The following is a 121,896-nucleotide window of genomic DNA, read 5'->3' on the forward strand; positions in this document are numbered from 1 at the left end:
AATATTTTTAAAATTTTTTGAGAGAGAGGGGAAGGGAGGGAGAAAGAGGGAAGAAACATCAACGTGTGGTTGCCTCTCACATGCCCCCAACTGGGGACCTAGCCTGCAACCCAGGCATGTGCCCTGACTGGGAATTGAACCGGCGACCCTTTGGTTCACAGGCTAGCACTCAATCCACTGAGTCACACCAGCCAGGGCATAAATAAAATCTTTAAAAACAAACAAACAAACAAACAAACAAACAAGCATGCAGAAAACACACCAGAACCTGCCACTCCACTCCTCTTAGTGGTCTCCACTGGACTCAGAATAAAACCCAACTGCCTGCTCTAACTTGAGGCCCTTCTTCGTCTGGCTTTTGCTCCATTTCAGATCTCATCGTGTATGTTCTCCCTGTCTGTTCTTTTGGCTGAGGGAGCAGCCCAGAACTTTTTGCTTTAGGGGCTCTGCTGTTCCCTCTCGTCCTGCAGGGCTGAGTTGAAGTGTCCCCTTCTCTGACTACCACCCAGCAGTGTCCCTGTCTGTCATTTGTTTTGGTTGTCAAATGATGTTTAATTGAAATATTTCCCTTTGTACTTTTCTTTTAAGATTATACTTATTTATTTTTAGAGAGAGGGGAATGGAGGGAAAGAGAAACATCTATCAATTGCCTCCTGCCCGCCCCCAACTGGGGACCTGGCCTGCAACCCAGGCATGTGCCCTGACCAGGCATTTTGGTCTGGAGGCTGATGCTCAATCCACTGAGCCACACCAGCGAGGGGTCCTTTGTAGTTCTTAACTAGCTGAGTATTCCACTACGTGTTACTATATATTCATTTCTACACCAACACCAACTACTGTGCTAGGTGCTGGGGATTAATAGAGAACTCACAGACTCGCCCGTTAGTGAGTTTAGTGAGGAAGACAAACAAATAAAAAAAAATGATAGCATTGTGAATCAACTAGCTGGGCATCAACACTGCAGCCCACAGACTGGGCAGTCCCCAGGATCTCTTTAACGGTTCCAGAGAGTTCTTTAGCTAAAGATTAGTGCCGTGTAAAGATTAGAGAACAGGTCCAGATTGAGGACTTGTTTGTTCTGATTGATCAGTTTCACCATAACCCTCAGACCCTTCCAATCACTGGTTGCTTTGGTGATATCATCACCAGCCCTTTATGGAGACAGACTCAGAGGGCCACTCTTGGGATTCAGGGCAGATGTGGCACGACTTCCCCACCAGGATACTTCAGGTATACAACTTTGGTCTTGTTGGGGTGGAACCTAGGTGGTGTGGTGGAGGCGGCCAGTGTCAGTAGAACCCATATTCTGGACGACAGAAGAAAGTCGCACCTAGGCCTCCTCCGAGCTGAAAGCTGAAAGCTTGTCTGTCTTTTTCTTTAAACCACTGTATCCCCCAAATGCCTGACAAATGGATGTTCAGTAAATAGTTGTTGACTGAGTGCACAAAGGACCGGGCCGTTGCCGCTTTAGGTGGGAAAGGTGGGTTTGGTTGTTTTGGAGTCTTATCTATTCTTGGGGCTGTTTTCATGGTGATGCTTTGAAAGGTTTTAACATTTTTGGTTGATCTGGAAGGTATTTTTTAAAAATAGAAAAAGACCCATTTTGGTTTGTGAGACTAGTAGATTTTTTTTGAGGGAAATAACACTCCAATTTTATTTAACATCAATAAATAGCATTAACAAAATGATGATATGCTGAAATACAAGCTAATATAGATCTTAATGATATTTTAAATAGTTGGGTATAGATTATTAACAAAAACCTTCTTAAGTAAAAATATTCTCATATAATTTGGTTAGTGTAAGTTAAAGATAACTAGAGAATCATTAAAAAGATGTCCTTAAATTAATTTTAAAGTCTTTTAAATATATTCTTAGTTTTATCTCACTAAGTGAAAAATATATCAAAATAAATTTGTGCTTGTGGAGATCTTACATTGAAATATAATTTTAAAAGAAATTAAAATATTAGATAAGAATAACCAGACATACAAAAACATCCCAAAATAAAATCAAAAGGAATATACATATTTCAGAAAGAGTTTATTTAGCTTACTTTTTTAAAAAAGGTTTTATTTATTTACTTTTAGAGAGGGGGATGGAAGGGAGAAAGAGAGGGAGAGAAACATCAATGTGTGGTTGCCTCTTGTGCGCCCCCTACTGAGGACCTGGCTCACAACCCAGGCATGTGCCCTGACAGGGAATCGAACTGGCAACCCTTTGGTTCACAGCCTGTGTTCAGTCCACTGAGCTACACCAGCCAGGGCTATTTAGGTTACTTTTAACATAACAATTATTATTCTTAACCACAACTTTTTAAAAAGTCATTATAATAACTGACAGAAATTTCATCTTTACTCTAATTGATTTTACTACATTTTAAGTTTTTTAAGATGTCCTCAGTAATCTAATCTGTAGCTGACAGGAAAAGATATTCTATAGTCCACAGTGATTTTAGTAGATAATTTTTTGAAATATTTGAAGCAATTTCTGGAAAGCATCCATTTCCTGATTCTGCCTGTTGCCCTCCCCATAGCACTACATGCACATCAGCATTAGCTTATGTTTTCCACTGATGTTTTCTGGATTTCTTTTTTTAAAATTTTTACTTATTGATTTGACAGAGAAAGAGAGAGAGAGAGAAACATCGATTTGTGGTTCCACTTATTTATGCATTCATCAGTTGATTCTTGTATGTGCTCTAATCAGGGATCAAACTCCCGACCTTGGTATATCAAGACAATGCTCTAACCAACTCAGCTTCCCGGCTAAGGCCATGTTTTCTAGATTTCTTGACACATTGCCTTCCTGATTTCTGATTTAACAAGGAAATCCTAGTTGGAATAAAAACTAGGTTGGAATAAAAGCCCAGCTTTTTATTCCAATTAAGATTATTCTACAACAGTAGTAAGAAGAGTGGCAAAATTTGTTTCATATCATTTGCTAACTCTTCATAAAGAGTTGGCCAGTTTCAAAGAGGGGCCAGAGTATGGCTGACTCAGTGTCCCCTCACCAGAGATTGCTAGCAGCCAATGGCAAGGGTCCCAGCCAAGAGAAAAAGGCAGCTTGTTTACTGAGAAGCCAAGGTCTTGCCCCCGGATCATCATTAGGAGGTGCTTTGCAGGGGAGAAAGAAATAAGTAGGGACCAGAAATCTTTTCCAAGGGAAAAAAAGAGTTAAGGAAAAAAGTGAATGTTTGACAATCCTATCAAAATAAAAAATGGCATAGACCAGGGCTATGAGACTTACATATTCACTTACTTCTTCATTTACGCATCTATTCAACAAACATTTGGCGCTTTGAGCAAGGCACCAAACTAAGTCCCTGATGACAGACTAAAGAATGAATGAGTCTTGGTTCTTGGATGTAAATAGCTCACATTACATGGCCAAATGATACGTATGGTGTTTGTGAAAGTGGCTTGTGAATGGCACACACTGCAATGTGTTGGTTATTTTTCCAACAGTTAATACAGTGGCTGGCATGGAACAGGTGTTCAAAAATGGCTGTTGAATGAATGAATAAGGAGTAGCATCGAAACAACAAGCCACAATATGTGAGTACTGGAGACAGTAGAGGCTGAAAACTACAAAGGAGATCTGTGTGATTCAGGAAAACACCAAACAGGGCTCCTTGATTATTTCAGTGGTTGGGAACTCAATGTCCTAAATACTGCTCTTCTTGTAACCATGTGACTTGGGCACCTTAATCTCTCTGGGATTGAGTAATGGAGGACTCCCTGCTGTGAGACTACACCCCCCCCGCCGTGATATGCTGTATTTGTGAATTGGGCTCCATCCTGAAATTCGTTAAAGTAGCTGGAGTTAGAATAATACATTATTGCTTCTCAGTTGTAAATCCCTTCAAGCCCCATGGAAGGAAACCATAAAACTGTTAATAAACATTTCCCTTTTTTTGTGTAGGAATGTGCTCAGCTCAAATGGGAACTGCTGGTTAAATTAAAACCTTACGCTGCTGCTTATATGAGCTTGTCTTTCTTCTGTTGATCTTCAAGCAGCTGCAATCAGAATTTGGTGTCTAGTTTGGAAATTAGCTTGTCAAGTTTTGAGTCTTACTTGTTTTGAGAGATTTACAATAATGTGCCAAATTAGCTCCCTCAATTTCTTATATCATGAAGTGATCATTAGTGGATATAAATATAACAAAGAAAACGTTTTCAAAGGCTGTTTGACTGTCAAAGCCCATATCACTCTTAATTTGCACCCAGTCAGGGGAGAAATGGGGCCAGAAACCCCAGGGCAGAGAAGTCCGACAATTCCCCAAGTTCCAGAATGAGGTGGAGAGAAGTCAAAATGTAATCCTACAATCTCATTAAAGCTTTATGACTATAATTATTACTTCAAAGCCATCAGGTGGTATAGACATGCATTACTATTGTGGAAATTGAGTGGCATGTCTACGTTTTTGAACAGAGAGATTACTTTGAGGGTAAATTCATTGTAAGTAGTAGGGATTTATTTTCTATTAAAACATTTTTATATATCTCATTATATGGTAAATAAATAGTCATTATTAAAGAGTTATAAAATGTAGAGACATGAAAAAGAGGAAAAAAAAACACTAAAAAGCCCATCCTGTAGGGAAAAAAACACATACTTTTTAAAATTAAAAAATGGGATTATACTATTTGTAACAGGAAAAATACTCAGAACCTAAGATCAAAATGTCTGTTTTCATATTTTTGTACTAGAGGAAGCAGCACCTAGAAAGCAGTAGAGCTGAAGGCTGATACTTGTTTTATAAATATAAATGCAAAGGAAAATGAAAACTGAAAAAATACCTTGGTAATGAGGCAATTTTCATGTTGCCTTATATTTGTATGGAATTACTTGAGGTTAGAGAATTTCAGTTCCTTATATCTTCTGCTTAGTCCTCATAAATGTTTATTGAATTGTTTGCTGACTGGTAGTGTTCTAGTATTCCACTTAATCAAGTTTGAATGTAGTATGTAGTGTTTATTATGCTCTAGTACCAAGCTTACCTGGAATCGGCCTGGAGCAGTGCTTTGTACTTAGTAGATAATCAATGAGTTTTTGTTGAATAAGTTCATTCATGTAGGGTATTTAAACCATAGTTTCAAATATCATTTGAGCATACCAGCCTAGGATGTTGTATTCACATAGTTCATAGGACATAGTTCATAGGTCTTAACAACCTTGAGAACATCCTTTTCTTTTTTTTTAAAGATTTTATTTATTTATTTTTAGGGAGGGAAGGAAGGGGGAGGGGGGAGAGAGAGAGAGAGAAACATCAATGTGCAGTTGCTGGGGGTCAAGGCCTGCAACCCAGGAATGTACCCTGGCTGGGAATCGAACCTGGGACACTTTGGTTCCCAGCCCGTGCTCAATCCACTGAGCTACACCAGCCAGGGCTTGAGAACATCCTTTTCTTAAGAGACCTGAATGACACGCACAAAGTGCAGGCTGACACCATTATAAATGGCACGCTTCAAAAGTGACCCAGAGTTTGTCTGGCTACTAAGAGAAAAATTTGGTTCATAGCAACAGTGAATAAACTGCAAACTTTTGGGAAAGATTATCACAAGGAAGAAAGAATAGGTCAAGTGTGCTGCTTTAACAATTCCCCATCAGAACATGATAGAGTTTATTTCAAAGGCAAGGAGAATTCCAGAGAAAAGGGAATGACTTGCTCAAGGCCATATAGCTAGGTAATAGCAATGACAAGACTAGCAGCCAGGTCTCCTGAATCCTGATTCATTGCTTTTCTACCACCATGCTCTGAAATAGCATATGTCCTACAAATAAATGCTGGGTCAGTGGCCTCAGTTTTGAATACTTCCACATTATATTTCATCTAGTGATGAAAAGCAAATGCTTACCACCTTTATTGTAGATGGAATAATAGCCTACATCCTAATAATCCTCAGAACCTGTGAATCTGTCACTTTAATAATAAAAGGTGATTAAGCTAAGCATTCTGAGATAAAAGGATTATCCTGGATTGCTTGGATGGGCCCCAAGTAACCACAAGAGTCCTCATTGGAGGAGTCAGGAGTGTCAGAGTCAGAAAAGAGCCCAAGATTGGAGTGATGTAGCCCAATCACAAAGAATGTGGAAGTTGGAAGAGGCAAAGAACAGATTTTCCCTTGAAGCCTCCAGAAGGAACCAGCCCTGGTAACAACTTGATATTAGCCCATTGACTCATTTCAGATTTCTGACCTCCAAATCTGTGCTGTTTTAAGCCACTAAATTTATGGTAATTTGTTACAGTAATAGGAAATTAATATAATCTTCATTTTAAAGTAGTTCTAATCTATTATTTTTTATTAGACTGTTGATGATTTGGAGGGTGGATAGGTGGTAGAAGAAATCCTTTTTGCGTCTGGCTAGCCTGAAAACCAAAGGATCACTGGTTCCACTCCCAGTCAGGGCACATGCCTGGGTTGCAGGCCAGGTCCCCAGTAGGGGGCACACAAGAGGCAACCACACATTGACGTTTCTCTCCTTCTCTTTCTCCCTCCCTTCTCCTCTCTCTAAAAATAAATAAATAAAAATCTTAAAAAAAAAGAAGTCCTTCTTGTTTTGTGAGTGGTCAAATATTTTCCACTTTGTATTTCAAAAGATATGTTTTGTGTTTATCATATTCATTTCTTTTTATCTCTCCTTTTATCAAGCACTCTGTTTACATATCCCATTCATATTTTTCTACTCCTATTCAAACAAATCTATAAAGAGTCTGTAAGCTTACTTAGAGAGAGTCAAAGTTGAAGCTTCTCTTTGTGCCTTTGATCACAGACCCAGCATATGTGTCTCATGCTCTCTCTCCATCCCAGTTCTTTTTTCTCTTTGTCTTTCTTTTTCACAAGATCCTCCTTTCCTTCTGCACATTTTTTCTGTTCTTCTGCTCCATTTAATTTCAGTTAAATTGCTTAATCATCTACTTCCTTCTGTTTTTCTTTGATGCTCTCTCTGACCCTGTCATATTCTTGAGTTTCCATCTGATCTTGCTCACAATAGTCTGGACACTTTCCCTACTTCATCCACACTTTCAGAATTTCTCACCCAGTGGCTGAAAACCACTCAGAGGACTCAAGAGATCCTCAATTTGAAGGGTTTTCAAAAATTATCTAGTCTAACTGTCCACCCATTCATGTTTGAATCATACTTTTCCCCTAATATATTTGACAAATAACTTTCTTCCACAAGTTTTTTGTTGTTGTTGTTTTATTTTGTTTTCAAGTCTGTGTGTCAAGTTTATTTATGCTCAGCCTTTGCTGTAGCATACCCAGGGTACAGAGCTAATTCATCAGAATTCTAAACTGATTGCTTTAAAATTCGACCCCTAACTGCAGTTAAAACTGCAGTTAGATTAGTTGTTAAGTTTTGGTTTGGTGACTTGGCTTAGCAAAAGTGACTCTATTTTGGGTCTTTTATTTCTTTTTTACATTATTATTATCATTATTATTATTATTATTTACTATGTGTATTAGTTTGCTAGGGCTGCTATAACAAAATATCACAGACTAGGTGGCTCAAACAATAGCAATTTGTTTTCTCACAGTTCTGGAAGCTAGAAATCTAGTACCAAGGTGTAAGTAGGTTTGATTTCTTCTGAGGCCTCTCTACTTGGTTTTCAGATGGCCACCTTCTCTCTGTGTCCTCTCATGGCATTTCCCAGGTGTCTTCCTCTCTCTCTTTGTATATCGTCATCTCCTCTTTTTATAAGGACACCAGTCAGATTGGACTAGGGCCCACTCTAATGGTCTTCTTCCAACTTAATTACCTTTTTATAGGCCCTGTCTTCAAATACCATCACATTCATTGTAAGGTGCTTGGGATTAAGGTCTTGATGTAAGATTTTCTGTTTTGGGGAGGGATACAACTTAGTCCACAACACTATGGTTCTAATTTTACTTTAAAATACGCATTTTCAAAAAGATTGAAAGGAACTAGAGTAGATCTGTGACATTGTGAGCAATCCTGAAGATTCATAATATGTGGTCATTGGTAAAAAAAACTTTGCTTATGTACAAATCTGAGTCATATGGACTGCTAAAGACTGCCTGTGGCAGTAACTACTGGGCATCCTCATCTCATCAGGTTTCTTTTTTTCTTTTAGAATTTATTTATTTACTTTTGGAGTGAGGGGAAGGGCAGAAGAAAGAGAGGGAAAGAAACATCAACATGAGAGAGATACATGGACTGGTTGCCTGTTGCATGCCCCCAACTGGGGACCTGGCCCACAACCCAGGCATGTGCCCTGACTGGGAATTGAATAAGTGACCTTTTGGTTTGCAGGCAGGCGCTCAATCCACCGAGCTACACCAGCCAGGGCCTCATCAGTTTCTTTATGTTTCACTTGTTATCTTAGATGCAGCAATTTTCATTAAGAGTCACAAAATATTTTGGTGATACCATACCATATTTTATAGGGGAAATATGCTACAGAGTATTTATAAATAATGATGCTCTCCCATAAATATGTAAATAATAAAAAGTATTAAAGGTTAAGACAGGTTATTTGAGTAATATGACAATGTTATTTTAATTTTGTTTTTTTATAATATTTGCAATTTGAGCATGTATTGTTCTTATAACTGGGGAACACATTTATGTTGTTTAAAAAATATTGAAAATTTTCCACCAGAAAATGTGGGACCAAAATTGATGTGTTTGATTTCATGGTTTGTGATTCTTTACATTTTTAAAAATTCTATTTAGTTTGGTTTAACAATGATTTGTTGTACACTAACACTGTGCTTGGTGTTATGGTTCAAAGTGTTATGAGACATCATCTGACCTGTTTGAAAAATCTTACTCTAGTTAAGAAGACTGAAAACCACTTTGATGAATGTGAAAACTGCTGTAAATAAAATATGGAAGCCTAGAGGAATCATCAATAAAAGCTTCATATAGGTGACTTCCATCTTAGAGTTAAACCTTGAAGATAGAGTAGGATTTCACCATTCAAAGAAGGGGAAAGATATCCCCTTTTAAAAGCGGGGTCTGCAGGGAGGCAGGCAGGCATGGAGGTGTTTATACCTGTTTTTGAAATGAAGAGCCTGCCTTAAGCCTGGAGAATCATGTATAGGCAGGGATATGGAGAAGGATGAAATGGTGGAGGCAGAGTTTTTGGCATCGAAACTAGTTTGGAAGTCATTATGCTGGTCCCTGAGAAATTATAAGGCATCATTAAGGAACTAGCAGCTAGATGGGGAGTAGGGGTCAGTCAGAAGACCATCTGGAGCTAGAGTTGGCACCATTGTATTTGTGGGAACTAGCAAAGAGGTACTGGATTGGACAAAAAGTTCATTTGTTTTTTTTTCCGTAAGATGGCTTTAGTAGTGCTTAGTTGCCTTTAACTTCATTTGAAACAATTTTGTTATATTTTATTGTGGCAGCTGTCATATCAGTGTGCATTAAAAAAAACTTAACAAAATTGGTGAATTTATGTGTAGCCATTTTAATATTGAAGGCAGAAAAAAATACACATTTTTGGCATATTATGCTTTATTATTTTAAGAAAGGTAAAAACACAACTGAAATGCAAAAAAAAAAAGATTTGTACAGTGTATGGAAAAGGTGTTGTGATTGATCAAACATGTCAGAAGTGGTTTGCAAAGTTTCATGCAGGAGGTTTCTTGCTGAACAGTGCTTCGTGGTTGGGCAGAACAGTTGAAGTTGATAGCAATCAAATTGAGACACTAACTGAGAACAATCAATGTTCAACCATTGAGAGAAAGCCAACCCACTCAAAATATCCAAATCAATCAAGTTATTGGTGAAAATGAAAAATGTGCCTTTTATTTTACGGAAAAAATCATATGGACTCTTTGGCCAATGCAATACAATGAGATACCACATCATACCTGTCAGGATGGCTAGTATCAAAACATCAACAAATAACAAGTGTTGGTAAGGATGTGGAGAAAACAGAACCCTTTTGTACTGTTGGCAGGACTTTAAATTAGTACATCCACTATGGAAAACAGTATGGAGTCCTAAAAAAATAAAAATAGAACTACCATATGATCTAGCAACCCACTTCTGGGTATTTATCTGAAGAAAATGAAAACACTAATTTGAAAAGATATGCATACTCCTACTTTGTTTATTGCAATGTTATTTATACTAGCCAAGATATAGAATCAACCTGGGTATCCATCAATAGATGAATGGATAAAGAACATGTGACACATAATACAATGGAATATTAATTACTCAGCCATAAAAAATGAAATCTTGCCATTTGTGACAACATGTATGCACCTAGAGGGTATTGTGCTAAGTGAAATGGCAGACAGAGAAAGACAAATACTGTATGGTTTCCCCTGTATGTGAAATGTAAAAAAATAAAATAAAATAAACAAACAAACAAAACAGAAACAGATTCATAGAAAAAGAATAGACTGATGATTGCCAGAAGGGAAGGGGTTGGCGATGGATGTAAAGGTTAAGGGGAATAAGAGGCACAAACTCCCGGTTATAAAATAAATAGGCCACAGAGATGCAGTGTACATTGTGGGGAATATAGTCAATAATGTTGTAACAACCTTGCACAGTGATAATGGTCACTAAGTGTGGTGCTCACATCGCGATGTATATAAATATACAGTCACTATGTTGTACACCTGAAACTACTATAATGTATGCCCACTTTACCATAATAAATTTTTTTTAAAAGGCTAAACACCAACTTGCCTGATTTAATAAGAATTCGGTCTGGAATGCAATTTGGAGTACAAGATATCTTTTTCTTGGATCATTGAAACTTAAAGTAACACTTTAATTTTATTGTTTAAGGCACTTTATAGTTTTCAAAGTGCTTTTGTTTTATTATTTCATTTCATATCGTGAAATCTTTTCTTTTACTAACTTAGAAATTTGAAAAAAAAAAAAAAAAGAAAGCAGTGCAGATGAAAGCACAGCCAACCCCTAGTGTAGCTGAACTGGAACTTTGTTTTTATCGCCAAACGCCCGCGTATGTCCTCCACTCAGACCGTAGCCTGGAGAATCCTCTGCCCTGGAGTAATTGAGCCAAACAGATCAAATTAGTATGGCCAGAGAGATGCTGTATCAGATTTTGTAAATGGTGCCTTTTGTGAGTTGGAGAAAGAGCAACTGGTAGAAAATAAAAAACTTTTTCTTTATGGAATTGATAACATAATAGCTGAGGACAAGGATGTATAAAATCCTACCTTTAAATCCTTCTATTTTTAAAATTTCCTGAACTGGTACAGTTGTGATTAAATAAAAGTTGTATTTATAAAGATGTAAACATCCATTTGAATTACTTTGATCCCAAGAAAACAGTGGTCATGAGAAGTCCTAGAAGGAAACATGGACATTATCAATGGTGATGAGAATCACCGTTACTGTTTCCTGAGAGCTTGCTGTGAGCGGAGTGCTTTGTGGGTTCTAACTCGTCAGTGCTTTAGGTCAGAGCTGCTTCTGTAGCAATCCTCCCTGAAAAGTGTCACACTTTAACCCGAAATTAGGGTACACTAGATTATATTTAGAAATAATACTGACACACAAGTAGAAAAAAATTTTGAGAATGAGTTATATACTTAAAAATAACATTCCACAGCCTCCATACAAATATATGTAGCACTTACATATAAAACGAAAGTTTAAACATAAACTATCATGTTTAATATATCTATATGCATATATACATTTTTACAAGATGAAATAAACTTATTTTTTAAAGTTTTAAGTTTATAGAAAAATTCTAAAGATATAGTACAGCATTCCCATACCCCTGCATCCAGTTTCTCCAATTATTAACAACTTAAATTAGTTGCCACATTTGTTAGTATTAATGAGCCAATATTAATAATGAACTAATTTCCATATTTTACTCAGATTTCCTTAGGTTCTTTTTTTATTGGTTGATCTTTCAGAAAGAGAGGAAGGGAGAAAGAGAAATACTGATTTATTGTTCCATTTATTTATGCATTCATTGGTTGCTTCTTGTATGTGCCCGGACTGGAAAGACAACCCACAACTTTGGTGTATCAGGATGACGCTCAAACCAACTGAGCTACTTGGCCAGAGCCCCTGGGTTTTTATTTAATGTTTTTATTCTGTTCCAGGATCCCATCCCAACATTATATGTATTCATCATGTCTCCTGTCCCTCTTGGCTGTGACAGTGTCTCAGACTTTGCTTGTTTTGGATGTCCTTGACAGTTTTGAGGAGTACTGGTCAATTATTTTGAGGGATGTCCCTCAATTGGAATTTGTCTTATTCCCCCCCCCCCCCCGCCCCCATGATTAGACTGGGGTCATGGGTTTTTTTGGAGGAAGATCACAGAGATAAAGTGCCATTTTCATCACATTATATCAGGGATACATACTTGATTACCTGGCTGAAATAGTGCTTGTCAGTTTGTATACCCTAGAGACTACCCTGGATTCTCCCCCTTTTCATACTTTTCTTTTTGAAGTAACACACTGTGCACAGTCCACACTTAAGGAGTGAGATGTTGTACTTCACCTCCTTGAAGATGTCATATTATTGAAAATTTTCTGCAGGAGAAATCTGAGTATTCCCACTGCCTACTCCCCCCCCCCATTTATGTACTTAATCATTTACTTATGTCAGTATCGACTCATGGATATTTATTTTATATTTTGTGTTACAATCCATACTTTATCTGATGTGCTTTTTTTGCTCAATAAAATGTGGACAACTTTTGCCCTGGCTGGTGTGGCTCAGTGGAGTGAGCACTGGCCTGTGAACCAAAAGGTTACCAGTTTGATGCTGACCAGAGCATATACTTGGGTTGCAGGCCAGGTCCCTGGTTGGGGGCAGCCAGTCAATTGATGTTATCTTTCATATAGATCTCTCTCTCTCTTTTTCTCCCTCCCTTCCCCTCTTTCTAAAAGTAAATAAAATAAAATAAAATAAAAGTGGACAACTTTCAAAGTCAATAGAGATGAACATGATAACTTTTAGAAGTTATACATTAATAGTATGCATTTAATCAGTCCTCTACTGAAGCACATTTTTGCTTTCCCCTTTTCCTCACTTCCAACAATGATGGGATAATATTCTTGTACATTCACTTTTCAGGGGGCACTTGCGTGACTATTCTTAGTTTATTATTCTAACCCCATCCCTAGGATGCATTATACTTGCTTTCCTCAGTTTGCACTGTTTTCTCTACCTGGAAAAAATACTCTAGCCCCATCTCTGCCCGCTGAAGTTTCCTCTTTGATTCAGGGCTCAGCTCAAAAGGCCGCTTGCTGTGGAAACTTTTCTCTAGTGTTTCAAATATAATTTAATGGTTGCATTCCACTTCCCTTTGTTGAATGTGTATTAAAACACCTCACCTGAGCCTCCTATTCTATCCCAACACTTTTTCCTACTAGTTCATGAACGGGCACAGGCAGAAATGTGATCAGCCATACTCATCTGTGTACTTGCACCATCACTGCGGTGGGCGCATAAAGTAACTATGGAATATTTTGACTTTGAAATGATGAATCTGAGTAAACTGAGAAATTTGAAAGGGTGCTCAATATTGCACAGCTAATTACACTTCCTTTCTTTTCTTACATTGTTGTTCCATGCTTCAGGGATTCAGAAGAGTTACATATCTGTGCTGGTTTTTAAGTGCAAACAATTTTGCTGTAGTTTAACAACAGTGATGTTTACTAGCTATCTGTAAAAACCGTTTATTTGAAGATTTTGGTATTATACACTGTGTGTTCCAAAATGAGCATCTTCAATTCAAAGGAAATTGTATATGAATGCAGGAGAAATAAAGTTAATTAGATAAGGAGCCTGATCTTCTGACTCCGTTTTTAAGTAAGCAGGTGGCAAAATGTTTCTTACATGTTATAATTAGTAATTAGAGCTGAACGCCAAAAGAAAAAACAAACCCAAGACAAAGAGACAATGTTTGGTTGTGAGGTTGTCAGTGAGCTGAGACTAAGGATCCCATCCTATTGCCCTGTGGACCCTTCGGCCTGCACCTAGAAGACGCGCCCCTTCCGTTAACACTGAGGCCGAGTGACCTACACTTCGTGACCCCCCACCTGGATCTGCGCTCCTGGGGGCGGGGGGGGGAGGAGGGCCCCGCCTCCATTCTCCCGAAGCCCAATCGCTTGGACACTTTGGGCACGTCCCGCTGATGGCCACGCCCCCAGCCGACGGGGTAGGGGCGTCTTTAAGACCGAGTGACTGGGTCGCGTAAGGCTGCGCGCCTGTAGACAGGGGCTTCAAGTCTTGGACCCTGGGGCTTCTCCACGCAGCCGCTATTCTCCAGGCAGCCCCAGCGCCTTGCGGCGCCCTTTACCTGTGGCTCCACAGCTCTCGCTCCGGCCTTGCTAGCTCGCCCTCCGGGCTCCGGGCAGCTCCTCTGGAAGCCCGCAGGGAACTCTCGCGCCTCGCGCTCCCGCGGCGCCCAACGGGGTCCGCCGGGGCCATGGTGCCCTCCCCTGCGAAGCCCGGCTCCGCGCAGGGGACGAGCGAGACAGAGTCGCTCGGCCCCGCGCCCATGGGGGCTGCTCCGCTGACGGGCCTGGGACCCTCAGACGGTCCGGAGGCGGCCGCCGAGAATGTAGAGGTAGAGTTGGCGGGGCCGGCGGGTGCCGAGCCCCCTCAGCCTCCCGAGGGCGGCTGGGGCTGGCTGGTGATGCTGGCGGCCATGTGGTGCAACGGGTCGGTGTTTGGCATCCAGAACGCCTGCGGGGTGCTCTTCGTGTCCATGCTGGATACCTTCGGGTCCAAGGACGATGACCAGTTGGTCTTCAAGACAGGTGAGGCGCAACGCCCGCTGCAGCCAGCCCCGGGGGACAGGCGTGCCTTCCCCCCACGAACGCATTCCGCGTGCCAAGTGTGGGTCCACGCCCGTGTGTGCATCTCGGAGAGTCCCTGTGTGCTTAGATGTATGGGCGCTTCTCTTGTGGGTGGGGGTCGCTCTCTGCTAAATACAGAAAGCACAGGAGGCAGCCAGATTAGGGATTGAGAAGAGGGAAGGTGAGGGGTTACTTTTTCCTATCCTGTTGTCCTGCTTAACGATTTACCAAACTAAATAAAAAAGGTGAAACGCAACATGGGAGTGGGGGTTGTAGAGCGTTATTATGTGATCTCTTGACTGATAAGGTAAAAAACAAGTCCAAGACCTCCTCTGTAACTCTTTTACGTATATTATTCACTTTATCCTGCAAGGCGGCGTTGTCAACCCCATTTAGGTCAGCAAACTGGCGCTTGGTGAAATCAAGTTTCTTGGTGAGTAGCAGAATGGAGATAGAAGACACATCTTATGACTTAATGGGCCAGGTGATTTTCATGACTAAGTCAGACTCCCTCTCTGCCACCTGGGGAACTTTATATGATAATAGTCTTTTTTTAACTTTAATTTTAAGATTATGTTACTTGGGTCTTTAGTGAACATATAATCAATATGTAAGACTGCTATAACAAATTCTAAGGCAGACATAATGTTGAGAGTTTTAAAACCTTATAAATATCAATAGTATTACATGTATCATTCTGCAGTTTGCTTTTTTTTTTACTGTATTATGTCTGTGATTTACCCATATACCTCAATTTGAGCTGGTAGCTTAGTTTTTTTGTATTAATTCATAGTTTCCATTATATGCTATATTATACTTTATTTTTGCAGTGTCTCTTTAGTAGACATTTAGATTATTTCCAAACTTACTATAAACAATGCCACAATGAATATTCTTGTATGTACCCTATCTCCTTGGGCATGTGTTAAATAAGGTACCATATTTACCCTGGAATTTGTGTTCCATAAATAACTCTTGAAGCTGTTGTATTATGGAGGTCACAGGGCTAGGTACAAAAGTGCTAAAAATGTATCGTATACTTACTTTGTAAGGAAGGTTACCATTAAAAAGTTTAGCAGGATGTATATGCATATGTAATAGTAAACACATATTTTACTATATGAGTATCAGGTATCTGGGAGGGAAAAGCTCAAGGAGGCTGAATTGACAGTGTTACCATTTTAAGACTAATTCCTTCAGCATTTAGCATATTCTTGTCTGGGATTACAGATTTTTAATGCAATCAAAACAGCAAGACAACAGCCTTTCATATACTACTGTTTTTGCAAACTCAGGTAAGTTTATTCATTGGTATCTGTGGCCTTCCTCCCTCCCGCCCTCCCTCCCTCCCTCTCTCCCTCTGGAGAAAGACCATAGCTTTTCTGGGGATCAGAGTTTTGCAGTGTTGAAGCCTCTGCCTACCAAGTTCCTACTGGCTACAATATTCCATTATTGGCTAGTTGAAAGTGAGGGGCGGGGGATGGGACCTTCTCTCTTGACCTTTCTGAAACTCCGTATTTTCAGTTTTCATGAATATCTTCCTCCATTTACTCAGTTAATTCCTTGATAACTTTAAGTCATGTCTGAGGAGGTGTGTGTATGTCATATAAACAATTACATGGGCATGCCAGTTAGATATTGAAGATCTTTGTGCTTATCCGCGTAACTGCCGTGCCCTTGCGCAGAGGTGCCCACTTCAGGATGAGTGGAGACAGAAAACCAGCCTGTGCTCTAGGTGGCCTTTATCTAATTTCTGCAGAGGGACCTTATGCGTTTGTGATGGCCCTCTGTAATAGCAGCTTGATTAAATGTTGGCCTTTTTTTTGGACGCTGTGTAACAGATGCACAACAGATGCATTTTAAGATAGGAGGAAGAAAACAGATTGCACTTTCTCTGTGAAAAAAGGGCGACAAGATGGTTATTGGGCCACTTAATGTTGAGGTGCCCCCTCTCCCCTCCCCAACAGGTGTTTCATAGAGTCCAGCATCCATAAAAGGCACTGAAGTATTTGAGAATAACTGCTTTGACGTTTGGCTTTTCCACTAATGCAGAGTCATCTGTGATTGAATGTATGCAAGCTTAAGTACAACGCAAAAAATATCTAGACCTGTCCAGAGCTTTTATTTTTAAAAGTTTTGGTTCATTTTCTATTATCTTATTCATGATAATAGAATAACTGCCCTCAGCATTCGAGGGCACTTAATTGTCTCCATGTTTTCAGTAGCTGTTTTATAGTGATTAGTCCAAGGATACCCTGGGAGGTTGTAGTAGAATGGGAACTCAGGTTTTCAAATGATGGTTCATTATTTCTTGAGAACTTCCTATTTGCCAGCCCACTGCTAAGCACTTTACATGCATTCCTATTTAAACCGTACTGCAACCCCATGGGATAGGTTTTACTTGGTATCTGTCTTTTCACATGTGGAAACTCAGGTTTGCAGACTTTAAGTAAGCAGTGGAGCCAGGATTCAAATTCAGATTTATCTGATTCCAGAAGCTGGGTTTTTAACAATTGATCATATTACATTGGCTAGATAACATTCTGCTAATACAATGTTCTTTATGTTTTTGGTTAATTTAAGCATTAGCAATTGATTGAGTACTACACCAGGAATTCTGGTCTTAGAAATCTGACTCTGGCTGGTGTGACTCAGTGGACTAAGCGCCGGCCTGAGAACCAAGGGGTCACCAGTTTTATTCCCAGTCAGGGCACATGCTGGGTTGCAGGCCAGGTCCCCAGTAGGGGGCACACAAGAGGCAACCACACATTGATGTTTCTCTCCCTCTTGCTCTCTCTAAAAATAAATAAATAAAAATATAAAAAAAAAATCTGAAAGAACAGGGTCCCTGTTTCTTGATCTTACCTGTCTGTCGATAAACAATTGCCAATTGTTAATGTCTCATGGAAGTAGATTTTTGAAGTGTGGAGAAGCAAGATCATTTCATATGCCATTCAAACAAAAGGCTAGGGTTTCCCTTGAAGCCCCACACCTCTAGCCTGATCCATAGCAGGGCAATATTTCCAGGAAGAGCTGAAGAGCAGCCTTTCCCAGGCTCACTTCTCCATTTCGCGGCTCTCGTAACTCTTAGGTAACTGATGATCCACCCCAAATTTCTTAGGAAAAGGCCTGAAGACATTCAGGCACACTAAGATATAGGTGAGGTTACAGGTCCTAATGTTACTGCTCATCCATCCTCCAAGTATCATTCCTTACGTATCTGACACCGTCTGTGCAGGCCGCTGGAAGTGGGAACTGAGAGAGACAGCTGTTCCCAGGGAGCTTTAGATCTGCTTTGGGACACAAACAAGTAAAAAGACAGATAAAATACTTTCCTGAGGCACTTGCAATATCCAGGACCCAATCTTATTTTAAAAGGCTGAAATTCCAGGGAGAGGTGGGGGCTGGAAAAGGCATTTTATGACCTCTTTCTATATGGTAATAAATCTTACTGTGTGAAGTTAAGACTTTGGAAAGGGAATCAAATGGAACTACAAGTTAGGCAGTAGAACCAATGAAAATTGTTGAGGGCATCATGGCCCCATTGTGGTAATGTGGCTGGCCATGACGGAGTGCTCAGAGGTGCACCTTGCACGTGCTGCTGGGTCAGTTATATCCACAGAGGGAGCAAGCCGAGCTTGAGTTGTCTCTTTTCAGTTAAGTGTTTACTTATTCATATGTGCATGCTTCTTGCCTGTGTGGTGGGAAGTCGGACACTTTTGGGAAGATTAAAACAGACTACAATGAACTGGAACGTTGTTTCCCCTTAGAAATTGCAACTTGCCTTAACTTAGCTATATATTGAAGAACTCATTTTTAGTTCCTTCATGGAACTGATAAATAGTGTAGGGTTTTTCATTTTCTTGATGCAGTGCCCTGAACACTCTCTGGGATTTTACTAGGGTATTAATTTAGTTTACTTGTCTGCTTTTTTCTTGCAGAAAGAAAAATGTTTTAATGGTATATGGAGTTTAAAAACATACCTATTTAAAACAAGTGTGTTTTCAGACTCAGTATTTAGGGTAGTTAATGATATCCTTTTGAAGAAATTATGTCTTTGTGGTCCAGAGGCTTGGTCAAGAAGACCCTACTTCTCTCTTTAGTAATTCCCTATTTAATAGCCTGTCTTTCTTTCTTTTTTAAGTTTATTTTATTTTTAGAGAGAGGAAGGGGGGAAGAAAGAGAGGGAGAGAAACATGAATGTGTGATTGCCCCTTGTGCACCCCCCGACTGGGCACCTGGCCTGCAACCCAGGCATGTGTCCTAACTGGGAATTGAACCAGCAATGCTTTGGTTCACAGGCCAGGGCTCAGTCCACTGAGCCACACCAGCCAGGTAATAGACTTCCTTTAAATCAGAGGTCTGTGGTTAAATAAGTGTGAGAAACACAGCATATTGTCCTTCTCTTGGATATTTATAGTAGAAAACAAGGTATTAAAAATTCAATAGTTTTGAAGAGAAGTGGACTGACTATCAAAAAGGTTTCAAAAGGGAGACTTTCTGGCAACAGTCTTTAAAGGAGCGGTCTTCCCCGTATGGAGGTAGATTGCTCTTTAAGGTGGTTATAGTCACAAAGTAGGATTTTCAGTTGCACTTACCAGTGAATGCATCTCGAAACAACTCTCAATATAATCTCACTAGTACCTCTGAAATTTCAAGTCAGTTAGTGTTTCCTGAAGGTTAAAAAAAAAGTTTTCACATTTATAGTTACGCTGATACCTACATATGACAGCTGTGTGCTACACCTAAACTGATAGGAAGTTTTTGCTGTAGTTCAGAACTGAACTGCGTGGTTTTAAGCTAAGGGTTTTTTTGGGGGGAGGGGAAAAAGCTGCTTGTGATCTAATAATTTCTGTATCTGAGCAAAGTGTTTTTAGTAACGGTGCTTTGTATGGTGGGCGAATGATCTGGTTCTTGGTTCTAAACGTCTCTCACTATAAATAACTAACTGTTATTTTGCACTGAGAGGTTGAAAGACTCTGAGAACTTACTTATTTTATGGTAGCTGTTTTACTTGAATTTCCTTTATTCTTCCTCATCTTAAAACACCCAACCTTTTATGCCATGCGAATTCATCTAAACTGCCTGCTAAAAGAAGTCATTAGACCACAAAAATCGTTCCAGGATTTTGCAGTAATAAAGGAATGAGTATGGTGTGAGCATTTCATATTCCAATTCTAAAATGTCTCCGATTTCAGAGCAAGACTGAACATTGTGAATAGTGTGTAGTGAATTCTAATTAAATACAACCATATGAGTATTCCTGGGGTGTTTTTATTATGGGACTTTCATCAATAAAATTAATCATCAAAAGAACCAAATCAGGCAAAAATAGAAGCATAACAGGATAATTGCTGGAGAGATTTTGAGGTGTCATTTTATTTATTTATTTTAGTTTATTTTTTTTAATTGCATTTTTTTTCCATTACCACTCATCCCCGTTATACCTTCTTCCACCTTCTGAGGAGTCTTTTAGAATAAATCATGCTCTGTGGTCTTGATGTGATTTGCTCAGTCTTTTTACGTGGGTCCTTGCTGAGCCCATCTTGTGTTTCCTTGAGCTTAGTCCCAGGCCACGTACTTTCATTTTTCCTGCCTTCCGTGGTGTCTCATATGCCCCATGGCTCTAGCCACTACCTTAGGTCATTTCCACATCTTTTCTCTGTGTTCAAAACCCATATCTGCTATTTCTGGACAGTTTCACTTGAATGATACATCATACTCAACTAAAATGAACACATTTTTAGCCACTCCATATAAGCTTCACCTACCACCAAAACAACAGCACACCAAAAATAGACATTTCTTGTAAATTCTCTCGGTGTATGACACCTCTGGTTGCTTAAGTCAGAAATCTGGAATTCATCTTAATTTCTTATTTTTCCCCTTTCCTTACATATTTTGTTAAATCAGACCAAGTGCTTTTAGAGTGTTTACCTCTGTAATGCCTCATAAACCAGTCCCTTCTTTTCCTCTAGTGCTCTGTCTTAATTCATGACTTTATTACTTTTGGCCTCATTTATTGTCATAACTCTTTAACTGATCTACCTGTCCTTAGTTCTACTTGTATACCTGAGTGATTATTCTAAAACATTGGACTGTATAATTTTTCTGTTAAAAAGCCATCAGTGATTCCCATTAGTTCTAGGACAATGCCAAACTCTACCAAAGGCCTTCAAGTTCTGCCCTTGCCTGGTCCTCTAGCCTTGTTTCCCAACTCCCTCCCTTCTTGTTCTTTATGCTCCAGCCGAGCTGAAGGCCTCAGATATTCCCAAGTTTGTGTTGCTGTCTTCGGCCTCTATGCCTTTATCTCTGTCACTTCCGTCATTAGTGGGATTTTAGTCTTCGTACAATTTTGTAAGGCAGTTGGCCATTTTATTCGTTTTGTGACGACCCTGTGATATAACAATAATTTTATGCAACTTGGGATGTTTTGTTACATTTTTCATGAACTTGGAATGTTTTAGGGGTAGTATGAATTCAAATGAGTTATGTGTTAAGCTTAAAGTGGAAGACAACCAAACTTCAGCCTGTTCTAATCTAACATTCTGTGAAAGGCACTTTTAAGATAATACATATTTGTTTAAATGATAATTTGCATGCCCTCTACCATAAAGAAAGCTTTCGTGTACATTAATTTTATATTGTATATTAATTGTATATTTTATTTTTTAGTGTAGCCTCGTAGGATGTCATTACCTCCACTTAGAGATAAGAAAGTTGTGACTTGCTTAGGGTTGGGTCACTTATCAGTGTTTATGTACATTAAGTTGAATTTAACAACATCTTTCTAACTGGGTAAAAAATTGTACTTATGTTAAAGTTGTCTTGAAATGTAGAACTCTGCCTTTTCCCCCTCAGATCTATTCTACATAGAACACATGGGTACCTATGTGTTCTCTTGAACCTTATCAGAAATCCTGTGACGTTGTTTCTGCAGTAGAATACCATGTAGAGTTATCACAACCCAACTAAAGGTCTGACCTCACATTCAAATTAAAGAAACAAACTTCAGCAGAAACAAATGGGGCCCCAAACAGTACTGAACGGTCAGCTCACCACAGCTGTGAGCACACAGGAACTGTGGGTGTTTTTCATGGCAGTGATTCAGAAGGAGCAACTGCAGCATTCCTGGGGAACAGCCAGCCCTTCCCAGACTGCAGTGCTGGAGGAGAACAGTGCTTCCAGGTGGACATGTACCAACTGTGCATCTGCAGTACGTTCTTTGCTCAAGTATCTTCATTCACAACAAAAGTAATTTCCCACTCTGCATGTACCTAGATACTAGAACTTAAGAGCTGAGGGGATGACTTCGCTTACCGTCAAGTTGGAAGTTTTTTTTCCTTCCACCAATTTTTAATTACGGGGCTGCATATGAAATGCAGGTTTGAAATAATGTGTATGGACCAAAGCAGAGTTTCTAACCTCCCGTGTTTCCTCTTGATAAATGTGAAGATCTCATGGCCCCTGAAGTGCATACATACCTCCATGGGTAGTTTACCTTTTGAGTGAGGATCCCTAATATTCAGGAGATAAAGCCAAGTATTGGTCCACCAGCCAAGATTTTGTTGCTTTATTTTTAGTTATACTTTGCAGATAATTAGGATTCATTTTTGTTTTTTCAATACAAAATTATAATAATGAATCTTTTAAAACTAAATGTGACTGCCTGGAACTTCTGATAACGGCCCTCTTAGTGAGGGGGGACTGTGCTGTCCCCCTCTTCTCATCCCCCCACTTGAGAATCACAGACTAGAGTCTTAAGTTCAATTCAAGGTATGTTTTTCTATAACTAGATAGTTAAAGCTCAGTGAAAGGTCAGTCAGTGGTTAAATTACTGGATAAAAGTCAGGGAAAGGTGCATTGCTCTGCAGTTCAGCTATTACCTGTGTTTTTGCTAAAAAGTATATTGTATCAACAGTGTTGTGCCCTGGCTGGTGTGTCTTAGAGAACTGGGCACTGGACTCTGAACCAAAGGGTCACCAGTCAGGGCACATGCCTGGGTTGCCTGGGTTGCAGGCCACATCTCCAGCATGGGATGCGCAAGAGGCAACCACACATTAGTGTTTCTCTTTCTCTTTTTCCTTCCTTTCCCTTCTCTCTAAATAAATAAATAAATAAATAAATAAAATCTTAAAAAATGAAACTACAGAATTAAAAAAAACAGTGTCGTGCTGTGTTCAAAAAGTCAAAATTTATTTTTATTACAAACTTAGACTGCATCCAAAACTAAATTCTGAGATTTTATAAAAATAGAAAACCACTATTCATTAAATGGAGATATTTATTGACTTTTCTGGGTAGCTAGGTATTGATGCAAAATTGAGTGAGTTAGTCTAGTGATTGTTTTTAGTGATAAAAACCTTTCCATTTTGCTTAATTATCCTTTTTATTAGTTTTGACTTTATGTTCTAATTTCAAATGACAATATCTCAAAGTCTTCACACTTATTAACAGTTGTTTCAGCAACAACACTCCACAGAGCTAATTGATGTTTTAGTGCAGACGGGGCAGAAGGTTGCTATTGTTGTCCTATAGTGATATAACACTGACCTTGGGCAGCAACACTCCTAACTGTGTAGTTATCCCTGAGGGTCAGGTTTTTGGGTTTCTTACTTTTTGTTTATCTGTAGCTTCTAATTTTCTGTGTTGAACAAGTATTGCTTTTATAATAGCAAAATTTTTAATATTTAAGAAATTCACCATTAGTGTTTTTAGATCAAAATAGAGATATATACTATCAGATGGGTGATCATTAAGAGCTAAATCATGGTACTAATCACACCTGAGCCCCATCCAGGCTCTGCACATTAAATTCTTGCTGATTTTTTTTGGGTGGGGGGCGCAGAGGGGGTAAGAAGAGAGAAGGGTCAAAGAGGGAGTAGACTCATATTTGCATTTGTATGCATAATTTTATAGGAAACATTAAATCCGGAGCTCATAAATACTTTCTGATCTAAAGTTGTCTCCTTTCAGTGGTTTTTATGTGTTTGTGGCACGCAAGCTAACTTGTATGGGGAGCAAAAGCAAATACACCATTTCCCTCACATTTTGTTGCTGGCTAGCAGGAAAAAAATCTCAGGTCTCTGGATTAAAAAAATGGTTGTTTTAAATGCTCCTTTAAATCAAGAGATTTAAAGTAATGCTTTTAAATGATTTAAATCTTAGATTGTTGTACTTAAGGGCCACCTGGAAGATTTTTATAAAACCTGAGGGTTTATCTTTTCTTTCAATAAACTTGTGTCTCTAAATGATGATCATTTACAGATGACTGACCCTTTTCCAGAAATGCTGTGAGATCCTCTATAGACACCTACTTGAATCTAAGTAAAAAGAAATTGTGACAATTTCAGTTTTATTGGTTTGGAATTTGTAAGGATTTGGAGAGGGATTTGGTTTATCTGCATTTATTTGTGTTTTTTTCCACACATCCTGCAGGTGTAGGCATTATTAGGAGCCTCCCTAAAGAATATGCTCCTTTCAAGTACTTTTTTTTAACCAAAACTTAGGAATACCAAACTTTAACTCTTTCACTTTAAATTTACAACTGATGCATATGCATATGTGAGATGTGATCAGTACAGAGCCACAACCCCTTATCTGAAACTCTTGGGACTATATATGTTTTGGGGTTCAGATTATTTTTGGATTTTGAAATAGTAATCAAGTATATACACCTATGGTTTTTAAGAGTCCCCAAGGGAGCCTGAGGCAGCACCTTGCAATTGAACACATTGAGACTTCTGCAGCAAAATGTGTGGGTATTCAGAGTGAGTGGGACAGACAGAGATCATAAATGGCTTCATGTGAGTTCAGATGATGTTTTGCTTCCAAGCGAATGTTGATACCATCTTACAAAACACTTTGGTTTTGGGGTTTCATTTCAGAATTGTAAATGAGGAATCATGGATTGAAATATAATTATTTAATTTGTTTTCTGTTTCTCAGTGAACACTCTTTTTAAGGTACATTTTTCTGTAACATATATGTTGTGCCTATTTAATGTTTTCATTATGTGTGGTATTCTACGTTACTGGTTGCTTACCCTAGGTTATTCAACCAGGCGTCCTTTGCTGGTTGTGTTAATTGTAAAAGTGTTAGATGGTATAAAGTAGCATTTGTGTATACATCTTTAAATGGATTGCTTTTTTCCCTTTTTGGATTGCTTCCTTCAGGTATACGTCCAGAAGTGAGATTACAGGTTCAAAGGGTATGAAAACTTTATAACACTTGTTACACATTGCCAGCTTTTTCCTTTTTGTTTTTAAAGATCTTATTTATTTTTTAGAGAGAAGGAAAGGGAAGGAGAAAGTGAGGGAGATAAACATCTATGTGTGAGAGATACATCTGTTAGTTGCCTCTCCCACACCCCCAACTGGGGATCCAGCCCACAACGCAGGCATGTGCCCTGACTGGGAATCGAACCGGTGCCCCTTCGGTTCACAGGCTGGCGCTCAATCCACTGAGCCACACCAGTTAGGGTACCAGCTTGTTCTTTAGAGATCTTGAGTCAGTTTTCTGTGCCCCAGAAAGATGCTGGCTTCCTGAAAACCCTACCAATGTTAGGTTTATTTTTTTATTAATTTGGTAAGTCCCAATGATATTTTTAAAAATTGGTTTTAAATCAAATTTCATTGCTTTTAAGGCTATGTGTTTTCCCAGTTTTTGAGGCCTTTAAAAGCAGCAAATGCCTTGGCAATTATATGTAATATCTGGAAATATAGAGGACGCATGCCAGTGAATATATTAGAGTAAAACGTCTTAGTCCTTAGATTCTCTCCCTTGACACATCTTGGCAGGTGGGACGCGCCCTTGTTCCTTTCCTCTGCTCTCAGTGCAGGTGTTCATCGAGGCCTTTCTTGGGGTTGGGAGTGGTATTGGAAATGACCCTTCTGGAGACTTAGCCATGAGTTAGTTCTCAGTGACTCTTCCAGGTGACATCGCGCTGCCCAGAGGCTCGGCTCACAAGAGCATTCCTGTCTTGTTCTCCCTCTGTGCTGTTACCTTGCCTCATCCTCCTTGGGCCTGGCTAATCCTGTTGAAATAGCTTTAATTAGTTAATCTGGGCATATGTGTGTTTAAAATTATTTTTTCCTCTATTGATTTCTAAGAGACAAATCATTTAATTTACTGAACACAAACTATGTACAGGTAACCATGCAAGAAACAAATGAATTTGACTTAATTCCATATTCTTGAGAGGTTATGAAGGAAATACATAAACAACTCTAAAGCAACATGCTACCCATGTTACCTGCAGTGTAGATAAGATTGATTTTAGAGGAAGGCAAAGTGACTTCTGACTGAGCCGACCAGGGAAGGCTTCATGGAGGTAGCTTCTGAGTTAGGCTTTAAAGGATTGGTAGTCTGTCCTCAGCAGATTTAGCAGAAAAAGGCATTCCATGTGAGGATGCAGGGCCTGGGCAAGGGCTAGTAAAGTCTAATAATGAATGTTTTACCGTATTTTACTATGTCGTTTATATTATCTTGTTTTATCTGTTCAATGACCCTATGATATAACTGCTGTTACAATCTTCATGTTGTAAGATGGGCTACTGAGAAGAATACTACTGAGCAGGGCTGGATTTGAACTGAAGTCTCTGGCATCAGGAGCCAGGTCCTTTATATTAGACTGCACACTGGGCTGATTAAAAAGAATGACAAGGAGGACGTTTTGGCTAGAGCCCAGAATATGTAAAGTTATAGAAGGTAAGTCTGGATGAGGATGGTAGAGCTGGGGAATGGAAGGTTTGAATGGTGAGTTGAGCAGTTTGGGCATTATTTAACAGAAGACATGAGTGGGTTGCAAAAGGAAAGAAATAAGAGGAGATTTGAGGTGCAAGAGAAGTAGGAAGGAAGGGACAGATGTGAGACATTTCATAGGATGGACCGAAGGAATTCTGGCAAATGATGGTTCTGGACAGGGACCCGGAAACAGGTGGTGCCTGTGTCGGAGACTGCGTCTAAGCAAATTTGGAACTGGGAGGCCTCACCTTTTCATTTTGTGCCATGCCCTACAGGTCATGTAGACAGTGATGGGTGGTGCCATTGATAGGACCCGGGGCCCTGGAGAGGAGGAGTTGACAAAGAAAGGCTGACTCAGACATCAGACATAAGACTGTTAAATGCCAAAAGAACATCAGGGATGATGTCAAGCAGATGGCTGGAAATGTAAAGGTGAAGCCTTGGAGTGAAGCTGAGGCCAGAGGTGGAGCTTTGGAAAGGCCACGTGTCTCTAAGAAGAACATGATATAACCGTAGAAAGCAGAAATTCTGTCTCAGGTAGACCTGGGGGCTGCTTCTAGGTCATTTAGTTAGCTTCCACTGAAATCATCTTATTTAAAAGTAACAAAACTTTATCCTTTAAGAAGTCTTTCCAGCATTTAGATTTCTCTAATTCAGATTTGCAACTTTCCAAAGGAGGGATTGCATTTTTACTATCATTGTCCTAAGTATTTCCAAAACTTAGCCCTAGACTGTCAGTTTTTCCTCTTTGCTTTAACAGGACCTCTGAGACTGTTGGCATTTATGGTTTCTTTCATTCATGATGTAGTTAAGTCTTACTTTCAAGATGTTGTAGGCCAAGAAACAATGGCAATAGCTTAGAATTGTTTCAATTAATTTCTACATTTCTAATTGAAATGTATTGACAGTGGCGGCAAACCCGTTCCCCAGGCAGGTGTTATGTTGTGGATCAGCCTTCTCAGCATTTAGTAACCGAGCCGGCCACTTCGTTCACCGTGCAGAACGAAAACGGCTCACTTCAGTGCGGGCTCACTCTTATAAAGATTGTCTAGGAAAACTATTAGGAAACTGAAATAAATGAAGTGAAGTTCTTTTTTGACCAGGACTAGGGTGCAATATTGTGCACTTTGTAAGAGACATGACTTGCTGTTGTTGCACATTCCCGTTCGTCATCTGAGGTTTGGCAGGTGGAGGAGGAAGCTGTCTGTCCTGTTTGCTGGCCGGTAATGGAGTAAGTTCCAATTCAGATAATAACTAGTTACCTGGCTACCCACTGTTGTGTTTTGCCTTAATTTCCGGTCACACAGAGTAGCAGTGAGACTCAAGATAATAGAATGTCTAAGTGCTTTGGGTGTATGAAGCACAACAGATGTGTTATTGAGCAGGTTGGCACCATGTCTCCGTGAGGGGGTGTGTATTGACTCATGTGCCGTGCTGTAATCTCTCAGAACTCGGGTCCCGAATTGCTCTCCAGTGATTGAAGCCCAGCGAAAGGTGCTGGAAGTGCAGTGACCCTGGAGGAAGAACCAGTGAAAGCAGGGGGCGGATGAAAAGAGAATTGATAGTTGTGCAAGAAGAGGGTGTCTGCCTTATTTTGTAAGCCAGGACACCTTTACTCTTCCAGGAACTGTTTCAATTTATAATCATGTAGCTTCATTTACAAGGCCTGTATCAGAGCCAGTGCCAAGGTGTAAGGCAGTATTTTGACCACGCTGTCTGCTGTGGTGCTGGCTGGGATGGACTGAAGCACTGTCTTGCTGACAAGTAAATTTGATATCTAATAATTATGGGGAGAGGAGGAAGAGAGAAATTTAGCTAAAACATTTTCTTCCTCGGAGTTCGAGTAACAGAAGCCACATAGTCTTTTAAATCCCATGCCAGCACACCAGACAGAAAGAGATTAGGAATCACAAAGGACCTACATGTGTGTTTTTGGTCTTCACTTCAGAGCACACTGTTTTCTATAACTTAGAGTTCATTTGTTATGTATATGCTATAGTTAATTTTGTGTATGTGGTAGATTTTTATAACTTTGATTAGGAAACAAATATTAAGCCACTTAAAAAGCAGGCTATTAATTCTTTTTTGGAAAAAAAATTAGGTAAGAGTAATGCTTAATCCAGTTAGCCTATCTTTTTCCTCTAATTCATCATGATGACTTCGGTTGTCTGGCGGCAACTGAGAATGGGTTATGGAAAAAACGCCAAGGCAATGTAATCACTATTATTTATGGTCACTTAAGAGGATAATCAGTGGTCACTAATCTTTGGATAATTACTCTATTTAGTTGGAAATAATCCTCGGTTTTTTGGAAAGCAAGTCAGTGAGTTAGTAGACCTGTCAAAATCGATCAGCTTTTTTAAGTCTAATAATAAGTGAATGGAAACTAGTTGCATTCAGTCTTAAATCCGCTGTGTTGTAGCACGATCATTTTGTAACTCTGGAACTGTATACGAACAACAGGGAGATACATTAACACAGTCTTGTGGTTTTCAGGTAGGCGTTCATAGTCTTACCTCAGCTGAGGAGAAAAAAAAAAAACTGCGTTAACAACAGGTAAAGGCTTGTGACCTGAATATGAGTTTTGATTACTAAAATTAGATAAGTTAATAACATAAAATTTGTTTGAATGTAGATTGTTTAGGAAATGAGTCTTTTGGGTGCAGCAATTTCATTGATTTATGCATTAAATAAATGTTTTGAAGGAGTCAACATTATATAAGTGCTATATTTATTAGGTGCTAGGTGTGGGAGTGGTAATAAAGAAAAATATATATTCCAATCCCAAAGGAATAAAAAAAATGACGAAGTCCTTGCTGTGTTCTCCTCATGGGCATAGTGTCTCAAAGGCAGACCAATACTCATCTTTTGGAGTTTGAGGTCTTCATTAGGTTCCCAAAGCACCTTTGTCTTTGAGAACAAGTAAGATTGCTGTGCATTGGAATCAGAGACATGCAGTTTATTTATCACAAAGTATTGGCGTTTTGATAATAACAGAATTCACATGCTTATGGAGGAAATAAAACAGAATTCTCCTATGTATTGTTTTCATTAGGTTGAGTGGGATTTGTGTCATAATGAGAAACAATACCGTATATGTGATTGAATTACCATAGAACTAAAATATAAACTAGGGTATTTAGAAAACAAAGGCAGATTTAGAAATCTTGACTAGGATCCATTTTAAAAGACTCGCTTTAATTATTATTATTATTATTTTTAAAGATTTTATTTATTTATTTATTTTTAGAGAGGGAAGGGAGGGAGATAGATAGAGAGAGAGAGAGAGAGAGAGAGAGAGAAACATCAATGTGCGGTTGCTGGGGGCCATGGCCTGCAACCCAGGCATGTACCCTGGCTGGGAATTGAACCTGCGACACTGGTTCACAGCCCGCGCTCAATCCACTAAGCTACGCCAGCCAGGGCTATTTTTTAAAAGTTCATTTTATTGAGGGATAATTACGTATGATAAAATTCACCAGTTTTAAGTGTACAATTTGGTGAATTCTGACAAACAAGTACAGTTGTGCACCCAACATCACAGCGATGACACGGCCTTTTCGTCGTCCCAGTGTGCTCGTGTGCCCTCGTGGCCCTCTGCAGCCAGTCTTCTGCTGTGTGGACCTCAGCCACTGGCCCCTGCTTTCTGCCACTGTCATGTTTCTTTTTCTAAAATTTTCTGTAAGTGGAATAATACAGTATTTTTTCTTTTGTGTCTAGCTTTCACTCAGCATGATGCTTTTAGGATTCACCCACATTTTTGTATGTATTGGTAGTTTATTCCTTTTTATTGCTAAGTAGTATTCTGTTGTAGGTAGTAGTAGTATTCTCTAAGTAGTATTCCGAAAAATAGTATTTACAATTTTTTATCCATTCATATGTTGGACATTTGGCTTGTTTTTGTTTTTTGCCTTTTGTGAATAGTGCTGTGAACATTGCATGCAAGTCTTTCTATGGACACATGTTTTCATTTCTCTTGTGCACCTTATTATTATTAATTTTATTCTGTATGCTTAGCTGTATTTTTAATTTCACAAGAGGATCGTATCTGTATCTGAGGTTAAGAGAAATTGTGACTGAATGAGGAGGTGAGGTAGTGGGAGTGGGAGGACAGGTTTTCACTGGGGTGAATGGCAGCACTGGAAATCTCAGCAGTCAAATATGGTTGAGATTTCCTGTTTTAAAAAAAGACGGACGAGGCCCTGGCTGGGGAGTTCAGTTGGCTAGAGCGTCACCCCAATGTGCTGAAGTTGCTGGTTTGATCCCAGGACACATGGAAGAATCAACCAGTGGATACATACATAAGTAGAACAACAGATCAGTGTTTCTCTCTCTCCCTTTTTCTCTAAAATCTTTGAAATGGGCTCGTGGGAAATCACTGATGACTTCTGCATGGTATACTCTTTGGCCTTGGTTGGCAGGGTGTGGGGCCTGATGACAGCCCGGAGCAGTGAAAGGGCCGAAGAGATAGGGGTGCGGGCTAAGGAGTGAGGAAGTGCTGTCAAGGGGAGAAATAAGGTGGTAGCTAGAGGAAGACTGGGGTTAAGGGAGGGTAATAATTTAATTTGTTAAAAATGGGAGTTGTTTCAGAAGAAGGAGACTGTAGAGGGGGAGAAGGAAAAGTTACCAAGTGGCTAATTGATGGAGTAAGGTTCAGGAGCAGGTCGGAGATGAGGGAATCCAGAGCACAGCCGATGGAGGTGGGGTTTGCCAGAGGCGCCACCGCTTTAGGACCTAGAGAGGTAAGAACCAGAGCGAATGGGGGAGGGTGGGCGAGGGTGGGCTGAGGGGCCTTTGTTTTCTGTTTGTTAAGTATGCTGTGCGCGGTTGAGTAGCAGATTTGAACAGAGGGACAAAGGTTTGGGAGCTGACTAGTGATAAAGGATTGATAACAGTTCTGAGAACTCAAACACAATAGAAAACCATGGATTTGTAGTAAAACCAGTTTCTAGATTGTGACTTTATTTTCTCTCAACTGTGTTCTACAGCCCGATATGTGAACAGGGAAGGTGAACTGAACAATTGGTGTAACTCTAGAAGAGTATCGAAGCCAAGTAGTTTCATGCTTTCTGTCTGTTTTCAGCTGTTTTTCTTTCTGGCTTCCTCTTCTCTCTACCTTTAAGTACACCATGAGAGACTCGGAAGTGCTGATGCGTTTTAAGTCTTTGGTGGAATTGATTAAACACGTAACAACCAAATGCAATTTTTTTTTTAAATAGTGTAACATAAAAATATATTTGACATAAAATCTACCACTGTAACCATTTTTAAGTGTACATTTTGGTGGCATTAATTACCACATTCACAATGTTGAGTGCCCATCACCACTACACTGCAATTTTAATTTGAAGCATGACTTTGTCATCTCTTTCCCTCCCTTTGTGTCATTCCTTATCCGTAAATTCAGAATAGTCCTTTCCTGGATCCAGTATTTATATTTTTGAAGTTGAGGTATTGATAACAGTATGTACAGAGCCTAACTGCGGCAGGTACTGTGCAAGGCCCAGTTGTAGCATTAGCTTTCTCACTGTTTAGGTGTGATCACCTAAATAGTGTCTCTTTTCCTTCCTGGACATGTAAGGTCCGTGAGCTCGGGGGCTGTCTGTTCAGTCGTGTTTGCAATTATGTCTGTGCCGTCCTGCACAGTGCTTGGCTTGTAGTAGGCATTCGTCAAGTTTTTGAAAAAATGAAAATCCTTCATTGAAAAAATTTAATTGTTTAGTAAGTTCTTTCTGTATGTTTAATATGAAGTAGGCAAAACTTGTATTTACACATTAATACAGATTATAGGGCATGGCACATTCCAATGTCTAGTTAATTAGTAGAAATCAAAAAAAGGGTTTATATTTGCCATTTCATCTTCGAGGGTGTTAGAGCAGATTGTGTATGAAACAAGTGATTGTACAGAATTGGTAGCAGTAATCCTGGGTTTGAAGACTGTAGCTATCCTAATGATAACTTGAAAGTGAGTTAATCAAATTTGAGAGTTGAAAGAATGTTCCAATAATTTATGTTCAAATGTACTTCAAATATATCAGCAGGTAACAGGTACTTTAGTTGCAGAATGCTCTAAACACCAGCACACCCGTGGATTTTATGGTTTACAGTAATGCTTTAAAGAAAGAAAACCAATAAAATGGTTTGGGGCTGTTTGGTTCTGTTACCCTATATTAAATATAATACATGAGTTTGAAATATAACCTTTGTTAAAGATAAAAAGATGTAGTTTATTAAAAATTAATGTAGGGATTCTGTTTTTTTTTTTTTTTACAGTAGCATTTATAAATGAATTTAGTAATACTTTTATTTATTTAAAAATATGCTTTGCCCTGGCTGGTGTGGCTCAGTGGATTGAATGCTGGCCTGTGAACCGAAAGGTGGCTGGTTCAGTTCTCAGTCAGGGCATATCATTGGGTCAGGTCCCTATTTGGGGGCATGTGAGAGGCAGCCAGTTGTTTCTCTGGCACATCAATGCTTCTCTTCCTCTCTTCCTCCTTCTCTTCCCTTTCTAAAAATAAATAAATAAAAATTTAAAAAATAAGTGCTTAACACGGGAACTTCTCTTTTGACTGGTATTAGGTAAATAGAACAGTAGCCTTTTTCCTAACTGGCTTTTGGTTAAATGGAAGTAAAGGGGCAAAATACACATTTAGTTAGCAAGTAATGCATTCCTATGACAATAATAATCACAGTATGTTCTCTGACTTGGAAAGGTGAGGGCTCTTGATGTGTGTTTGTAATAAAACCTATTGAGGCCCCTTTAAAAAATAAAATCTGCCTCCAGCAAAGTATTTTTGGATAATATGGAAAGAGAAAAGAAAATGCCCTTTTTAACTCTCCATAAGCTAAAACTGAAGTTTGGTTTTAGGAACCAGTAATGGAAATTTTCTTATGTACCATCAGTACAGTCTAGTACTGAGGGGTTACTGTGGCGTGTGTGTGTGTGTGTGTGTGTGTGTGTGTGTGTGTGTGTAGGAGAGCAAACAGACAAAGGGTATAGGTCTCTGAGACGGACTTCCTCAACTGGAGAAAGGAAAGAGGAGTGTAAATGAGCGGGGAGAGAGGTGAGGTGGAGGGAGAAGGAGGGGCAGAGTCAGAAGAACAAAGGAAGAGGCTGCAGTCTTGGTTGTGTAAATGCCACTTTGTCTCTCCATCACAGCAGCCTGTCCTGTCTGGAGGCTGGTGTTCTGCCCTCCAGTGAGAGGAGCTGGCTGTGTAAAGGCAGGGTCTGCCGTCTTCTTGCTTGGCTGACCTGACGGGAGCAGGGTGCATCTCTGCTGGGCTCTGGAGTAGCAACAGCACAGATTTGCAGGGAACAGCTCCTCCTGTCTTCATTTGTATTCCCTGAATTATCATATTTAGTTATTCAAATGTATGCTGTTTTCAGCCACTTACAGATCAAGCAAGCAGCTTTTGTTTTTCTTCTTTCCTTCCTTTTTTTTTTATTTCCATCTTGTTTGTTACTCTTTTTTATTTTCATCAGGCATACACATGTGAACATAATGGTTTCCATTTCCACTAGTAAGCGTAGGAATTTCTTCTTACCTGGGAATGACTCCTACTCCCATTGTGCACTGGCGACTTAAGACATTTAAAGATGCTGCATACATGTAACAACATGGATAAATCTTAAGAACATAGTATTGAGTGAAAATAGGAAGTTGTAGAATGTCAAATGTGATACCATTTGCATTTCATTTTAAAACTGTGTAACACAGTACTACCTCATTTTATGGAATCTAAAACACTGGTCTGAGACACACCATTGTTTTAAGTACCCAAAGAAAAGGAGGGAAGCTGCAGATTAAATTGTGATGTAATGCTTTATTATGGGTTGTAAGATGCATCCCAATTTTCGAGATGTTACATGTGAACAAAATATGATCTTAGAATTGAAGACATAGATAAATATATTTTACTGGGACATACTTATGTAATAAAAACATTTTAAAAAGCATAGAAATACATAGCCACTTCAGGATGTGGTTTATCTCTATGAAGGGCAGGAGGGGGATGGAGGATAGGGCCACACAAGGGACTTCAACTCTGTAATTTATTTTAAAAAATTTAAAGCAAATATTGCAAAAGTTTAAAATCAAAGATGGTTGGTGACTTCCTGTAATTTTCTGTATGCTGAAAATATTGCATAACAAAAGTATATATTTAAAAGCTACATAAAACACGAGTTGCAAAAGCCTATATAGAGTGGATCCTATTTTATTTTCTATTTGGTTTTGTGTTCTTCCAGACTTTTTCTTATGTCTGCCATACCATAGCAATGGGCTTTTTTCTTGTTAGAAGGTGGGGGGCTTTCTGTGTGCCATTTTTGGGTATGAATTAAAAGATGTATCATGTACTAGTAATGATACAAAGAGGAGAAAGAATTTAATGATCAAGATGTCATAGAGTGAACAGGATTGGCTGGCATTATTTCTTGCTGTTAATAATAAGAAGTAAGTAAATACTAAAAATGGTTTTATACGCTCCTTTGACATCATTTATCTGGTTGCACCTTTATTCATTCTTTATGTCGTTCATTTATGATTATGAGTCATGTGGTATCTAGAGAGGAGCCAGGTCTTGAGAAAAAAGTTATTGTACAAATTGAACAGAAATAAGTACCATCATGTCTAGAAATATGATAGACACTTTTAAAATAGGGTCATGAAGCTTACAAACTCTTTTTTTTTAAGTCATTTTACTGAAACCTAAAAAGAGTGTTTCAGTTTTGTCTTCCTTATTACCAGATGAGAGGACCACAGTAGAATGTTTGCTTATTATGCCCTACCAGGGGTGTCCAACTTTTTGGCATCTCTGGGCCACATTGGAAGAAGAGTTGTCTTGTGCCACACGTAAATACACAAACACTAACAAGAACTGGTGACCAAAAAAAAAGGCTTTAAGTGAATTTATGATTTTGGGTTGGGCCACATTCATAGCCATCCTAAGCTGCATGCGGTCCACAGGCCACAGGTTGGACACCCCTGCAAGCAATAAGGAATCAAGGGCTGAAAAGGGTATTTGAGTTAACACACTACCTTAGGGACCATTCACCTTCTACATCCATGAAAAAGGAATATTTTTCACATCCCGTGATACTATTTTAGTATCACACTTAGGGGATTAATAGTAGTTACTATTAAATTGAAAAAATAAGTTGGCAAGTCTATTAAAAAATGCTGAATATGTATAGTCACACCTTTTGACCTGAAATCTTACTCCCTAGGAGACTGCCTAATGACTCGTAAGAAAAAAAACCTGTAAGCATGCAGGTCATCACTATACCATTACTGTAAGAAAGTAAAGCTTTGGAGGCAACTTAAATGCCACCTTCCAATAAAAACAAGTAAATTATGGTCAAATAAATAATGAATATCTAAGTTTTGGGCTATGTTGAAACTGTAAATGATAACGGTTGCTATTCAGCAACATGGAAAATGTTTGATGGTGAAAAGAGCAGAAAACACTACATGACTATGACTAAAAAATCTGCACAAAGGTGAAGAGAGATGAAGGGAATAATGGAAAAACAAGTTGCATTAGGATGGAAGGATTTTGAGTGAATTTCTCAGTTCACCATTTGTAAAAAGTTTTGTACTTATGTTTTTGGAGGAGCCAGGTCTTTTAAAGAAAAATTTGAGTGTCTCTCTAAGAAAACGGCAAATGGTAGGATGGGGAAATACTAGAAAACTAAAAGCAAGTGGCCCTTTTGAAGATAAAGCTAAAACATTTTAAGCCAGGTTGCCTTTAGCAATGCATGTATTGATTATTTATTTAATTTTGTCTTTTAGAAAAAGGTTGGCCTAGTGTAATTGTGTGGAAATCAGAATATTGAAGAGGATTGGTAAAAAAAGTGGGAGGATCAAAGCCATTGTTACCGGCTTATTCTTTTAACTACGAAATAAACCAAATTTTTGGACTGTGTCTGCTTTAGTCAATATTTGATTATTTGCTTGCAATAATTAACATCCTCAACAGAGCCAAAGTCTGACCCTGAGATGGTAGAATCTTGACTAATTTTATTGTTTACAGAAGTCCCCCCTATTCTCCATTGGTTTTCCATGGTTTTTCTGTGGTCAACCACAGTCTGAAAATATAAATGGAAAATTCCAGGAACAAATAATATGTGGGCTTTACATTGTGTGCCGTTCTGAATAGTGGGATGAAATCTTTCACTGTTTTGCTTTGTCCCACTGGAGATTTGAATCATCCCTTTCTCGAGTGTTTCCACGTAACCCTGCTCCGTATGCTGCCTGCCTTTTAGGAGCCTATTAGTCATTTGGTAGTCACTCGGTATCCCAGTGCTTCAAGTAACCCTTATAGTGCCCTGATGCTGTGTCTCAGAGACTGTGTTATGTACCTCACTTCGTCTCATCATGTCGGCTTTGTGTCGCCTCACGTCACGACAAGAAGGACAAATACAGTACAATAAGATACTTTGAGAGAGAGCCCATGTTCACATAACTTATTATAGTAAATTGTTATAATTGTTCTATTTTGTTATTATTGTTAATCCCTTCCTGTTCTCAATGTATAAATTAAACTTTATCATAGGTATGAATGTATATGAAGAAACATGGTATATACAGTATTCAGAACTACCTGTGATTTCAGGACTACCCACTGGGGTCTCGGAATATATCCCTTGTGGATAAGGGGGGACTACTGTATATGGAAACTGAGTCTTCTGAGGACATGAAGGATCATCTCTTTTCTCTCCATGTCTTTTTGATTTTAACATTATCTCTGATTTATGGCTACCAAATAAAATGTCCTATAATTCACAGTTAGATCGTCTCGCCATCACAGTTAGAATGGGGCTGGTGATGATTGAGAGAATAGAAAAAGATCAACAGACTGAAAGAATTTTAGACTTTTAGGGCCTTGCTGACCAATTAATCCAGTCCCTTCACTTTATAGGTAAATAAATAAATTTCAGAGACTCAGCAATGAACCTATGTCTTAGGACTCCAAATCGAATGCCCTTTCTATTGTACTGCAAGGAGAAGAAGAGGAAAAGGAAGAACTGAGTCAAATTATTGATGTTTTAGGGGCTACTTTTTCAGGAAGGACAGAATGTTGGACTTGATGTCATTATCATCCTAAATTACAGTTTTTACAGATTACCATCCCAAAACAAAAATTGGTGAAAGACTCAGACAATTCACCAAAGAAGAATGACAATAAACATGAAAAATTTGCAAAGTAATGTAAGAAATGTAAATAATAAAATAAATGCGTATTGCTAACAAACTTTGTTATATTCATACCATTAACCTAATAGGGCTTCTTTTTGCTAATCTGCTCTAATTTTAGGGATGTAATTATAATGGGGAAAAAATGATGCAAGTGGCAAAAGAAAAAGTACAACCTGGTCAATAAATTTCATGGATGTTGTGGTAGCTTTAAACCTCTTTATTCATTCTCTCAGTCCCATTGGTGGCACCATCCATGAAGGATCTCAGGTGGAGTTTGCTGACAGTGAACCACTAAGAAGAAAGCTGTGAAGGGAACAAAGCACTTGAGAATAGTTATCAGCACATAATTTAACTTACTTTCCTCTCTTCACTCACAAACCAGAGAAACGGGATTAGATTTGACTAGGAAACAAGGCCCCGGGAAGTCAAAGCAAAAAATAAGAATAATCTGAATAGGAATGGGACCAAGCCAAGAGTTTCTGGAAAAGACAGTTACTTTGCTGTGACTCTGATGCCAAATGTGGTTCAGTGAAACCAAGATGAAGGGGACTCAGTGGGTAATCTGTCCTTGACAGACATCTTTTGCTTTTATAAATGATGTTATAACAAATTTTTATACACACAAATTATTAACATACATTGGTAAATTTGTAGATATATTACCTAAAAGTGAAAATTATGAATCAAAGGGTATGTGTTATTTTCAAAGTTTTAGAACCTTTTTATTTAGGAATAAAGTTGTAAGAGTAAGAATAGTATAAAGAATACCTGTAAATCCTTCATTACCTCTTATTAACATTTTACTCCATTTGCCTTATCTTTTCTGCTTGCTGTCTCTTGTGGGTATTTGTATGTATACATATACACACATATATTTGAGAAGAAATTTTCTGATTTTCTGAATACTTAAAATTAATAAATTGTTGAATATATTTTTTATACCTTAAATTCAAGCAAAGTAAATGCCAATTGGAATTTGTTATTATGTGTATATCTCCAGTCCAGAATGACTGAAAAAGAAAAAAAGGACTCAGACACAATGATTTTGGATTTGTATTATATTGGGTTGGCCAGAAAGTCTGTATGGCTTTTTCCCATAAAATAAAAGACACATTTTTCATTTTCACCAATAACTTTATTGGTTTGAATATTTTGAGTATGTCAGCTATCTCTCATGTGGTACAATGTGGATTATTCTCAGTTAATGTCTTGATTTGTCACTATCCACTTCAACTGGTCTACCTGACGATGAAGCATCGTCCAGCGAGAGATCTCCAGCACAGAACTTCACAAACCACTTTTGACACACATTTGATCAGTCACAGCACCTTCTCCATGAAGTGCAACTTTGATGCCTGTTGGACTGCCCGCCAGTAGAACTCCTTTCTCCACAGTGGGCTGGCTGGGGAGGAACCCTGGCCTTTTTATCTCTGTGTGCTCTTTAAAGTTTCCAGGGCACAACTGGCATCCTTCAGCTGCAGCACTTCCATGCAGACTTAGCACTTGGCTAAGGTAAGGGCTCTTGTTACCTGGTTCTGATCAAGTCCTCACACAGCACAGCACCTGCTTCCTGCTTCCCCAGAGAGAACTGGTGGGTTCTGTTTTACGCAGTTTTGCATGATTGGAATTCACCCTCAGGTGTCGTCACCCATGTCCTGGGAGGAGTGCTGGGCGTAATTGCTAGGTACTGCTTTTGGTGTTTACTGCCAGTTCATCATTACTGAGAACCATCCCATCTGGAAAATAAACATTGCCTCAGCAGTTCATGGCTTAATAGTTTTATACTTGGCTTTCACTCACATGTTGCATATTAACTTCTGAGAAGATCAGTGTGCTTTGGAAGCCTAGTATGGTCGGGATCTTATTACTCTCCATGTATGTTTTTATCATCAGGTGATTCCTTCAGACTCTAGACCATTCCTCCCACCTGTCATCATCCTATGAGGCTGATTTCTGCCTGGTTCCACAGTAACTTTGCTTTTGTATTTTTATTTCTTCTCTTTACCTATGCTGGCTTCCCCTGTCAAATATAATTCTCTCATGAGCAACTGATAATCCCAACGTAAAGGTCCAGGAGTCTTAATGCTTTCAAGGAAGTCTCTTCAAATTACAACAGTGTAAAACAATCCTTTCCCTTTCAGCCTCTTGTTGCTTACTGCATCAATTATTTATTTACTTGTGTAATTCATGTCCCTACTCAGGTATGTGTTAGTGTTGCTTTGGAACTGTGACTGCCTTTGGAGAAGGATCTGTGTCTGATACTAGTCTTCTTCCTCGGTGTTTAACTCAGTGAGGACTAAATCGAGGGGTGGGGGTCCAGGGAAACCTACTGGCTGGGAGACCTGCTGCTGCCTCAGTTATTTGGTTCACTGTCTGAGTCCAGAGCCAGGGGGTGACAATAACTTTGATTATGTTGTTTTCTGATAGACTGGTTACAATAAAAGCTTCCAAATATCCTGATATTAAGGGGCAAATGGGAGTCTGAGTCGGAGCCCCTTGTCCCAGATGGTTTCCCTGAGGTGCCGGATTGGAGTCTCTGTGCTCCTTCAGACCAGCTTTGCGGCATTCAGCTCAAGGGGTCCTTTCACTCCTAAATTCCCTGCCGAAGGAGGCACCAGTGCCAACTAGACTTTACATTTTGTTACCATCAGGAAGACACTGCCTTTAGTCGCATGCCTCTCCCCTTTTTTTCCTTTTAAAATCTCATGGAAGTCTCATAGTAGGGGGTCAGTACTGGATCAGAAGAAGCAGGACAACTCACCAGTCAGAGGTGGGAAAGGTTGAAAGGCCACATTAACTGTGGCCTTTCATTAATGGAAGGAGCCAAGCCAACTCCTTCTGAGGTCCTAAAGAAAATTGCTCTGAATCTAGGATGGTTTTATCCTATGATATAAGATGGAGTAACTCTTGGTTAGCTGGGGGCTAGCTTTTTAGATGCTATGAAGTAAGTAAACTTCGGGTGGCAGAATTGGCCACAGTAATACAAAGGATCCTATGTGGTCAGCTCTTCTTAAATTAGGGTCTTTTATCTGCTTATTATGAACCTAATTATTTGGGATTGGTTGATGGCTCAGAAATGGACTTTTGTACTTACAGTTTGGAAAAAAAAACTTTAAAACTTTTTATTCTTCCCAGTAGAGTGCTTTTCCTTCATTGAATCCCTAAAACTTTATTCTGGCTTAGGTTTTTGAGTAATAATAATTTTTAAGTGTGATCTTTAGTATGATATAAAAATAAATCTCTGAAAACATGAAGTAGAAAGTGTTCTTTATAGACTTCTGGCCAAGATGGAGGCATAGATAGTTACTCTTTGCTTCCTCATAACAACAAATTTAAAAACAAAAGAAGGATAACAATAAATTTGAAAACAAAAATCAACCAGAACCGCCAGACAGTTGAACTGTATGGAAATTTGACAACTAGGGAGTTAAAGAGGAAATATTCTTCTGGACAGGTAGGAGGATTGGAGACGGGCAGCTGGAGTGGAGATGACATGTGGCAAGGTGACGGACTGGATAGGTGAGGCAGCTCCTGGAGGACTGGGTGGTCCCACATCCATGGGCAGATAAGCCAGGAGGAACAGCTGGGTGGGGGCGGGGGGCGCAGAAACAAATCACACAGCCCAGGGTTCCAGCATGGGAAACTAAAGCCTCCAAACCTCTGGCTGTAAAGACCTATGGGGGTTGTGGCAGTGGGAGAAAGTCTTAGCCTCACAGGAGAGTTCATTGGAGAGACCCTTGGGGTCCTACAATGTACATAGCCCACCCACCCAGGAATCAGCACCAGAAGGGCCAAATTCACTTGTGGGTAATGGAGTAAGTGACTGAAAGGGGAGAGCCAAGTGGCATTGTTCTCCTTTAGACTCCTCCCCCACATGCAATGAAGTGGGTTGCCCCACCCTGGCGAATACCTAAGGCTCTGCTCCTAACAACGTAACAGGTGCACCAAGAAGAAATATGGCCCAAATGGAAGAACAGATCAAAACTCCAGAAAAAGAACTAAGCAATGAGGAGATAGCCAACCTATCAGACGCAGAGTTCAAAACACTGGTAATCAGGATGCTCACAGAACTGATTGAGTGTGGATGTAAAATAGAGGAAGAAGTGAAGGCTATGCAAAGTGAAGTAAAGGAAAATATACGAGGAACCAAGAATGAAGGGAAGGAAACTGGGATTCAAATAAACAATTTGGAACAGAAGGAAGAAATAAATATCCAACTGGAATGGAATGAAGAGACAAGAATTAAAAAAAAATGAGAGGCTTAGGAACCTCCAGAACAACTTGAAATGTTCCAGCATCCAAATCATAGGGGTGCCAGAAGGAGAAGAAGAAGAGCAAGAAATTAAAACATTTGGAAAAAAAATGAAGGAGAACTTCCCCAATCTGGCAAAGGAAATAGACTTCCAGGAAGCTCAGAGAGTCCCAAAGAAATTGAACCCAAAGAGGAACACACCAAGGCACATCATAATTAAATTATCCAAGGTTAAAGATAAGGAGAGAATACTAAAAGTAGCAAGAGAAAAGGAGACAGTTACCTACAAAGGAGTTCCCATAAGACTATCAGTTAATATCTCAAAAGAAACCCTGGAGGCAAGAAGGGGCTGGAGAGAAGTATTCAAAGTCATGAAAGGCAAGGACCTACATCCAAGATGACTCTATCCAGCAGTTATCATTTAGAATGGAAGGGCAGATAAAGTGCTTCCCAGATAAGGTAAAGTTAACTCACCAAGCCCTTATTATATGCAGTGTTAAAGGGACTTATCTAAGAAAAAGAGATGATCCAAAATATGAAGTGTAAAATGACAACAAACTCACAACTATCAACAACTGAACCTAAAAAAAAGCAAAATCAAAAGCAAACTAAGCAAACAAGTAGAACAGAATCACAGAAATGGAGATCACATGGAGGGTTAGCGGGGAGGGGGAAAGGGGAGAACAAGGAATAAGAAGTATAAATGGTAGGTACAAAATAGACAGGGAGAGGGCAAGAATAGTATGGGAAATGGAGAAGTCAAAGAATTTATATGTACGACCCATGGACATGAACCAAGGGGGGCAATGCTGGTGGGAGGGGTGGTGCAGGGCAGAGGGGGATATAGGGGGAAAAAATGGGACAACTGTAATAGCATAATCAATAAAATATACTTAAGAAAATATTCTTCATAGACTTTCTTAGGAAAAACAAATGTTTATAAACTGTTTATCAACTGTTTGTTTTTCCTACCTCTGCAATTTCACTCATTAATAACTGTCAGAGTTCAAGTTCAGTTATTTGCACAGTATCTTGAAATTTTCCTCACTGTTAATTAGTAAGACTTTGACTCATAAGTGCTGATGGCTAAATGGCAGAGTTCATTAAAGATAGTCATACTTTAACCCTAGTACTGCTATGTTGGGAGAATGAAATAAAATTAGAAAAATATTTTATTAAAATATCTTTCATTTTATTAATTTAATTTAAAAATTAATCTTGAATTAATATTTTTTGTTTCTAAATTTCTGAACCTGATCTAAATAGATCATGAAATATGTAGAGACTTACTATAATTCAAAGATATTCCTGCTTCTATAACTAACCACACTAAAGCTCACATTATTAACTTGAAAAGCAGTGTTATTAAATTACAGAGAATTAAACAGTTCGTCTCCAGGGCTAGTGGGAGTAGTTTGGGGTCAGCTATTTTAGAAATAGTAGTATGTTTTGTTAAATGATGTGTGTGGTTATGGAGTGGTTATCACTACTTCCCACAAAATTTCTGGAAAGTCATGTTTTTCAAAATCCAGGACACATTTACGGCAAGATGTTAAGATTAAACCCATTAAAAAACTGTGTGACCTGATGAGTTCATCAGAAAACTGCTCTCTCCAGGTCTCATCAAACTGCCCTTGAAATCCCTTTGCCTCTGCCACGTTTCTCTAGGTGGTCTGAAGAAGAGAGTGCAATTTTTGGGATTGTTCTATGGTTAAATAATTTTTTACAACTCTCTTCAGAATAGCATGAAAAGTTTGTATTTATACTATATATTTGCTTTTAGAATTGCTTTGAACTGCTGTATAAAAATGTAAAGTCTGTTTACTGCTTTATAGTTTCTGGTGTATTTATACATAAATAACACTTTAATCCTAACTTGACCAACATATAGGGTGATATTATTATTATCCTCCCTACTGTATAGATGAGGTTACTGAGGCTCAGATTGATGGTATACAGCAGGAGGTACCTGGAGAACCTAGGATGCAAACCTATGTCTTTGGACTTCAAGCTCCATGTTCCTCCTACTGCTCTGTATGGAAGACCCTTGTATACTGATTTACATTATACATTCTTTGTAAAGATGGGCATGGCAATTAGTAACTTGAATCAGCAGTGGCTTTATTCAGACACAGACACATGCATATTTTATTGTGTGTATTTAGATGTACGTAATATTTGTCCTAAGTGTCAGAATTATAATCAGTAGTGCCTTATTTTTAGACTTGAGAACCACTGCTTATTTTAGTGGGAATTATCTTAAACCCCTAGAATGAGAGATTTTGAAGACTATTCAAAACAGTAGTACAGACAGGCTGTTATCTCTCTCTTCTTTTTCTTCTTTTTTTTCCCATGTGATGAACGAGGACCCAGTGTGCTGGTGTTTAGCTATAAAGGTGAAGCTGACTTCACCAGGAGTGTTTTCTTGGCATTTATAGGTACTCTTTTCAACACTAACCTTTTGGTTAGCTTGTTCCTATACTTCATTCATACTTAGGCAGTTGCTGCTGAAGGATAGGTGGGTAAAACATGCATTGAATTATGTTGAAATATACTCATGTAGCGTCAGTTCACACTAATACTGCCAGCTGTGCCAGTTATGAAGTATGAGATTGAAGAACTTTGCTTGTTACATTTCTTTTTGACTTAGTTGGGTTCATGTGAGGTAGTTGGTGACTATTTAGGATATTGTAATACGTCTGTATAGCACTTGATACTTTTCGATGTTCTTATATATTTGCTCCTCACAATAAACCTGTGAAGACTAGTGAAATGACATGGTTATTATCGTGTTACAAATGAAGAAACCTGACCCGAGGTAGTGTAGCACTGTGGTTAAGAATATGAGTTTTCTGGGAACCAAAGTGTCCCAGGTTCGATTCCCAGCCAAGGTACATTCCTGGGTTGCAGGTCATAACCCCCAGCAACCGCACATTGATGTTTCTCTCTCTCTCTCTCTCTCTCTCTCAAGGTACATTCCTGGGTTGCAGGTCATAACCCCCAGCAACGGCACATTGATGTTTCTCTCTCCCTCTCTCTCTCTCTCTCCCCCCCCCCTTCCCTCTCTAAAAAATAAATAAATAAATAAAATCTTGAAAAAAAAAAGAATATGAGTTTTTATATTTTTATATGTTCTTTTATGAATGAGACCAGAATCCTGAGAGATGTTATGGCAAACTCATCTCTAAGCCTCAGTGCCCTAATCTGTAAAATGTGGGAAGCTTGTGAGGTTGTTGGAGAGTTCAAATGAGATGAGTAGAAAGTCTGTAGAAGAGTGGACAGTCAGTGTAGTAGGCAATCAGTAAATACTGGGGAGCATTATCATCTCCAGAGGTTATTATTACTCATTTATTTTAACTCAACAGAAATTCAGAGCCCCTTCTATGTGCTAATCACTGAGACAAGATGGTGAACTAGAGAGATAGGGTCCTTACCCTGACAGAATTTACATTTCAATGGTAGAAATGGTAAATGACTCAACAAGAATTTCATGGACATTCTTTGAAGAAAGTAAAAGGGGACAGTGTTTGAAAAAGGCCTTCTTAGCTGGGGCAGTCCTGTTGGAGGCAGTGGTGTTGGATCTCAGACCCAAGTGGCCATCCCCATCCATAAGCAGGCCTGGCAGAGCAGCCTTCCAGGAGGAGGAGGAGAGTGCAGTGCGGAGGCCGAGCGTCGGGGCAAGGACAGGACCGGAAGAGTTGTCTCTTGTTTGTGGTGGAGTGGCGGAGGGGCAGGATTGTGTGGGGTCTGTAGGCCTGGGTAAAGAGTTTGGGTTTCTTCCAAGTGTGGGGTTTGGGGCAGGGGAGGGATATGTCCAACTTTGGGCAAACACTAGGCCAGGTGCTATGATGGAAAAAAAAATATGGGCAAAACATTCCTTTCTTCCTGTAAACAGAAGTATAGGGGAAACATTTCTTTCTCCCTATAGTTTATAGTCTTTGGCAGTGTAAAACTAATGCCTGGCCCAGGAGCAGTTAGAGCCTGCAGTGCTCCTGCTGGCTGCCCTTAATGTGATAATGGGTGCTCTTTATCATGATTCTCCCTGCGGTCCCCGCTGAAGTTATCTATTGACACATCTGTTTTTCTAACAGTCTAAAGGGCGTGGAGGGTGGAGGCAGCGTGAGGGAAAGGATAAAGAGGCTGTTTCTGAACACTGGATACAAACAAGAGCTTGCGAAGTAGTGGAGTGGAGGAAAAATTCAAGGTCCTGTTGTGTACAGAGGTGTCTACACTGTGGCTCTTTAAGGGGGCATAGGTGGTGGGCCCACATGGGCTGGGTCTCGACTCTCCCATGTTGGTGAGCCTGGGCTGTGCAAGCCCAGATGCTGCCACCTCGGCTTTGTAGCCTGAGACTGTTTATGGGCAGCTTTTCTCATTTCAATTGAGGGCAAAAGGGGCAGTGATACCCTTCTGCTTTATTCTCCAAACGGGGTTCCAGTCCTTTGTAGGTCTGTTTCTTTGAATCATCCCATCAGTTTAATGTTAATCAATTAACATTATAATAGCTATATGTAATTATTGTTATAGTAGCTAACATTTATTGAATGCTTACTGAGAGCTAGTTACAAGCTCTTTTACCTACATTATTCTACCAGTCCTTAAATGCTCTGAGGTAGGTACAATACTATTATCCTTCCCATTTTACTGAGGGGGAAAATGAGGCACAGAGAGGTTAATTGATCTGCTTGTGGTCCCAGAGCAGGTCAGTGAAGCCAAGGCTCAAACCCATGCTTAACTCTGAACTGAAGACTGTGTTCGTAATTGCATTTCACACTCTTAATGTCTGGTACTTACTGGTTATTTATGGGCTGATAAGAAGGGGGCTGGTGGTCTTCTTCTATTGGGGAAAGTAGACTAGCTAAATCAAGACAATACCAATTAGTTTTAAGAAGAAATATGTAATTCTGTAGCAGCGGGGGGTGTCTAGCCTGTGAGCTGCATGTGGCCCAGGATGACTGAATGCAGCCCAACACAAAATCATAAATTTACTCAAAACCTTTTTTTTTGGTGATCAGTTTTCATCAGTGTTTGTGTATTTAACATGTGGCCCAGGACAACTCTTCTTCCACTGTGGCCCAGAGAAGGAAAGCTTGGACATCCTGGGCACTGCGTTCTGAAGAGCTCCCCCTGTGTACCATGAAGTGAAACGCATGGGGAGGGCATTTATTGAGGAGAGAACAGGATGTGTTGTCCTTATAGAAGGGGGCTTGCCAGTGACAGATTGTGATGATCACCTCTTTGGTGGTTTTCTATTGTAAAACAATATATTATAAACAAATATAACAATGAAAAATTTATAAGTTAAGAAAGACTTTCCCCCCAATTTAACTGTTTTTATTTTTTCACATTCACTTCCAGTCCTTGTGTTTATTTGTGTATAATTTGTACATACTTATAGAGTGTCTGTTAATTTTTCATTTAATGTTAAGCGATAACAGGCTTTAAAGTTAAGCAGTAAGTCTGTCCGGTGAAAAAGACTGGAATATGAAAAGGCTATAGGACATTCGTAATTGATTGGTGCAATGTCTCTGAGGCAGCCACGTCACTTTTGGAGCTGGCCTTGGAAGGAGCAGCTGTGTTTTTGGACGCTGGAAAGTCTTCACCTTTCCATGCAACCTGTCAGGCTCCCAAGGAAGTCAGGGGAAGTGGAAAAATACAGTGATTTACAACTGATGTGAAACTAACAAGCTGCTTGAGTTCACTGTTGCAAAAGAGGGAAAACATTCCCTACCTGATATGGCACTTTGAGGGTAAAGCTGTAGTGAGTAGGTTGTGCATCATTGTTTGTCAGAATTATCAATAGTTTGCTCTTTTCAGTGGCTGTAATAGTTACTGGTTATAAAAGCAGGGTTATCAGACTGAAAGAACAAAGTACTTGACAAATACTATTTGTGATAAAGATGTTATTCTGTATTTAAGTTTAATTCAGAGTGGTTTTTAAATTTCAAGTTTGCGTAACTACAGACTAGCCACGTGGCATTAAAAGTCCTCCATGATCTAACTCCAAACGCACTAAGGATGGAATAGCATGTTTGGGCTCTTTACTGATTGCTCCCCCATCCAATTGCCCTTTTCTCTTGTGCATCTAGATGTGACAAGAGGTAATTTGAGTGAAAGGCAAAGGCACAAAGTGGACATCCTGTTAAACCAGTTCAGAGACAACCTGAGGCAATTGATGGAGACACTTGTTTCCTCTTTTCTACCTTATAAAATAAATAAAATTCAGTGTTTTTTGTTTGTTTGTTTGGTTGTTTTTTTTTGTTTTTTTTTTTTTGCACATAGATGATTTGGTTGAGGTCATCTTACACAGTCAATACCTGGAAACATAATTTGTACAAACTAGAGTTCCAAAATCAGGTTTTATGTTAAGTTTAGGCCATTACACTTTAAGGATGCCTACATTGGAGTTATGAGCTGGGATATTGAATTATGAGACATGTCATTATATCAGAGTATGTAATTTGCGTTAAAATACTTCTTTGTGTGTGCTCTAAGACTTTTCCCCCTCCCTTTCATCATAACAAAAATGTGAGACGCATGTTGGTACTGGAAGATATGTCTAGGCTGGGGGGAATGTGTTCTAACAGCACAGTGATATTTCCTGGGGAGCAGACCTTCCTGTCAGGGTCACATAAAGGCTTTGTTCTTTGCTATAGAAACTTGTTTGTTTTTTTTTATGTGTGTGTGACAGTCTTCAGTGAACCCACTCACTGACATGTGGCCGTTTCCCTTGTGTTTACATGTAAAAAGTACCCAGAAAGAAGCATCTTTCCCTAGGCCATTGTTTTGGTGCGCTCCAGTTGAGGAGCTGCAGTGGGACTCTCAGCTCCAGACATGCTGTTGTGCGTGTAGAGCTGCCTTGTGGCCTGGCAAACACTGTATCTGTCCTCAGGGAGGCTGCGGCCTTGCCAGGCAGAAAGGCCACTGCTGTTTGCCAGGGACCTCGTTTCTGAGGAAGTGCATTCTTCCTACTTCCCTTCCTGGACCCCAGACTTGGAATGGGTTCCACGTGGCCATATCCATGTTCCCGCTTGCCCATCTCTGCTCTGATGGAATGCACTAGGGTGCTAGAGTAGCTTTTCCCCACAAGGATAACCTGTTTTATTTTTTTAAGATTTTATTTATTTACTTTTTAGAGAGAGGGGAAAGGAGGGAAAAATAGAGGGAGAGAAACATCAATGTGCAGGAGATACATTGATAGGTTGCCTCTCACACATCCCCAACTAGGGGACTTGGGCCGCAACCCAGGCATGTGCCCAGACTGGGAAATGAACCTGCAGCTTTTTGGTTTGCAGGCCAGCCCTTAATCTCCTGAGCCACTCCAGCCAGGGAGGATAACCTGTTTTTTAATAGGCAGCAATGGATAATAGGTAAGAGCAGAACATACTTTAAACTGCCTGTGTTTGAATCCTGTTCAGGGTTATTTACTAGTTGTGTAATCTTGAGCAAGTTACTTAATCTCTCTGTTGTCTTAGGTAAAAAGGGGATACTAATAATTCCCTCCTCACAGGGTTGTTATGAGGATTAAATGAGATAATATTTATAAAACACTTATAACTATATCTGGCATGTGGTAAACATTATATAAGCATAAAGTAAAACATATGCTTTTTTCTAATCATAGAAGTGATACACTAACATTGTAGAAAACTTAGAGAATCCAGAAAAGTATTACTTAGTAAAAGGTGAAAGGATAAGGAAATGGGGCGGGCAGCGCGGCAGGAGTGCTGTTTCAGGCAGGAAGCTGTGTGACGTGACGACGTCAAGGAGCTGGGACTAGAATCTGGCCTTTGAGCCTCCAGCCAGGTTGTCTTATTCATCACGATGCTTTGCTTGTTTTTCCAGTTTCTACATCTTCCATCCACTATTGATAAATCAATGAATTTAGTATATTTGATGAAGGAATACAGCGAGCTGGCCTTGAGCTAGCACTCTAGCAACTTGCTCTGTGTCCTCGGGGAGATTTACTTAAGCTTCGTGAGCCTCAGGTTTCCCCCACTTAAGTGGAGTTGAGGATTCCCTGCCTGGCAGAGTTGCTGCAAGGGTTAAATGTCATGTCTATATGGAAAGCCCTTGGCCTTGTGTCTGGTGGCCGGGGTTGGGATGTTCTTTTCCCTTGGATCCTTCCTATCTCTCCTAACAGTGCTGGAGTTGATGTCGATAGGTCTCTGATTGCCTCAGGGAAGGACGATTCTGGAGAGTTAGTTGTGTGGCTTGACTCAGATCCTTCAAAAGTTGAACTCATATACAAACAAAGTGAGCATGCTGACTCCATCTCACCCATACTCTATACCAAGTTGAGCTAGAAGAGCTATAATCAGGGTCCATCAGGGTCACACATTGTGACCTTCGGAGATGCTTTTCCCTTTTCCTTTTCTTTCTCTTTTACTGTGAAATGCAACCTGTGTACAGAGAGTATAAAAACATGCCTATATAGCTTGAAGGATAATTGTGAACACCTTTCTGAAGAAACAGAACATTGCCAGCCCAGCCTGTTTGTAAAGCACAATGGAGTTCTACATATCTTACATCTCATCAATATTAACATATGCTCTGTCTTGACAAATAAACCTTCATAGCAACAAGATTAAGAAATAGGTAAAGTTATGGTTTAAAAACCTGAAAACCAGCAAAATATCAAAGATAGGCTATGGTGTTTGAATGAGTAATAAAGTAAAATAAAGACATTTATAAAATTACTTTGTAATTCTATAAAATTATTTACCTTATTTTAGCAAAATCACTATTTATTATAACCCAGATATTTTGATGTGCTAGCAACATGGTCTAGTCACAGTAATGATTTAAAGATTAAAAAATAATTGTCCTGGCAGCTCAGTCGGTTAGAGCATTGTCCCCATGCACCAAGGTTACGGGTTTGACCCCTGGGCAAGGCGCGTACAGGAGTCAACCAGTGAGTGTGTGGATAAGTGCAAGAAGAAATCACTCACTCAATCTCTCTCTCTCTTCCTCCGCTTTCCTCTCTCTCTAAACAACTCAACAGAAAATAATGTCATTGTATTTGAACAATATTTGAATAATTTCAACAGAGATGTGAAATAAAATACGTATTGTAGGTTCCACTTATATAAAAGCCCAGAAGATGCGAACCAATCTATAGTGACAGAAAATGGACCAGCAGCTGTGTGGGAAGCCAGGGGGGAGGAGCTACAACGAGGCAAGAGGCAAATTTGGGAGTGATAGAAACACTCATTACCTTGGTTGTGGCGGTGGTTTCGCAATTGTATGTACATGTCAGATCTGCTCATGCAGTACTTACGTGCAATTTTAGTGTAACAATTATGTCTGTAAAACTAAAAAATAAAGGAAAATTTGTTTTTAAAATGTTATTTTTTTTCTAAAAACTAAAACTGATTGAGATAAAAAAGCAAGCCAAAATAATTCAATGGGGGAAAGAATAGTCTTTTTAACAAATGGTGTTGGGCCAGCTGGATAGCCTCATACATGAAGAAGAATTAAGTTGTGTGCTTATTTCATACCAAGTGCAAACATTAATTCAAAATGGACCATAGACCTAACTATAAGAGCTAAAACTGTAAAACTTTCAGAAGAAAACATAGGCATGTATCTTCATGACCTTGGATCAGGCAGTGTCTTTTTAGATACCACATCAAATGCATAAGCAACTAAAGAAAAAATGAATCAGTAGAGCTTTATTCAAAATTAAAACCCTTTTGCTTCAAAGGACACCATCAAGAAAGTGAAAAGAGAACCTATAGAATGGGATTTTATGCAAATCATATATCTTTTTTTTTTTTAAAAAAGACCTTATTTATTTATTTTTTTAGAGAAAGGGGAAGGGAAGGAGAAAGGGTGAGAAGCCCCTAATGTGTGGTTGCCCCTCATGTGCTCCAAACTGGTGACCTGGCCTGCAACCCAGGCATGTGTCCTAACTGGGAATCAAACCGTGGACCTTTTGGTTCACAGGCCCATGCTCAATTCACTGAGCTACACCAGCCAGGGCAATTTTATGTAAATCAGATATCTTAAAGGACTAGTATCCAGAATAGATAAAGAACAACTCAACAATAAAAAATCAAGTAACACAATTCTAAAATGGGCAAAGGATTTGAATAGACATTTCTCCAAAAAAGATAAACAGATGGCCAATGATTATCTGAAAAGGTGCTCAACTATCATTAGTCATTAGGGACATGCAAACAGAAATCATTCACTGCCACTGAAAGGGTAAACAATAACAAATGTTGGCAAGGAAGTGGAAAAATTGGAGCCTTCATACATTACTGGTAGAAATTTAAAATGATACAGCCACTTTGGAATACAATCTGGCAGTTCCTCAAAAAATTACCATATGACAGTAATTCTGCCCAAGAGAATTAGAAAGATATGTGCATGCAGAACCTTGTATACAAACATTTATAGTAGTAGTATTCATAATAACTGAAAAGTGAAAACAACCCAAATGTCCATCAGTGAATTAATGGATAAACAAAAGGTGGTATACTGATAAATGGAATATTACTTAGCCACAAAAAGGAACAGTACTCATACATCCAAGCTACAACTTGGATGAATTTTGAAAACATTATTCCCTGGACACAAAATGAAAGTATATCATATGCTTCCACTTATATAAATGTCCAAAGACAGAAAGTAGATTTAGTGGTTGCCAGAGGCCCAGAGGAGGAAGGAATGGAGTGATTGCTTATGAGTATAGGGTTCCTTTTGGGGGTGAATAAAATGTTCTGTAACTAGATAATGATTATAGTTGTACAACTTTGTATATATACTAAAAACCACTGACTTGTGTATTTTGAAAGGTCAAATTTTATAGTATGTTGATTATATCATTCAATTATATGAGAAAAAATCAGAAGGCAAAATACAGAATATGAATCAAGAATTTTAATTTTTTTAAAGATTTTATTGATTTATTTTTAGAGAGGCAGAGGAAGGGAGGAAGAGAGAGGGAGAAATATCCATGTGTGGTTGCCTTCTGCGTGCCCCCTACTGGGGACCAGGCCTGCAACCCAGGCATGTGTCCTGACTGGGAATCGAACCATGGACCCTTTGGTTCACAGTCTGGCACTCAATCCACTGAACCACACTAGCCAGGGCAAGAATTTTAATTTTTTTAAATATAAAATATTGATAGCTGAATGTGATTTATTTTTGAATTTAATAAAGTCTTATTAGTTGTATAAAATGAAAACCATTCTAGCATTCACTGTCTATTAATTCCCCATGTAAACAATTAGTGTCATGTTTCACTCGTGTTAGGTCCACCAACATATGTGTATTTATTTAAGAGTAAGGTGAATTGTTTAATATTGCCAAATGTTTCTCTTCATGTGCAGTGGCTGTGAATATCGTGCTAATTGGCAAGTACCACCAGAACCATGAATTGGAACGGGAAGAAAAGCAAGAAAATGAATACTCAGCCCTACTTAGAAGTGAAACTTCATTACGCAACAGTCCACTGCAGTCACGCTCTGTTAGTTTGTTTTCTTTCACCTGAGTGCTTCTGCTCGAGGCCTCTGGGCACACGGGAGGCCTCTGTGGTGCCAGTCTCTGAGTTTGCCAGCAGCACAGCCACACCTTCTTGGCCTTTAGATGAGACTCCCTTTTGTTTTGGGGACATAGGACGGCAGATGTGGAAATGGGCTTCTCTGAGCCTGGGACCAGAGTAGGTGTGATGAGTCTCACTGTGTTCAGTGCTGAACCACCGAGCACTCTTTGCTGAGATTTGCTATGGGAGCGCCCATCTGTGGTCTGCAGGGGTCCCTCCGTGGGGCCCTCGGGGCGTGTGGCCAACCACGTCACACCTGTTGTTAGGCTGTAGTGGCTCATCTTTTCACTGTTACACTTTCAGTAGATGCCTGTTATTTGAATTTGGCTTTGAGATTAAATAGAATGGCAGGGATAATTTTGATTTGACTGAGACAAATCTTTTTGCTTTCATGCTGTAGCAAGAAGATCAAGATTTCTAGAACACAGAAGAACCAAGTAAAAGATGAGCTGGCTTGGGTATCCTTTCTTTCTTTTAAGCTATTTTTTTCTCTGTCACTCATCAACTCAGTTTGTCTTAGTAAATAAACTCTTTTGTGTAAAATCTGATCTAGGTGCAATATTCTCTTTGGGGGAGAAATGTGAGTGAGAGGTGTGGCCTGCCACCCTGCCTAATTATGCAGTTGATGGTTTCTCTTGGCTGTATAAAAAAGTTATCTCTTAATTTTTTGCTATTCAGTAGTAAGTAACTCCCTGGCAGAGTTACTTGCGACTAGGAATGTGGTTTGAGAGCATCTTTGTTTAGTTGATACTTAGGATAGGGCAAGGAGGCATTCGATTCACAGAGATAGAAATCTACCTATTAGGTTGAAACTTATCTGTGTGGATTGATGCTTTCTTAGAATCTCAAGGCTTGTTTATACAGAGCAGTGTTAGGAGGAGGCACGCCAGTGTGTCTCCAGAGGCTTGCCGCAGTTGTCTCAGATGCTGGCTGCTCTCCGTGGTCAGGGCGCAGTGGTTAAAATGTGGCCCCCAGACCGCCTGGGTCCCCTTCCTCCACATGGTGTCCTTGTGGCCTTGGAAAAGTTGTTTAACTTTAAACATTTAGTTAACTTTAAAAAATTAGTTAATTTGAAATTTCTTTGTCTCAGTTTCCTTCTCTGTACAAGGACAGTAAGGGTACTTCAGTGGGGGTTGTTTAAAGATTAGACTGGTAATGAATATAAAGCACTACAACAGTGCCTGGCACGTGGTAAGCACTTAATAAATGTTACTCAGCGCAAAACTCTACAGTAAATGTATACAAAGTTTTGTGCTGGGCTACAGAAGGGGTGATGGTTTGCGATTAACTGGAAATTGTACCTCGCCCTTTTCCTAGACCTGTCTAAAGTGACTTGTTCTCAGTAAACCCCTTGAAATGGAGTAGGCAGTTTTCTCTTCGCTCTTGGAGGGAATGGGGATATTGCAAGCTGTCTGGAATGACCTTTAGCATTCTGAGCTCTGTGGGGTGTAATATTCCTTTTTACTTTTAAAAACAAGACATGCTGCTATAAAGCTTTATGATGTAAGTCGTTTTTAGATTCTCCAAAATCTCACAAAGGACTTTTTTGAAATACTTGTCTTTTTCCACTCACACTGGCTTGATACTTAACTTCCTTGGCAGAACTGATACTACGTGGGGGAACCGCCTATTCATAGTCTGAACCCTCCCTCTCTGGTTTGCTTTGTAGCAATTACTGTAACCCTCCACTTCCCCTTCACATTGCAGATATTCTCATTGTTAAAGGGGGGATAGCTGTCTTGATGTTTTCAAGGATTGGATGCTCTGGCAAGTTAGTCAGTAAATTAGGTTTCTAGCTCAGACAATACTAGCTACAAGTGTAAGACCGTCTTTTCATTGTCCCCCTTCCCAAATCAGGAGAGGCTGTGTTCCGACTGGACTTAGGTAACCTACGTCTGTCATTGATCTCTGACCCACAGATGGAATCTATTCCTAGGACTTTGGATCAGGCTTCTCAAGGTGTGGGCCAGGCCACACCACTGTCACAACTTCTCCCATTCCCAGTGGTGTTATTCTCACTTAGACTATGTGCTGGGTAGTTTTATTGTTATTTTATCATATTAGTGTCATATAATTTTTAAGATTAAAAAAAAATCCTGCTCTGGCTGGTGTGGCTCAATGGACTGAGTGCCAGCCTGCGAACCAAAGGGTCGTCAGTTCAATTCCCAGTCAGGGCACATGCCTGGATTGTGGGCTGAGTCCTCAGTGGGGATCATGTGAGAGGCAACCACACAATGATGTTTCTCTCCCTCTTTCCCCCTCCCTTCCCCTTTCTCTAAAAATAAATGAATAAAATATTTTTTAAAAAGTTCTTTACCTGAGGATATGTTGATTGGAGAGAGAGAGAGAGAAAATGAATCATCAGTCAGTTGCCTCCTGCCGTATGTGTCTTGACCAGGAATCAAACCTGTAACCTTTTGGTGTAGAGGATGATGCACCAACCAACTGAGCCACCCGGCCAGGGCATCAGCTTAAAAATGGCCTGGGATATGCCCTGATTAATTCTAACAAAGTTGATATCAATTTTCTTTCTAAAATTAGTTTTTATGATTATCTAAGTTATATATGTATGTAGTATAAAAGTTCAGATTTCTCTAAGGCTTATAACAAAAAGGAGCATTTTCCTGTCCCATTCTCCCCCATTTCCCTGGATACCCGGCTCCAAAGGCAACTGCTTTCAACTCTTTTAGCTGTTTCTTCTGGTTATCTTTATATTTCCAAACTTATGTGGCTATATTTTGAATTTTCAAACTTATCTACAGACTTCCTTCAAAGAAAGGTGAAGATTTAGCTCATTTTTACTACCCCTTTTCTCTCTTCTTAACATGGGCTATATTACAGCTTTTGTTTCAATCCTTTCAAAGGCAGTATAGCGTAGCGGCTAAGTCTGGGCTCGAATTCCAGCCTCACCACCCATTAGATTTGTGTGATTTTGAGCATTTTTTATGTTGTTGCCTCATTTTCCTTAAGGATAATCTATCTTATAGGATTGCTGTGGATATTAAATGACTTAATATATATGAAGCATCTAGAGTTTCTGGCACAGAGTTTTAGGTAAATCCCAGCCATCATCATCATCAATATCATTAGGATCCATGGCCACCTAATACCTTTCTCTGCATTGAAAGGATGGGGCTGGCGTGGCAGTCATAGGTGAGCTGGTCAGCTTCCATCTCTCCTGTAGGCTTTGTTCTGTAAGCTTATATCATGGATTATCAGAGCATTTGGACCTTGTGAGGACAGGCCACTACTAAGGAGGAGAGAAGCCCAAAGGGGCTGACTGAGCATGCTCAGTTTCTTCTACTGAAGTCACCAAGCAGATAATCATCTCCCCCAAGCCAGGGAGGGAGTGGAGAAAGGCTGTGAGTTGATTCCACTGGGAAGTCCCTGATCGGGAAACGAGAAGCCAGGGAATGAGGAAGGTTCCCTGTGGCAAGTCTCTACTCGCACAGTATTAGGACAGATGTTTTTGTCTTGTGGGTACATATTTGTGATCTCCATAACATAACTGCTTACTCACCGTGTTGCTTTCTGAAATTTGTAACATCCAAATATGCAAGTGTGAGGCATGCCCCAGGAATATTATCAATCTATTGTTAAATTTGTTTGCCCCTTTTTAACCTGTTTTGTCCATTAGGTCCTCTACTAGCATCTGAAATCAGTAACAGTCAAGGTAGTTCCTGGCTTGTCTTCCCCCCAAATAATTATTTCAAAATATAGTAATTAAGAAAGTGCCCCATGATATAGAAACTTTTGAAATATTATTTAATATAAAGCAACTACTTCTTCCCTGAAGTATAATTTTGGAGAAAGAAACATGCCTTACATTCAGGCATATTGGTAAGTTACTGGTATTTTCAGACAAACTCGTCCTCCCTTTTCCCCACTCCCCTAACTCATTCTTTTCCTTTATTCTTAGAATCTGCCTCTGCCCCTCCCTGACTTTGTCACCTAGCCAGATTGCTTAAGCGTCAACCTTACTGTTAACCCCCTTTATCTCTTCACATCTAATGAATCATCAGTTCTGTTGATTCCATCACCCACATCTCTCTCATGTGTTTCTCTGGATACCCCACCGTTTCTGAGTTCAGACCATTGTCATTTGTCAGCTGTAGAAGCCTTCAAAGTGTCTCCCTCCCAGTCTTCCCATGAATAGTCCACTCTCTGAATGGTTGATGTAATTCCTAGGTTAAAATCTAATGATGAGCCCCGGCTGGTGTGGCGTAGTGGATTGAGCACCAGCCTGTGAACCAAAGGGTCTCCAGTTTGATTCCCAGTCAAGGCACATGCCTGGGTTGTGGGCCAGGTCCCCAGTAGGGAGTGTGTGAGAGGCAACCACACACTGATGTTTCTCTCCCTCTCTTTCTCCCCACCCTGCTCTAAAAATAAATAGATAAAATCTTTTGAAAATTAAAAAAAAAATCAAAAGGGAAGCATTTACCCATTACTCAAGGAAGCGGTGTTCCTAACCCTTCACTTCTTGTAGAAGGCACTGAGTAATGAATTAATGTTGGCATTACCTTTATGGTAGATGCAGTAATGGCTTTCATCAGGCAGCTTCTTTAGGCTGTGACATCAGGAGACAACTCTAAAAGCAGTTTTACTAGGGGCCAGTAGATCTGACCTGAGGTTCCAGGCCTAAATCTAAGGGTAATGTGGAGAGTGCACTGCATAATTTTCCCATCTTCCTTAAATATCATTGCTTTCACCAGGGCTTTCTGTAAGAACTGTTCAGTTACAATGCATTTATCTCCTTTAGAGCTCAAACGGGCAGACTTTCAGGTTGCATCCTCGCATGGACACTCAGAAGCCTAATTAAGACACATTTATCCATATGACTGGCACACTGGCTTACGGTCATGGGCTGGGGGATTTTATCTGCTGCTTTGAACAATGGTAATGTGAGAGAATGTTCATTACTTTTATTTTTATAAATGTTTAAAAACATTTTTATTTATTTATTTTTAGACAGAAAGGAAAGGAGGGAGAAAGTGAGGGTGAGAAACATCGGTGTGTGGTTGCCTTTCATGTGCCCCCCACTGGGGACCAGGCCTGCAACCCATGCATGTGCCCTGACTGGGAATCGAACCGGCGACCCTTTGGTTCGCAGGCCAGTGCTCAGTCCACTGAGCCACACCAGCCAGCACTTCATTACTTTTAGTGTGAATTTTAATAAATGAGGCGTGTGGCATCTGTGCATTAGAGGCTAGAACTATGAATCTAAGTGGGGAGTTAAAAAACACTGTCCAAACTCAAGACCGAATGTATACTATTTTGCATGTCTCTTTTTTTCAAAAGAACTCTTTAAAAATTTTTTATTTATTGATTTTAGAAAGAGAGAGGAAGGGGGAGAGACAGAGAGAAACATCAATTTGTTGTTCTACTTATTTATGCATTCATTGGTTGATTCTTGTTTGTGCCCTGATACGGGATCAAAGCCACAGCCTTGGTGTGTAGGGATGTTGCTGTAACCAACTGAGCTACCTGACCAGGGCCTTACTTTGAATTTCTGAGAGTTGTAAATTAAAGGTGAACTCTGGAGACCCAGTAGTTATGGGTATGCCATACTGTGATTTTTTTAAACCTCAGACTTGATGTTACTTTTCGTGTTTTAGGAGTAGTATACGATACACAATTCCAGAAGTCTCTGTAGTTGTTAGAGCCATGTTACTTCAGCTCAGTGCTTCCCCAGTGAGGCGAATAGTTACAGGTGAGCATTAATGTCGATCCTCCCAGCACTCCTGAATCCCAAGTCCCTGAGCCCTTGCCTCCAGCTATGTGCAAACTTGTCTGTTGTACTTTAGTGGGCTGTTCAAGTGTTATTATTTTCTATGTGTGTCATGACCTGGAAAACATGGGGAAGTGAAGCTTTTGTTCACGTCATGTCTAGGTAATCTTAGCATTGCTTTAACTTATTGGCTCTGGCCGGGTGGCTCAGCTGGTTGCAGTGTAGACATGGACACCAAAAGATTGCGGGTTTGATCTCCAGTCAGGGTACATACCTAGGTTGTGGGTTCCATCCCCAGTTGGGGAGTGTATAGAAAGCAATGGATCGATGTTTCTAATCTGTGTGTCTCTCTGTCTCTCTCTCTCATCTCTTCCTCTCTGAAATTAATAAACATATACTCGGGTGATGATTTAAAAAAAAGAAAGAAAGAAAAAAGAAACAACTTACTAAAAAAACATTCTTGATAGATTCTTGATATTTTGAACAAACAAAAAATATGGCTATTTAGAGAAGACATTTCCTCTTTAAGTGTAAGTTCCCTTCTCCTTTTACTTGTATAACGTTCTGAGGTGAAAAGTAGGAGATTGTCAGATTTTTCACTGTAGGAGTGGAAGGTTGCAGACAAGGGAGAAGGCGAGAATGACTTGTGTGATAAAGGAATCGAAGACACCAGTGCGAATTCATGTTTGGTGTAATACAGATGTGGATGGTAACATATAGAAAATACTCAAGTGTGGATGTTAGTATAGATTGAATAATGTGTCGATATTGGCTCATTAATTGGACAAATGTACCATTCTAATATAAGATGGTAGTAATAGGGAAGCTGGAGCTAGTATGTGGGCACTCTCTATGTTGTCTTCACAATTTTTCTATAAATCTAACACTATTCTAAAATAAAACAGAGAAGTCTTAAGTTTTGATCTTATCGTTGAGATAAGACTTGGATGTTTTTATCTAAGAATGAGGTTTCCGAGAATTGTAGGTACACGTTAGCCAGGCAGTCCAGTATTCATGAAACCATAGACTAGAACCATGAACTACCTGTAGTTTTAAGGCAAGTCTCTGGCATGGCAAGTGTTGGAGCTGTGGTCCTAACTGCCTGCACCAGAAAAGCTGCCTTTCTCATCTGTAAGCCTCATGAAATGCTGTTAGTATACAGAAGTGATGGGTGAGGGGGGATGATACATGGTTCTTCCCTTATATTTTTATTTGATGTTTAAAAAGAACTATTATTAATACAAAGTGAAGAAAAGCTTTAATTCCAGAGCAGTAGAATATATGGAATTGGGATCATTCAGTTTTGCCAAATAGCCTCTTATTTTCAAAGTGAGCTTTATAATGGAAGGAGTTTAAAATTGTCTTTCCAATTTTTAGCCCTTTTTTCTAAAGCTATTCTACCTTCTCTAGAATAAACTTTTGAGAACCTGAATACTGACTTATGTATCTTTTTTATATTCAATATTTCAAACAGAAAAGTATAGTGAATAGCAAATGTGTGTTCTATGTGCCCACTACTCAGATTCTGATTTTCTCTCCTTTTAAAAAGATGTGAACCATCACAAGCTCAATTGTGGTCCCCGTATACCCTTCTCCACTCCTGATCCCCTCACCCATGCCTTCCCAGAGCTTATCACTGTCCTGAATTTGCTTTTATTATTCCCATTAGGTTTTATACTGTTACTACATGTGTTAAATCTGTATTCCATTGCATGCAATACCAACATTTCTTTATTTGCTCTAGATCATTTAGGCTGCTTCCAGTTTTTTACTATTACAAGCAGTGCTTCAGCGAACTCCTTGTGCTCATGTGTGACATTTCTCTGGAGTTCATACCTGGAAGTGGAAGTGCTGGAATGTGGGGTTGGCAAATCTTTAGCTTTCCTGCATGTTACCAAATTGCTGTTCACAATGTTTATTTCAATTGATGTGGTATGCATAAGAGTTGCTATTTCTCTATAGCCTCGTTAAAATTTGTTATGGTCAGACTTCTTAATTTTTGCTCAATTATGGTGATTTATTATTCTTTTAATTTTCATTTTTCTGATTACTAATTGCCAATTTTGTCAATGTCAATTGGCCAGAGGGTTTTCTCTTGTCTGTTTCCTCCCAACTCTTTTGCCCTTGTTTCTGTTGGGTTGTCTTTTCCTTATTGATTTATGTAGCTATCTTTATAAATGCAAGACAGTAATAATTTATTATTTATATATACCGCATTGATCTCCTATTCTGTAGATCATCTCTTCTTGCTTTGGTTCTAGGGTCTTCTGAGTCATAGAGTTGTAAATTTTATTTTATTTTATTTTTTAAAATATTTTATTTTTAGGGAGGGGAAGGGAAGGAGAAAGAGAGGGAGAGAAATGTCAGTGTGTGGTTGCCTCTCAAGTGCCCCTTACTGGGGACCTGGCCTGCAACCCATGCATGTGCCCTGACTGGGAATCGAACCAACGACCCTTTGGTTTGCAGGCTGGCAATCAATCCTCTGAGACATACCAGCCAGGTACAAGTTGTAAATTGTGATGAGGTCAGATCTCATCCATATTTTCCTTCATTGTTTGTACTTACGTCTTGAAAAACTTTTCTCTCATGAGGTCAAGATACTCTTTATTTTAAGATCCTTTTTTTTTTTTTCATATTTAGCTTTGTAATCTGGAATAAAAAGTTTTCTTCTATTGAATTTTTAATTTATGACTATTTTTTCATATCTAGGATTTCTAATGAATACTCTGTTTTATGTACTTGTCTTTGATTTTTTTCATATTTTGTTTCATCATTTCTTGTTTATTTTTCAAAAGATTTTATTTAATGTTAGAGAGAGGAGAATGGACTGTGAAAGAGGGAGAGAAACATCAATGTAAGAGAAACATTGATCAGTTGCATCTCGTCTGCTCCCATACCTGGGACTGAATCCACAACCCAGGCATGTGCTCTGACTGGAAATTGAACTGGTGAACTTCCGCTTTGTGGGACAATGCCCAACCAACTGAGCCACAGTTTCCTGGTCAGGGCAATAATTCCTTGTTGTTGTTTTTTTAAATGAAAAGTCTTTCATTTGTTTTTGGAAAGTTCTACATGCACTCTTTTTGGAGTGGTAGGCTGGTCTGTAGAATTAATTTCGTGTGGAGTGACTCTATTCACTAATTGGTGATTTTTTTGGTTGTCTGTCTCAGATTTGGATTGGCTTCCAGTTTTTTGGAATTTGAGTTTAGAGGATCATTCTGAGTGGGAGGTATATTTTATTTGTTTGATTCTCTCCTTCCTTACCCTCCTCCCTACCTAATGGTTTGTACTTTTCTTCCAGCTGACTCCTTGAATTCCCAGTTTGTAACCAGGCCTTCTGAGTTTCGTGCTCCATGTTAACACTGAAAACTCAGACCCAGCCACTGAACTAGAGGGACCTTGTTTCAAGGCCAGGTCATGAGGCTGAGTGTGTATCCTCCTCCTTCCTCGAGAAGATTATAAAATTCTAAATATTAAAGCTGTTAAGAAATCACTGAGCCGTGGCTGGTGTGGCTCAATGGATTGAGTGCCAGCCTGTGAACCAAAGGGTCGCAGGTTCGATTCCCAGTCAGGACACATGCCTGGGTCACAGGCCAGGTTTCCAGTAGGGGGCATGTGAGCGGCAACCACACATTGATGTTTCTCTCCCTCTCTTTCTCCCTCCCCTCCCATCTGTCTAAAAATAATTTTTTTAAAGATTTTATTTATTTTCAGAGAGGGAAGGGAGGGAGGGAGGGAGAGAGAGAGAGAGAGAGAGAGAAAGAAACATACATCAATGTGCGGTTGCTGGGGGTCATGACCTGCAACCCAGGCATGTACCCTGACTGGGAATCGAACCTGCGACACTTTGGTTCGCAGCCCGTGCTCAATCCACTGAGCTATGCCAGCCAGGGCTAAAAATAAATTTTTAAAAATTAAAAAAAAAAGAAATCATTGAATTCCCATGCAGCTCTCTCTCAATTCCAGCCTCCTCTCACCAGGTGTTGGGGAGTTCCAGCTCTGGCCTCAGCTAACCTGCCTGGCTCTCCTTTTCTGGTTCACAGGGAGCACTTTTAGTCCTCTTTCAATGGCCACTGCTTGCTTCCAGACCTTGACCCCAGGAGGCAGGCCCAGCCTGGCCCATCCCTTTTTGCACTAGTCTATAGCTCATAACCAGGTCTTCACTGTATTTTTTAAATGATTTTTTAAACTTATTTTTTAGAGAGAAAGGAAAGGAAGGAGAAGGAGAGGGAGAGAAACATCAATGTGTCGTTGCCTCTTGCATGCCCCCTACTGGAGACCTGGCCTGCAACCCAGGCACCAGCCTCACTGAGCCACACCAGCCAGCCACAGGGCATTATTGTATTTTTTAAAAATACTCTTAACTGTATTACTGTTTTGTGTTTAGAATAGCAGATGATGCATTGAAGTGTGAATACACTGTCATCTTAAGGTCTGGATTTTGTCGTAATGTAGCTTGATTATGAGCTTCTCCAGGGAAGGATGGCTTTTTGTGGACATAAAGCTTTGGGCCTGGCTATGGCTGCTCACAGCGGATGTTTTTTAATGAAGGACTCTCGGCCATGTCTTCTTATTCCTGTTTACATCTGGAATGCTCAGTTTGAATCCCACCAAAGTTGCATAGCCTTGGCAATTTGTTTAACATCTCTAATATTTTTCCCCATATTTAAGATGAAGATAATATACCTCAGAAGGTTGCTTAAAGATCTACGACAGTTCTGTGCTGGTCCTTCCAATGGATTAGGAAGCATTCCAGAAAGCTTAGTTTTCTCCTGCCATCTGGTCCCACCCCACCCTCATCAGTGATTAACAAGTTCCCTGGCAGAGTGAGCGGTTTTCTGCCATTGTTGGATATAGTGTTCAGTATGTCAGGTAGGTTAAGATGGTTGACAGAGTCATCCAGACTTGGATATTTTATTGATTTTTTTTTGCGGGGGGGGGGGGGCGTCTACAGGTCCTATTAATTACTGAGAGAGATGTCCTAAAATATGCAACTGCAATTGTGGATTTGTCTAGTTCATTTAGTTTTCTGAGTTTTGTTTTTTGTGTTTGTTTTTTATGGCATTATTTTTGTTGCTGTTGAAATCTTCCATATAGGTTCAACACATTGAGGTATAATTAAAATGCAATAAGCTGCATGTTTAAGGTTATATAATTTGATGAGTTTTCTCATATGTATCTAAACCAGTAAAACCACTCCTACAGTCACAATAATGAACATACCATTGCCCTTAAAAGTTTCTTTGTGCCCCTTGGTGACCCCTTCCTCCAGCCCCTCCCTCTCCCCCTCCCAAATAGCTATCATCTGCTATGCTTTCTGTCACTAAATCAATCCGTTTTTTTAGAATTTATAAATGGAATCATACTTCATATACTCCTTTGTAGTCTGACTTCCTTCACTGAACATGACTATTTTGGTTTTCATCTATGTTGTTGTATTTATCAATAGTTCACTCCTATTTATTGCTGAGTAGTATTCCGTCATAAGAATACAGCATAATTTGTTTATTCAGTCACTTATTTCTGGACATTGGGATTCTTTCCATGTTTTTCTTTGTTTGTTTTTAGGATTTCATTTATTTATTTTTATAGAGAGGGGAAGGGAGGGAGAAAGAGAGGGAGAAGAAGCATTGACCTATTGCCTTTCCAAGCCCCTTACTGGCCTGCAACCCAGGCATGTGCCCTGACTGGGAATTGAACCAGTGACCCTTTGGTTTGCAGATCGGCACTCAATCCACTGAGCCACACCAGCCAGGGCTGTTTTTCTGATACTTTTTGTCTTGAAGTCTATTTTGTCTAATATTAGTATACTCTTCTTATGGTTATTATTTACATGGCAAATCTTTTTTTCATTTTTATTTTCAACTTATTTGTGTGTTTTTATTTAAATTGCCTCTCTTTTAACAGAATATAATTGATTCTTGAGTTTTTATCCAGTCAGACAATCTGCTATTTGATTAGAGTCATTATAATATACCCATATTTAGGTCTGACATTTTGCTATTTGTTTTCTATTTGTCTCATCTGCCTTTTTTTTTTTAAAAAAAAGAAGATTTTATTTATTTATTTTTAGAGAGAAGGGAAGGAAGGGAGACAGTGAGGGAGATAAAAAATTGATGTGAGAAAACCATTGGTCAATTGCTTCTCGCATGTGTCCCAGCTGGGGACCGAACAATCTCATAAAGAAATAATGAGGGAAAAGAGAGAGAGTGTGTGTGTGTGTGTGTGTGTGTGTGTGTGTGTGTATTTCAATCCTTCCTTTGGAATCATTTCCTGTCTATCTGAAGGACTCTAGTTAATATTCCTTGTAGTGGAAAACTTCTAGGGACAAATTCTCTCCATTTTTAGTATCTGAAAATATCTTTGTTCTGCCTTTATTTTTGTTAAAGGCTAGTCTAGCCAGATATGGAAATCATGATGGATAGGTTTAAAAAAATCCTTCAGCACTTTAAATATGACAATTCCAACATCTTCCATTTCTCATGAAAGGGCAACTGATAATGGCATCATTGTTCTCCCTGGATATAATGCTGTTTTCTCTGGATGGCTTTCAAAATTCTCTCTTTATCTTTGGCATTCAGAAGTTTATGATGTGGTTAGGACTAGTTTGCTTAGTGTTCTATACTGCCTGAGGTTTTTTAAGCTTCCTAGATCTGTAAGTTAGTATTTTTCATAGAACTTGTGATTTGGGGGGAAAGATTTTTTTCTCCATATACCTTTTTTCTGCTCCTTTTCCTTTCTCCCTTCTTCTATGACTTCAGGTATACGTATGTTGGGTTCTTTGATTTTTGTCCATTAGATCTCTAAAACTGTTCATTTTTACTTATCATTATGTTTCTCTTTGTTCTTTGAATTGGGTAATTTCTGTTTTCAAATTCCCAGATTTTTTTCTTATCATTTATCTTTATTGTGCTAGTGAGCCTATTGAACATATTTTTTGGTTATTTTACTTTATCTAGAAAAAATATTCTTAAATATTAAACCTAACCACTTCCTTTGGCTGATTTGCATTCTCCTTGGGCCATACACTTAGAGTGGGGATTTATGATTAGTATGGAGCAGGAGACAAAGAAGATGTGGGTGGGGAGACTGGAAGGCTGTACGGTGTGTTTTGAAAGAAGATATCCCGTCCCAGCTTTATCAGATGTCTCTCTCTATAACATCAAATGCACACATATCCAAATAGGGTGTACAAGCACAAGCTGAAGCCTTCAGTATACACTTTTAAAATTTTATTTTTCAATTATAGTCTATATTCAATATTATTTTGTATTAGTTTCAGGTATACAGCTATTATACATTTTTTGGTATCTGTATCTCCTGAGACATTAAGCATATTCTCTGTTGTGTTCTGATTGTATCTCTATTTGCATATATGCTACTGGACCGAAAATTATTTGAAGGTTGAGAAATCTCAACAGCCTAGGATAGTGCTTAAACACAATTGGCACTTTTAATATAAATGGAGAGAATGTTATTACATAATTTAAGTAGCACCTCTTCCATTGAAAAATATTTATTTTTTCAACAATTTTAGAAAACTCTGTGTAGGTGTTTGTTGAATTATGTAGAGGGTTTAGGTCTGGTTTATATTTTTTAAATAAAAATTTTACCATGCTGGATATAAGAACTATGTACTTGAGTTTCTCAATTATTAAGTGAACTTAATAAAAGTACTTCCTTCATCAGCATATACAAATACATTATCATTTCAACAGCTAACACTATTGAGTTTTTATTAATAATAATCACAGTCAGACTTACAAGAGGTAAAAGAGAATAACACTTTATTATATTTTTATGGTATATATCATAACCTATAAGATCTTGGATTCTTTGGGATGCCAGATTAAAACTTTATAAAAAGTAGAAATTTTAATAAGTTTATAACAGCAAGTAATCATTAATTCAAGAATTAATTTCTTTTTGAATTTGACCAGAAGATAGACCTAACTTCATATATTACTAATTATTATAACAGAATACACTACTTGGATTTAGCTAAGGCACTAAGGTACAATAGTGTAAAATTAAAAAATGAGACATTTCATGTTCAGGACCCAGGTAGACGCTCTAAAACCCACAAGAAGGATTTTTATGGGTTAAGGAAGAACATTTTGTCTGGTTTCCTTCAGAAAGTTATGCTGTGGGTTCCGCCCACCCCACGGGACGTGTGGGGGGTGCATGCTCTTTCACTTGCTATCTAGTGAGAGGAGCTTTAATGGAATCACTTAGAGATTTAGAGAATTCTCCTTATTTAGGGGGCACAGAGGATGGAGGTCTTAATCCCTGAGAAATACAACAAGGAGAGAACTACCTGGCAACCTGCTCGGAAGAGCTTTCCAGGAGGCGGAGTGTTGGTGTTTGCCTACACTCCAGCTTTCGTCAGGGTGAGGGACACGTGAGTGTTTCCGACAGATCAGAGGCAGGACAAGTGAGGAGATGGACAGGATGGAACTGTTGGATTCTTTCCCAAATAAACTGCCTAGAAGGGCAGTAAGGCTCCAACAGACAGTCTTGGAACTAGAGCTAGAAGGAACTCTGAGGTGAGACTGAAGAACCCACAAAGTGCATCTGAGAAAAAAGTCAGCTTTAAACACAATCAGACAGGCCTTTTGGCAGGACCATTTAAGTTAGACTCTCCTTGCCTTCCTTCTTCCAGTGTGCCTCCCTCCTGTGCCCCCTTTGGAGAATGACAGCTGGCGAGGGGAGAAGAAGGCATAGGAAAGAGACCAAGCTGATCTTACTCTCTTCCCAGAAGGGGTTGGGGAAAAAAGATTTGATTACCAAGTGAAGATTGGTTTGTGAACTAAAGTGACCCTAGGTCTTTCTGTTATTTAATATTGGCTGGAAGACTTGTTGGAGTGGTCCTCCAACGGCAGGGGAGTATTATCCCCTGTATAAATTTTAAGAGGATAACTGAGACAAAAAATGAAGTTGTATTTGATTATATCCCGCACGTAGTGGTGGATTATATCCACCACTATATCCAGTGGACATAAAAATCTGTAAAAATGTTCATATTTGGTACAGCAGATCAAAATTTACAGTAATGCATAAAGAATTGCTTTCATTCTTGAAAATGCCTAGACTTATATGAGCATTACATGCAATATAAGTTCCTGGATTTCTTAATGTGGTCTCTTGTTTAGTGTTGGCATTTCTGTTCATTGTAAAAGTGCCTTTATCCAAAAACAGATGTTGTGACGTTATTCTTCTAGTCTGCCTCGTTTGTTTCATAAATGTGACAGGTGACTCAACTTTTTTGAATGAGATTCAATTATAATAAATTGGGGGGTATTTTTACATAAGATAGTACACTAAAAATTCTTTTTAAAAAGTTTTTATTGATTGACTTGAGAGAGAGAGGAAGGGGAGGGGAGAGAGAGAGAAAAAACATTGATTTGTTATTCTACTTTATTTATGTATATTTTGATTGATTCTTATATGTGCCCTGACTGGGGGTCAAATCTGGAACCTTGGCGTTTTGGGACAATGCTCTAACCAACTGAGCTACCTGAATGGGGCCTAAAAGATTCTTTTTCTCCTTAAACAGATCCATACTGAACAGCTCTGCACATTTGAGACTGGGGCTCTTCTATGTCATCTGGCCAATCCCCTCTCTCTGCTGTTCACCTCTGAAGCCCGCCAAGCCCCAACCACCAACACCTAAGTCAGGATTGCACTGTTTGTACAGTCTCTTCATTGCATTTTATTTTAAGATCACAGCCTCCCTTCTTTCTGGTGAGGGAAGAAAGGAAATGGAAATACAGCTGATTAAAATACACAGAATTTTAAAAATAACTTAAAATGTAAGAAGATAAAGAAATAAATGAAATTGTTATTCTGGTAAAGCTTCACTTGGACCCTGTTATTAAGAGATGGCCATTTGCATAGAGGCTGCACTTCCTCTGCTGAGGAAATCTAATAGCACACTATTGCACTCGCAGAGCTTGATGGAGATCTGTTTCATTTTATAAGACAGACAATTTATTGTTAAAATTCTAAATTATTAAGTGCTGCTGTGCTAGACAATGATGTATAGATACATTTTCTCTAATCCTTAGTAATTCTGGAAATGTTTGTATGTTTGATTCTCTTTTGAGATAAGAAAACAGACTCAGGATATATTGTAGTTACAGAGTTGTGGGATTTGGACCCAGATCCATGTCCCCTTAATCCCCATTAGTTTATTATACTTGTAAAGAAGAATTATAGACTTGACATTTTATGAGCTCACTCACTCATTTCTTTGGCACAAAATTATGATAATTTGTACTCAGTATTTCTCTCTTTTGGTTTTCTTTTGTTTTGCTTTTCATAGAATCAGGACAGGAAATTATGACTTCTGATTCTTAATTTTTTTTATTGTGGAAGATAACATACTTTCAGAAAGAAGATAAAGTATATGTATGGTTTTATTAATAATGTGAATGTCGATTAACTATTTATCTAGGTCAGCAAATACTCTACCTGTGTATGATTTGATTCCCTTAGCAAAAGAACTAAGTCTGGACTCAAGCAGATGTTCATATTTTTAAAAATTTTATTTATTTCTTTTTAGAGAGAGGGGAAAGGAGGGAGAAAGAAAGGGAAAGAAACATCAGTTGGTTGCTTCATGCCCCCAATTGGGGACCTGGCCCACAACCCAGGCATGTACCCTGACTGGGAACTGAACTAGTGACCTTTCAGTTTGCAGGCTGGTGCTCCATCAACTGAGCTACACCAGCCAGAGCTAACTGTTCATTTCTTTCTTTTGTTAGATTTTATTTATTTATTTTTAGAGAGAGGGGAAGGGTAGGAGAAAATAGAAAGAGAGAAATGACAGTGTGTGGTTGCCTCTCATACACCCTACACTGAAGACCTGGCCCGCAACCCAGGCATGGGCCCCCCAGCAACCCTTTGGTTCGAGGGCCAGCACTCAATCCATTGAGCCACACCAGCCAGGGTCAAATGTTCATTTCTTAACTACTGGATCCAAATGGTTATAATTCTGTTTTTTCTACCCAGTGGTTAGAAGAATAGTGGTACCCACTATTCTTACTTCAGTGGTCATAATTTCTTTGCAGTTTGACGACTTACAGTATTTTTTCCAATTAATTTTTTTTTCATAGAGAAGTTGCTTAAAACCATAGAAATCAGGGTAGAGATTAATAGTGTTTGAGTCCTAGAAGAATGTCTGACTTATTTAAGGATGCAGACTTCCCCAGAATTAGATTCAACACAAATAATTGCTATGCTAATTACAATTAGTATTGGCTAACTCTTTGAGCTACGATTCATATTTGTTAGTAGTTTACTCCAACTTTCCCCCATTCACTTGTCTGGGTAATACCTTTTTTGCATTAATATTTTCCTAAATATGTATTATAGCTTGTGGAATAAGTGCAAATATAATTTACCATGTTGTAATGTCCCCCTTTTTTTTCTCTCTTTACAGCTTGGGTAAGTTCTCTCTCCATGGGGATGATTTTCTTCTGCTGCCCAATAGTCAGTGTGGTCACGGACATGTTTGGCTGTCGGAAAACGGCCGTTGTGGGCGCTGCCGTTGGATTCACTGGGCTCCTGTCCAGTTCTTTCGTAAGGTAAGGCCTGGGTTTCTTTATGCTGCTTTTCAAAAAATGTTAGATTCTTTAAAAGTTTCCTTTCAGAAACTTGGCTGTTTACAAGAAAACACCCTCCTTTCATTGCTTAAACTATAAGCAACAAAACTTAAACATTGTTATCCATAGCAGCAAATCAGAGCTTGAGAAATTGAATGTTTTTGCTTGTAGCACTTAAGAGTTAGATGTCAATCAGGATATATATGCTCCCTGGAGCAAGAAAACTGTTTCTCCTTTTGTTCCTTTCTAATCACATAAAAACCCTAAAAGAAGGCATAACTGTGAGGAACATTAGGTTAAGGTCAGCCTAGTCTGAGGCCCAGCACTTACAATAAGTTGTATGTTGGAGCAGCTGTTCATAGGCTGGTCACGAAATAGTTTTATTAATGAAATCAAAACTTTGCTATTTATTTAAAGCCAGGTAGAGAATTCCTGTGTGCATTTAAAAAAAAAAACCCCAAAAAACAACAACCCAAACGCTAAATTTAAAAAGACTATGGCAAAATGAAGTGGTCAAATGCAGTTTAAAATAAAAACTGTCAATACACGTTCCCTGCGTCTGCTAAAGATGTAGTGCGCTGATGAGGAACTAACTGCAAGGAGCTGATGGGCCTAGTCCTGTGTGAAGCCCTTCTCTGCAGTCCCAAGTTCTGCTAGTAAATCCCTTTGCATTAGCAGGATAATCCTTAGAGAAACACTGGCTTAATATGTTGCTCTGGCTAACAGGAGGTGATTAATAACAAAACCTCTTAAAATGATATCCATCTCGTATCTACTTGAGGTGGTGTATCTTAATTTCCTGCCTCTTTCTCTTCCCTAGCAGTTTTCATGCACTAGTTGAAAAACGTCATTGAGGTTATTAGAAAAACATACACACATTTCTTGCCTTGGTTATTTTTAAATATTCTGGATTTAATCAACAGAATCCTTGGTTTAACTAAGTTTATCCCCACCCCACCTACCCCCTTCCTCAACTCTAAAATGAGCCTCCCTTTTTTGCCTAACTTAGAAATTTTATTTGGATTCTAAACAATGATTTATATATCTTGATAGAAAATATATATTCCATCTTTAAAGTGCCTTTAGAGATTTTTCCTTCTAAAGTTGTCTTTTAAAAAAACAAAAACCAGTTTTGTTTGAAATAAGATTCTGTTGGTTAATTCTGTGAGGTCATTTACTTTTAGTTCTTTTTTTTTAGCAGTAATACAACCTTGTGTTATTAATGATTTGTCAGATACCTGTTTGGATCTGGAAGCGTGCAGGTACCCATTGTCAGTACCTGGGGCCCCAGCACTTACTGAGTGTGTTAACAGCCAGGCTTTGCTGGAGAGAGGACTCAGAGTAGAAAACCCATGTAATTCATTACCTCGCTTGGTAGACAAAATACAGGCCGACTTAACAGCAAGCAGTGTTTTTCAAACCTTTTTGATAACTGAGGAGTAAAAAGTAGGAAATATGTTTTACGTTGTGACTCAGTTCTCTGTGTGTTCTCTCCCTTAATCGAAACACAATGTGCTGAAACCGCATTTACCTTAATACATATAACGCTCTCATATTTTCTGTTTAGTTTCACCATTTAACCCACTGATCAAAAGCTATCAACTTTTAGAGTGATATATAGGAGGAAAGGGAAAAGTGGTATGAATTCTAAGTGTTGAACAATGGATCCATTTTTTCTCAAGTTCAAGTCCTGCCTTCTTAGGAAAGCCTTCTCCCACGATCCCCGGTCACGTCAGTGTCCCTGCTCCGAACCCCTTTTACACATGTGACTGGTACCTTGCTAATTCACACTGCACTCACTCACTCAGTTGTCAGACTCCCGCAACCCGAGCCATTTGTCACTGAGGTGCAGGTGTAGAGATAAGAGAAGAAAGGCTCAGCGGTGGTGAACATGCCATCCCAGAGTTTACGTGCTTGACTCTGTGGGAGAGAATAAAGCTAATCTCGCCCAGCACGCAGTGCTTAACGTGGTGTGCAAAACGTGCTGTGTTCAGTGTACATCCTCGGCTCCCTGGGCTTTCCCCGGACGGCGTCACAGTGCTGCAGCGAGACCGTACCGACGTGATAGTCATGATGATACTCTGCTGTCCATACTGTTTTTGATACACGCTTCGAAGAAGGCAGAGAAGTGTGTAATAGATTCAGGTTTTTCCTTTAAAATTAGAGAAAAATAAAATTATAAGTAAAAATACTAAAAAATCAGTGTCTTAAGAAGTAAGTTGCAATTATCTGGAAAACTACTTACATGGAAAAACGGATGCAGAATAAACACATTGTTATTTATATATTGTCCTGTATTATGTAGGGTAGATGTCTTGTTTTACTAACCAAACTATGAGTAGGACATAACCACATTTTAAATGTTTTTTTTTTCACCAAGTTCCTGGATCGCAGTAGCTGCTGAATGCATGTCTGTTGAATAAAGAGTGGAGATTCAGTAATGAGTGATCAGTGTGATGTAAAGTCAATCTGGGAGTGACTATTGAAAGATGGTGCTAGCTGTGGATAATGGAGGGGGAAGGGCATCTGAAAGAACTGCAAACACACATTAATGTTTATCAGATTCTAGAGTTCCTTGTGATTACCTCCACTAGTAGTATTGTCCAAAATTTAATTGTTAACCAACTTTATCGTAGTTTCTAATAAATAGTTGCCTTTACTACTTGATGAATAGCCTTTTCAATTGGACGTTTAAAAAACAACTTTAGTTGTATTTTACTCCATATCTTGTTTCAAAGAATGTAATGATATAATTCTTTATTTTCAGAAGAGATGTGTAATTAAGTTACTTGATTAAACTATGACATTCTTAATCCTTTATTATTGTTTTGAGATGTACGTGGACTTGAAACTTACAAACTGGGATCACTAATGAACATACTTCGTTTAGTCTGCCTGCAACCAGAATGTGATTTCTTGTTGTCTTGCACAACACTGAGAACAGTGCAGTACAGGGCAAAGGTTGGTCTGCAGCCCTTCGGCCAGCAAAAATGAGACACAGCTGCTCTTCTGTGCAAATGTTTCTGACATAACCTCGGGGAAGAAATATAAAATGCAGCCTTTTCTTTGAATAGATTGCTGTAAAGTGCCTGGGAAAACTCCATCAAAACTCCTCATAATTTAACTATGAAACTCATAGTTAAATTACAATTCTTTAAACTTTTATTGAGACTTATTTGTTTGTTTGTTAGTTTAATCACTATCAGTGTCACGGAGGCCCTCCCTGGCCCTGTCCTCTGTGAGCTGCGGACAGCACCGCAGCTTTTGCCCGGTGCTGCCCAGGTCACCAGAAATCCATGGGAAGAGGAGGAGGGACAAAATCACCTTAACGGTCATTTTTCATGTGCTTGAGACATTTGCATTACCCATTCAGATTAAATTAAAATGTTTTTAGTGCTACATTCTTGGTTTATTAAGCTTTTTGAGTGTGTTTAGTTAAATTTTATTTGTAGAAAATACACTGATTAACTAGAACCCACTTTTATGCTAAGGTTTTATTCTACCCAGCACATGATAAAAATAATGAAAGCTGCTTTCCGTCTTTTTCATCTTTACACAGTTCCATCGAACCTCTGTACCTTACCTATGGAATCATATTTGCCTGTGGCTGCGCCTTTGCATACCAGCCTTCATTGGTCATTTTGGGACACTATTTCAAGAAGCGCCTTGGACTGGTGAATGGCATTGTCACTGCTGGCAGCAGTATCTTCACAATTCTGCTGCCTTTGCTTTTAAGGGTTCTGATCAACAATGTGGGCCTCTTTAATACACTGAGGGTCCTCTGCATCTTCATGTTTGTTCTCTTTCTGGCTGGCTTTACTTACCGACCTCTTACTTCCAGTGTCAGAGAGAAAGAGAGTGGAATCAAAGGAGGCAAAAGATTCTCCCTCTTTTCCAGGAGAAAGTTCAGTCCTCCAAAAAAAATTTTCAATTTTGCCATGTTCAAGGTGACAGCTTATACAGTGTGGGCAGTTGGAATACCACTTGCACTTTTTGGATACTTTGTGCCTTATGTTCACTTGGTGAGTATGCTTCCTTGGCTTTGCTGGTAACGGATGTTATTTCACACAGGGAAACTTCGAAGAGCAAGATAGACCAGGTTGAAGTTGGCCTTAAATGTTATGCTGATTGCAATTCAGGGACTTCTGAAGTTCAAGGCCTTTTAAGACAAGGTCAAAAAATCCATCAGATTATTAAACAGAGGAAATGTTTAATGGCATGCTTTGGTATTTTAAAAATCACCAAACCTAAACAAACAAGAACAACTTTAAAAAATGGAATAAATGGCATCAGTCTGCCATTTATTTGATAGGTCATTGTTGTTTCCAGTGACTTTCAAATCATAATCAGGGACAAAGATGGTACCACATCAAAATACTCTTTTTCAGTAAAAGGGTGCAGAAATTAGGTGAATATGGCCTTGACACAAAGAAGCATTACATTCACTTGTTGGGACCCTTCTAGGAAAATGGGAATTCTATTCAGGGGATTGATTATTTGAGAAATGTTAGCAAGTTTCCAGTGAGGGGAGAGGGAACAGTTTCATAGGAAATTAGGTTTCAAGTGCTCAGGCAATTTATATTGTTTATCTTGATTTGAAAGGCGAATTCAGCCTCTTTAGACTGAACCAAGAAGAAGCAGTGTCTAAAATACTTGCTCCTGGAAGAATTTGCTCAAAAGAGCCTATTATGTTTTTTTCCTTTTTTCTTACTGTTGTGGTTGAAAATGGGTTGACTGTTCAACATAGTTGATAAACAAAAATGATGTTAGGATAAAGTTTTCTTTTGTATGTATACTGTGTGTGTGAACCCGATCTTTTCTAGATTTTACTCTATTTTTGGATGTTCATGCAATTTTCCTCTAGTTAAAAGTTTTGTAGCCCTGGCTGGCGTAGCTCAGTGGATTTGCCGGTTTGATTCCCAATGTTGCAGGCCAGGTCCCCCCACCTGGGGGCACATGAGAGGCAACCACACATTGATGTTTCTCTCTCTCCCTTTCCCTCTCTCTAAAAATAAATAAATTTTTAAAAATTTTGTGAAGTTTGTAACAGTTCAAAAAGTTACTGGTCTCAAGGGGTCCGCTGATAAACTACGTCTTCAACACCGTGGGTCCCTGTGCCCAGTTCAGAAAGGAATCAGGTGAAGGAAGCATAATGAGAGGTGGCAGGCATGTCCTGGATCCAAGAATACTTTTATTTCTCAGTTTTCCTTATTCTCTTTTTGCCAGAGGTGTTAGGGAAGCACCTGGGATAACCAGTGGGGAGACAAACAAGAAGGACGAGTGTTTAGTACTCTGAGCCACTCAGCATTTTGCAGAGACTGAGGTGCCAGGTAAAGTGACCTGGTATGTAACCCCTGTCATGTATGCAGTATGTGGCTACAGCTTGATCTAATGATCCATTTCACACTTTTTAGGGAGGCATGTCTAAACCATTGATTCATTGTGGAAGGATCAGCTTTACCAACTACCTCTCCCATAGCTTCTGTAGTTAAGATAATATTTGTTATGCCATTTTCAAAGATGAGTAGATTTTTTTAAAAAGTTCTCTGGTCCTACAAGGTGAACATACTCAGAGAAATCAGTCTCTCAGCTTTGCTAATACCAAACATTTACCACAGTACAAGTAGTAGGTGATTGTCTAGTTATTTCTAGTAATATATTTATACTTTGTAAATTAACTTAACGTATATTATTTCATTTGACCTTCACAATAAATCTGTGAAATAGGCAAAATGAGTAATGTTAGCCCTATGTTTTACAGACCAGAAAACAGACCCATCATCACCAAAGATGTTAAGTGACTCCCCAAGAATCACTGAACAGCAGAGCAGGGGTTGGTGCCCTGCCACTGTGTTTCCCTGGTGGCAGATCTAGTGTAGCCTCACTTCACAGGGTATTGGGCCGCTTCCCTGGGTATCTCACCAGATGTGCCCATCTTCCTGGGGGGAAGGGATGAGTGTGCATGCGAAAATATAATATGTATGTTACGGTCTTCTTCTTAACGTAAAGCAGATTTCCTAGTGAATGATGAGTGAGACAGTGCTGTAGATACTATCATCATCAGGAGGCTATAAATCAGAACATAAGGTCTCTGTTAACTCTGATAGCAAACTGGCCTTTTTCATGCTTTTCCTCCTTTAGGCACGTTTTCTTACAAATGGTGTTGGTATTTGGGATTTTCTCTTTGTCAAACCGTTACAGCACTGAAAGCCTTGTTGGAGAGAAAACTCCAGACAGTTAAATGCCATGTAAGGTGTTTAAATCTTGTATGATGGGTGCACTGAGTTTGTCACTGTTTTGTAATTTAAAGTTTGTATTAAGGACACTTAATCTAGACTTCATGAAATGGGACACCACCTTCCTCCTTGGAGAGGTAAAAGGTATTTCAAATCTTTCCAAAGACTAGTCGATGGTGTTCAATTCATATTAAGCCTTTTTTTTGGGGGGGCGGATATTGAAGGACATAGACATGTGAGGCATAAGAACCTGTCCTGAAGAAACATAAAATCTAGTGATGTAATTTAAAAAATTATAGTTTATTAAGGGTTTTTATATACATTATGTTATTTGGTCTTCAAAACAATACACTAGCTGTGAGGTATCATCCTCATTTCACAAGTGAGAAGACTGAGGCACTGAGAGGTTTAAAACCTTGCCCAGGATCCACAGAGGTCGTGACTGATAAGCAGCACTTCTATGCAAGAGGTAGTATTGTATAGTGGGTGAAGGCAAAGGCTGTGGAGTAAGATATGTCTGGGTTTGAATCCTTGTTTTGTCCCTTATTAATTGGACAATCTTGGGTAACCTTTCTAAGCATTAGTTTCTTCATCTATAACAGTGATAAGCCCAATTTTGCAAAGTTGTTGTAAGGATTACAGAAAATTTATGTAAAGCATCTACCCAGTTCTGGTATAAAAATGAGAGTTAAAAGGCAGTGTGATTGCCAATTGAGTAGTTTCAAGGGGCAGGGAACTATAAGAGTCAAAGGAGATAACCTTTGATAATCATGTGGAAAAGTGGTTAGTAAACACTGCACAGGTTGGAATTGGGCCTTGAGCATGAGGTTTGGTGTTAAAACCAGATCACTAATCAATGAGGGGACTAATTTAGGTTTTTCTGAAAGATTCAGAATAAAGTACTCTCATGGTTATGTTAAGAATTCTGGCATCTGTTTATTAGACTATACATGATCATTTGAGAGGGACTATGTATGCTTTATGGCAATCTTGCTCTCAAAGCAAGGTTGAAGGTTTCATCATATAGTAGTTCACTTTTAAAGATGAAGAATCAGCTCTGGCTGGTGTGGCTCAGTTGGTTGAGCATCATCCAGTGAACTGAGAGGTTGCTGATTTGACTGCTGGTCAGCAGACGTGCATGGGTTGCCGGTTAGATCCGAGGCCGGGGCATGAACGAGAGGCAACCGATCGATGTTTCTCTCTCACATTGATGTTTCTCTTTCTCTCTTTCTCCCTCCCTTCCTCTCTTTCTAAAATTAGGGGCAGGGGGAAGAAGAATCATATTGCTCCTTGGGAGCTGTCAAATTATCTTTTAGGCCTACCCATTTATAAGCTCCATTGTAAGATCAATTTAGGCAAGACCTAACTTTGTAAATAACCATTTCTAGTAGCAGCTGCTTCAATTTTTATGAGGTGCTCCTTTTGCCTGAGTTTTGTTCTGTTTTCTGGGTTGCATTTTTATGGCTTGTCCTCATCCAGTCTTTCTTCATTAGCTTCTCTTAGTTTTCCTCCTCCCTCTCCATCACTCCTTCTCAGTTTCTTGGCTGGCTCCTTTTTTCACCATGACCCTTATCCCTTGATCTTTTTATTCCACTGGCAGTTTCATATAAGCAATTAATTTTCTCGCCATTTTATTCTTTAAAATTCTTTGCTTTGATACCATAATGCTTTTTCACACTTTGTACCTAGAGGGACATTATGATATTTGTAGTCATTATACACTTAACAAATACAGTGGTACCTCAGTACTCATCTTTAATTCGTTCCAGAACTCGTGATGAGTTGCCAAAACCAAAGAGTACCAAACGATGAAGCGTTTTCTCTTGCGGGACAATGTTGTGACTCATAAAAGTTCTAGCAAAGGCGACAAGTTCCAAGCAAGCACCAAGCACTGCAACATTTTTTTCTTGTCAAAATGCGACGAATACAGGGTTTGACGAGTTCTGAAACCAGTGAGCACCAAGGTGTGACTGTAAGCTCAAACTCAGCAAACCTCAGAACAATTGAATAGCTTAATGCCACCTGTTGATGGAGGAAAGCCTTGATGTGTTTTGCTTTGAACCAAGGCTTTACATGCATATGTTGAAATTATAACCTGATAAATAGAAGAAATTTCTGTGTCTCTGTCATAAATTGCAAGTATATGGAAGGAGGGAAAAGGAACTCCTGGTGGCCATCCTCATCAACGGGGAAAGGTAGACAACTGGCGTCTGCCCTGCTGTGTGTAGCACCTGAGAGTCTCGAAGAGCCTTGGGTGCTCTTTTCTCAGGGGTTTCTCAGGCTCATCCTCAATGCGAGGCTGATAGTTTAGTTTTAATTGCTTCACGTGTCTCCACCACTACTCACCTTTGAAACGGCTGTTTATTACATGTATTATTCTTTGACTCAGTAACACATGAGAGTTGGGTAGCTTTAGTTTTTAAGTTTTAAACCCATGTAGTTCCCTGTCAAAGAGAATGACTGACTCGTGTGTTGAAATCTGTGGTATGGATAGATTAGCCTGTTTTCAAAAAATTTCTGGTAAGATTTGCATCGGTTTTATGGCAGATAGTAACTGATTGTTCTCAAGAGAACCTTGACCTGATTGAAGGATCTCTTTGGCTGATGTTGTGATTAAAGATGGAGTCACGTGCCTGCTGACAAGTTAAGTGGACAACTTGTAATTGGGGAAAAAACAAGTTGTATTTTTAAATTAGAAATGGAAATTTGAGACATACGAGCCAATAAGTCGGGCATGTAGCACCTCAAGAGATATTCTATAGCTTTGATTAATGCCAAATGCTCTCCTGGGTCAATAATGGAATGGAGCTGTTAGGCCTCACTAGCTAGGGCCCCTCTTTTCATGTTGTGGGCCAAGCAGGAATACTGCTCCAAGCCCAGAGCTCGCGGCAAACAAGGAATAGCGTACATGCCTTTGTCTCTTTGTGGCTTCCATGGAGGGAGATTCAGGTAACACTTGTCAAGACTGTCATGTGTCAAGCAGTTTCACAAACTCTCACGTGACCATCACAGGCATGAGTATGATAAGTGTAATAGATAACTACATACTTAGATATAAGGAAATGACTCTGCTAAGGTATGCTTGTCCAAGGTCACTCAGTGAGCTATGCTCAGATCTGGAATTTGTACACAGGTCCTGCCCAGACTCTAAGTCTCCTGTTCTTTTGATGAAAGATTCTGCTGTTCCTTCACTGGGTCAGAAATGGAATGCTGACTGTTATCAGTGGCTCTGGATCTAGACCAGAGTTTCTTTGCCTTGCACATTTTCCTCCTGTTCTCTTAGGCACTCTCTGGGAAATGTCTAAGTTAGTTTGGAGTCCAGAAAGACTGCTTTTAGAATTTGATTTTCAGAGGTTTGTCAAAAATATCAAAAGGTTTGGACACTTGACTAAATAAATAAGGATCACAGATTATTATGAAGCAATATTCAATTATATATTTTACCAAAGTGACAATGAAAGATTACAAATATAACCCTGGCTGGGTAGCTCATTTGGTTGGAGCATCATCCCGATATGCCAAAGTTATGGGTTCAATTCCCGGTGAGGGCACATTCAAGAATCAACCAGTCAATGCCTTATTAATGCCTTATTAGGCATTAATAAGTGGAACAACAAATCGATGTTTCTCTTCCCCTTTCTCTCTCTAAAATCAGTAAATAAAAATTAAAAAAACAAAGTTATATACAGAAAGTTAGCTCTTACTATTAAAAAGATTGTTTTCTCAAATAGACTTAAGACAATATAAAACACAAAATTATTTTGATAAAACACAGAATTTTGCTTTCTCAACAGATTACTCAAAAAGGAAAACCTTTAACGGATGGAAAGAATTAAGTTTTGGTTTTATATGAATACACCATTGATATTAAAGTTTAATTTTAAAAACCTTAGTAACAATAATTCAATTTTTAGCCAGCTTAATTACACAAGGTAGAATTCTTTTTTTGTCTACAACTTTCTTGTGTACATGTAGTTTATCCTTTGTAACCAGAAATTCTAGTTAAGACAAAATTATTCTCATTTCCCTTAACAAAAATGCATCTTTACTTCTCATACTTTTTTGTAGCTAAAAACATATTCTATTTTCCTTGTGGTCTGAAAGGCTAGGGGCTTGGCTCTGGGTGGAACTGTCTGCTAACTCAGCTGGCTCCAGGCAGAATCCTTTAACTCAGTGATTTTCAGCCGGTGTGCTACAAGAACTATTAAAACATGCAATACTTGACTATTTAGTCAGGGGCACTGACCTCTTTTCCCTAAGATTGTTAAAAAAAAAAAAGATAACAGCCAATACAACAATAGCCATCTGATGTGAATGCCCTTTCTTGAACCATAAATATATAGGCCCTATAATAGAGTTGCATCTTTATTGGTCATGTCGTATAATAAGGTTGTGTCTGATTGGTTAATTCTTGGTATCAGAAATCCTTAAAATTTTTTTTTAAATTTATTGATTTTAGAGAAAGAGAAGTCTTTATTTGTTGTTCCACTTAGTTATGCATTCATTGGTTGATTCTTGTATGTGCCCTGACTGGGGATCAAACCCACAACCTCGGTGTATTGGGACAGTGCTCTAACCAACTGAGCTACCTCCTGAGGGCCAAAAATCCTTGTGTACAAGTATAGGTACCTGATTTTTTTAAAAAAGTCACTTTGGAGCAAAAGTGTAGGTAATTACTATTATTATTTTTATAAATAAAAATTACACCTTTTTTAACAGATCAGCAAATTATCAGTAATTACTTTATGTGTGCCATGATACGAAAAAGGTTGCAAATTGCTGCTTTAATTATCTCAGTTGGTTGTGGGAAAGCCATTTACATCTGGAGCCGAACTCAGAGCAGAGCGAAAAACTGGGAGGGACTTACCAACATCCCAAGGAAAGTGCAGTGAGGACAGTGGACTCAAAATGGGGTGTGTGGGCGCTGTGCCTGTGTTTCTCATTGTTCCAGAATGCTGTCAGAAGTTCACGTGGGCCCTGGCCAGGTAGCTCACTTGGTTAGAGCATCGCCCTGTATATACCAAGGTTGCAGCTTTGATCTGTGGTCAGGGCGCATACAAGGAACAACCAGTGAATGCATGGGTGGATGGAGCAGCAGGTCAATGTCACCACCCCCTTCCTCTCTCTCTAAAACTCAATGAAAAAACAAATTTTTCAAAAGCTCACTTGGTTCTGAATACCATCAGAAGTTCACTTGGTCCTGAAGCTGTCACCAAATCTGTTAACAAAATACAACCAAGTAAATTTGAAGATGTAGTTAGCTTTATTAAGTGATTCATAAATCAGGTAGCATCCATCTAGCATCTAGAAGGGCACTCTGATGAGTTGTAAAAAATGGAAGGTTTTTATAGGCAGAAAGAGGGTGAGACTAAGATATTAAAAGTGGGTTATTTCAGGAAAGGACACCTTCCCACAGAGGGGGCAGCCAGGGTCTTATCAGGCAGATTACTTTACTACTGCTGACCAGGAAATTCTAGACTGATTGGTTTAAAATTTCACTTGCAGACCCTGGCTGTTGTGTCTCAGTGAATTAAGCTCCAGCCTCTGGACCAAAGTTCCTGGTTTGATTCCCGGTCAGGGCACAGGTCTTGGTTGTAGGCTAGGTCCCCAGTTGGGGTGTGAGAGAGGCAGCTGATAGATGTTTCTCTCCCTCTCTTTTTCCCTCTTTTCTCCTCTCTATAAAATAAATAAATAGTCCTGGCTGGTGTGGCACAGTGGATTGAGTGCTGGCCTGCAAACCAAAGGGTCACTGGTTCGATTCCCAGTCAGGCAGATGCCTGGGTTTTGGGCCAGGTCCCCAGTAGGGGGCGTGTGAGAGACAACCACACATTGATGTTTCTCTCCCTCCCTTCCCCTCTAAAAATAAATAAATAAAACCTTTTAAAGTAAAATCTTAAAAATAAAATAAAATTTCACTTTTGGGAGAGGCTGAAACTGCAATTAAGTTATTTATTAAGTTTTAGTTTGGTGATGTGGCTTAGCAAAAATGACTTCATTTTGGCCTGTTTTGTTCTTTTTTAAAAATATATAATCTTTATTATATGTTTTTCCATTACCATTTGGTCCCCTTATACTCCCCTCCCCTCAGCAATCACCACACTGTTGTCCATGTCCATGAGTCCTTTTTCCTTTTTGCTCAGTCCCTCCACCCCCTACCCTCCCCACGCCCCCACAAGCTGCCATCTGCTCTCCATCTATGAGTCTATTTTGCTTGTTAGTTCAGTTTGTTTGTTAGATTCCACATGAGTGAAATCTTATGGTATTTGTCTTTCTCTGACTGGCTTATTTCACTTAGCATAATGTTCTCCAGGTCCATCCAATACTGTTGCAAAGGGTAAAATTTTCTTCTTTTTTATGGCTGAGTAGAATTCCATTGCATAAATGTCTCATAGTTATTTTATCCACTCATCTATAACAGTGTGGTTAAGACCACTTTTAAATGCCTGAAAAAAGGTGTAACAGTAATTTAGGAGTAAAAGGGATTGTATTGGTCACTTAAGTGTTCTTTTTTTTTTTTAGATTGGTAAAGGTACTAAGGCACAGAAAGGTTATATAAGTGTTAGAACCAGGGTAACGTCCAAGAATTTCCATGGACAATAAACTGAAGCTTATCATAGCCTACAATGTAAGTGTGTAACAGTAGAAACAGAGTTATGTTTTTGAGGAGTGAAACTGTTCTCACATAACAGAACCCAGTTAACTCATAGGGTTCATTTTCCAATGAGGAGACAGACTCCTTTACCATTTTAACAGTCTAGTTCTTTCACATTGCTAGTAGCAGTTGTACTGGCTTTATTCTTTTTTTTTTTTTAATCCTCACCTGAAGATATGTTTTTATTCACTTTAGAGAGAGAAGAAGGGGGGAGGGAGAGAGAGAAAGAGAAACATGGATGTGAGAGAGAACTATCCATCAGTTGCTTCCCATACACAGCCTGACCTGCAACCGAGGTATGTGTCCTGGCTGAGAATTGAACCCGGCAACCTCTTGGTGTACAGCTGGCTAAGTACAGGGTAAGTGCTGGCTGGTGTGGCTCAGTGGATTGAGCTCTGGCCTTGTAAACCAAAAGGGCTGCGGATCGAGTTCCAGTCAGGGCACATGCCTGGGTTTCAGGCCAGGCCCCCAGTTTGGGGTGTACAAGAGGCAACTGATCGATATTCAAAAGATCTCTTGCACACTGATGTTTTTCTTCCTCCATTCTCCTCTCTCTAAAACTAAATAAATAATTTTTTTGGAGGAAAGGATTTCTGGTACCAAGAATTAACCAATCAGACACAACCTTATGCAACATGACCAATGAAATGCAACTCCTATGGCAGGGGGCCCATGCGTGTGTGAACCCATTCCAGGGCACCCTGCCCTTCACAATGAGAAGCGAACTCTCCCTGGGGCTCCTGCCAGCTTCTCTGGGATTGGTTGCATCACCATCCTGGATGCCTCCCACCACCCGTCTCTGCCACATTGGATTTGGGGATCTGAAACAACTATCGTCATCCCATTGACTCTTTGGAAACAAGTGTCCTCGGTCTTTCTGAGCTAAAGAGGGTTCAGTCTCTCGTTTAACCAGCAGAGATGTTGTTCAGACTCTCAGTAAGCAACCCAAGTAAAAGCTGAAATTTAAAGCAGCAACCCATTTTTTTCCCATTCCCTAGAGTATTTTAACCCTATCCACCTTGAGGATTTTCTAAGAACAGCTCAAAGTCAGGAGCCACTACCTAAAGCAGGTAGGACCAGGATGCTGAGAGAATGGTAACCTGAGTTCAAACAGTCAAAGCAGGAGCTGGTGGGGCACAATGGGCCCTTGCTGATACCTAGCTCTGGGTCCAGGTCTCCAGGGTGTGTTGTGTGGGCTTCTTTGGAATGCTGCCTGCTATGCCAAATACATGTTGATTTCAGAAATGTACAAACCTGGAGAGAATTTTTATGAGTTTAATTGCGCAAAACTGATGACAATTGCCAGGAAGCAAGATTTCAAATGCTCTGGAAAAGGACAGTTTTGCAGTTTCTTTTATACATTTGAAATTAAGGAGAGGAATGTGAGATTAAATGAAGGTGGGAGAAAGCAAGGTGAGGATTGGATTATGGGATATTTAACAAGATTATGTACTTTCTTGAGGGTGGTTCTGATTCTTTCTAAGGTACATTAACCTAGGTGTACAGAAACAATGAACAGGGCTTGCTTAAAGCAAAAATAAACCTTTTTCTAAAAAAGTTATATGCCTGGGGCCTGACTACCATGACCTGCCCAGTTAGGAATTTATGATAAAATCACTCTGTGAGGTTATTTTCCACAGAGCCCCCCTTTTCCCCACATCTTATATACACTATATATTTTTTGTAAACAGGGTGGGGCAGAAGTAGGTTTAGAGTTGTGAGTATGCAAAATACAGAGTTTATTCTTGTGTTTTTATTTATTCATTATTGTTATTTTCCATATGAACAGCTGTAAACCTCCTTTTGCCCCTGTACATCATACCTACGATGAAGTTTAATTTATAAATTAGGCACAGTAAGAGATTATGTAGAGTGATTATAAAAATACACTATAATGAAAGTTTTGTGAACGGTTCCTCTCAGAAAACTAGCACAGATTTCTCTTCTGACAGTTTCACAGATTTGTTCTTATGTAGACCTGAGCAACCTCAGCTTGTGGTTTTTTCCTTCTCCCTACTAAGTTGAGAACTTTCACCTTTTCACTTGAATGAAGCACTTCACGACTTCTCGTTGGCATCTTCGAATTGCCAGCATCACTACGCTTGCACTTTGGGACATCACTGAGTCAGACGAGGGCTGCTGAAACACACGCAGCCAGCCGGGCCCCTGGGGAGCTGCCGTGTGGCCGGCAGGTGTTCAGCATGTACGGTGTGGGTGCACCGGACGGAGCAGTGACTCACTTCCTGAGCTTGATGGCATGAGGTTTCATCGTGTCATTTGGAATGAATTACAGTTTAAAACTTAGGAATTGTTTATTTCTGGAATCCTGTATTTAATATTTTTAGACCACAGTTGACTGCAGGTAACTGAACTGGCAGGATGTGAAACTACAGATAAGGGGGGACAACTGTACTTTGAAGAATAAAAAGTAATCACAGTGCTTTTTCACCAAGATTTTATAATTTGTTTTTCTATTTTTCACTCAAAAAGAGGTGTATAAAAGTTCTCTGACCCAAGTTTATTTTTGTGTCGTGTATTGATTTAAGTGTCAGAACTTACCTGCTGAGATTTGTTGTATGCTGACTGTATGCGGATGCACAACCCCTGCATACGTTTCTTGTTTTGTTGTTGTTCGTGTCGTGATGTGGTGATGTGGTCTGGAGGGATTTTGGTAATTCATTCATTTGTTCATTCTCATTCCCTTCTCAATGAACTTCCGAAAAGGATATGCAGGTACATTTTCTGATTCAACTCTCACAGCCACCTTTTATGGGGAAAGCAGCGCTGATACTGGTTCACGCACTAATAGATAAGAACCTTGGAGAGGTCCTTCTTTTTGTTGTTTTGCTCACGGTTGCACAGTAAGTGGCAGGGGTGTTACTGGAATAGAATTTGAATGGGTTGTTACATTCCGTGACTTTCGTTTTTGCGTATGTGTGACTCCTTCTAATTACAACTCAGTTGAACAGTTCAGACATTCAGTTGGCAGATACTCCCTACCATTCATGTAGGCTCTGCTCTCACAGAGCTCAGGAAATACGCAAACCCTTATATAAACAAGGTGATTTTTAAATAATGATATTTGAAGAAAATGAAATGAAATGAAATGAAAGATAATGTTGGGAGGTAACTTCATTTTGGGCAGTCAGGGACAGCCTCTTTGAGGAGGTGACAGTGCATTCTGTGGGTGAAGAGCAGTGTAGACATTTAGAAGACATAAAACAGCTTCCTATTGCCTTTGGGAAGCCTGTGACATAAAAGGTCTCTAGTTTCTATCTTGAAGGACATCCAACAGTTGATGAATTATTAAACCCAACTCATTTTTATCTGTTGTATTATGCAGGGTTGGCAAAAGTAGGTTTTAGTCATGAGTATGTGAAACAGAATTTATTCTTGTTATTTATTAATTATTGTATTATTTTCCATAGGAACAACTGCAAACCTACGTTTGCCCCACCACATATTAAAATCTGCATGTCGAAAATTAAAAATTCTTGCATTTCTTTTTCTTCAGAGACTTCATTCCCTACTCATATCTCCCATCAATACACTACTGTCCCTCGATTCTCCTGTGGTTATTACATGAATGATTGGACATCTCCTCTTCTTAACTTTATCCCTACTTCTTTTAGATTTTCTCAATGGTGTCTATGCTTTTCTTGCTTCTCTAACCTTGCATTTATTTCCCTGCAGATCTCACCATCTGCTGCAATTTGACTACTCAGGTTAGTGCACATTTGCCCACTTACCAGCTTTGTGCCTTGGGCAGTGTTCGCCAGCATGCTCCTGCTTTAGACGAGCGAGGATCTTTACTGCTCTGGCCACGTGTGACTCATTAATAGTGACGTTAAACCTCTACAGAACACGCTCATTAAAACAAGCTACTTGATTTTTTTCTTTTGAGTATTTTTTTCCAAATAGTAGTATCTTGTACTAGTATAGGAACTTGATAGGAAGACAGGACATAATACATAAGAAATCTAGAAAACGAATCAATAATTAAACTAAAACAGAGCTGCTGCTTTTAGTAAGGTAGAATAAATTTGTCCCATGTTCCAAATTATGTTGAATATTTAGCCAAAAATAAGTTGTTATAGATAATATGGCAGTTTTCTAAAAATGATGTGTGGTTTATTCAGGCATGAAAATAATCCCTAGAATGAAGGCCCCAAACCACTAAAGGATTCTAAATTTTCTAGGGAAAGGAAATCCACACATATTTAAAAATACCTAATTTTAACTTAAATTGAAAAGTAGTATATTTTTGTTAGGCCTTTATACCATATAACGTATTCAATGAAAGTATGGGAAAGGCTGGTGAAAACTGGATTTATCTACAAAACACACTGGGGACTTTTATGTTGGAAGTGTCCTGACTCCTCAGGAAACGATACAGAAGAAACAGGTAAGGAAGTTGGGACACTTCACAAGGGTAGGGACGGAGCCCCCCTTAATCGCTCCATCCCCAGCACCCAGCTGGCGCCTGGCACTCAGATGTTTTTTTGACCATTTTCAGGCTGAGCTTATAAAGGTTGGGTGAACTGCTGAAGTATGTGGTCTACCAATTTCCCTGCTGATTACTACTTTTCATTCTAATGGTACTGTATGTTCTTCAGGTTCATTCTTTCTTTGATCTTTAGTATATTGGGTTGGCCAAAAAGTTCATGTAGTTTTTTCCATAACATGGCTCTAGTAGCGCTTAGTTGCTGTTAACTTCATTCAAAACAATTTTGTTATATTTTATTGTGACAGTTGTCGTATCAGTGTTCATTTTTTAAAAAGCTTAATTAAAATTGGTGAATTTTTACATAGCCATTTTAATATTGAAGATAGAAAAAATGTGCAACATTTTTGGCATAGTGTGCTTTGTTATTTCAAGAAAGGTAAAAAGTTAACTGAAAAGCAAAAAACGTTTGTGCACTGTGTGGACGAAGTGCTGTAACTGATCAAGCATGTCAGAAGTGGTTTGTGAAGTTTTGTGCTGGAGATTTCTCCCTGGATGATGCTCCACGTTCAGCTACCCACTTAAAGTTGATAATGATCAAATTGAGACATTAATTGAAAACAATCAATATTATACCACATAGGAAACAGTGGGCATACTCAAAATATCCAAATCAATGAAGTTATTTGTGAAAAATGAAAAATGTGTCTTTTACAAAAAAAAACATATGGACCTTTTGGCCAAACGTAGTTAGTGACAGGGTGTGGTTTAAAGCTTAAATAATAGAAACAGAAGTACGCTGATCCTCCCTCCCTCTTCTCGAATCACAGGACACTGTTCCTCAGCCACAGGACCCCAAGCTCCCCATCAGCAAAGGCGCGGTTTTCAGAACTGTCCCATTTGTGAGCCCCGCTGCAGCCTGCGGCCTGGGCTCTGCTGACATAAAATTCTGAGCAATGGCCAGCATCTTGGAAAACTCGCCTTCTGGTGTAGGCTATGGGTATCTTAATTCAGGTCCCCACAGGGTTCCCCCTGTCCTCAGTGAGGCACATTGTTGGAATTGAACCTCAGGGTCACTGAGGGCCAGGCAAGCAATGCCCCACAATGAGCACCTTTTCCTTCTGTCCCTTGATGGCCAGAAGTATCTGGTCATCCACTTTGCCCACCGCATTCTTGTTGTGGACGTGGATGCAATAAGGAGGGCGACAGTAGGGGGTGTCCTTCCCCAGGACACGCTCACCTGCATTATCTTCTGAACTGCACTGAGGGTCCCGGTGGTGCCCAAACAGCACCAGCTGAGGGCTCTGCTTACACAGGTGGAAGGAACCCATACAGCCCAGTAAAGAAAGCCATGGAATCCCAAGAGGGCAAATCGGCTCTCGCCACGCTGGGATCTCCTGGTGCTGGCCAAGCGCCACCTCCCACCCGCTCCCTGCCTGGCCCCTCTCCCTGTGGCTGCACACTGGACCCAGCTGCGAGGGCTGTGATCTGAGAGTCGGTGTGAATAATTTAAGGCTGTGGGTGGCAAGAGGTACACAGTCAGCCCTGCTGAAGTAAAGTGACACCTTCTATGCCTTGTACCTTCTTCCAGAAGAATGGGATGCCTGAGGGTGACCGCACCTAGGGAGTAGGCTAGCACATGCCCATGCCCCTCTAGACCCACATACACTTCTGTGGGCTGTAAAATGCTGCTGTGTATACATATACAATGCAAAGAAAGGTAGGAAGAGGGGGAGAGAGAAATATTCATTTGTTGTTACACTTGTTTGTATATCCATTATTCATTGGTTGATTTTTGTATGTGCCATGACTTGGGATTAAACCTACAACCTTGGCCTATCTGGACAACACTCGAACTAATTAAGCTGCCTGGCCAGGGCCAACCATGTATTTATTATTGAATTCATAAAGCATTGTTATAGCTACAATATAAATCAAGTGTCTCTGTTCCTACTTAATTGTATCTCTGCTTATGTGACCTCATGGTTTACTTTTGCAAGGGGGACCCCCAAAATGGAATTATCTTCTGGAGGGTGAGTCCCTTGTGGAACAGGCTTCTCCCACTAGGTGAATGTTCTAGGAACCCATCTGTGTCAGTGTACCAGCTGGCATTGTCATGAGAGGCTGCATTCAGCTTCAGTGAAATTTTTTGAGTTTTGGTCTCCCCTTGTATGTTTCTGAGTCCTCAGGAGCTGCCTCAGGGACTTTGCATAACTCTCTGCCAGGCATCTCCTTGCTCCTGCTCTCATTTCTGGGGCTGCTCTGCATTCTGGGGCTGGGATTGCTCAGCCCTAGTGTCCTCGTCCCGCCTCTTTCTTATGGTGCTCTTTCAGCTCTGCACCTCCATCACATATCTAGAGCAGTGTGTCAGATCCAGGGCCTCCTTTTCTTTGTGGAAATAAAATTCCTAGATCATAAAACCTACCTGTGCACATAGTTTCTAAAAAGTTAATGTCCCACCTATAACATAAAGGATAAGTGAAAACAGTAATTTATGAATACAATAATATGTATTTTACTTATTTTTAAGTTAAATTTGTATTGTCTTTTATTTAATCTATTTTTAGAGAGATGGGAAGGGAGGGAGAAAGAGAGGAAGAGAAATATCAATGTGTGAGAGAGACATCAACTGGCTGCCTATTGCATGCACCCAACCAGGGACCTGGCCTGCAAACCAGGCATGTGCCCAACTGGGAATTGAACCACTGACCCTTTGGTTTGCTTGTCAGTGCTCAGTCCACCGAGCCACACCAGCAAGGGCTAGATGAAAAAAATAATAAGAATTTTAAAAGATAGTGCTTGCGCCCTGGCTGGCGTAGCTCAGTGGACTGAGCTCGGGCTGCGAACCAAAGCATCACAGGTTCGATTCCCAGTCAGGGCACATGCCTGGGTTGCAGGCCACGGCCCCCAGCAACCACACATTGATGTTTCTCTCTCTCTCTCTTTCTCCCTCCCTTCCCTCTCTAAAAATAAATAAATAAAATCTTTAAAAAAAAGATAGTGCTTGGGACACATGCTATACAATGTGGATGGACCTTGAAGACATGCTAAGTGAAATAAGCCAGACATAAAAGGTCAAATACTGTATGAGCCCACTTTGATGAGGTACGTTAAGTAGTCAGATTTGTACAAATGGAAAGTAGGATGGGGGTTGCCAGAGGCTTGGGGAAGGGTAGAAATGGGGGATTTTTGTTTAATAGTTCAGACTTTTAGTTTGGGGAAATGAGAATGTTCTGGGGATGGACGGGGTGATGATTGCATAAGACATTAAATGTACTTAATTGCCACCGAACTGTTCACTTCAAAGTGGTTAAAGTGGTAAATTTTATTAAAATAAAAAATTAAAAAGTAATTCTTGAGCCCTGCTCAAATAGCTGAGTTGGTTAGAACATCATCCTGATACTCCAAGGTTGTGGGTTCAATCCCTAGTCCGGGCACATACAAGAATCAACCAATGAATGCATAAATACATGGAACAACAAATCAGTGTTTCTCTCTCTCTCCCTTACACCCTTCCTCTTTCCCTTCCTCCCTTCCCCTTCCTCTCTCTCTCTAAAATCAATTTTTAAAGTTTTATTTAAAAAGATAATTCTTAGGCACAACTGTATCGGAAAGATGCCCCCAGCTTCTTGGTACTACCCATATTGTGAACCAGTGTGCAGCATTTGAGATCAGCAGACTGATGCCCAACATCTTAGAATCAGCAAGGAGTAGAGCTCATAATTTGACTCCAACTATGTTTATTTTTTCCTATTATGCCTAGACTCTCCACCTCTCAGTCCACAAAAGTGTTTTCTCCTATTCCAGTTGCCTTAATCCAGACCCTATACTTTCTTATCTAGCCTCCTACAGGGGTGTTGTCCTTTCCTTCTGAATACTTTAAAATTGCAAGATAGAACTGAACCTGTTCAAAATAATGTTAATCGCATCCCCTCACCTCTGAGCTCTAAAATAGTCTTATTCTTAAGGAAGATTAAAAAAAAAATAGGAGTAGACAGTCTTAGAAACACGTGGAAACGAAAACAGTGGAAAGAAAATTTATCTAGGCCTAATCCTAACAATTTTTTGTCTTCATCCAGATGAAAATGTGAGGTAATACTAGGGAGAGTATGAGCAATGAGGTACCTGTTAGGCTAGCAAAGACTGAACACTGCATGTCTTACGAAGACCAGAGGAGAAAGAAGGACAGGAGGCTTTGGGAAAGGAATTCCCCAGCCACCCTCATTGGTCTGATGGCATCTTAGTGAGGTGAGGTCAGAAGATAGGGTTTTTTTAAAGATTGTATTTATTTATTTTTAGAGAAATGGGAAGGCAGGAGAGAAACATTGATGTGAGATACATCAACCAGTTGCCTCTCACATGCCCCTAACTGGGGACCTGACCCGCAACTCAGGCATGTGCCCAGACTGGGAATTGAACCAGCAACCCTTTGATTCACAGGCCAGCACTCAGTCCACTGAGACATACCAGCCAGGGCAGAAGATAGAATTTTTATGGAAGGATCACTTTTTGCTCACTTTACCCTTAAGGGTAAAATTAAGAAGCTGAGTAAGAACTAATGCTCCAGTTTCTTTGCTTCTCTCAAAAATCAGATCAATCTTTAAAAAGTGAAAGTGAAATTGGATCAATCTTAAATAAAATTTAAAGAAACCACCAGCCTACACATCTTTCATTAATTCAAGAAGAAATAGAACCAATTTTGATTATTTATAAAACATCTGGCTTATTGACATTCTTGCCATGGCTATTAAATAAGTTATCAAGTTACCCGAAATCCTAGTGATTTAAATAATACTTTCTGAAATCTACTTTCGGAATACTATCTGTTCCTATTTTAACATGAAATTTATTTTAAACTTCTAGTATTTAGGCTTAATTGAACTAGCCTTTTGTTGGGTGCATTTGTTCACTTTAGACTACTTTTCAAAATTCATGCAATTTATCCTCCAGTTAATGACTCTGTAACCCACACCTACTTATTTGCATACACATTTAGCCACTGGGTGACTTCATCACCAGGTAAATCCAGGAGTAAGTTTAAGAGAGCATATCCTTTACAGACAAATGCAAACATGGAAGCACATGATGCTGCATAAGAGTCTTACATTAATCTTACCTGTGAGAGCCTGTGCACTCACTGTCTGTCCTCACGGGGCTCTAATGAAGTACGGATGCACCAGTCCTACGGGCAGGCTGTAGGCCGTGGCTGAACTCCCCAGAACCCTCTTGGTGACAGTCTAGCTCTTGCACAGAAAGACATTGTCTGGACAGTTGACATTCCATTGTGTTCATTCAAACTAGCCAGGAATCCAGGGGGTGAGAGTGGTGGATCTGGTGTGCCAAGAATGGGGCTCCCAGAAAGAAACTGTTCAGTCACATTTGCATTTAGGTGGGATGCATACAAATGTAAATGAACCAACGGGTTAAACACTTTTCATTGTTCAAGAAGGACTAGTACAGTTTTTGATTTTCGAAGCATATGGCACAGACATTATCAGGGTCACTAAATAATTTCAAGTTACCTAAAAATCCTAGTGATTTGTTTTTCTGTTTTAAGATGAAGTCCATCTTAACCTCAAAAACTCAGGCTTATTTGAACTGGCGTCTAAATCCAAATTGGTTTTGATTGATAATTGGTTTTGATTTGATAATGTTATGAGAACATTTTGTCAAATCTCAATCTGATCTAAATAATGCTATGTTGAAGATGGATTATCTTGTTTTGTTTGAACCTAAGGGGGAAAAATTTTAAGGGAAAAATAACAAAGGTTTTGAAGAATCTTTAGAATTAGAAAATGTTTTCAAAATTAGACCAACCATTAGTCATCTTCCTTCTGAAGTCTTTTTCTACCCCTGGTGGCTGTTAAATAATCTTCCCTCTGGAAACTCTTCCCTCTTTTATCTGTGTCCCAGCTATAATGTGCCTTAATGGTCCACGTGTGCTGACCAGCACCATGGAAACCTATCTTAATGAGATAGAGAGACCAGCTGTTTAAAACAAACAGAACCAACTACCCACGTGGTCTGGAGTCCTGTTAGGCCAAAGGTCTGCTCTCCTTTCAGCAGCTGGGGAGGCAGTGGGTCCCTGTACTGTGAGTTTAGTCTCCACAGAAATGCTAATAATAGATATTGGGGTGCCTGCAGGTGGTGGTCCTTAAACATGTTGGCAGGCAAAGAAATTTTTTCTTTGCACTTCAAGCGTATCTTAGAGCTGTTTATTCTCAAAGCACAGTCGATCAGATTTAATAAGCTAAAATGACATTTAAGGCTGACCTAATCACTACCTATCTTAATGGCCATTAAGTCGTATTTCAATGTTCCATGATGTAAAGGGCTTAATTTTGTGTCCCCACATCTGTGGAGTTAGTTTTCTTCCAGCTTTAATGACCTTACTGGGATTACTGGTGTGCGGTGCTCATGGACGATTCTAAGGGAACGCCCCACTTGTTTTAATTCAGTCCCTTTTCTTAGCAAACAGAGAGGAAAAAACACAGTTGTTTAAAAAAGAAAAAAACAAAACAAACCCTCATTCCAATCAGATTTTTTCACCTGACTTTGAAGTCAAAATGTAGTGTAAAGTTTTGATTTGCAGCAGATTCTGAGATTACCCATTAACCAAACTATCAGGCTTTCTATTTTCTTTCAACTGTACATCTAATTTGTTAAAGGAACCAGGCTCTTTGCTTTGAGTCTACTTTAAAAAAAACTTTAAGCAGAATGCTCTTTTAGAGTTATGAAAAGTCATTTTTAAACGTTGAATGGGTAATACAGTAGTCTTGGAAATTACCGTAAACTGCAAGCACATGAGAGGCAACAGGCTGAAGCTGCTAATCTGCAGAGTGAATAGCAAGAGAGTGAAAGTGCTTTGAACTTGGTATACCTGTTGGAAAATAGGAAGCCGCAGAAATCATTCTGCATTCCAAAACCACCAAAAAACTGTGTAGCATTTATTGCCCTGTTTTTGGGTGCACCACGTAAAGGTAAAAGACACAGGTCCCCTGCTCCAGCTGAGCATTTATTCTCCTAGAGACCAAGTGAGTACACATGCCTTCCTGTTGTCTGCCTCTCTTCTGAGTTTGTTAACTTTCTGAAGAGGAAGGGCAGAGGACCAGGGAATTGAAATCAGCACAGATAAGGCAAATGACTGCAGAGGGCATGGTAACTGCAATAAGAGTGGATGATAAACACAGTTGATTGTTTTCCCCCTCAGTGCTGCAAAGGTTGTATGTAGTCCCAATAGTTCCATAGCCTGCTAGTGCTCCACTGGGTCTGGCTTTGCCCTGCTTTCTTAGCCTCCCTAAAGCACTGCCTTTGTGAGCATTGGTACTCCAGTCCACCCTCAGAAATAAAGCTATCTTTGTTTTGAGTCTCCTGTGGATCCCCTCCTCCTTTAACTGCTATTACCCAAAGAGATGCAGGCATACATTGCTTTATTGTGATGCCTGTTTTATTGTGCTCCGTAGTTGCTGGGTTCTTTTACAAATTGAAGGTGAGACTCTCCACCTGCAAAGATTTCTACTTGCTCGCTTTACTGGGTTGCTTGCTTTATTGTAGTGATCTGGAACCAAATCCGCAGTACCTCAAAGTATGCCTGTAATTTAACTTGTGTGCACCAAAGTTTGTATCATATTTTTAATGTAATAATTACATAAACATTGTATACAGGACATCAGGCAAAAACCACCCATCCACTTAAAGATGTGGGGGGAAGGACAGTTGAGGCTAATGACTGTCACGGCATGACCCAGTAACATGATCTGAGGAAACACTGCTGCAGGGGACCATCAGACCTTTCTGGCTGGCGGCTGTCCTGTAGGTGTGTGCCACCACTGGGTTTCAAGGGTGTCTGTAGAGTAGGTGTTTGGAGTTTCCCTTCTGTTGGGCATTCTATTGGAACTGGTTTTATACTATGTCCACCTATTTAACTTCTTTCATTGTTGACTCTGAGAGCCAGAGGACTCAGCCTGGATTCTCAGGGGAAGAACCCTCCGATGTCTCCCCTGTAAGGGAGAGTTGGGGAGGGGAGAAGTCAGGGCTGAGGTTAACTTAGTGAGATGATGGCTTTCACTTCCTTAGGCTGCTGCCCCTCACCTCTCAAAAAGGGACCTACTTCAGGTCTCTACTGAGGGATGAGTAACCTCTCCCTTAATTAAGTTAGCTGGTCATCCATAGATGACTGTCTCACCATTTACTTGAAGTGGTGATGGTTGGGAGGAAGGAGAAATTCTGAACTGTTTGTGTGTGTGTGGTTTTTTAAATTTAATTTTTAAATTAAATTTATTGTAGTGACAGTACTCAATAAGATTATTAGGGGACACTCTAAAAAACCGGAATTATCCTCTGGAGGGCAGGCCCCTTGTGGTACAGGTTTTCCCCACTAGGTAAGTGCTCTAGGAACCCATTTGTATCAGTGCACCAGCTGGTGTTGTTGTGAGAGGCTGCGTTCGGCTTCAGTGAATCTTTTTTGAAGACTCTTTCAGCTTGTTTGCCCATTTCATGATGGGTAATTTACGAGCGCACCTGCCGACACCATGATGAGCAATCAACAGTTTTTGACCCAAACCTGTATGATCTCCATGCCCCACCCTCCCTATTCACCTGATCTTGCCCCAGGTGACTTTTTTGTTGTTTCCCCTGGATGAAAAAAGTCCTCAAAGGCCATTTTGCAGACAAGGAAGAGGTGAAACAAAAAACAGCAGAAGCATCAAAATCAATGAGTTCAAAAACTGTTTTGAGCACTTCTTGGAAAAAATATCTCCATAGGTGTATTACATCAAATGGAGAGTATTTTGAAGGTGACTAAAGTTTCAACAAGTAAGAATAAATAACACAATTTTTAATAAATAAATTCCAGCTATTTTTAAAACATATTAAATGTATTGGGCTGACACTGGATCATAATAAGAGTGGATATAACAAGATCAAATAGCTTTCAGGTGCCCATTTCTGTCATAACAGGATCTGTATATTGAACCCTGTGCCCACCATCCAAAGTCAGATCTTTTCTGTCACCATATGTTGGGTCCCTTAACCCTATACTACCCCTCACTCTTCTTCCCTCTGATGACCACCATACTGTCGTTGGTGTCTATGAGTTTCAGTTTTATATCCCACATATGAATGAAATTGTATGGTTTTTAGCTTTTTCTGATAATTTTGCTTAGCATAATATTCTCAAGGTCTGTTCATGTAGTCACAAATGGCAGCACTTCATCTTTTCTTATGGCTGAGTAGTATTCTACTGTACATATGTTGCCTGTCTTCTTTATTTCATCAGCTCTTGAAGGACATTTTGGTTGTTTCCTTGTCGTGGCCACTGTGAATAATGCTGCAGTGAACACAGGGGTTCATTTATCTTTTAAATTTTATTTTATTGATTTTTAGTGGGAGGGAGGAAGGGAGGGAAAGAGAGAGAGAGAAACGTAGACCTGCTGCTCCATGAATTTATGTGTTCACTGGTTGACTTGGCTGGGAGTCAAACCTGCAGCCTTGGCATATGGAGACGACACTCCCAACAAACTGAGCTACCCAGCAACAGTAGGAGTGCATCTTTGTGAATAAATATTTTCAATTTTAGGGGGTAGATACCCAGAAGAGATACTTCTGGGTCATATGGTAACTCTTTTCTTAATTTTTTGAGGAATCTTGACAGTTTTCCATAGTGGCTGTACCAACTTACAATGCCACCGGCAGTGATGAGGGTTCCTTTTTCTTCACTACCTCTCCAACAGTTGTTACTTGTCTTGTTGGTAATAACCATTCTAACAGGTGTGAGGTTTTGATTTGCACTTTCCTAATAGCTAGTGAAGTTGAACATATTTTCATATATCTTTTGGCAGTTTATCTGTCTTCTTGGGAGAGGTATTTGTTCTATTTTTTAATTGAATTATTTGTTTGGTGTTGAGTTGCATGAGTTCTGTGTATATTTTGCATATTAATCCCTTGTCAGAGCTGTTGTTTGCAAGTATCTTCTTCCATTTGGTTGTTGCCTTTTTGTTTTATTGTGGTTTCTTTTGCTGTGCAGAAGTTTATTAGTTTGATGTAGCCCCATTAGTTTATTTTTGCCTTCCCTTGCCCTTGGGGTCAAATATAAAATCTCTAAGACCAAGGTCCATAAGTTTATTACCTGTATTTTCTTCTATGTAATTTATTGTGTCAGATCTTATATTTAGATCTTTCATCTTTGTTTTTTTGTTTTTCCTTCTTTCACCATGGCTGTAGAATGAGCAGATATTTGGGGTTATGATTTCTTGTTTATCTTTGGATAATGAAACAATAAATAGGGTTTCACACAATCCAAAGATGGCCTCGGTTGTTAGGGAAGTGGCTGCTTGAATGAGCAGGCAGTGTCCGAGCTCTCAGTCAGCAAGGCTCCAATAATCCCTGAGGGGTACACAGCCCTGGAGTAAACAGGTGTTTGATAACATGAATAAAGGACTAATTCCTGCCCTAAAAACACTTACACAATCAGATAAAGTTGACTTGAAATGGCTGCTCTACCAAATGATGTTTTCTTCTATGTAGATAGTGGCCTCTAGTAAAGCATTGTATTGGTTTAAATAAGTTAGGTTATATGTGGAAACATCTGTTCAATATTTTCATGTCCCTACCCTTGCATCCCATTATCAGAAGCATCAATTTTGCCCAGTCTTCATGCTCTCTGCTAAACTAAAGAGCAGCAATTACGGGAGACCCAGCTGTAAGCAGAACACGCCACATCTCCTAAGTCCTTCTCCCTCAGTGAGGAGGGACCTCTAGGACCCAGAGAGCCAGAGTCCTCAGATCCTCTTCTCTAAACTCCCAGATTCCCTGACTTAATGACCAAAGAGACTTTTGCAGATTTTGGCTGAGGATGGGGACGGGGTGTTAGAAGCTAAAGTTCTTGTTTTATTTAAACAATAGCAAAATTCTATGAAAGAATGTCCTTTATATCTGAAGAACTAAGTTTCCCTTTAAATTTGAATTTACCAAATTTACCTTCTTTCAAAAGACTCAAAACATTTTAGTTTATTATTTCTTTTAAGGATTATAAAGTAGAGCAGGGGAAAAAATAAGCCACTAATAAAGAGTAATAGCAATTTGCCGGGCAGGTATTCTTGGTTTCATCAAAGGAATGACTGGGAAATTTAGTCTTTTTAAAAAATATATTTATTTATTTTTAGAGAGAGAGGAAGAGAGGGAGAAAGTGAGGGAAATACCAATGTGTGGTTGCCTCTTGCACACCTCCTACTGGGGACCTGGCCCACAACCCAGGCATGTACCCTGACTGGGAATTGAACCAGGGACTTTTGGTTTGCAGGCCAGCGCTCAATCCACTGAGCCACACCAGCCAGGGAAAATTTAGTCTTTCTTTTAATATACTAAATGTTTCTTTAAAAGTTGTAATAGATTCTTTGAGTGCTTCCTGAAGTGGATTAATACAGTAGAGTCTCGATTCAAGTTTCAAATAAAGCCGATACATATTCTTAATTATGTCCTGCTTGCTTTAGATCAGGTTATTAATTTTCTTCAAAATTGAGATGGAATCCATCTCTTCTACTTTTTTGAAAATCTGGTACATGGGGAGGGGGAAAAATCTTCACCTTGAGAATGTTTATTCATTTTGTAGAGAGAGAGAAAGAGAAACATAGATATGAAAAGGGAACATCGATTGGTTCCCTCCAGTATGTACCCTGACTGGGGATCGAACCCTCAACCTAGGTATGTGCCCTGACTGGGAATCAAACCTGCAACATTTTTGATATACGGGATGATGCTCCAACCATTGAGCCACTGGGCCAGGGCATTTTTCTGCTTTTTGTAATCTTACTTATGGAAAGTAATAAGGGCCTGGAGGAGTAAACCAGTTTGTGGTTACCTTTATGACAGCTGTCTTATCTTTGCAGGCACAAGTAGATTTCTTAGACTAGCACTGTTCAATGGAAATATAATGCAAGACACATGTGGAATTTAAAAAATTTTAGTAGCCATATTTTTAAAAGTAAAAAAACAAGGTGAAGTTAGTTTCATAATATATTTTATTTAACCAATATAGCCAAAATACTATTTCAACATGGAATCAATATTTTTAAATTATTAATGAGATATTTTGTGTGCTGTTGTTTCCCCCACTAATTTTCTGTATTTGCTGTGTGTTTTGCACTAACAGTACATCTGAATTTGACTAGCCACATTTTAAGTGCCCAGTAGCCCACGTCATATTGGATAGCACAGTGTTAACATGGTGAATATAAGGAGGCTGCTAAGATGAGGCTGCAGTAACAAAGCAGGAAGGTTTCATCTGTCAAACCAAGAGTTTGAGCTTTACTCTGAAGGCAATGGGAGCCATAAAAGGATCTTAGGCAAAGAAGTGTTATTTTTAATATTGGACTTAATTTGGTGGTCTTGGGGAATATAGGTTAGAGAGTTAGGAGTCGGGGCTCATGCAAGAAGCATCGTTAGAAGGCTGTTGTGGTGGTCCAGGTGAGGAGTGATGAGAACCCGAACTAAAACACTAGGGAATGTGGACCAAAGGGAGTGTGTCTGACAGAGATTTAGGAGGTGAAATCATCAGAATTTGGCAGTGGCTGTTGGATTTGAAGAGAAGGAGGGAGTAATCTAGGGTGGCTATCAGGTTTCTACCTAGGGTAGTTGGGCCAATACTGGCAGTGTTAACTGACAGGGAGGAGGGGCAGGTTGTGAGGGGAGATGAGTTCAGCATGGGGCATGTTGACTTGGAGGTGCCTTTTCACAGGCAGGTAGGTATGTCCAGTTTGTCGTGCAAGAGTTTGCTCAAGAGTATGTGTAGAGTTAGAAGCTGTGAAGGCTGTGTAGGAACAAAGTACTTAAGGTGCCAATGAAAGCTTTAGGCAGTAACAAGAAGAGGGTGTAAGGCCAAGGTAATCAAGAGCAGGTGGGATTTTCATAGAAAAGGTGGGGTTTAAGCAGAATTTATATGTCACAGAGGTAGAAGAGGCAGCAGAAACATAGAGAGAGAGAGGTGAGAATGTTTCAGACACTGAATATACCCATCCTGCTGGGCCAGATGAGATTAGGGCTGAGATCAAAGCTGGCCTAATGCAGTTTGCAGGCTGTTTTGTTTGGCTGGGGCGGGGGGCGGGGGGGGCGTGCTGGGGGGTTGGGTTGGATTATGTTTTGTTCTAAATTTAAGTTAGGTGCCAACATTTCCATATAAAAATCCAGATTTCTGACTTCATTTTAAAATAAAAGGGGGCTGGGCAACATGGGTGGTCCTGTGTGGTATTGATCAGCTGAACTGTATGCCTCCCCGCCCCCCGCAGTCTGTTGTGCTCTTTTATGCTCACTTTGCCTGGGTCCTGTAGACGCTTGAGTTTTCTACCTCTGAATCGAGGATCAGTAAGTAATAAAGGTACAAAGATAGATTGGTGACAGACAGTTTAATGCCAGATTAAGGAGTATAAATATGGGCAGTGGGCATCTGATAAGAAATTGATGAGATTAAAGCCATATTTAGGAGGATTATCTGGATCAGTGGGGAAGATGCAGAAGTTGAGGAGGACAGTTACGGTTTTGAAAGGGAAAAGACAGATGTGATGCTGTTGGCATGCTTAAGTGGGCTTAAAAATGCAAAAAGGAAGTCTGTTAAGGAGATGTCACCCAGAAAGGCTACTAGTGCTACATGAAACCCATCGGGCCCTTTGAACTTGCTGGGAAATCTGCCTTGCAGGCTTCCAGAAGTCAGGCCCATGTTTGCTGTAGGGGGACAGTGAGTCTGATCATTTGAAACAGCTGTTTATGATTATTATAACATCTCAGTAATAGTTACAGACATGCTTTTTTTCCTTGTTGTGAGCCCAGATAGGTGATCACTAAGAAAACAGAAGTGCTGCCCTGGCTGGTGTGGCTCAGTGAATTGAGCGCTGGCCTGCGAACCAAAGGGTTGCAGGTTCAATTCCCAGTCAGATCACATGCCTGGGTTGCAGGCCAGGTCCCCAGTTGGGGGCATGCAAGAGGCAACCACACATTGATGTTTCTCTCCCTCTCTTTCTCCCTTCTTTCTCCTCTCTCTAAAAATAAATAAATAAAATATTAAAAAATAAATGGAAGTGCTAGGAAAGCTGTGGCAAACTGAGAAACTTGGGCTGTGGGAGCAAAGCTCACGTTGGATGGTGGGTGCTGAGCTGTGTGTGGTGTCACCACACACCAGCTGCCTGGTCACTCTGCCTTGGCAAACACTCTCAGGCTGTTGGTTTACAGTCATTGTTCTAAGCAGACACTAAATTAAAAGAAAGTTCCGTTTTAAATAGGCTAAAATTAATATTTGATCATTATTAACTGTGTGTTGGGTACTCTTCTAAGTTCTTTATGCAGGTGTTTAATCATCACAACTATCTTCTAGAAGCACTGTTGCTATCTCTGCTTCCCGGCCATGAAACTGAGGCCCTAGAGGTTAAGAACTTGCCCAGGGTCACAAGGCTAATCAGGAATGGAACCAGGATTGAACCCAAAGCCCCCTCTCTAGAGGCTTTTCTTTTAACCACTGTGTTAAACTGACTCTACCTTTATCTGGTCCCACGTCCCACGAATAGGCAAATTCATAGGTAGAGAGCTTTAAGCTCCAGTACAGCTTAGTTCAGAGGTGTCAGTTTGGTTCAGGCCCCCCTAGAAGAGATGACACTCACGAACTGACCCTTAAAAAACTGCCTTGCACGGAAGAGATAATGTTCTGGTCCCTGGATGACCTTGACAGAGTAGGGTTCAAAGGGCTGTTCTCTTCTTATCACTGAATGGGTCACTGTTAACTTTCAAAGTATATGTTGGTAACCCTGTATTTATTAAACATTGAAAAAGGCCTCACAAAAATTCTTATTTAATGTACACTAAAGCATATTAACTTTTCTTACGTTCTCATATGCTCTCAAAGAGCACATTTTATAAATACTCGAATTGGGAAGGAAGGGCAGAACGGTCACATCGCAGGCGTTTGTACAGTGCCTCCACACTCGTCAAGGTCTCCTACCACATTTAGTGTGGCTTCCTTCTCTCTGGCCCACAGATGAAATATGTGAATGAAAGGTTCCAAGATCAAGACAACAAAGAGGTGCTTCTCATGTGCATTGGCATCACGTCGGGGGTTGGACGGCTGTTCTTCGGCAGGATTGCAGACTACGTGCCTGGCGCAAAGAAGGTGTATCTACAGGTACTTTCTTTAGTCCTCTCCCCTAGCAAATTATTCTGTCTCCTACTGGCTTGTTTATTTACTTGTTTTCATTTGCTTAAATTCTTCTGTAAAAATAAGGAGCCTAATTTCTACAAGCCATTTTTCAAAGGCAAAATCAGTTCAGAGTTTTGGGTTTTCAGCATGAAAAATTGGTGCTCAAAAACAGTCGTCTTTGTTTAGTTGTGGAACTGCACTAAACCAAAATGTTTTTTGCCTGTAGCCTTTTTTCTAAGAAGAGTGTCTTTGTCATAGTCCTTACAGTCATGTGCCCTTTGCAATGTCTTGTGAAGTTCAGGAGCAGGGTGTGTTTGTCCTTTGAGCTTCTTTTTTGCAATTTGCCTCCTGGGTATTGTGGAGTACACACTAAACAAATGCTAATTCTAAGATCAGATGGACCTCATTGGACAAGTATTTAAGTGATTCCATGCCTGCAGATGAAACATGGTCTGTGGTCTGGATTAGTAGCCAATGGTCTCATGGGGAAACAGAAAACAGTGTTACAGCACAGTGGAGTTGTGGGTATGCTGGGGGGTGGGTGCCATAGCGACATAGCTGCCAAGCATCTGCATCACTAGTGAGGGTCTGAACAGCCATCCTGGGCTGGCAGAGTGTTAAGCCATGAGTAGTAGACAGATAAGGAAGACAGATAAGGGTGTTCCGTGCAGAGGAAACCATGTGGGCAAAGAAGTGCAGGTGTGACGGAAACTGAATGTCCAAATGGAATAAAGAGAGAACAGCAAGTAGCTTGACTGGGGGGTTGGGAGGCAGCCAGGTTGGGAAGGGCCTTTATGAGCACAAAAGAGAATGAACTCTATCCTGAAATCTGCCAGGACCCATGAAAGGATCTTAAGCAAGGGAATGACATGACATGAATTGTAGTTTATAAAGTTTAATCCAGCAACTATGAAGGGTGGGATGAAGTGGAGGAGGAGGTAAGAGTTGAGAAAGTCACAAAAGGCCACATACTGAATGATAATGTTTCATGAAGTGTCCAGCACAGGGAGCTCCGTAGAGACAAAAAGTAGATTAGTGGTTTCCAGGGACTGGGGAAGAGGGAATGGGGAGTAACTGCTACTGGGTATGGGGTTTCTTTTCGGGGGTGATGTATTCTAAAATTAGATAGTATTGATGGTTGTACAACCTTGTTAATGTAAAACCCTTTGAACTGTCCACTTTAAATGGGTGAATTTTATGGTATATGAATTTATATTTCAGTAAGGCTGTTATTTAAAAAAAAAAAAAAAGCAGGGGCAGACGGACAAGTTGGAGACTTTTGAAGTACTCTAGGCAGGACGGACCAAGGCAGAGATATGGGAATCAAATAGGGAGTAAAACAGGGGTACAGGGAATGAGGGGTCAATGGATCCATCTAAGCTGGGTCTGAGATTTATGGCTCGGATAACAGAGTGGGTGGTTTTGCTGTTTTATCAGGTTGAGTAATTCAGTAAATTGGAGTAAAATGATGAATTCATTTTTGTCACATTAAGTTTGCAGTGCTTGTGGAAAAGCCAAGTTGAGTTTGGAGCTCCTGAGAGAGTCCTGTGGGACTTGGGTATTCACGGACTGTACGGGGTGAAGGGAGGACCAGGGGTGTGAAGGGAGAGGCCGGATGGGGAGGGAAAGCAGGGCACAGGGGTGGGAGCGGTCAGCAGCATCCGTAGCTGGTGAGAGGGCAGGCGTGGCAAAGACTAAAAGCTTTTCGTTGGATTTAGCAACAGAAGCTTCAGTGGATTGACAGGTGCAAAAGTCTGACCGTGATTAGTTGAATAAATGGAAGTGTAGACAACTCTGCCCAGAAGCTTGGCTGTGGTGGAGGGGAGGCAGAGGAGAGCCGAGAGGGGACGGGGGTTCAGCACCGAACACGTCTGCTCACTGTGCGGAGGAGAGGCGGTGTTGGAGCAGGGCCTTGAGGAGAGGTGAGATTTGGGCACAGGAAAGTGATTGGAAAGGGGAACAGATAACATGACTTACTGTGTACCGAGGGGAAAGCAGGCCAGTGAAGAAAGGTGACCGGAAAAAATGGGTTCCTGTGAAATGCGGCGTCGGGGAGAGCTGCGTGGGTACTGTGGGCCGCCCGAGAGGCAAGCGGGTGGGTCTCAGAGCAAATGAAGCCTGAAACTTCGCTGGAGGCAGAAATGGCAAAACCGAAGCCGTCCCACTTGGGGCACCTCCAGTTGGCCACAGTGATGCGGGGATAAATCGAAGGCTTTGGGACGAGGGGAAGACCAAGTATGAGATGGACTCAGGCTCTGAGAACCGGGGGCGTGAGGCTACTGCAGGCGCCGAGCAGGGCTGCTGGGGCCGGGACTTTCGGGACAGCTCTCCTTCACAGGTCCCGGGAGCCAGAGCCCACTCAGCGGCACGTGACACACACAAATGAACTTCCGCTAATGGATCTGAAGGAGTAACAGCCGCCATACATTAAGCATTCCCACCTGCATTACCTCCTTTACCCCTCAGCCTGGCCCTTTGGGGGAGGTCCTCTGGTTTCCGCCCACAGAGGTGAACGCCCAGGAGGAGCGGAGAGGCTGCCTCGCTGTGCGTGGCAGCAGTGAGCAGGTCCCGGCGGACAGCCGCGGGAAGCAGCCTGGTCACACTGCCAGAGGACGGGTGGGAGAGGTGTGCTTCTTAAAGTATTTACTGTACTGTTGATGGGCGGACTGAGGAGTTCAAGATTTTAGCCTTAGTGGGCAGGCTTCGGCGCCTAATGCTCGGGGAAAGCGGTTATTTCGGGAATCGGAACGCATGGCCACGTGACTCCAGGAGGCCAACCAGCAACGCAGCCTTTGTGCCCCGGGGAGTCTGCAGGCCTCGGAGACGGTCTGCAGTCCGAGCCGCTGTGTTCCAGGAAGGGAACATCCACGGCGCAGACAAAGAATTGTTGATCAACAGATAAAGTACTAGGAAAATGCTGCCAGGCTGCAACTCTTTTCCGGTGAACCGTCCCAAACCCTTTACCTACCCTTTCTTCTCCTTATAAAAAGGTCGGCTTGAGATGAGATGTTAAGACAGTTTTTGAGGCTTCATAACCTCCTGTCTTCTCAGGTCGCACTTCTTCTGAATAAAGCGCCCATAAAGATTTGATCCTTCTCTCTGCTTACTGGTTCTGGTAGTGACAGGCAGCATGAATGCCAGCCTTTCCGGTTTCACTGTGATCAATCCCTGTTATATTAATACCTAATTGTGGATATCCACGTCAAACCTTTAGCAGAACATTTGGTCTTGTTCTCAAGTGTCAAGGGAGCCCTCTAATGGACATTTGTTGCATTACAAACTTTCAGCTTTTCATTCATTCAAAAAATTCTGGACACAGCCCAGGCGGCGACTTCCCACCCACAACGAAAAGTGGTGCTTCTCAGGTTCAGCAGCCATACCAAGGGAAGTTGCACCACAGGCGGGGTCCCCAGTCTGACATATTTTTGTTTTGAAGAGCAAAAGCCATGGGGAAGGCAGCATAAGAACAATAAAGAACCCAAATTATTTCATTTTCAGAAAAGCAAAACATGCCCTGGCTGATATGGCTCAGTGGATTGAGTACCGGCCTGTGAACCAAAGGGTTGCAGGTTTGATTCCCAGTCAGGGCTCATGCCTGGGTTGTGGGCCAGGTCCCCAGTAAGGGGGGCACGAGAGACAGCCACACAATGATGTTTCTCTCCCTCTCTTTCTCCTCCCTTCTCCTCTCTCTAAAAATAAATAAAATATTTAAAAGAAAAAGCGAAACAGAAAATAAAATTTCTCTGTGCATACTGTGTGCCAAGCAGTCACCTAGACCTTGGTAGCATAATTTAAACAAGACAGATATGGTCCCTGAGTTGCTGGAGCAAGACTGGAAGCAGGAAGAAGCTGGGCCTGTTTGGGAACTTGAGAAGACAGAGTGGCATGCGAACAGGTTGGAAAGCCAGGAGGGCCCAGATGATACGGAGCCTTCAGAACCAAGAAGAGATTTCACTTGAAGTGTAGTGGGTCTTTGCTGGAAAGTAACGGGGCCTGATTTTACATCTTAGGGTCACTGTGGTTGCTCTGTGTGTGGCGGATGGGTTACTGGGGGGGGAAGCAAGGGTGCAAGAGTGGGGGGAGACCAGTGAGGAGATCCGTGGGGTGGTCCGGGAGAGAGGTGACAGAGGTCCACACTAAGGTGCCATGGCACATGAAGTTGCAGTATGTTTTACACATCAGTGTTTTACTCCAACTTGTGAAAAATTTTCTTATTACTTGTAGGGCAGTCAGGTCATTTACTACATTTTTGGGGCACAATTTAATACATATTACATGTAATTTACAGAAGAAAATACTTTCCTAATTTGTCCCATGTTTGCTCTGTGGTGACACAGCAGTGAGTTAAAAGTAATCTCATTTTGGATGAAAGGTTAGTCACAACCTTTTAGGTCCGCTTTCAGGTCTTACCTGAGAAGGTAAGATAAGTCCATCTTTCGGAGGACTTCAGTGTGTCCCGTGGCTGCTGGGAGCCACTGTTGGGTCTGTCTTGTGATCACAGTGGCCCTGGGGCCAGCCCGCACAAGCCTAGCCCACATGGGGCCTGCCCTGTACACCAGCCCCTGCTCTGTCCCTCTGTCACCCCCGCTTCCCCGGCCCAGCTTCCCGCACTCAGTGTGGTGTGGATTCTCGGCTGGGCTGCGGCCAGTTCCAGCTCGGCCTGTTTGCTCATCCTCTTTCTCTCCTCTCTGCCTCCCTGGCTGCCTGCCCTTTGGTCCAGCCTTTAAGGGTTGGAATGCTCCTGCTGCTTACCTCTCTTTCCTTCCTTTCGTTGGTGTTCTCTCATACCCACTCCCCGCTTTTGATTGCTACATCCCAGCCTCCCAGCCTCATGGGACTCGGACAGTTCTCTCCCCAACTTGTCCCTTGAAGCCACTTCTGAGTGCAGCTGGGCACAGAACACACTTCACAGCCTCCCACGGGCCTAATTCCTGGTCAGAGTCATCTTGGGTTTGTGAGGCTGCAGAGCAGAAAAGCACAGGCTCTGGGGTGAGACCGGAGTTCACACCAGTCCTGCCATTAATTTGTCTCCAGAGCTGTTCAAGGCCTGTGGCAAGGATTGACGGTGACGTCTTCTATGAAGTGCTGGCCCAAAGTGGATGATTGCTTCATCCTTGCTCCTATTATGCATTAATATTCTGTTAAATACTGAGGCAGATCCTAATCTGGGACAGGTCTTGAGAAAGGAGACCTCAGTGATCCTGAACTGGCGGCTTTGTCACAGGTAACAGAGTTCAGGAACGTATCTCACACTTTTGCTTAGAGTTTCGAATTCGGCCGTCCGTCAAGGTCCTGGGTTTCGGGTATTTTCAGCCTAACAGTTTTATATCCTGAATGAAGAGATAACCAAACTGCATCACATGGAATAATAATGGTTAAAGAAAATCTTTGCAAAGGTTCCCAGAGTATGTTCTCATGTGTACTTTATTGGGAAGCAGACAGGCTGTGTTCTGGTATTTTCTTACCTTCTTCCTTTGCTTCACAGGCCTGTCCTTCCAGTGGGCAGTAAATTACTATGTCTTTGAGTCTGTAATGTGTAACTGTTTCAGAAGTGTGCAAGTGTTGCAAAGGTCTGGAAGTTGTAGCTCCGCAGTGACAGAATGGGAAACTTGGGTTTGGATCACTGTCCCGCGGTGTCACATTTCTGTGGCGTGGGCACAGTCAAGCCTGGCGTCCCTCCGTGGGAAGCAGAGAGGCCCGAGCGGCCCGTGGGTGTGCGTAGGGAAGGTCTGGGAGGGTGCAGACCACACTGAGTGGTTATTCCTGCTGAGGACAGTGGGGGTGGGTGAGCATGAGAGGATCTTGAAGGAAGACTTTCATATTGTATATATTGTTCTAAGATGTGAATTTTTTAAAAAATGTATTCATGGGTTACTTCTGTAATTTAGAATTTTTTTGTAATTTAGAAAAATTAATCACCTCCATATCCATCTTCTTGTGAAACCTCCTCCCCTGGCTGAGCAGGATGAACTGATTTGTGTTGCCCCGTTTTTTGTTCTACTTGACATTTCCCTGAAGATATCTTGGGATAAGCATATATGCTTTACCTATTTCCAAAATATTACCCAAATTCTTAGCAACTCCCCATCCTGCGTGAGGCCCCTATTCTCGGCTGGGCTGTGGCTCGGGGGCCACCTCCTCCCTCAGGCAGAAATGGTGGTGCTCGTGCTGTGGAAGAAGTTGGACAGACTCCCTGTGAAGCACTTCGAAAGGGCTGTGGCCTCTTGTGCTTTAGATGAAACCAGCCACTTGGCTGTGGCCCGAACTCTTCCCTTCAGTTTGTGCTGGACTAACAGAGCTCTGCTGCCCACTGGTTTCTGCCCAGGTTCCTCCCCGGGGGCTGTAAAAGTCCAGAAACTTGATATCGCACCAGTTCATAGGAGGAACACTAGACTCTGCCTCCGGCCACTTTCGCGTCTGCCTGTGCAAACGCCTGCTTATTCAGGTGCAGCTCATTTTTCCTCTTGAACTGTACTTAGGTTCCTGAGCAAAAGCTAAACTGACAGTTCTCCAAGAATGCTCTTTGTAGTAGAAATGAGAATGGTAATAGCAAAAAAAAAAAATTTACCTTAATCAAGTACATAACCTAAATCAAGCAGGGGGTTATTCTTCTAGAGCCTGTAGTATTATGACAGGATATATTTCCTTGGGTGGTTTTAAGAAAACAAAAGCAAGAAAGACATCTTAACTGTCAGTGCCTTAGTAAATGTCAGTGCCGAAACCCAGGAGAAAATTAGAGACCTTTGAACCCTTATTTAAATGTAACCAGAGCTGCTGTTTTTGAGGAAAACAGACCAAACAAAACGAAACAAAAGCTAAAACACTGCATATAATACTAAATTTATTCATCTTTCAAATTCTGGAGCCCAGAATCTACAAATCAGTATTTGATGTATGGATCAATATTTATCTGGGAAGAGTGATGAGGAAGTTACGAACCTTCTGTAATTCCAAACAGTTTGCAAAATCTTGGCCTGTGCTCCTTGTGGCTCAAATATCCCTGCACATGAGGAACACGTCTGTCCTCAGCAGCCCGGCCTGTGGGCCCCCAACCGAGCTGCGTTTTGGATGGTGACACCTGCTGGGAAGGAGCATCACTCCTCACTGCTGGAGCTGCAGGGGAGGAAGAAACAGCTAGTTAGAGAAATGCCAAAGAGTAAATGTGTGAATTTCTGTGAACGCAGATCTTAAAGAAAAACCAAGAAAGTGTACTTTGAAATAACAACGAACAACTTTAATTTGACAATTGTTATTAAAATATAACAAATTTAAATAACTAATAATTATTGTCAAATAATTGAAAAAGACTATAAATTAATATAGTATGAATTGAGAATAGGAGAATTTACAGTCAGGTAAAGTTTTAAGAAATATTCCCAAAATATATAGTAATACATTTTGAACTCTGAAGTGAATGATTTCCCAGAACTGACCAAAAAACTGATGTCTCTCAGGGATTTTTAAAACACGAAATATCTGACTATTCAGATATTTCAGGGGCACAGACCTGTTTTCCCTTAGATTATCAAATTTAAAAAAATGATAACAGCCCACACAATATAGCTGTCCACTTTGAATCAAAATTATACCTGTTTTTTGGTCAGGTTGGCAACAAATATATTTGGCACGCCGCAGGATTTTGGTACTTATTTCACGGGTGTCATGAGATGAAGCGGTGGAAGTTGCCTCCGTAATGGAAATACTGAGAAAGTGCTCGGGGAGCTCAGGGGGGGTGACTGCGGACATTGTCACCTGTATACAGTCCAGGGGAGCTGGGCCGGGAGGCGACAGACCCGTAACTGCCTTGAACTTGTAAACGTGTCGCCCAGGAATCACAAGATTCACTTCTCCCGAATGCAGAGTTGACACTGCGTTGTCTGTCCTAGGTTCTCTCCTTCCTCTTCATCGGCCTCATGTCCATGATGATTCCCCTGTGTAACGTCTTCGGGGCCCTCATCGCTGTCTGCCTCATCATGGGCCTCTTCGACGGGTGCTTCATTTCCATCATGGCCCCCATTGCCTTCGAGTTGGTCGGCGCCCGGGACGTCTCCCAAGCGATTGGATTTCTGCTCGGATTCATGTCTGTGCCCATGACTGTGGGCCCACCCATTGCAGGTAAATGTGATTCTTCTCCAGTAGTTACATTAATTCATAGCATTATTACTACAGGTCCTAAGTCTCACTTGTATGTAAAATATATAACTTATTAGTTACTGGTTTTTTGTTTTTGTGTACCACAAAGAGCTAAATACAACATGTCACATAGTGCATGATTCCATTTATGTGAAATATCCAGAACAGGTGAGTCCGTGTAGGCAGAGAGTAGACCTGTGGTTGCGGGGGGCGGGAGGTAAGGGGGGCTATGGAGTAACTCCGTAACGGGAGTGGAGCTTCTTTCTGGTGAGGTGGACACATCTGGAACTAGACAGAGGTGGTGGTCGCACAACGTTGTGAATGTACTAAATGCCACTGAAATGGTTAATTTTATGTTACATGAAATTCACCTTCAGAAATCTTCTGAAGCCCTGGCTGGCGTAGCTCAGTGGATTGAGCATGGGCTGGGAACCAAAGTGTCCCAGGTTCGATTCCCAGCCAGGGTACATTCCTGGGTTGCAGGCCAGAACCCCCAGCAACCGCACATCGATGTCTCTCTCTCTCTCTCTCTCTCCCTTTCCCTCAGCTCCCCCCCTTCCCTCTCTAAAAATAAATAAAATCTTTAAAAAAAAAAAAAAAGAAGAAGACAGAACAAGTAAAAAAAAAAAAAAGAAATCTTCTGAGTGGCAGTACAGAGATGTCTCATGTCCAGTGTCACTTGGGTGCCAGTGTGACTTAGGATGATAGGAAGATTTGTAAAATTTAAATGTGCGTACTATCATCTGTGTTGGCACGTGAAGGCTCAGTTACAGTCCAGCTCTGCCAGCTGGGAGCCAGTCGGGAATCCAGCAAGTGGCGTCACCACTGCACAGACCAAACAGAACTCAAGGTCCCCGGGCACAGTCTCTGCAGGAGACCCTCCAGCCCTGCCCCCCCACTAGTCACACTATTTTTACACCTGACAAGCCGAGCTTTTTAGGGTTTCCAAGTCCACAGTAGACGACAAGAAGCACTTTGGTAGGAATGGTGTTTGCGACTAGAAGTAACTGCTAACAGGCCCAGAGTGAAGGAGGTAGCAGGAAACTTCCGAAGCATGCAGAGCAGTCCGGCAGCTGGCGACCCCAGGAGCTTCTGGGGGCTCACAGTGTTACAGCCAAACTAGTTAGTGTTTGGGAGTATGAAAGGCTCAGTGATGCAGGAAATACTCTCATTCGGAAGATGGGAAAGTCCCACACTTAGACAGATTGTGTCTTTTAGGATTGTGTTTCCACCCGGAGTGTGTGCGTGCACCCTTTTTAAGTGTGCGGGTGCCCCACCGGACAGACCCTCGGCGGGGTCGGGCGGTTAGTGCGCCCTGTTCCCTGGACGTTTCCGATAACCGAGGTTGTGAAGTGCGAGTTGAATACATTTAAAAACACTAAGATAACTAATTAAAATTTGGATCGGGCTAGAATGAAACATAAGGAGTACGCTGAGTAACAGGTTTCAGAAGCAGAGTTCAAGGATCTATCAGAGCGCCCCAGACAGGTTCTCATATTTTCCTCTCGTGAGGACAAACCTGCGTTATCTTTCAAAGATGTATTTAATCACCCTTTTCTCCCTGGCTTAGATTTATAAATTTTTCATGATTTTAAATGGTAATTTTAAACAGTTTCATGATATTTCATACACAGACCCGAGGAAGGCTTGAAATGCCGACACTCTGAGGCGGGCATGAGCGTGTGCAGCTCGGTGGCAGCTTCCCTGACACCGTGGGGCACACCGGCCCAGGCGACCTCCGCCGGGCTTTGAGCTCGCCAAAGCTTGGTGGCGAATATTTTTTCCATGTAAGATCTTGTAGTGTGTGACGAGATTAAAGATATGAGATCTGTTCCTTCCTCATATCGGAAAAGGTTTATATTTCAGACACATTTCCTAAAAAATGTTTAGTAATATGAGACATTTCACCTGGTTCTACTGAGATGAAGTTATTAGGTGGGGATGAGGCAGGCCATCGGTGGGACTGAGCTGAGACCCCTAAGGGCCACACTTGTTCTCTCTCGGTGACAGTTTTTTCCCTTCCCAGGGTTACTTCGGGACAAGCTGGGCTCCTATGAGGTGTCATTCTACCTTGCCGGGATACCCCCCCTGATTGGAGGAGCTGTCCTTTGTTTTATCCCGTGGATCCACAGTAAGAAGCAGAGAGAGATCAGTAGAACCACTGGAGGGGAAAAGATGGAGAAAATGCTGGAGAACCAGAACTCTCTGCTGTCGAGTTCATCTGGAATCTTAAAAAAAGAATCTGACTCTGTTATTTAATGCCTTACATACCTCCACCAGACTGGGCTTGCTTTCAGAAGTTTAAGCAAGTTTTCCTTTTATATGAATTGCAAATTTCTTATTTTTTTAATCATACCCTAAGAATAGCACAATAATGGGAAATAGAACCATTATTACTGTAAGAACCATTTTCTGCCACTGAATCGCTGTCTGATATTTCTGTGGGTCTGAGGGCAGAGACTCTGGTACATGAAACCATGTCTGGAAGTCAAATAATATGAGAACTTGGATCTGTTTCAGTAAAAAGCAGCTTTGGAAACTGAATGTTATTTAGCGTCTACAAATATTTAAAAATACCTCAAGCTATACTGAAAAGGTTGCAATTTGGTTAGGCCTGGAAATATTGTTTGTTGTCTCACATGCTGTTTTTAGTTCTGGTATCTATATTTTAATTTCTTCTCATATTTGGAAAGTTTTTTCAAAATTTAAGCCTGGATTCTAGGTAATGTGAGACACACCTAAACCTCAAGTCTGTGTTCAAGTCACTTGCCTGTCGAACAGGCTGTGGGACGCAGCTCTGATGCACTCTGGGGTCAGGACCCTCCTGGGGCAGACGCTGACAGTGTTTCTGTGATCAGCATGTGAGATGGAAAGGACCCTGTGCGTACGGGCAGAGCAGCTCAAAAATCAGGTATTTCTTCCCTTTTCCCCTTGGGTTTGCAGTGTGTTTTACTCAAGTAGCCAGAAACACCCCAAATTTCTGAATTTGTTTAAATTGTAACAATAAAGTAAAATAGAATGAATGAAAGACACTCTGGCAATATTAATGTAGAATTTTTTCTCACTTCTGAATTTGTTAGCACTAGGACCTGATATTTAAACAAAATCTTATTGAGCATGTTGTCAAGTTGCAGCGGCAGGCACACGGGAGAAAATCTTTGTGTTTGTGAGTCTCTGTTTCTGACGACACAGTTGCTCACATTGGTTTATGAAAACAGTGGGTCTTGAAAGGTTGAAAGCATTTGTAAGGAGAAACAACTGCTACATTCCCAAGACTTTCTGGCAGAAATTTGCATTCATGTGTATTTTTCCTAGTGTGTTCCCCATTAATGTTCCCCATACTTTTTCCTGTTTACACACAGATAATTGTAAAGAAGCTATTAGAGTTTTAAGGACCCAAAATTAAAACCCAAGTCATGTCATGACCCTAACTCATCTACAAAAAAAAAAATGGGACACGTTCCCAGTCCCTGGAATTATGTTTCAGTGCATTTTTGTTCCTTATTTAGAAACAAAATAATATGCAAATATATTTAAATCCTAAATGTAGATATATATTAGATTTTCCTCAAATGTAGCTTTTTCATGTGGGAAGAATGTTGCCCTTTTCTAAAGCACCTCCAGGATCCACCTGTTTCTAAATTCCCCATAGGGAGGAAAACTCCATTATCTCCTCACTCCACTTTGCAGCTACTGTTGTTTCTGAAAGGCAGAGCAGTCCCACTTCCACTTGGCATCTGGAGCTAAGGAGCGGTGCCTGGGAAGCATATGGGTTTGTAGTCGGTAGGGACCCAAGAGGCGGCACACCAGAGGCTGGAGGGAAGTGTGGCTATTATTTAAGTAGTTAGAAAACCCAGTAACTTTCCTTTCAGTATCAACTTTCTTATCTGCGATCTTGAGAGTTCAAAGTATATAAACATTGAATTTGGAATGATTTTTAGTAGGATTTTAAATAATTTTGTGAAAACACTCAGCAACTTACTACTTCCAATATTTTCATGTTTCATGTTTAGGGGACTTAGGTAATTTGTTTTTCAGAAGTTTCTGTTGCAAACAAACAAAAACCCCACAAATTTACATTTGATCACACTGCCCTCTTATATTCTTATTTTAAACTTTTAGAAAATGACTTAGAGGTGATATGATACGTGATTGGGTTTTTCATTTACTCATGCCTAGTTATAAAAACATCATTTCCTCATTAACAGTGCTTTCGAGATAGGTAAGAACATATAACTAAGACCAATCGTAAAAACTGCCTGAGACTCCTAGGACTCGCCCATCTGCAACTTTATAGAAAGAATAACTCTAAAGTAGAATATTTACTCAGTAAGGACTTCCAAAGTACTTTCCTTTCCAAATTTGGCTGATTTTAGGGGGGAGAGGTAATCTGAAACTCGAAGACTTGACCTTGCTTTGTTAGTTTTCATAATAAAAGAAAAGTCACTTAAGTTTTGATCATAAAAATTAGATCTCAGACTATTACACATACAATATCACATATATGTAGTTTTTAGTCCAGTGGAATGAGTCAGCTAGGATCTAGAACACCAGAAAAGCTCTATTATGATAGACTCTTATGGAGAGTACTGTGCTGTAATAATATAAAGTTAAAAAGAAAACGTATAAAAAGTAAAATGCTAAATTCCATAAAATGCATATTTAGTAATATGTTGTTTGGTACAAAAAGCTCTCAAAGTCTATGAAGTTCTAAAAGCTCTGCAAACTAAGAAAATGAAAAATACAAATATCCATAAAGATTAGTTTCAGACAGAAATATTAATCTTTCCATCAAAGTAAATTATTTCTAATTCTGAACAGAGTTTTAGATGGGGCTAATTTTTTTTAAGTTAAATTCAGACACTATTTTGAGAGGAAAATAACAGAGTCAGAACTCTGCTTTCCAGGTCATCATCCTATTTCTGACAGCACTCCGTAAATTCTCACATTTACGAGTTTCTTGCATTTGAGGTCAACGATAACATAAAAAGGGGAACAATTAGTGTTCTTCTCTGCAGAGATGCTGGATCAGATACACAGGTAGCCGATGCCCAAGGATGTTCCAGAAAAGGTTTGGTTAAATTTTATTGCAGTGGATATTGTTGGGATCCATCCATTTCAGGCTATTGATACTTTATTTAAAGTCTATAAATCGCTTTGATATAGTTGCAATGCTTAGTCTATAGCCCTACTACAGGACTTGTGATTTTCACTGAAAATTGCATAGTGATTGCATTAAACTTTCAATTCTGTTCATTTGCATTTCATGATCCGTACATTATCTGTTTGTGGGTGATCCCATGGGCTCTGCCCAAGTGTGGAGAAACCTTTAATGCTATTAGCTTCAACTTTTCACACATTTAAAGTAAATATACAATTGTAATTATAAACTAAACATGTCTTCTCTCGTATTATCTTCATCCTTATCATTCTTTTTCCCTTTACTTCCCCATATCCTTCAAATATCTGCTTTCAACTGAGAGTGCTAATGGTATACATTGAAATTTTTTAAAATTATGTGATTAAAATTTGGGGGGGTATTAAGTTTCATATAATTGGCCTCCTTTGTGCTAACATATAAAACTTTATTGAAATGTTTAAGGTTAGTGCTTTCAGAGAAAAGACTGTCAAGTTCTTAGCATACATATTTTTGAAGGGCATAATTTTTTACTTTGATTGTCCTATTCCTTTAAAGTTTTGCTAAATCTTAGTCCTGAGAGCACACCGTGGAGGGTGCCTTGGGCTGTGGGGGCCTCCTGGATGCGGTCCCCGGGGAGCCTGCCTCTGGCTGGCTCACACTTGGTGGGTTTAGGGGCACAACACAAAGGGGAAGGGATGAGCTAATTAGCTCCAATTTTTAAATATGTAAATGACTTAAATAAGTCTTTAAAACTTATTTAAACCCTTTCAGAAATTCCAGTAAACCCTTTCTGAAAACTTTATTGTTGCTGCCATAAACATTAAGGAGCAATTTCTGTATTAGATTAAAGATTGTTGCTTTTTTCCAGTACGCAAAAGTGGGAGGAAAAGAACGTTATTTCTTTTTACATCTGTAGTAATTTTAATTGGAAAGACAAGTGGTGTCTTGGCTAACAGAAAAATGCACCATTCATATAGCTTAGTTAACTCTTTAAAAAACTCAAACCTTTTGCTTTGTCACTAAAACAATGATTTGCCATTCACAACGGCGATGTGGTGTGTGGAATAAGAGCATACCATAGGAGGAGGGCTTGTCTCTTTACTGACAGTCATTCATTCTGCCCATGTTACACTCACCGATTATTTTGTTGCTGATGATTTGGTAAAAGGAAAATAAGACCATCTAGAGTCGGAGAATGGTTCGGGGGCCGGGATCGATCTCAAGGCGGACAGCAACAACAGGCAGCTCTGGGCTCACCATTATTTCATAGCCACGGCCACGTTCATCATTTCAGTTGCTGGTGGAGGCTAATGCTTTGGTTTATAAACACACTGGAGAGTGAAAGGTTGCAGTGCTCAGGAATAAAGGGCCAGATGCCCAGAGCTAAATGTGAGACCTGAATACAGCTCAGAACCACAGCTGCTGAAGTGTCATAAATGTGGACTTAGCAGATGGCTGGCTCCTTCTAAGACAGTGAAGACCCGTGGAGCAATATTGCCATATCTTCGAATCACTCAAAGAAACCTTGAAATCTGGGACATAGTAGTTTACTTAGCTAGTTCTTTGTTAAATTAATCCATTTTTTAAGTAGTGAACATTAATCATTTTGACCCCCACACATTCACAGAAATCCCCCATGGTATTAGTTTCTTGACAGATGTAAGACTACCTCATTTTTTTTTATGACACGGAAGAGTTTAATTTTTTATTATGACATTGGAAAGATACTGGGAATTAAGTAAAACCTTTTTGAGTACTTGACCATGACACTCTCAATTCTGGGATGACGAGGCGAGGGGGTGCAAGGAGTTAAGGGGGTCAAAATAGTAAAATTTCTTAAGTGCTTTGTTCCGACAAACAGATATAAAAGGAACAGAAAATGACCATTAACTAATGTGGCCTGTGGATAATCTAACAAAGGAAAGATCTGTGTGTAATACTGAACACTTACTAAATGCTTTACCCACAGCTTTTCCAATTAGACGGGCAGCCTGACGATGAGGTTTTGTTCTCATTCGTGTTTTCTTTGGCAGGATGGGGGGTGATCGATGACAACAGATTGTATGCTTGTGCCTTAACTCAATAACTTACATGTTGAACTTCTATAAAAGGCCCACTTTTCCTAGTGGTAAGGATTTTTTGTCTCTGGAGTCTTTGAAAATGCTGTTGTTGACTGTATCTATGGTGTGGAGGTTAACCCACAAGTTCCCAAGTGAATTAAAGATGTTTCCAGCCTCTCAATATTAGTTCTGTGGGAGGGGCATTTTGGAGTTGAACGTCACTGAGCATGTGAGTGAGAGGAACTATCTATATAAAATAACATTAAGAAATCAAATTAGGTATGTAATACTATTTTGAGGCCTCTAATATACAGAGCGCAGCAAAAGTAGGTTTGTAATTGTTTGTATAGGAACTAATATAATAATAAATAATAATAGAAGCATAAACTCTGTTTTGTGTACTCACAACTGTAAACTTACTTTTGCCCCACCCTGTATGACTTTTATTCTTTACCAGATAGTAGTACTTTCCAGTATCTGTCAGTTATTGAAGGAGTGGATTTTAAAAGTATTTTACATGTGTGTAAACACAAACCTGTTTTTCCTGTGGCCTGCCCTCCGTGCAGTCTTCCGTGGTGTGCTCTGGCTGGGGTGTGCTGCAGGAGTGGAATGGGTGAGCGCACCGGTCACTGCTCAGCCTGCATCGGTGCGTGATTTCAGGGACTGGGGCTCCTTGGCGAGAGTGCTGTATTCTGACCCCAGGCTATGAGCTGGTGGTGGTCCTGGTGCCTTTTTCCCTCTACCAAAGAAAGATTCAATCACGATTGGTGCTAAATTTCATGCTTCTTTCAAAATTATTTTTTCTCTTAAAGTATGTATAACACAACAGGAAGTGTGAGACCCAGCAGCGCTGCGTATGTTGCATGTTGTGTGTGCATCTGAGGAAGACACCTGATCTGTAAGGCAGTTCCTGAGTTCAGATGTCTACTTGGGGGCGTGTGATTTTTGTAAACACATAAGGCTTGAAAGTGGGAAATGTCAAAGAAAGTGATCACCAAATGAAAACATACTGACGAACATGGCCTCCAGACATCTCTGGTCAGTGTTTCTAGCATGGTGTGAGATACTAAAAGCATTCTGTAACTCTGAGGGTATGTAAAAAAAAAAATATGTATATTTTACTATATAGTTATATATTTACAAAATAACTTTAAATAGGTATTTTAAGGTATTTCTCAGGCTAAAATCAGAGTTCTGGGAGTCATCAGTCTTAAAACTTGGATAATGAGTTACATTTTTAAAAGAAACTTCACACTGAAAGTATCATTGTTCATCCTTCAGATTTAACCCAGAGACTTAAATGGTCAGGACTCTGAGTCGCTGTCAGCAGATCCCAGACCTCTGGGTGAGCAGGGGGGTTGGTCCCGCATCATGGCTGTGGCCATGTGGCCCTGTGGCACTCTCGTAACTGTCCACTCGATTCCAGGTGGATGCTGGCCCTAACGGACCTGCCTGCAGGGTTCAGATGAAGTGGGGACCACAGGCTTTTATTTAATCCTGCTGTCTTTTATAGACTTTGCCTTAACTCTGTTTTATGAGGATTTGATAAATATAAATTAGAAAAATGATGGTACACACTATCATTTTCCTAATCAGGAAGACCATACGTTCAGAATCTATTAGAGTTTACTGGATTCTCTTAGTCGAGAGTGCCTTTCTGCTGTTAACATGTGGAAGGGAGAATGGGGGCTTCGTAATCGGAAGTTACAGTAGAGTGAAATTAAATAGCCCTTTAAAATTACTTCTGATGTAACTGTTCATATACTGTGGTTTGAGAAATGTAAGCTTGGGCAAGCACGATGCTGGGTGAATTTGCATTCTGTCAGCTTGTTCTCCTGCCGGCTCGTTTACTTCAGCCTGGAAGTTACCGCTGCTGCAGACTGAGCCCTGCAGTACTGCTAAGGGAGAGCCCAGATACCTTCAGTATTTCCTAGTATAATATGACCTTTCTCATGCCAACCTGTTTAAATATTTATCTGAAAAGTAATTTTTAAATTATTTTGCATATTTTCAAACTCAGAGAAACAAGGTTTGTCTTAGACGTGAGAACCAAATTGTTCCGAGGGCGTGCTGAGCCCACGGCGCAGCTCTGCCTCCCTCCCCGGGTACAGGGCGCCATGCAGGCACAACAGCTGTTCCGATGCGGATCTCAGTGTGAAACGATTGTGTTGGGTCTGATCAGCATGCAGTATTTTAGTATGTGCCTTTTAAAAATGTTTCTTTTTAAAGAGTATAATTTAGAATTGATTTTTATAATGTATAGTTTAATATATAACCCACATCTTTTGAATGAAAAGAGCTTTGTAATCATTTTACTGTGGAACAATGTGATATATTCAGTAAATACAATAAAAAAATCTAGCAAATTTCTATAAGGCTTTGTGATTATATTCATGAAATTCCCGGGGAATAAAGGGAAGAAAAAGTTACTAAAGTGAAGAAAACAGTCTGTGCTGAATAAAAGGAAAAATAAGCTGTGTGCTTTTAAAGCTGTTTCTGTGTATCCCAAGTACGTCTGGGGGTGGTTCCTTCTCTGGAACAGAGGACAGGGATAGACAGGACCCAGAAGCTCTGTGTAGTCCAAAAACTATTTCTGCGACGCTTGTTTTGTAGTTAACACACATTACTGTTTCTTTTACTTACACTGATTTTACTTACCAACTTCAGCCAGTACTGGGTGACCTCCTGCTCATTCATAATGTCAGGGGATGAGCAAGAACCAGGCTGGAATATTTAAAAAAAGCAATCCCCTGTTATTATGGATTACCCACATTCAGATGGTGTTGATAAGCTGCTGAGCCCTAACTACAGAGTAAATCATCATTTATGTTTAATGGTGCTAAAGAGCCTGGCTGGTGTGGCTCAGTGGATTGAGTGCCAGCTTGTGAACCAAAGTGTTGCTGGTTCAGTTCTCTGTCAGGGCACATGCCTGGGTTGTAGGTCAGGTCCCCAGTAGGGGGCACATGAGAGGCAACCGCACATTGATATTTCTCTCTCTTCTTTGCCCTCTGTCTAAAAATAAATCTTAAAAAGATTTTTACATTAAACTCAAGAACAGGAAATTCACCATTTAATCCAACAATTGCTTCCTTGCCTGCATATGAGTACCAGAGTGTGCAGGCTACTGAGGACTTTTGAGAAAACTGGGAGAGAATGGTTATGACAGACTTACTGATTCTGAGCAAAA

At 40.2% G+C, this 121,896-nt stretch overlaps 1 protein-coding gene and 1 pseudogene across 1 annotated transcript; one reads left to right on the forward strand and one right to left on the reverse strand.

The window, feature by feature from the left end:
* Window positions 1-14,160: 14,160 nt before the first annotated feature.
* On the forward strand, window positions 14,161-121,079 carry SLC16A10 (solute carrier family 16 member 10). The gene is made up of 6 exons (XM_045843460.1): window positions 14,161-14,753; window positions 70,707-70,851; window positions 74,429-74,891; window positions 103,218-103,361; window positions 111,263-111,491; window positions 113,536-121,079. Exons 1-6 carry the CDS (start codon window positions 14,420-14,422, stop codon window positions 113,766-113,768), a joined length of 1,548 nt encoding a protein of 515 aa, XP_045699416.1. The 5' UTR covers window positions 14,161-14,419; the 3' UTR covers window positions 113,769-121,079.
* LOC123821421 lies at window positions 89,043-89,566 on the reverse strand (annotated as a pseudogene).
* Window positions 121,080-121,896: the final 817 nt, after the last annotated feature.

This window comes from Phyllostomus hastatus, unplaced genomic scaffold (genome assembly GCF_019186645.2).
Source record: "Phyllostomus hastatus isolate PE091 unplaced genomic scaffold, TTU_PhHast_1.1 phas_contig_40, whole genome shotgun sequence".
In the NCBI taxonomy this organism is placed as follows: domain Eukaryota; kingdom Metazoa; phylum Chordata; class Mammalia; order Chiroptera; family Phyllostomidae; genus Phyllostomus; species Phyllostomus hastatus.

Bases quoted from the DNA above. Each gene is read 5' to 3' on its own strand.
- SLC16A10 (XM_045843460.1), top strand. From the start codon at position 14,420: ATGGTGCCCTCCCCTGCGAAGCCCGGCTCCGCGCAGGGGACGAGCGAG. The intron at 14,754-70,706 runs GTGAGGCGCAAC...CTCTCTTTACAG, and splicing joins CCAGTTGGTCTTCAAGACAG to CTTGGGTAAGTTCTCTCTCC. The intron at 74,892-103,217 runs GTGAGTATGCTT...TCTGGCCCACAG, and splicing joins TTGTGCCTTATGTTCACTTG to ATGAAATATGTGAATGAAAG.